Source organism: Cnephaeus nilssonii, assembly GCF_951640355.1.
Source record: "Cnephaeus nilssonii genome assembly, chromosome: 21".
NCBI classification, from domain to species: Eukaryota; Metazoa; Chordata; class Mammalia; order Chiroptera; family Vespertilionidae; genus Cnephaeus; species Cnephaeus nilssonii.
In genome coordinates, this window is record NC_137092.1 from 38015615 (window position 1) to 38159793 (window position 144179).

The 144179-nt window shown below is 46.0% G+C and overlaps 2 protein-coding genes across 3 annotated transcripts; both read right to left on the minus strand.

The window, feature by feature from the left end:
• Positions 1 to 25656: 25656 nt before the first annotated feature.
• On the minus strand, positions 25657 to 28288 carry ACKR1 (atypical chemokine receptor 1 (Duffy blood group)). Of its 2 annotated transcripts, none has more exons than XM_079760747.1 (2): positions 27122 to 28288; positions 25657 to 26670 (listed from the first exon to the last, which is right to left on the minus strand). In XM_079760747.1, the coding sequence occupies exons 1-2, from the start codon at positions 27233 to 27235 to the stop codon at positions 25693 to 25695; spliced, it is 1092 nt and encodes a 363-aa protein (XP_079616873.1). In that variant the 5' UTR covers positions 27236 to 28288; the 3' UTR covers positions 25657 to 25692. The 2 variants fall into 2 exon arrangements, with proteins under 2 accessions (XP_079616873.1, XP_079616874.1); XM_079760748.1 differs by having other exon boundaries at positions 25657 to 26624; positions 27122 to 27209.
• A 108-nt stretch (positions 28289 to 28396) lies between these two features.
• CADM3 (cell adhesion molecule 3) lies at positions 28397 to 59747 on the minus strand. Its single transcript, XM_079760749.1, has 9 exons — positions 59526 to 59747; positions 39783 to 39923; positions 39132 to 39284; positions 38289 to 38426; positions 37793 to 37963; positions 35449 to 35539; positions 34923 to 35092; positions 31962 to 32087; positions 28397 to 30952 (listed from the first exon to the last, which is right to left on the minus strand). The coding sequence occupies exons 1-9, from the start codon at positions 59605 to 59607 to the stop codon at positions 30834 to 30836; spliced, it is 1191 nt and encodes a 396-aa protein (XP_079616875.1). The 5' UTR covers positions 59608 to 59747; the 3' UTR covers positions 28397 to 30833.
• Positions 59748 to 144179: the final 84432 nt, after the last annotated feature.

Consider the following 144179-nt stretch of genomic DNA (forward strand, 5'->3'; position numbering starts at 1 on the left):
AGTTGAGGAGGGTGTAGGCTACTGTAGTCTGATAAGTATGAAGATGCAGTTTCTCAGGAAGATTAATTTGGTATTCATTTACATAATGGCGAAGAGGGGAAAGAAGCAGAGAGCAAAAAGACGAGCGATGTTCTCCCACAGGCCCTTACCACAATGTGCAACATTAATTTATTTGTTTACATGCACAATTAGGCTGTAAACTCCATGAAAGCAGAAACACTATCTGTCTTATTTGTTAATTTATTTTTTAATGCCCAGCACAAAGCATATGACCTTGTACCTGGTATTAAGTACATACATAGATTCTAATGCCACACAATTGGAGTTCAAATTCTGGCTTAAATATATACAGGCTCTCTGACCTTGGAAAGCCACCTAATTTCCATAACTCTTGATTTCCTTATTTTTTAATAAAAATGAGACTAATTCCTCTCTCATATGGTCACTGTGAAGATCAAATTAGATTATCTAAACAGAAAATGTTTAGCATAATGACTGGCACACATTAAGCACTCAGAAATGCCTATTGCTATCAGTTGTTATTAACAGAGGTCTTTAATAAGTATTTTTTAATTATATGGTTCCAGACCCTCACTATTCCTGTCCCTAACTCTACATACATACCAGTTTTATTGTTCCCCACAGTTAACCAAGATTTCAAATAAGATACAATCTATGAGATATTATAAAGACTGGCCACCTCCCTTTTGCATGGTTATTTTTGTCATCTAATCAGGACTTACTCATATTGTGTTTGCCAGACCCCTAAAGCTTTACCAAATGTGCCATTTAGCAACTTTTCCTAGGGAATCAGGGTAGAAAGGATGGGCTTACTAGGTTGGAATCTATAAATTAGGATGAAAGCTTTGGCTTCGCCCTGAGGTGTGGACCCGAGGGCAAGATGGAAAGGCCATTGTTTCTTCAGTGATCCTGGGAAGCAAAGAAAATAACTCTGGGATTGGAGCCTGGAGGGGGGAGGGATGTGAGGGGAGAACAAGGGATAAAATTAGAAAGCAGTATGGAGATGGCAATGAAGACTTTCTTTATGTTTCAGCAAATGCCAAGCTAAAGTAATAAAACTGTACTTCTAATTATTCTCTCAGATGTCGTTTGTGTCCTGAGAGCTTTGTATATTGCACCAAAGTGTATGTACTCTGGAACAGCCTTGGGGGAGGAGTAGGCAGGAGGAGCGAAGGGGAAAGGATGTGGGTTCTGAGGCCTGACCTTTGGAGAAGCAACTCCCTCTCGCCTTTTGTGGTGTCAGTCAGTGGAAATGTACTTGGCAGCAAAAGTGGCCACAAGAGCCTGCTGCTAGGGAGCCGCTCTGGGCACCTGCTTTATCACATGCTCAAGAGATCATGTACTTTCACCAGCCCAAATGGATGCTACCAGCCCAGATGGATGTTCTGTGCCAACGTCCTAAATTTGTTGGCATTGAGCAGTTGCCGAAGGGTTATGTCCTGACTAACGCATAGCTGTGGGTCTGAGCCCTGCCATTCAACTAAAAGCATTTTTCCATGCCCTTGACTCTGCTCTCTCTGTGTGGAGAGGGGCCACAGCTCAGACACTTGTGGGGGAAAACCAATACCTCCCTTTTCTGAGGTCTATCTGGGGCTGAACCAGTATAGCCTCCAATCCAGAAAATGGACTTAGTCTTCTTTTGAACAAATCTTCTTCAGGGTCTGGTATCTTGAAAATGCATAATAAGTATTTGTTGAAAGAGTTGACTCCTTGATTAGTTACCTAATTAAAAGATTGCTACTAAACCTAACTTTTGGCTTTTGAAAGACTTAGGTCTCTGTTAACGCTGGCCCACCCAAAGTCAAAGTTCCCTTTTCTCCCCAACTCATTTCGAGAAATTGAAAATAATATGTACAAATCCTGGAGCCTTAGGTGGCCCAGTCTTATCTCCAGGTTGCATATAAACATAATCTAACAACAGAAAATAATGAAAGTCAGAAAAAAATGGTCTGATCTTCAGTTCACTCTCTTTTTATTTCTTTAAGGAAATCCTCTTCAGAATCCATATTCCTGGCACAGATCAAGCATTTCATAAACAGCAGTTTTGCCTATGTTTTTCTTACTATTTTTCATTTATGATTGTTTTACTTACAACCCCTTCCCCAGATCCCCACTTCTGCGGGTCCTGTCCCGGGACACTCCCTTCCTTTGGGGAAAGCTCTGTGGAAGCACACGTTATCAAAATCACACAGAAGCCCTTCTCAAGAACACAGTTTAGATTAGTTTCTCAGATTGGCTCTAATCGCCTAACGAAGACCCAAGTATCGGAACAGAGGAACCCAGTAAATAGGAAATGTTTTCCTAGCTCCTAAAGTGAAGAGCATTCAAAGAGTTGCTTGCAAGAGGCTCAAATTCCCTAGTTTAAAAAAAAAGACAAATCCCCTGAATGACTGTAATAAGAAAACAACAATTTACCCATAGGATATGGAGTTTCTTCTTATAACTTGGAAGAAGTAGCACCTTTAAATGCTGTGAATGTAAAAGAAGATAAATTCGTAGACTATCCAAGTCATAAGGCAAGTGATATAATACAAATACAGGTTCTACTTTAGGTTATCTTCTACAAGAAGCATTACAAGTGAAGGGTATATGTCTTAAACATCGACTTAGAGAAATAGTTGGATTATTCAATTCTTTTTTTTAAATATATTTTATTGATTTTTTACAGAGAGGATGAGAGAGGGATAGAGAGTTAGAAACTTTGATGAGAGAGAAACATCGATCAGCCGCCTCCTGCACACCCCCCACTGGGGATGTGCCCGCAACCAAGGTACATGCCCCTGACCGGAATCGAACACGGGACCCCTGAGTCCGCAGGCTGACGCTCTATCCACTGAGCCAAACCGGTCTCAGCCGGATTATTCAATTCTTGAGAAATATTCCTTCACAAGAGGTCAGTTCACCAATCACCAAAAATGTTGTAGCATTAGTATGTAAGAACGTCCCGCTCTTTTCATTTTAAATTCTATAATCACCAAGTAGTTTGAAAATTCTCTATTTTGCCAACTGTGTGACCTTAGCCAAGTCACTTAAATTTCTGGGCATATCTTTTAAACATTCAGTGAAAAGGCTAGACTAGATAATCACTACAGGACTTTCAAGTGCTAAGCGTTTATGTAAATTAATATCATTTGTAATTTTACCTCCTAAGACAGCAACCCATCAAGAAGAGAGTATAAGAAGACTAGTTCCAAATATCAAGGTTTATGTAATGTGCCTGTGACACATTTAACCAAGTTACTGCCTCTGTTTATCTCTTTGTTCTGGGCTCACTAGCCTACATCACTAGCACAGTATTACCATTCACAATGAATGTCATATCATAGTTGACAGAGTGCTTTCTGCTGGGAGACAGGCACTAAGGCATAATGATCAGAGTGTGAACTCAGGAGTCATGTTGCCTGGGTTTGTACCTTCTCACTACTTCATAGTTGTATGTTCTCGGGACAGTTACTGGGGCCTCGGTGGTGTCACTGTATAAAAAGGAATGCAGGAATGCTCACTTAATGGGTTACTACTGGATTAAGTGGATGAATACTTTAAGATGCTTCAGACAGTTGGACAGCCATAGGAAGTACTCAGTGACCATTCGCTATAAATGCTAATTACTAGCATCATGTCCATTTATTTTCATAAGGGTAAACAGACATTTCCAGTGACCCCTCAAGGTGAAACAACTAGAGGAAATTGCCAAAGGTGACCCAATTCGGAAGTGTCTGGTGATGAGAGAAGACCCGGCATTCTAGTTTCCAGTCTAGTAATCTCTCTACATACTCTGCCTTCCAGGTGAAACCAAGGGCTAGAGTCTGACCTTTGGCTGCTCTTATGAGCTTCATTCCAACAGAATCTGCCTACTAGGCCTGAAGGCACAGCCAGCCCCCACCAGCCATCTCAAAGCTCTCACTTGAGGACCTGCAACCAGGACAAATAGCCATACAATTTTCCATGTACCAAGCTAGTGTAGTACCTCCCAGACAGCTGCTTTTACTCTGTTTTCAGTGGAAGAAATTAGTCTCTTCTTATAAATCGTCATATCAGTTTGCATGTACCTCCTCCATGAAGCATCATTCACTTCCCAGCACAGTTGTGGAATCCTGCACAAATATCTTATCTACTCTGCTACATGCTCGCTCCTTGAGTAAACTATTGCTGTCTTATTCTTTTTGCACCTGATTATGTACTCCATAAGTATTTGTTGATGAGCTAGGTGGATGAATGAATGAATGTAATATTTGAAGTAGCAAAGTATTTGAGATCAGAAGCAAGCCCCTTCAGAGAAACATGATTTAATTCTACTCAAGTAAAGTTTGCATGGTAAAAATGTACCTGGCGCTGAGCCATATATAATAGGTGATCTAAAACATATGTCATAGTCTCTTAAACACTTTTGGACAGGCAAGACATATATTCATGAAGAAATTATACCTCAGGGGGGGGAAAAAGAAAATGATATAAAAGAGTACTGGCAGTCCTTAAATTAGAAGGGATTTCCAAAAATTCATTTTAAGTTAGTTATTTGGAATTTGGAGTACACTCACGTATGAAAACATTATCACAAAACTAGAGGTCCAGCGCACGAAATTCGTGCACGGGAACGGTCCCTAGGCCTGGCCTGCCATCAGGGCCATCTTCCCCGGCTGCTCGCAGCTGGCCCCGCCCCCCGCCACCACCCACCCCCAGTTCCCCATTTGCCATCAGTTGATCAGAGCCTGCTGGCGGGGGGAGGAACTGAGAGGTCGGCCATTCCGTCTGCTCGCCATCTCCGCCCCCGTCGCATGTTGTCCTCTGTGTGGGGGGCAACTGGTGGGGTGGGAGCCTTGGCCTGGCACCACCCGCATCCCCTGCCACCCACCCATGGTTCCCCGCTCACCATTGGGCGATTGGAGCCTGCTGGCCAGGGAAAGGAACCGAGAGGTGGTCAGTGTGCCTCATAGTGAACTGGTCAAGCGGTAGTTCTGGTCATTCAGTCGGTAGGGTCGATTTGCATATTAACCTTTTATTATATAAGATAGAGGCCCGATGCACGGGTGGGGGCTGGCCAGCCTGCCCTGATGGGGGCCCCGGATCGGGGTGGAGTCCCCACTTGGGGGCAGGGCCAGCTGAGGTGAGGGGCCACGGGCAGTTTGCAGGCCAGCCATGACCCCGATTGGGGTGGGGGTACCCGCTGGGGAGCGGGGCCGGCTGGGGTAAGGGGCCGCAGTTGTTCTGGTCTCTGGTCATTCTGATCCTTCCGCTGTTTAGGTTGCTGGGCTTTTATTATATAGAATATGGTCTGTTTCCAATATTTGTCCACTTTATTTTACTAGAAAATTCATAGATGAAAAGGACTTCAGAATTTATCTGGTCAAACCCTTCCATTTTATAGGATACACAGTGTGACTTTCTCAACATTACACAGTGAGTGAACTGAGACTAGAATCTTAATCTCTTGATTTCCTATTAAGAATACGTTTTATAATAGTACTAATGATAGAAACAGCAATCATCATATCAGTGAACTGTATTCATGTAAATATTTACCAAACACCCATTGTGTGGCAGACACTGTGAAAATGACTTTTCACCCAAGCTACAGACCCAGGCATCCTCTGCTCAACCTCCTTCTGCTCCCTTTCCCATCACGTCCCACTGACATTACTGCCCAGATACTCCTCAAGCCCATCCCCTTCTTCTCATCCCTTCCATCACTTTCTGAGCTCAGGCTATCTCAGCTCTTATCTAGCTGATTAAAGCTGCTTCCTATCCCCTCCAAAGTGATTTGCCTGCAATATCTAAAAAACAAACCAGTTCATCACATTTCTCTGCTTAAACTGTACCCATAAGTCCACATTGTCTACCAGGTACAATGAAAGCTCTCTAACTTGTTCTACAAAGTTCTCCACGATCTAACTCCTCCTCATTTTTTTGGTCACTCCCTGCCTCCCACTTTGTGCTACAGCAATGCACACCTGCTCTCCATTTTCTGCTCAGGCCTTGATGTCCTTCCTCCTTGTGCAGGCTCACATTCTCCTCTCTGCCTGCAGCCCCCACCCCCCTTCTCTCACCTGGTGGGTCTCTCTATCTGTCCTTTGGTAACAGAGATTCATTTCACTCTGTCTCCAGGTTGTGTCAGTCCATCCCTCGAGTGCAGGTTCTTGAGCTCCTTACCCAATGGAAGGCCATAGAACAAACAACCCTACCACCACCTCATTAGATGAGCAGAGTTTCTAAAGGTTTGACGTCTCCAGTAGCATTGCTTACGTGAGTCACGTCAGGGAGTCCACAGCATTGCTGGATCCGTTGCAGTGATGGAGGAACTGTGGGTGACATCTCTGAGGCAGAGACCAGAGTGCACACAGTGACTCTGAATCCTCGGGGAACAAGAATAGTCAGGTTCCAGAGAGGTTGGGCCAGCTGCCCTTCTGGGAGGATTGCCCCCAGCAGGCACTACTTCTAGGACGCCTGCTCTCTTGTCCCCTAACCTTACCTTTTCTGGCCTCATATCTAGGTTCTAGAAACTATTCTATCAGGGAGTTGGAACCCCGAAACTTCTCTTGCTTGTGTCTCCCTCAGGTTCTCTCATCATCTCTTCTCCCAAGTCTTCTCCAACAAGGTCTGATTCCACCTTCCTTCCATAATAGGAATATTGGCCTGTCAGGGCCCAAACATTGCCCCCAAAGCCTATGGGCCATCTACAGATACCTGGCCATGTCTCTTGTCCAGCCTTCAAACGCAAAGGGGTTTATTTTATGCCACGGCTATATATCTCTCTGATTAAAAAGAAATCGATGACATTTACACCCGGGAGTTTTGCTAAGCTTTAAGACTTAGATCAGCATCACTGCTGATCAGAAGCCACTCTTACTAGTACAAGCAGCATCCCTCCCACTCCACTCAGGCTGGGCCGGGTCCGCTCCCCTGGGCCCTGTAATAGGCAGGGCAACAGCTCTGTCACTGCACTCACTGCGCTGTGTTGCAAAGATCTGTTTATGTTGCTATCTCCACCATGCTTATGTGTTTCTGAGAGCAGGGGCTATGTCTTATTAAGTTTTGTATTTTTCATCCCAACAACGGTGTCTGACACAGAGGAGATACTCAATAAAGGATTGTTGTTGTTTTACTGCATTTCACGGATCTCCTTTGATATCTGAAGTAAATGGGAGAGCTAACATCTGCCCTCAAGGAACTTATATCTAGTTCAACCTTGACTGTTACTACTATGAAGAGTGTGATCTTTTCCTGAGAGGAGGGGTAGATGAGGCACCAAGAATTACGATCCAGAAGGAAGACATATAGAAATACATGGAGCAAACCAACAACCAATAGCTCAGATCAACTGAACGGCCAGCTGCGATGATTCAGCATTGGTCAGAGACCTATGATAGAACATCCTCCAGGAGCTCAAGTGTTATACGTTTTTTTCAGGGTTCTACATGAGGTACACAGTTTGTGGAGGGGTGGCATGTACTGTGACCCACAGAGCACAGAGTGAGATACCAAAGGAGTGTTTAACAGGCACTTCTTTCAAAGTAGCTTCATGCTGAGGGAAAATCCTAAAATCTAGATAAGCGTTGATTTTTAAAAAATCTAACAGAGTCTTAGGAATGCATAAAGGGTGTTTTGAATAGAGGCTTCTGGGAACTGCCATTCTTACGGAGGAGATGAGGTGGGCACATGTGCAACTGGCATGTAGATATCTGTAACCTCTTTTCTCCAAATTGCAACATTTGGCAGAGAGGCAAGACCTAGAGGTGATGAGGGACTTCAACCAGCAGGACACTTGCTGGAAGTCTCACGCATCTGATGAATTCTTGCCTTGCCTTGCTGACAACTTAATCTCTCAGTAGGTAGAAAAAGCAATGAGGGAAACTGCTAATCAGGACTTAATTATGACCAGTGAGGAAGACCTGGATAATGGCGTGTGTGGCATAGGAAACAAGAAAGTGACCATGGCATTTCTGAAAATTATCTTTTTAAGTATATTTTTTATTGATTTCAGAGAGGAAGGGAGAGGGAGAGAAAGAGATAGAAACATCAATGAGAAGAGAGATTCATTGATTGGCTGCCTCCTGCACACCCCACACTGGAGATCGAGCCCACAACCTGAGCATGTGCCCTGACCGGGAATCAAATCATGACCTCCTGGTTTATAGGTTGACACTCAACCACTGAGCCACACTGGCTGGGCTAAAAACTATTAACAAATGATAGGGTGGCCTCTTATTATAATAAAACTAGTGGGCTGGTGCATGAAATTCGTGCACGGCGGGGGGGTGTTCCTCAGCCTGGCCTGGGACCCCTCGGAGGATGTCCGACTGGCAGCTAAACTGGCAGTCAGACATCCCTCTTGCAATCCAGGACCACTGGCTCCTAACCACTCACCTGCCTGCCTGCCTGATTGCACCTAACCACTCTGCCTGCCAGCCTGCTTGCCCCCAACTGCCCCCCCTGCTGGCCATATCGTCCCCAACTGCCCCCTTCCGCCAGCCTGCTCAACCCCAATCCCCCCCCACCACCAGCCTGCTTGGCCCCCCCCTGCGGGCCTGCTTGTTTCCAACTGCCACCCCCCACCGGCCTGATCGCCCCTAACTGCCTTAGCCTTGGCCCCCCACCACCATGGCTTTGTCCGGAAGGTCTCCTGGTCTAATTAGCATATTACCCTTTTATTAGTATAGATATGGCAACCATCTCAATTCTGTTTGGAAAACAGGTAATGTATGAATAAATAAATTAAAATATTTAAATCAGTGTACTTCATACACCAGATGAGCAGATTTCTAAAAGTTCAGAGCAAAGGATTATGATCTTGTGACCCATGATGCAAAATAGTGATGGAGCTCCACTCTTCAGTGGACTGGGCATTTCTTTTAAAAATGAAATTCAAATAAAGTAATTCAAAGTCATCCTGATTTTAAAAAGAGAGAGAGAGAAGGCAGCAAACAAAACCTATGGGACCTCATGAAGAGCTCTTTGATGATCTTAGATTGAATAAAGACATGCATAAGAGATACAACAAGAAAAACGTAACTCACAACAAATCCAAAAGTTCACATGGTTTCATAGGAACAGTCATAATATTAATGCCCCACATTTACTGAGGATTCACTGTGTGCCAGGTACTGTTCCCAGCACTTTACACACGTTAACTCATTGATTCCTCAGAAGGACAATATGAAGTAAGTATAAAATGGTTTATACAGGTGAAGAATCTAAGAAACAAACTGGTTCAGTACTGACCCAGGTTCCAAAACAAACAAAAAAAGAAAAGAAACAAAAAAAAAAAAAACCCAGCAAGTAGCAGAGTCAGTATTTGAATTTAAGCAAGCTGGCTCCGGAGTGGATGCTCTTAACCTCCATGCTCTACTTCTATCCGCAGGTTAACGAGCAGAATGCACAGGTCCGCATGTGGCTTTTAAAGTGAATATTCCATGAAACAAGAAGAAGGAGGTAATAATGGGCGTAATAGAGGTAATAAAATGGGAACAGATGTCAAAGGAAAGGCAGTCCTCTTAATATCTTATTTTGGTGCCATTTTCTCCAAGGAGAAGATTGTTTAGTTAAAAAGAATAAATTATAAACACTGCTGTATTACTGAAGCCAAAATGAAAGGAAAAGCTTCTAGCTGTTCCAAAATAATAGCTGCCCTAGGATTCTGGAAATGCTAAGCGGCCAGAGAGAAACAAGACACGATTGTGCTGTGAGGAGGGGTAAAGGAGTGAGAATCAGAGAACCCAAACCCCTAAAGGCCATCCAGCCCGGCTTTGTCTCATTTTTCCTCATAGAGTTGCCTGCATTGTCCTCAGTTCTGGATGATATTCCTTGATCCCCACAGTACTCGTCAGCAGGAGATGCTCCTGAGCCTGTTTATCCGAAGTTGAGAGGCGGAAACCAACATGCTCAGAACTGGAACCGAGTATAAAGCAAACGCTCTGCTCGCTGTTCCACGCTCCTGCGTGGCTGCTGCCTCCACCTTCTCAAGCGCAATCGTGTAGATCAGGGATTCGATTTGTTCTGTTCGCTCTATCTGGGTCTAAAGCAGGGGTGGAGGGGAGGGGCGGGGGTTTTCCAGCAGGACAGTACCCCGGCCCTGAAAATGTTCCAGTGGGACCGAGAGATTGGCATGTGAGGTTGCTCTGCTGATGGGAGGTTGGTCTGATAAAACAGCGGTCCTCAGACTTCAACCGCATGAACAGAACAGTAATAAGTGGAGGACTGGCATAGGATTAACACTCTTTTTTAATATATATATTTTATTGATTTTTTACAGAGAGGAAGGGAGAGGGAGAGAGAGTTAGAAACATCGATGAGAGAGAAACATCAATCAGCCGCCTCCTGCACACTCCCTACTGGGGATGTGCCCGCAACCAAGGTACATGCCCTTGACCGGAATCGAACCCGGGACCCTTCAGTCCACAGGCTGATGCTCTAGCCACTGACCAAACCGGTTCTGGCAGTATTAACACTCTTACCATCTGTCTTTTATCAGCCCATTGAAGAAGGGAAACTGCAAACCTAAGAAAAAAATAGGCGACTACTACACTATATTTTTCTTTCTACATTTTGCTACAAACTGATTAAAAAAAAAAAAATCCGCACAAACTGGCAGTAATCCAGAGAGCATTATTTGGGAAACATTGGAATAGAGGGTGTCTGAGGTTCTATCTCGTTCTAAAAGCTGTGCAACTCTAAATCATGTATTTCGGTACCTAATTATGCCTTTCGCGTATTTTAGCTAACATCTTGACGTCTTCCTCAGCAATGTGTTAAGTTCTTTACATGTGAGCCAATTTAATCTTCCAAATAACCCTGTGTAACAGGTACTTACTAACCCACTCTCCGTGGGAACTGAGACTCGGCGAAGTTCTATGACTTGTCCCTGGTCACACAGCTGGGAGTTCAACTTTGATCTTTGACTTCAATGCCTGTGCTCTCAACAACTGTACTACATTCCTTCGGTTATTAAATACTAATAAAATATCTCAAATCTCTTTACAGTCTCTGAGTCCCGAGGTACCAGTGTTACCAGACAGGGGACCTGGCCCTGAGCAGGTCTGCCCAGGGCCGGCCAGTCGTGTGTGGGCTCTTGGCTTCCTGCAGGAAACATTTCACAAGGTGAGCCCAGTGGTTGAGTGTCTATTAAACCTGCGGGCAGCCCTAACCTGTTTGGCTCAGTGGATAGAGCGTCGGCCTGCGGACTGAAGGGTCCCAGGTTTGATTCCGGTCAAGGGCATGTACCTTGGTTGCGGGCACAGCCCCAGTGGGGGGTGTGCAGGAGGCAGCTGATCGATGTTTCTCTCTCATCGATGTTTCTAACTCTCTATCCCTCTCCCTTCCTTTCTGTAAAAAATCAATAAAATATATTTTTAAAAAAAAAGCTGGGGTGAGTGAAACAAGGAAGGGCCCAGCCTAGAAGAAGCAACAGGAGCGACCTTGGGGGGAGCGGGGGGCGGGGGGCGGGGGGGGCGGTGCTGCTCTAGCTCACTGGGAAGCCAGCGCAAAGGGGCCTAGAGACAGGTTCAGGTTAGCCCAAGACGAGCTGCTGCTGCCCGTTGCTCCCCTGGTTGTGAGTCTGTGGGGACCCTTCGAGTTTAGGAGGTGCGCACCTGTGGGGGAAGAAGAGGGAGAAGGGAAAGGTGGGAGACAGAGCACTTTGTTTTGAGGGTTTTTTATCTCTTTCTTGCAGGCAGGGATCTTAGGGGAGGTCTCCGGGGAGGCCTTTAGCAGAATATTCGTCAGTTTTCCAGGTGTGCCCTTTCAGCCTTGTGGTCTCCAAGGATCCGTCAGTGCAAAGGGGGTCATTAGTCATTGCAGCCGGTCCGGGCGTCACCCACTTGGTTTTGCTGCCTTTCTGGGCCTGGAGCTGAAATACAACTGAGGCCTAGATGTTGCCTTTAGGGAGGTGACCTTCTGCATCTGCTGTAAATTGCTCAGCCAGTGTGTTCAGCCACCTGTCTCAGTTCCCACACTCTACTTGCCAAGGAATGTTCCTATCTTGTTACTAAAATACCTCAGAAGGGCCTGTATATGTTCAATTTCTGAATCCCATGATCACAATTAATATAGCACCTCTACTGCATCCACAAAATTAGCAAGTATTTATTGAATGCCTGCTATGGTCCAGCTAGTAGGCTCAGGGCTAACTGGGGCACACAGAAGATATTTGTTGGTTCGTTAGTTGATCGGCAAATTTGTATAGGAAAATAGGAATCAATAAAATTGCTAAAATAGTTCTCTCCTTTAACTTACTTGCTGAGTATTCAAACTACCAAGAATCACCAGCAAGGAGGGTCTTTTCTCCAACTTAACAACCCGAAGAAAAAAAACATTGATGTTCTATTACTTCAGACTCTCGTCTCCACGCCGGGGAGAACATCAGGGACCCCGTCCTTTATGTTCTCCACCTCCGGCCTGTGCCTGCAGACGGTCTTACAGCCTGAAAGACCGCATAGACCAGTGGTTGGCAAACCTCATTAGTCAACAGAGTCAAATATCAACAGTACAACGATTGAAATTTCTATTGAGAGCCAAATTTTTTAAACTTAAATTATATAGGTAGGTACATTGTTATTAACTTAATTAAGGTACTCCTAAGCTGGCCTTTGCTAAAAACTCAAGGGGCCAAAGAGCCGCATGGGGCTCGCGAGCCGCGGTTTGCCGACCACTGGCATAGACTCCCCTCTGGATCTTTCTGAGCCTCTGCCCCATGAAAAAGATGTTGGGAAGAACCTACTGTGAGCCAAATAGTAGGAAAAGTGGGTCTATGAGAACAGGTGAGAGGATTTGGGGTCATAGGGTCAAGAGGAAAAGACTGCAGAAGGACCGAGAGCCTGCTGCTTGACTTCACAGTTCATACTTCCATCACGCTCATCGTGTGCCCTCTGCATGCATGTATCGCCTGTCACCTTCACATGAAAAGGTCTGTTTTGCATGTTCTCGTCCAATCAGTGTAGTCGTTACCTTAGTCTGAGCACAGTGTTTGGAGGGCAGGGGCTAAGGCCAGGCTGCGGGAGCTGCCCTGCTGCCCCTGTCGCTGCCCTGCCAGCTCCCCGGTGCCCTTGCAGCTCCGCCCTCCCCACGGCACTGGCACCCACTCGCCAGTGTCTGGGCTCGGGGTCTGTGCGTGGGTGAGAAGGAAAGCGAGAGGAGCAAAATCTATCCATGACAACCTGAAGGTGACAATAGTCACATTTCGTTGAAAATTGCCTGGGAATGAGCTACATGTTCTTGTGAGGATATGCAAACACATGCAAATGTATTCAACCATGTGACCCTCTTAACTATGCTCTCCATCTGGATGTGGCCCCACGTGGTGAGGCCAGAAGAAAGTGGGCTCTCCGCGATGGTTCTGCCCAGTTCTCCCTTTGGGCTGAGGGGGTGGCTCTAGAGTCCGCCTTCATTCTTCAGGCCACCGTTTTCAGACAGCTGGGGTCTGCGGAAGGGGCTGGGGCACCTAGGGAGGCTCGTGGTCCATCAATACATATTGCTGTAATCCATCTTGATCTAATCTGGACAAGGCGGGCTTTCTGTCTCCTGTCCCCTTCCTCATCCTCAGCCCCTTCCACCTCCCTCCTGCCCAGACCACGATGTGACAAGAAGACAACATTGTCACATAGTTCTGGGTATCCCAGTAAACAGGAACCTTTCACACCCTGAGCCTCAGCCATCATCCTGGAAACAAGAAGGCTGAGCCCGACTCGCTTTAAGGCCCCTCCCAGAAGGCCACACCTGAATGTCGAATCTACAACGAAAAACATAGCAACAGGGCTGTGCTGTGTGACTCACTGCCAGCTGGTGCGAGAGAGAAAGCAGCAGGCTTAGAAGTCCTTCTGGAACACAGAACTGGGCTCAACTTTTCGATTCTTCTGGTTTCTAACTATTTTTACTTGGACAAGTTGCATCATTTCTGATTGGAGGACCTCATTTTCCCCTTTTGCTACTTAACCTCTGTCCTCCATATATGTATTATTATAAACAACAGGCATTCAAAATTCAAACATTGTGCCAGCACTGGGCTCAGCTCTAGAAATTGAAAGGTAAGAAAGCCATAGACTCTGTTCTTTTTTTTTTTTTTAATACATTTGTGGTTTTTTGTTTTGTTTTGTTTTTTAAAATATTTTTATTGATTTCAGAGAGGAAGGAAGAGGGAGAGAGAGACAGAAACATCCATGATGAGAGAGAAGCATGGTGGATCGGCTGCCTCCTGCAAGTCTCCCACTGGGGACCGAGCCCACAACCCGGGCATGTGCCCTTGACCGGAATAGAACATGAAACCCTTCAGTTCACAGGCCGACGACACTCTATCCACTGAGCCAAACCAGCTCGGGCTAGACTCTGTTCTTAAGACACTTAGGAGTGACACGCAAGGACAAAGGCTCAGTAGCACAGGTGATCATGTTATACCAGAGATGAGTTGGGAGCACGGAACAGGTGCACCCAACTCACCAGTGCGGCCTGCGGGGACATGGAGGATGGCTGTAGGTCAGGGGGCACCTGAGTCGGAAAAGTAAGTTTGGGCATTGGCTCGGTGAGGGGGAGGTAGGCCGTGCTTCCCCGGCCACGGAGCAGCCCCGTGCAGAGGCGCAGAGGCCCAAGAGAAGAAGCTTGCTTTGGGGGAGCAGCTGGCCATGCTCTGTATCTGGAACTTCGCATAATTGGCCAGGCTGGAGGAGCAGGTAGGTGCCAGGCTGAGGCCTGGCTTTCCTCTAGGACAGGGGGCCGGTGACACTTGGAGGAGTGATGTTGGCAGGTGGGGCATGTGGGCAGAACCTCTCTGCTGCAGGTGGACGTGTGTCGGGAGGACCAGGCTGGAGCCGGAGAGGCCCATCCGAAGGCTAGAAAAGCTAGCTCCCCCTCGTGCCCCAGGAAAGCTGATCTGAGCAATCCCAGCCCACATCCTGCCCTGTGAACCCCAGCTCCTCCTGGGCGCAGTTGCGATCAAGTTTATCGCTGGGCTCCCTCCCTCTCTGCTCCCCCTTCATTTGGCTCCTTGTTCCTCCTCAGCTGCCTGTATTTCCTCCTGTTGCCCTTGACCCTCCTTTGGGCAACATTTCCGATAAATTAACCTGTACTTAGTGTCCATTATTTAATTCCTTGCCACTCAGAGGGATTCTGTGTTAACAGAGAAACACAGGCCAGGGCAAGGTTTCCCCACGAGAGAGACATCTCCAACAGCTTCCATTGGAGGACTCGGCGGAGGAGTGTGGCTGAGTAGAGACTAAACCCGTAGTCGGCAAACTGTGGCTCGCGAGCCACACGCGGCTCTTTGGCCCCTTGAGTGTGGCTCTTCCACAAAATACCATGGCCTGGGCGAGTCTATTTTGAAGAAGTGGCGTTAGAAGAAGTTTAAAAATTTGGCTCTCCAAAGAAATTTCAATCGTTGTCCTGTTGATATTTGGCTCTGCTGACTAATGAGTTTGCCGACCACTGGACTAAACTATGAGGCCAGCCCTGCCCCATTCAGATCACGGGAGAGGTTGGTCTGAGAAAGTTCCTGGGGTTAAGTCTGTGGCACCAAATGCAGACAAGGCCGGGCCACTGGGAACGGGGCAGCCTGGCCTCTGCCCTAAAAAGCACGGAGCTTGGACACGGGGTCTAGACGAGGGCACCGTGTGTGGCTGCGCACACGTGCCTGCCCAGGGCCTGTGGGTGCACAGGGTGAGGCCGTGTGTGGTCTGTCCACTGCCTCGAGGGAGTGACACTTTGCCATCCTGTGACTTGTGGCCAGCTCCTCGGCGCCCACCGGACACTCGGTCGCTTCCGATCCTGCCCTCACCTCACACCTGACTTACCGACACCCCTGCAGTCACCTTCCTAGAGACCACCCAGAGCAAGAGAAGAAGGAAAGGTAGGCGGGCTGTGTTCCCATTGCCCACAGCCCGCAGGCCTCTGCCTTTTGGGGGAATATTTGAGCAAAGTCTACACTTTGGGGGCAGAGAGAGCCTGGCAGCAAAGAGAGAGATGTTTTCATTTTCTCTTTGTCTGAAGTATGGGGGCCAAGTGTGTGCAGGGCCTGCTCCTGGTGCTGGTAACCCCTGAATTCTGAAGTGCAGTCTGGAAGGCGGGGAGACTGGAGAAGGGGGAGTTCGGGGAGCCAGGGCCTCTCCTCTGCTGGGGGCCAGGGAAGGGGTGGGGCCCTGGGTAAAGACAGAGCTCCCCTGAATATGCAACGAAGTGTGCAGTGCAGACTCCGTGTGCAAACACGTCCCCTGCGGTCTTATTCAAGTGCAGGTCTTTCTGAGAGTCTGTATTGTATAAGCTCCCAGGTCATACCATTCTTGTGACCCATAGCCTACACTTTGAGTGGCAAGGCTGTAGAAAAGGTGGCATTAATCTACAGGGTGTCCCCGAAACATGTATGCACACAGTAACAGGTGACAGCTCTATTGATGTTTCTGTTAGGTTTGGTCGAGCAATTGAATCAATACCCCTCCCCCTGGGAACCGGCTTTTCAGGCCATTTCACTATGGACATTCCCTTTGCTGAGACCACATTTCACTTGCTGCGACCACATTCCATTATCTCCCCTCTGGGTCTGCACAAAGAAGTCTCAGCCCAGAAAAAGCCTGCCGAAAGTCCTTTAAAAGCCGCTGACTCCGTCACTGGGGGCTAGAGCCATCCAGGCTCAGCCACCTGGCATGGATGATCGAATAACGTGATCCCTCACCACTCTGGCCTCCTGCGTTCCTCCTTCGGCGACCTAGCAGTTTCTTTTCAGCCAGACTAAGCTTCGAACAAAGGAAACTCATCCTAAAATGATACTGGAAGTTTGAAAACACAGTTTAAGTACGAACACTGCCTTTATAATTATTAGAAAGTGTATACAAAAACAAAACAAAAAAACAAAGGGTGTATACATTTTTGTGGGGTTTTTTGAGACACAGGGTGTGCCCCAAAAATGTAATCACATTTTAACAGCTGATAATTCATTTAATTTTCACATCTTTTCAGGTTTAACTGATTTGAAATAATGGGTGAAGTCAGACTAAGCTTTGGACAAAGAAAATTTATCCACTAGACTTTTTTTATGGGGACACACAAAAGATGAAGTTTATGGTACAAACCCAGCAACAGTTGACAAATTGAGGGCACACAAATACCGAATGAAATGATTCTTGATGTTTGCCATCCCATTGCTTCATGTTATCAGCAGTTCCTGGACCAGAACGGTCATCAGTTTGAAAACAGGCATTGACAAAAGTAATTACTCATTTCTGTAGATTCTTGTACACTTTGAAAATGAACTGTATGTTAATAAACACTGACTATGATCATTCAAAGTGCGTATAGATTTTTGGGGGACACCCTATATTTCCAAAGAGTTGGGGGAAGCTCAGGGCCTGCTGAGCAGACCAGTTCTCCCCACTCTTCCACCTTCCCAGGAAGAGCATCCGGAAGAGGCTGTGTTCCCAGGGACAGAAATCACCGGAGAGGAAGTGTGAGGAGAGCTGAATGCGGTCTTTGCTGGGTCCCCGGAGCAAGGTAGGTATAATAAATGGCACTGCGTTTTGGCCGGCGAAGAACATTTTATGCTCTGCCCTAAATAATACTGGAGCAAAAAAAAAGTAATGCAGCAAAAGCCAGCCCAAATGCTCGCAAAATGCCTGCCAACAGCCCCCACCATCACCATTACCGTCACCCCCACTGATGGGCTGCTCTTTTAAAAGAATCTTTCTGGGAACTTCCTACCAAGCTCTCTGGGGCAGGCTCTGTCAGCCCTTTGGTCACTAAGCCAAGGGGAGACCCCAGGACAGAGGTGGGAGGGTAACTCTCAGCCCTCCAGAGCCTTCTGGTAAGTCACCGCCTTTGTGAGAACTCACATTTAGGTGGAATGGCCCGGGAGGCAATGGAGATTTTCCAACTGCCTGCAGGGCAAACTCTTCTTTAAGATTAATTGCAGTGTATTTCCTCCCAGCTGTAACTCATTTTACAGCTTCCACATCTGCTGGCTCATTTAGTCTTTATGTCAGGCCTGTGAGCGAGGCAGGACAGGTATCCTTACCTGCCTTTCCCAAATGGGAAAATGACAGCTCGAGTTGGTAGCTCAAAAGGCCATGCCCATGTCCCCAATGCCACCCAGTGTTCCCTTCAAACACTCAGGGAACAGAAATGACCCTCAGAATCCCTGACTGACGGCTGGGTTTCCTGGGAGCTGTCTACATTGGTTTGTAAAAAAGTTATTCAAATTAAGGTCACCCAAGACCTGGCAACAAGGGGCAGGGCGTAGTTGGTACGCAATCCCTTCGTTCTACAGCCGCTATTTATTAACATTAATTCTGGTTAAGAACTTTCTAAAATATGTATTTAGGCTTCTCTGCTTTCTTTTCAGAGGACACCTGCGTCCTCATAGAGCCAATATCATCAAATGATTCTAAGGCCAATCCCAGGTCTGGAGAGAAGTGGAGCGGAAGTGACAGCTTCTGACCACTAGAGGGACCCCAGGCACCAGCTACAATTTTTCTGCAGCAACTGGTGCTGGGAATGGTACCCATCTCTTGGAAAAATTTAGGTCAGATGTATATCTGGCAAAGAATCCCTTCATTGTTTAACAAACCAGGTCCATAAGAGACCAAAGTATCTCAGCTCTGAACCAAAGAACTTTAATTTTAGGATCCAAGCAAAGAGATTAAAGTCACCATTAGTAGGACCAGACACCAGAATCAAAGAATATGCATTTTATTTAGCTCTCTCCTTTAACATGTTATCATAGAGTTTTCAGAGTCTTCTAGTCCCAAATATTCTGATTCAGAATAGCTTTTTTGTTTTTAATCCTCACATGAGGATCAATTTTTTACCTGTTGATTTTAGGGAGAGAGAGAGAGAAACAGAGAGGGAGAGAGAGAAACATTGATCAGTTGCCTCCCATATGCACCCCAACTGGGGATCGAACCCACAACCTGGGTATGTGCCCTGACCTGGACTTGAACTGGCGACCTTTCGGTGTATGGGAGGAGACCAATCAACTGAGCCACACTAACTAGGACCTGATTCAGAATATTGTAAATTGAGTAAAAAAAAAAATTTTTTTGAAAATTTCTCCTCAGGCAATTCTGACACACTGCCAATTTGGGGGAAAGCTACTGGATTGGTTCTGGCTGTGTCCCATGCATGGGGTGGCCCTCTACTCTGTTTTGCTATCGGTTACTGCCCAGCCTCAGACTGAGACCTTCTGTAATTGTGAACTCAGAACTCAGCTTAGAGCTTTATCCTCGAATTCTCTTCTGTGGCACCAGGTCTTTTCTCTTATAACTGCATTTGTAACGTATGTGTTCGCTTAGTGTCTAATGCCTGCCTCTCCTACTTGTCTGTAAACTGCACAAGAGTAAGGCCCTCACCTCATGCACTCACCACTGGAGAACAAGAACACTGAGCAGAGTGGAGAACAGTGTGTGGGGAGTGTTTGGGTGTATGTGTTTACATTAACAAGAATGCCACACAGCCCCTTCCTGTAATCTGTAATCCAATTGTGAAAAGCCTTCCCTCACATGTGGTCAAAATCCATCTCTGTGATTTCTTCCCATCCAGTGTGTCTAGTTGTAAAGCTACAACTGCCTACATGTGTAATGCTCATTTCACAGGGCGACCACTCAGCTATATGAAGACAGCTATCTATTTTCTATAGTTTTCCAGCATCAGCGTCCCATCCCCTCTCATTCTGCTCCTCAGCCCCTCCTTAGAGAAGTACTGTGGCCTCTGGACTGTCTTCATGTTGGCCACGCTCCTTTTAAAAGTGGTAATTTGTTAATGTCACTTTCAACATGTGGTAACCAGAGCTGCGCTCTCGGTTCCAAAAATGGCCTGTCCAGGGTGGGAGTGAGTGATGTAGTCCCCCCTCCCCCCGCTCCCCCAACTTCCCTGTCCTGTGCTAGTACAACGTGTCTCTTAATGCACTTTGAGTCTGACTCGCTTTTTGGCCACCACACATGCTATTGAATCATCTTTAGCCCATGGCCAAAGAGAAACCTCTGTCTTCTTTTTTCGTAAGAACTTCTGTTGAGTCAGGCTTCTTCCATCCTGTTTTTGCCTTGCAATAAATTTTAATTTTTGTATTAAACCTATTAAATTTTATTTAATTTCTGCATTTTTTACAATCTCGGTGAACTTCCTGCCAGTCAGCTCCTTTCACATTGCCAGTGCTTTCCAACAATGTGGCATGAGCAACCCCGCTCTGGGTCCTGAAGGAGTGGATGGGAAGGAGGAGAAATATGCTCATATTCTTGGAAGCTTCCAGGCTGATAACAGAGCGTCCACGTCTCCCTCCCTGCTTTCTCGGGTCACAGACAGAAAAGGGCCAACTAATTTGTAAAGCGTTTTCTTTTCCAATGCAGCACACCCCTGACTTCTCCTCTGGGTAATCAGCCTCATTGTCCTGGCTTCCAGAACCCACCCACCCACCTGTAAAAACGTCTAAGAACATTCCAGAATGTGCCAGCACTGCAGGGCTACCACCTACAAGGGGCTCTGCACTGAGCTAAGGGTCTTTGCTGTGTGGTCGAGGCCTGGGCGGGGAAGTCTAGGCGACTGAAGGCTGGTGGGTTTTCAGTGGGTCCTGGGATCCAAGTATGTTCAGGGTTGCTAAGGAGAGGGCTGGGAAATCCTGAGAACCAAGTAGGTACCTCTCACTCACAGTGTCTTGAATTTAGTAGGCACTCAGTACATTCGTTCAATGAAATGAGCTCTAAACCCCAGGTGCCTGAAAGGGTTACCCAGAACTACATACAGAAAGGAAATTGCAGGAAGGCGGGAGGTGGAGAAGGGGACAAGGGTGCCAAGCTGGAACTGAAGAGGAGAAGGGAGACGTGATAAGGAAAAAGAAACATCAGCCCTGGAGACTACAATGACTCTCAGGCCCTCGGAGGGTGTGGGCTTTCTCTGGCTGCGTGTGATAAAATCTAGGAAGGTGGCCAGACACCACTGTTGATTCTGAGCCAATGGATGACTGTCTGCTGGAACTCTAGGGCAGTCTCTGGGCCTCGCTTTTCCTCAGGTTAGATGAAAACCACAGCCCTTCTCAGCTCTCCCTACTGTCCAAAGCCCACTGCGTCCCGAAGCCCCTCCAATGTGTGGCTCAAGAAATGCAGCTAAGTCCTCCCGCGCCAGCCGGCCAAATGTGGACACACAAAGCAGGTGCACACACCAGGAGTTGTGTACCAACAATCCTTCTTTCTCTTTGGTCCCCAAATGATTGGCTGGCCTGGGAGCGGCACCTGGAGGCCTGGGGAGAGAGCGCTGTTTAGAGGCAGTTATTCTGCACTGATTCTTTGCTTATTTGTTCCTCTTCTCCACGAGACTTGAAACCGTCCAGGGTGGAGCAACATGTTTGATTCCTACAGAATTAATTAATTCCTGACCTCTCACTATACTCCAGTCACTAAGCAAGTTCTTACATCCGGGACACTTGTTTTCCAGTGGTGGCAGGAGGTGGTAAATGAGCAACAAACTGGTAAGCAAGCAAATGAAGCGCCAACAGAATCTCAGGGTGCGATGAAGGCCACGCTGACAACGTCCCAGGTGTGTTGGTGAAGAATCATGGGGAGCCCTAACCAGTTTGGCTCAGTGGATAGAGAGTCGGCCTGTGGACTGAAGGGTCCCAGGTTTGATTCCGGTCAAGGGCATGTACCTTGGTTGTGGGCACATTCCCTAGTAGGGGGTGTGCAGGAGGCAGCTGATCGATGTTTCTCTCTCATCGATGTTTCTAACTCTCTATCCCTCTCCCTTCCTCTCTGTAAAAAATCAATAAAATATCTATTTAAAAAAAAAAAGAAAGAAAGAATCATGGGAAAGTCAGGGCTACACCCTATTGGATGTCAGGGAAGGTCACTTTTTTTTATTATTATTGATTTCAGAGAGGAAGGGAAAGGGAGAGATAGAAACATCAATGATGAGAGAGAACCATTGATCAGCTGCTTCCTTCCACTGGGGATCGAGCCCGCAACCCAGGCATGTGCCTTTGACCGGAATCGAACCCGGGACCCTTCAGTCCACCGGCTGCTGTTCTATCCACTGAGCCAAAACTCGTAGGGGAGGGAAGGTCACTTTTGAAGAAGGTGATTTGCACTGAGATCCCAAGAAGGGCAGCAATGTGAATGACACAGGAATGAGCATTCCACATAGACGAGATGTCTAGTGCAAACAACTGGACAATGCATTAGAGGTATCTGAAAATCACAAGGGCTCCTCCCTCTAGTTGATACAAATACGTCTAAGAGCTTTCCTAAATCGAAGTGTGACATCAGGATGCCTAAAACCCCCTAAAGCTCTGCCTCCAAATTCCCCGAATGTTTCCCAGTGCCGTTTCTCTCTCTTGGAGATTCCTCCATCCTCTCCCCGAGTAATTACAGGAAAGATAAAAGCTAACATGCCTTTCTGCGGAACTTATTTTTAAACGCCCTTCCTGCCCAAACCACAGAGACGATGTGCAGAGATGATTTAGAAGGACTTGAACTTGTTAATTAACCTAAACAGTCACATTCATCTGCAAGATGCATTGTTAATTAAAACTGCGATTCTCCTTGTGCCCAGACAGAGGGCTGCTGATGTCAGAATAATTAGATAGTCTGTAATGGTTTTCTTGCAAATCCCTGGCAATTAGAGTTGGCGATGAATTGGGTTTAAAATCCCAGTGAAGTTTTCAATTAGGATTCCTCTGAGGGCGGCTTCTGAAGGCAGGTGATGGTGAGGCTGGGAGGAGGGGGGAGGAAAGGAAAAGGGGGTGAGGACAAGCTCCTTGTTTCCTAAATCCTCTGGGAGGGGCCTGGGGTTGGAATAAAGGAACAGTGGGCGTCAATGTGATCTCCAACCTTCCCTTGAAAACAAGTCTCTCTCCTTAAAGGAGCAAACGCAGGTCGACCCTTCCCCGGGGGTTGTGTGCCCCCAGGAGCCTGCTGCCTGAGTTTCATCTCGAGGAGAGGATTTTTTTTTTTAGTCGGGAGGCCCAATAACTCTCACACTGCTGACATCCCTGCCAAGCCTGAGATTAAAGGCTTAAGGGCTCTAAGAAAACAGGAGCTGTATTCCTGAAGGGCTGCATAAAAGATTCAGGAGAAGGTTGAAGTGTTTGCTGGCACGCAGTGGGTTAAGTGGGCTGGGTAGCAGGACTCTGAGGGATGCCTTAGAGAAGTGCCTGAGGTCAGGTGTCCTTAGACTTTCCAGACTCCCCAAATGCAGCCGAGATGATGACACGGAGAAGCGGGCCCCTGAAGGGACCAGGCAAAGCGGGCAGGGGGCAGAATGGGGAGGAGGTAACTTTAGGGAGGGGGGTATCTGACCAGCCCTGACCTCTGATAGGCGGCAGGCTCTCACTTCTGCTTTTCCTTCCTGAGGGATGGGACGGCCGCTGAATCACCTGGGATTCTTGCTCATTGGACTGAGCAAGGAGGGGTTTTTACCTGGAGAACTGAACCGGGGTAAACAGCCTAATTATTAAGACAAGGCCAGTGGTCTTCAATGAAGTTTCTCTCGCCTGGGGTCGATACTGAGCGAGTCAGCAAGTCAAAGACACCCTCACCTTCCCCCTAACGAGGCCATCCGCCCCTGGGTGAGGGATTGGGCAATGTCTGTAGGACTGAGCGGGTGGCCACAGGTTGGAGGGGCGATCATGAGAGAAAGCTGAAAAGGAAATAAGGGAAAAAGAAAACTGGAGCACACTCAGGAACCGTGTTAACGTCATTTAGATTTGTAAGTTATTGTTCTTCTTCACTTTCTTTCCCGTCCTTTCTCTTTCAGAATGCCTCCCGCATCTCTATCAGTCCCTACATCCCACCCTTCCACTGAGCATGCACCAATCAGCAGCTAACCTAGTAGCTACTAAGAGACAGGAGGGGGGTGGGGGGCTTTGGAGGGTTTGTCACCGCACCCACCCAGGACACTTCCCGGGGCCTCTCGTGCTGTCCGCCTAGGATGCTCTAGGGCAGTAGTCGGCAAACTGTGGCTCTCGAGCAGAGGTTTGCCGCTCTGTTGACTGAGTTTGCCGACTACTGGGATAGGGGCTTAATCACAAGGAACAACAACAGCCTGTGATTATTGGAATCCAGAGTCTAGGTCAGTGGTCGGCAAACTCATTAGTCAACCGAGCGGCAAACCGCGGCTCGCGAGCCGCATGTGGCTCACGAGCCGCAGTTTGCCGACCACTGCTCTAGCGCATCTCTGCCTCTCCTGCACTCGGCTAGGTCTCTCCAAGCCCAGAGTCAGGCAGTTCGTGTGGGGCAGGAGCCAGGTATCCTCACCTTTGAAAAATGGAAAGTCCACATTTGGATTCCAATGTAAGGTACCCTCTCGTTTCCTCAGCTTTTAACTGAGTTAGAGAGGAACTCTGTGTGTGTGTGTGTGTGTGTGTGTGTGTGTGTGTGTGTGTGAGAGAGAGAGAGAGAGAGAGAGAGATCTTGGGTAGAGGGTGAATTTGTTGGTGGCAGTATAAGTCATTCCCCTTAAGTAGAGGGGCTGATTTATTGTTCTTCCAATCATCACCTAAACGTGGCTGCATAGGGATTGAGAAAAAGCCTCCAGGATCAAGCTTAGCAGCCAAAAAATCAGGGGACATTTAAGGAAGAGGTGCCCAGGGATAGTGTGAAAGGTGGAAGAAAAGATTTGTGTGGGGAGAAAAGGCTTATTCCAAGAGCTGAGGTTTGAAAGAGAAGTTTGAGGCATTCTAAGCAGAAATTAATCAGGTCAGGCCCCTTCCCCTTTAAGTTTCTCATGTTGCACAACTTCTTGATTTTTAGTTCCCTACACACAACCTCTACAGAAAAGATTAGGCACAGAAAGTGGGGTAAAGAAAACATATGTGTAGGAAGTGTGTCATAATTGCCAATTCTATGTCCTGAGAACAGGGATGGAGAGCAGGATGGGGGCGGGGGGGGGGGGGCGCTGAGGTAGGTGAGCGCGCGCGTGCGCACACACACACACACACACACACACACACACACATACACGGGTGTGTGCAATTCACACACTAATGGGAAGTAAGCAGACAGGTCAACATATTATTATATGTATGCATCTAACATGGATGTGAGTTTTAACAGATCGAGACAGACAGATGCACATGCTCACACCCATGAGGGTTAAGGTCATGCTGAGGAATCAACCTCAGAAGAATGACTTCTAGGTAGTGGCTTCTAGAATTATCTTGAGATGTTCCCCGGACTCTGTGAGCTCCCAGGATGCTTCTCTCCCCCTTTCCCACCGCCACTCTGATCTCTAAACAAAGCCAACAGGTGTCAGGGGGACAGAAGGCACCGAGGACGGCAGCGCGGGCCAGCCGGGAGGGGGAGTCGTGCTCTGGGCTCATCTCCGATCTCCTCTGCTTTGCTTTCTCCAGTTTCTCTTCTTCCTTTGCTCTCTGTAGCAGTTTCTCTCCTTTCCTTACCTGCTAAGCCATCTCTTCTGGGTGTTTAGGTTTAGCTGCTCCCCTCCTGTTCTGGTCCCTTCTCTTCCCCCGTGGAAGAGATGGCGGCACCCGCACACCTGGAGAAAACACCTGTGTGCCCTGAGGATGTTTGCACACCAGCCACTTACTCGCCACGCCAGCTGGAGAAGCAGAAGCCAGCAGGCCAACCTGGCGTGAACTCATTCTCTCCGTCGCGCTCTCTCTCCCCATTTTCCTTCCTCTCCTCTCCATCCCCAGACAAAGTGAGAAACCACCAGCTTCACAAAGGCAGCACAGACTTTAATTCAGGCCGGCAGGGAGGAAGGGAGCTAAGATTTGCCTCCCGGGGCGTCCGGAGGAGAGGACTGTCTTGCTGGGAGGGGCAAGGAGGGCACGGCCGCGCGCGTCGCCCGGAGGCAGAAGAAGGCCAGGAGCAGGGGCCCGGCCACGCAGTGCAGGATCGCCAGGACTTCCGCCAGGGGCAGCAGCAGGTCCAGCGCCTGCTGGGCCGGACAGGACGACAGCACCAAGAACCTGGACCTCACGAGGGAGTCCAGTCCCCAAAGCACTCCGCGGGGCCACCAGAAAATGAACCAGAGCCACAGGACATCAACCCAGGGACACGGCCCCCTGCCCAATGCCCTCTTCAGCCCCTTGGCTCCCAGTAAACCCAGCGGCAACAAGACAAAGATGGCAAAACCGTTGGCAGCGTGCAGAAGCTTCAAAACGCCCTGGCTGGATGCCAAGGAGCAGAGTCCATTGGAGGTGTCACTGGCCAGGGTGATGGGCAGCGCCAGGAGGATGGCCAGTCCCCAAAGTCCCCCGGTGAGCCCCAGGATGAGGCGTGGGACCTGGCCTGCACCCAGTTTGGGACCCAGGCAGGCATGGCAGCCTATCAGCAAAGCTTGGGCGAAGGCGGAGCCATTCCAGACTAAGTGGGCCAGGTGGCACAGGTAGGTGTTGTGGGCACCCCGGAGCCCTGGGGCCAGGATGGGCACCACGATGCTGAAGAGGGCGCTGCCCACGGCTAACTGTGTGAGGAGGAGCTGACGGCCAGGACAGAGCTGCCGGTGAAAGAGGGGTCTGAGCAGAGCGAAGAGGACAGCCGCGCTGGCCAGGATGCCCAGGACGCTGGCGAGGACGTAGAATGGCAGCGAGGACTCATCCAGCAGGTTACAGGAGTGGCAGGGGGCCGCTGCGTCCATTTCGGAGTAGTCGTAGTTCCCATAATTGGAATAATTCAAATCCACCAATGGCTCATCTTCAAAGGAAAGGTGACTGGAATTGTCCTCGGTGAAGGAATTCACCTGGAGGGTCCCCGGAGGGACAATCACACACCTAGTTACCCCGCTGGTCTCTGGGGAATGAGAGGCGACCGGAGGGGAGGGGAGGGGAGGGGCAGAGGGGACCCTGGGGTGAAGAACACGGGGATGCAGTGGGGCTGGTGGGAAAGGGCATCACAGTGGAGACTGAGGAGCCTGCAGAGGCAGAGGATGGAACAGCCAGGGGAGGGCAGGGGGGCAGGGGAGTCCCAGGGAGGGCAGGGGAGTCCCAGGGAGGGCAGCCAGGGGCCTGGATGGTACTGATTGAAAGACAAATGAGCAGGAAAAACATAGGGACCTGGGAGTCTGAGGTAAGAAGAGATGGGAGACGAGGGAAGGGATATGAGATGAGGAGGGAAGGAAAGAACGAAAAAGACAGCGGGTGAGGGGCAGAGGGGTAGGAGGGGCAGAGCTGTGTGTTCCGCCCCACACTCACCGGGTGCAGGCAGTTCCCCATGCCACTGCTGGGCTCACGCAGGCAGCGAGGGAGGCCGGGCAGCTCTGTCACCTGCTGTGGTTCCAAGATAAGCGCCGGACTAATGAAGGCCATCAGTTCTGGGCAGGGCCCTTGGGTGGCACGGGGTGGGGGCACGCAGGAAGCCTTTACCCCACGCCCACTGCCTGTCTAAGCTTGCGGCCCATCACAGGGCATTGGCCCTCGGCTTCCTGTTTTGAGGTTGGATCCCACTGGTGGGGTCCTGGACTTGGAAAAGGAAGAAGGTGGGGACCAGAAGGTGGGGACTTTCCCGAAGGTGGAAAGGGAGGCTGAGAAGCCAAGGGCTTTCCAGCAAGGAGGATTCCTTGGGTTCAAGGAAGGAAGAGGGGCCAGGGGTGAAGTGTGAGACAGAGATAAGAGGCATGCTGGGAAGTTGGAGGGAAAGGCAGCTGATGACGCTCACTGCTCCTCCACCCCTTGAACCAGAGCCAGTGAAAGAGGGTTCAAAAGCCACGTTTGCGAGAGGCGTGTTCGTGGTGCTGGGCTGGGTCCTGCCATGCTGAGGGCTGGGGGGGGGGGGGGGGGGGGCTCTGTGTAGGAGTCGGGGTGTGAGAAGGGCTCATTTACCTGTGGGGTGCCGTGTGCTGTGTACCTGTGCACACACCTGACCCGGGTGACGGGCTCTGGCTGTCTCACTGTGAGGAGGGGGGCTGCCTACTGAAGCCCCTGCAGGGGGACTGGGCGTGTGCCTCATTGCCTAGGGGTGCGGCGAAGGCACCTTCAGAACAAGCAGAACACGTGGGCTGGAAGGTAGAGCATCTTTTCAAGGGGCCCGTGGCCTCTGGCGGAACCTCTATTTGAGTCCGTGGGGGACACAGAGGCTGTGCAGCGGCTGCACTGGCGGGGACCTCAGCCCTGTGTCAGGCTCCTCGTGGCAAGGGGGAGCCCCTTTCTCTCCAGGTGGTGACAGTGTCTCCCGAGGCGGAACCCCTAAGCCGACACGCCGGCTCTTAGGTAACCCCTTTCCCCCAGATGCTTTCCCAGGGTCTCTGCTGATTCGTCCCCCCTTCACCCCCACGTTCTACTTCTTCAGTCAGGGAGACTTAGCCTGGACGTTGGAAGAGATGAGTAATGGCGTGTCCGAGTCCGACTGGGGAGGTAGAGGGGCCGCTTCGTTGGTCCAAGGAGGCACGTGGTGTTTTAACTCCCGTCCCCACGGGGCGCTGCCGGTGGAGCAGGGAGGCCCGGGGGCGAGAGGCCGGGTGCCTTACCAAGACCGTCCCCTCCTCTCCCCGGACACTAGCTCAGGATTTCCATGGGGGGGGGGGGAGGGGAGTGGCGCGGGGGGAGTGGAAACGAGTTGGGGGACCTGTTGAAACTCCTGGAATGATGTCGGTGGCATCTTCACCTTCACCTCCACCTCCTCCCCTCCTGTCTGGTGGAAGGCAGGGGGAGCCGTCGGATGCCCCGCCCCAGACACTCGGGAAAGCAAGGACCCAGCCAGAGGGAGTGAGCACACTTCTCTCCCTCGGAGAGCTGTATTGTTTCCATACAGAATGCCCTTGGGAGAGGGGCCCGGCGAGGCCCACGCCCCCCCTGGAAATACCAGGCGCAGGGGATGCCGGCGAGCAGCCCTTAGACACGCATCCCCACGGGAGCAAGAGCGGCAAGAAGGAGGCAGCCGAGCGAGCGACACGGTGATCCGATATATTGAGGGTGCCCCTCTGAGATTAGCATAGGAGAGTTAGAAAGGTTATAAAGATACACGGTCCCCTCCCTGCTCCCGGCCCCACCCCCACCCCAGACAGACACACAAACACAATGATCCCTCTTCCCCCACTCCCGGTACAAATATGGCTTCTGTGTAATATGGACAGAGTGATTCAGCTCAAAGAGGCAAAGTCAACTTCCCCGAAGCGGGTGCTAGGAGACAGGAGCCCGGCCGGCTGGGCGCTGGGCTGCCCGCTGCTGGGAGGGGAGAGCCTTGGCTTGGAGGGGCTGCTGGGCGCCCAGGGCCCTAACCAGCTGCTGGAAAAGCCGCACGGTGTTACCTGAACCGGGGGGTGGGCAGGCCTGCGGATGCAGCTGCCCCCACTGTGCACACCCCTGGGTGTCAGCAGGGAGGACATGCCGGGCGAGGGTGACAGCGGTGCCAAGGGGCATCCGGGATCTGAGGCCGGGCGGCTGGCTGGACAGGGAGCCTGAGCAACTCATCTCTATGGCAACCAGCTCCGGCCCCAGAGGAAGACAGACAATCGAAAGGAGGGGTGGAGGTGGGAAGAAGGGACGTTTCTCTCCAGCCCTCAGCTCACCGGGCACAGGAGTGCCAGTGGGGGTTCTGGGGTCGGGGCCGAGGAGAGGCCGAGGGCGCCCAGCAAGGCGTGGCCCTGACCCCACAGCTCCGAGAAGGGAGACCGGGGGCCGAGGGTCATGCTCCGTGTTTTAAGGTGAGACTCGATGGACAGCTGAGCACGAACACATCCCGGGACGGCTTTCTCCATGACAGATGGGCACTGGGGGTGGCATGGAGACGCCCGGATGAAACAGCCTCGCCGGGGCGGCACCCCGCTGGCTAGGAGTCCTCTCCTCCAAGGCCCTCCTTCGCGGGTTCCACGGCCGCCACCTGCCAGGACCCGCTTGCTGCCTCTCTCACACACAGATGTGCACACAACACACACATCCACACACTCACAAAGTTCACATTATCTTCTTTGTTTGGGAGGAAACAGCTCAGCGCAGCGAAGCTCCTTTTAGTGTTTTTGTGGTTATATCTGCCTGGCTGCTGGAGGGGGGACGGGCTGAGGGGCAGCGTAGGACTCGGAGGGGCAGGGGCACAGGGCGGGAGGAGGAGTTGGTAAACAATGCCATAAGAGGAGTGGTTGCCCAGCAACAGTCCGGGGCTGGGTGCGTGAGGGCCCCTGGGCAGGGGAGCGGACAGGGGCCTGTCCTTGGCTGCTGGAGCAACGAGGGGCCGCCTTGCCCCGCGACCCCCAAGGGGCAGCTCCTGTGTAAAGGGCCTGGCTTCCTACATCCCGGGGGACAAGGGCAGGTGGGCCATCTCGACATCCTGTCTCTCCCAATCCATCCCTCCTGGAGGGGACCACGTCCTCCCCATGGGGACGCCCTGGGTCTCTGCGTGGCTGCCTGCCATCTGCAGGTCACCCTCCTCAGGGACCCCACTCGTTCCTTTTCCAGGGAAGTGGAACAGGGGGAGCAGGGAGGCACTGTCTGTCCCCCTCCCGCTCTGCTCACAACCTCCCCGTTCCAGAGAAGTCCAGGCAGCTGCTCTGCGCAGAGGACGGAGGGCTGGTCCGAGCCCCCCGCCCCCCCATAAGCCAGCCTGCTCCTGTCCTGTCCTTACCTCTTCCCCCTCCTCCTCCTCCTACAGCTCCAGGGGCTTTGCTCCTCTCGCCCCAGGGCCCCTGCCCCTCCAGCCTGGAGACAGGTTTGATTTGGGATTGTTACAAAAATAATAATAACCCAAATGCAGAGAAGCCAAGGAAAGGGCTGAGGGCAGCCCTCCCTCCCCACCCCCTCCCTCCCCATTCCAAACCGAGTACAAAACCGCACCCAAAGCAGACATTCTGTACAGGGGTGGGGGCTGGGGAGCAAGCGGGAGGGTGGCCCGGGGTTGCTCTGTACAAGTCCGAGTTGGTTACGGCCCCAGAAGTCCCCGTGGGGCCCCTGCAGGGGCGCAGGGTGAGCGGGCACCCTAGATGAAATACTCCTTCTTGTCATCCCCGCCCGACTGCCCGCCTTCTGCGTTGATGATGGCTGTGTCCGCGTCGGGCGCGTCGTCAGAGCCTTTAGCTTCATGTGTCAGGTAGGTTCCTAGGGAGGCACAGAGGCTCCTCTTTCCAGGAGCAGCTTCCAAACCTCTGAAGCCCCCCTGCCCACGCCCCCCCCCCACCCACCCACACCCTGCTCCTGGCCCGCTACTCCTGGTCAGAGCTTTATTCCGCCCCATCAGACCTAACGTGCATTTGCTGCCAACATCCCTCCCCCGACCGCAGCCCTATGAATTAATGAGTGCTGCCTTTAAATAGAGAATCTCAATAATACTGGCAAAAAAATAAGTGTGTGCGTGTGTGTAGATGTGCATGTGTCTGTATGTATGTCTGTGTATGTCTATGTGTATATATGCATGTGTATACATGTGTACACACGCCTGTGTGTAGATATGCATGCATGTGCAAGTATCTGCATGTGTGCACCCATATTTACATGTGTGCATAATGTGTGTGCTTGTGTATGTCTCTGTGTGTAAGGTGGTGCTAGGGAAATTGGCATGTCGGCTCCATGTGCAATGCAGTAGAGAGCTGGCCAGCACTTGGTCAGTCGGGGTAGTCTGGCTGCAGCTAGAAGTTACAAGGGGAACATCTGAGAGGAAGGCACGTGAAGAGAGGGTAGCGAGATGGCATGTGTATAGGAGAGAGGAAACAAGAAAAGAGACATTGTGGAGACCAGGGGCAAGGAGGTCGAAGGTCAAGGAAAATGAGGCCAGACAGAAAGGCAGGAAAGTATCGAGACATGGCCCGAAGATGCAGAGTTGCGCTGTTCCCTGCTGAAGGCGGAGAGCCCTGGTGGCGGAGCAGCGTGGGAGCAGCAGCTGCCTGAGTGGGAAGGTTTGATTCTGTGGATGATGAAAAAGCAGTGCGGCTCCACTGAGGGGCCTGGGGGCTCCATCACTACAGAGGCGCCTGCCTTCTTCTTCCTCAGACCTCGAAGGGGCTGCCTGGTCCCCGAAGGCCCTCCCTGCAGCCAGCTCCCACCTGCCTCCCCGAGCAGACCCGCCTCCCTCCCCGCGCCCACCTCTCCTCATACTTCCCTCACATCTGACCTTTGTGCCGAATCAAGTAGTGGCCGACGAAGATGAACAGGATGAGCAGCAGAAAGACAATGAACGCCACGATCCCGCCAATGATGGCGTGGTAGGTGCTGGTAGACGAGGGCACCGGACTGGGGTCTGGAGAGTAGGGGCAATGCACACAGTCAGGCCTGAGAAACCCCATACCCCAGCATCTCCGACCTGGCCACACGTAGTCTCACACGGCAGAGAACACAGGCTAAGGCCGGGACAATGGAGTGGCGTCGCTCAGCAAGGGGATGGGCCTTATTACGTTTCTCAGTGTGTGGGACACAGCAATGTCTACAAGCATTAATGTGCTCATGAATAGATACATCTCCTCCAATTAACCCTTTAAGTTGAATTCATGGCCCTGAAGTTTGACCTTCACAAAGTCAAAGTTCATCACTTGAATGTTTCCATCATCTCTTGAACTTCCTCTCTCTCTCCCTGTCTGCCTCTGTTTCTCTAGTTCTTTCTTCTAATCTCTGGGCTTTCTGAGTATTCCTTCCCTATCCTCCCTCCCTCGTACTCTTCTGTCCGCGTGATATTCTGAGATGGATTCTCCACAGGGGCTTCTCAGCCTGTTAACCCTTTGCCCTGAGATCATTAGAGAAGGAGCAGAAAAAGACTGATGGACCCCAGAACAGGGCACCTTACAAAAGTGACAGACGGAGACCCCCGTCCTGAAGACCAGAGCTCCTCCCCGGCGGAGGAGTTTGAGTTCCAGCAAAACCCAACCCTCCAGCAAGTCTCATCAGGAGGGTCTGCGACTGCATTTTCCTTCCCACCATGCACAGGTCTGTGGGAAGTGGAAGATTTCCGTTATGGCAGTCCCGCCGTGATGCCTCCAAGGATGGCCGATGTCTCTGCCGTCGGATAGCGATCCTGTCCTTCATAGCAGCATCCATGAAGGATCGATGCCCACCGCGCAGCGGGGCCAGGCATGCCCAGGACAGGACCAGCCAGGGCAGAGTCCCAAATGCCCGGGAAGACAGGGCCCAGGCCCAGGACGCGGTGCTGATGAGTCGTCCAACATTACCGTCAGCATCGATGTGACTCCCACCCATGGGAGACCTGCTGTTTTTCCACAGACTCAGCTTGCGTCTGGATGCCTCATTGACTCCTTATTCCATATTTTGTCTCTGCCACCTTGTCTCCTCAGGCTTGATCAGGCCAGCTTTAAGCGCCGTGCCTGCTTATGCCTTATTTAAAAAGAAAACGTTTACGCTCTGGTTTTTCATGTTCCACTCGGGAGGGAAGGAGAGGATGATCCCAGGGCTCCATGATAGGATGGAGGCGTGTGATGGTGTAAGTGACAGGAAGCAGCATGGAAGGTACCCACTGCCCTTCTCCTGGGGAGTCCGTGAGACACAGTCCACAATAAAAACAAATCCTGGGTAATTTTCCTAGCGATTAGGGAAACGGAAATTCCCTAGACAAACAGGTTCCCATAGCAACATGACCTCCTGGGCCCTCCGCGGCAGGCCCCTGTCTCTAGGAGGAACGACATTTCATTTCATTCCAGGCAGGTGGAGTCAGCACTGCTGAGGCTGTTCCTGCAAGAAGGTGCAGTAACTCATTCCACCATCAGGGGTCAGCACTGGAAGCAGTTTAAACAAGACTCACTTTCCAGCACGGGGCACAGAGGACCAGCAAGAGGCCAACCACAGGGCACAAGAACTTGCTCTGGCTGCCAGTCATCATCCAGCTTGTCTGCGGAGATATGGGGGTGGATACCGAACCTCAGTGCCCGTCCTCGCTCCAGGCTTCTGGCTCTGTTTGTTGTGCTGAGACCGTCCCCGCATGCTGAGATCTGCCCCGGGGTCAGATCCGCCCCAGCCAGACACTCAGGTCCCTTGTCTCCGGGAGCCTGTCCGTGGGAGAACTGCTGTTTTTCCACCGACTCAGCTTGTCTTGATGCCTCATTGACTCCTTATTATATATTTTCTCTTTCCTACTTTGTCTCCTCAGGCTTGATTAGGCCGGCTTTAATGGATGTTTCACTCAAGGGAGCCTCGATGTTCCCCTGACAATGCATTTCCCTATTCTCAGGAAAGGCTTATAAGACTTTCTGGCATGACCCCACTCCACTGCTATTGGGTTCTGCAAAAGAAATCTCCTGCCTGGCCCGGCCAGCATGGCTCAGTGGTTGAGCATCAACCTATGAACCAGGAGGTCAGAGTTCGATTCCCAGTCAGGGCACAGGCCTGGGTTGCGGGCTTCATCCCCAGTAGGGGGCATATAGGAGGCAGCCAATCAATGGTTCTCTCTCATCATTGATGTTCCTGTCTCTCTCTCCCTCTCCCTTCCTCTCTGAAATCAATAAAAACATTTTTTTTTTTAAATCACCTGCCCACTCTCCATAAGGGAATTCTGCGTTAGCTTGTCTCTTCCCCTGACCTGGGTTTTATGGTTGCACCTTTGAAAGTCAGAGAAGAAGAATCGCCTAGTTCCTCTAGATTCTAGAAGATATGGTATCTGGGAAAAGATTCCGACTATTTCTCAACAGAGTACAAACTTATCTCCAGGTCCTGCCTTGACCCAGGTCTGCAGGAGTAGGCGTTCTGTCCCTGTCATGAAGCAAGTCTGAGAATAGCCTGTTGCAAAGGGACATGCACCGGCAGCCACACGTGAGAGGCTCTGGGGTAAACACAGGATGACTATTCCTGCTGCCAGGTGAGCGCAGGGGTTGGAGACGGTGCCACTGAGTCCTCATGGCGAAACGAAGGCCTAGGAGAGCCCTACCTCCTGCTGAACTTTCCTTATTGCACATTCCAGAGGGGATCTGCAGCTGAGTCTTCAGGCCCCCAATGGGGGGCTGTTGTCCCTCTAGTCCACTCCAAAGCACCATCTGGGGTGCTCTCAGGTGACAGAAAGATGAGCGTGTAGGGTGGACAGAGAAGGGGAGAGAGGGCTGCGGGGGGGCGGGGGGGGGGAATGGAGGCGGCTCACCGTTCACGTTGAGGGTGTAGTAGGCCTTGTAGCTGCCCAGGTTGCTGATGGCCGTGCAGCCGTACGTGCCGCTGTCGCTCTTGTTGAGGAAAGGGAAGATCAGGGCGCTGTCCTGGGTCATCTTCAGGGGCGGCTCGCTGCCCTCCTTCTCCCACAGGTACTGCTGGGGGCTGTGGAGAGTTCAGAAGAGAATAGGTCAGGGAGCTAAAGGGAAACAAAAATAACGGAGCAGGGAAGTCGGGGGCTGTTGGATGAAAGCTCGAGAGGTTCTAGGGGCCAGAGACGCTGAGCTGCTCAGAGGCAGGGGGAGGGTGACCTCTTGGGGTTCCTTATGGGAACCGCAGGGAACCTGGGGTGTGGGGGGGGCTCCCCACTTCTGCTGCTTTGCAGTAGAAACTGAGCATGGCTGTTAGTGTCAGGGAAAATGAGAGGCTCAGGCAGTACGGAGGCGATAGGCAGACGTTATGTGAAGATCTCGAGCTGAGAGGATGGAGCTGTATGGCGGCCAGGAAATGACTCCTCTTACACGGGATTGCCACGCCCCTCGCAGTGCAGCAACAGCTTCTGGCCCTCGCGGGGATGTGGAGGGTCCGGCCTGATCTTCGCCGTTGGTGTGTCTGTGGAGAAGGGAATGGCGTCAATGCGAGGCTCCCACAGTGTTCAGGAGATCGCCTCGATCTCCAGAGCCTCCTGTCACACACCACAGCTTCCGCCCCTGATGCCTCGGGAGGCCACGCGGCTGGGAACCAAGACTTGGCTCCCCCTGCGTCTTGTGAGCAAAGAGCGCTATTGCCATTGAACGTGGGAGGGACTGGTGCTGCCACCCGGTAGAGGTAGGGCTCTGGAGGGTCTGTCCTTGGTGAGGACCCAAGTCGTGTCTAAGAGAGAGCTGAGAAGGCGTGCCACCGGTTCATTTGGGCCTCGCACACTGCCCAGCGCATAAACGGGACTTCATGCATAGTTGTGACAGAACAAATGCACTTGAACTTGACTATTGAGCTCACAATCTCTCCATCCTCTCTGTTCTGTAGGGGAACTTAAACCAGTTGAAGACAATAAAACAGAAGTTTGAATGGTCAGTCCAAAAATGAAGTGAGAGCTTCGAAACAGCAAGAGATGGGGGGCATATTTTGGCTGCAAAAAGGCGCTGACACAATACAGACGGGCTCTGCACAGGAATAATGGCATCTTCCACTGACACCAAAGGGCTGCTGGGGAGGCTAGGTCCAGACGGCCGCGGAGCACAGTACAACCAGATGCTGGCTTAGAAGAATAGGTAAAGAGGCCGAGCTTCCCCTAAGACAGAACCAAGCTTAACCAGTTAATTAACGTGTTTCACTCAAATCAAACGGGATAAAGAGAAGCAGGCCCCGCAGAAACCTCCAGCATAGTGCCTGGAGTACAGCATTTGTCGACTGACCACTGATCACAGGTGGGCCAGAAAGCTCCCTGGAGAGGAATGGCCAGATGGCCGGTACCTAACAGAAGTCTTTGGGACTCCGACAGGGGAGAGCTTCCTTAGCCCTGGCCCGGGCCCAGACTCAGAGGAAGAAGCCCAACGCCAGGGGCCTCACCCTCAGCACTAACAATCAGAGAAGCAAATTATAGCAACATAGAACTCAAGTTTACCAAGCACTTCTTTCGATATTGTTTCATCTATCCTCAAGAAAGTTCAGAGAAGTAAGCAGAAGCCACGAAGAGATGACATGCTTTGGTGAAAATGACACAGAAGTAGAGGCCAGAATCCGGGTCGTCAGCTTCCAAATTGAGAGTCTGCTAAATGGGAAGTGACGCTACCCCAGACCTGCCTCATGTTCACGTTTCAGCAACAAGTTTAGCAATTGACTTAAATGGCCCTCAGGTCAGGCCTGTATCTCCCACAAGAAAGAGATTAAGGGTTTTAATTACTTTGGAAAAACACCCAGCCTTTAGAATCTAGATGAATTAGAAAAAAAAAAGATACATTATTTTACAACTCTTCATCTTCCAGCTTTGGACTTTATTTTCCTTCCCCCTTGGTTCCGCCACTCAGAAAAGCTCTGTTTGCAAATGTCCAAATTTCCTCAGGAGAGGAGGGAAGTTCACTGTCCATCCTCAAGGCAGATTCCATGGAGGGAGGAGGATCCTGGGAAAGGTTAAGAGTAGTGATGGTGATCCTGGACACGTTGGGTCAGAATCCCAGGAAAAATCAAAGAGCTGTGGTAGATAGAGGAGAACTTAGGAAAAGATCTGTGAATAATGATGCCGGAGAGATTGTGTTTCCTACGGCCTGCATTTTCTTGAAATAATCAAAAGCTAGATCAAGAAGAAGCCTTCGTAATCCCCATGTTCATCTTCTCATTTATCAAATAAAGAATCAAGCTCAGGGAGGTGAAGCAATTTTCTTAGCATCACATGGCTCATAAGTAGCGGAGGGCAGACTAGAACGCTCATCTTCTGACTCCCGATTTGCTGTAGTTGCCACTACAGCTTACAAGCTGGTTGCATCAGACTGGCCTATACCAGGGCTTGGCAAGCTTACCCATTGGGTCCAATCCTGCCAGCTACATGGTTTTGCAAATAAAATGTTGTTGGAACACAGCTATGTTTGTTTGTTTGTTTACATATTATCTTTGCTACTTTCCTGCAAAAACAGCCGAGGTAAGTAGTTGAGAGATCACATGACCCGCAAAGCCTAAAATGTTTGCTACTGGGGCCTTTACGGAACAAATTTGCTAACCCTTGGCCTATCCTCCCACCTCTTGTCTCATTTTGTTTTTACCTACCCAAGTATCTGTGCCTATTTCTTCACGTACAGCCATCACCACTTTCCTTTTCCCCACACCCCATCTCATACCGGACTCGTCTTCACCCATAAGCCCATGACATACATAAAACTTCAATGCGTTGAGAGGTGGATCTGTCAGCTCCGTCTAGAGATTCATGCTTCACAGAGCATATGATGTCAGCCCCATCATCCTCCCGAGAAACCTGGAACGTCACTGAGCTGCTCACGGTGAAGGTTTTACCATTGGAGTCCTCCTGTATTCGGGTTGGTTCTCCTAGAGTAGAGAAACACACACACACACACACACACACACACACACACACACACACACAGAAACAGAGTGAGCCCTAACACACAGATAGTGTGTGGGCCCCACTGTAGATATACAGATGGTGAGTTTCAACTTTGACAAACTTAGAAAGTTGTGAAATAGATATGTACACACATACACCCATGAGTGTACACAGAATATCTGTCATTCCCGCTTTTTCCTTTCCCATCATGCTTTGTGTGTACACAGACATGCAGGGTCTCCCTCTCTCATTCTCTCCGCCTCCCAGCATACCTCCTCCTGTAACCCCGAGGCAGGAGGGACTTACCTTGAAGCTCTTGCTCACCCTTCCGCCAGGTGAGCTGAGCTGCGGGTTTGCTCCCAGAAGACTGACAGTGTAGGGTGGTCGTATCCTTTTCCCGTAACGATGACTTGTAGCCAGTGATTATGGGCTTCTGTGGGATTCCTACCAAGCACAGGGGATGGGCAGGATGTGAAGGAGAGGCCATGAGGTTACACTTGGCTCTCCCTGCTCAGATGGCCTCTCTGGGGGAGAGGATACCTCGGTCCTACTGTGCTTTATGATGGGTAGAAAACTAGGTATCTTTCTCTTTGATCTCCTACCTAAGGACCAGGAAGAAAAATCTGGGTGAGGAGGTGGGGGGGAGGGGGAGAGGAGGCATGGTAGTGTGGAGATACATTATATGTGACCTGACAACCCAGAGGCCAATGGGGTGGCCACAGAATAAGTATGAAGCTCAAGGAAGCAAAGAAGAGAAGTGAAATATAGGGTAAAATATAGGATGAGAGCATGTAAGCAACTGTGGTATTCAACCTGGACATTATAATCACACGCTGCACGCACCTCCCCTGTTTCCCTCACATAATCTTGGGAGCTAGGTGGAACAGACATCATCATCCTTCTGTTACAGGTTAGGAAGTTCAGGCTCAGAGAGAGTAAGAGGTTTGTCCCAGAGCAAACGGTAAGGAGAGGAGAAATTATTAGAAGTCCGTGCTCTTTCCATTGTGTTCCATTGCAAAGGGAACGTGGGCTGAACTTTTCCAAAAGGCTCGGAGTCTTGCCTGGCTGTAGACTCCTTTGGGGGACCCACCCAGAGAGGTTTGTTTGCACAGAGCACGCGGCAGTGACCCTGGGGGTGGGGAGCCTCACCCAGCACAGTGATGAGGGCCTTGGCCGTTCTCACGGGCATAGTGAAGATGGAGCAGGTGTACTCGCCCTCGTCCGCCAGGACCACGTTGCTGATGCTGATGCTGAGCTCGTGGGGCGTGGACTTCACCAGCTGAATCCGATTATCTCGCAGGGCTAGCGGGGAATTGGGAGAGGGGGAAGCAAGGCTTTTACTGGCACCTTTCATGTTTATCTCCCACCCCAGGTCAGCTTCTTTGCGGGGGGAGGGGTATAGTGTGATTTGGGGCAGGCGGGGGGGAATCCTGCTCCCGAGTTTCAACAGTCTTTAGGCCGTTGTCCCGGGCCACTGGTCACAGCAGCCTCAGATCTCCTCAGAGAAGTATGTTGGACCTCGAGGGCTTCCTTGTGAGACTCACAGGTCAACCCTTAGATTAGGCTGTCTCTTCCGGCTCCTTCGGGGTAAAGTCCACCCAGGACCCCATAAGACCATGAGTGGCCCAAGTCAGAGCTGTAATAACGGAGTTTCTCCGAAACCAGCTGGGGAGCCCATGGCTTGTTCCCTCAAACAACCATCCCTTCACCTGTCTCAGCCTCTGGGTACAGGGACCGTTCCCCTCGGTGCTGCGACCCCCCTCCCCAGCCCACGGTTCCCACAGAGAGAGACAGCCCTACCTCTCTTCTCCCCAAAGTAAAGAGTCTGCTGAGCAGGGTTAGACCACTGCAGGGAGGAGTCCTCATGGTCTTTCACTTGACACTTGAGCACCACGGTGCCACCAGCCACCACCGTCTCATCAGATGTCCAGGGCTGACTGTCTGCAGGAGTAGAAGCGGGTTAGTTTCCGGAGCAAGCCCTAGTCTCTCCACCCATTTCTGGGCCAAAGTCTAATCCAGACCAGCCAAGGCCCAGGTCTCTGTGTCTCTTAAGGCATCACGGAGGAAGGAACAGGGGGAAGGAATAGAGGTGGTGGTGAGGGGACCTTATTTTCTTGTTGGGAATGCATAGGAAAACAGTTACTTTTTGGATATTTGCTTAATAAACTGACATGGCCACACACCCTTGGAGGAATAAAAGCCCTCCAAGTCTACACATGCCACTCCACATGTGTCTTTTCTGATAGAGGTCTACCATTCACCCTTGAAAAGCCTATACATTCGCATAGGTATCTGTGGTTCTATGTTTCGCCTTCCTGCCACCACCTGCCTATAGAAGCCAGAACAGGAGAAGCAGTTGTGACTAATAATCCCCAAACTGAAAGCGAACAAAAGGCCAGGCCAGCCCTTGGCTGGCAAGTTCCCTTACATAAGCGGTAGCGGATACAACTCCAAGCCAAACAAACAAAACGGCTTTAAAAAACGGAAACATTCGACACCGACTTTTCAGTTCCTCCAACAATAGCTGCCCTTCATTCATCAGCTCCCTTAACATATTTCTTCAGTGTTGGTGCTACCCGCTTCCCAACATACAAACCCCATCACCATCCTGGTGTCAGAGCATTAGTTTTCCCTAATGTGATGGAGCTCCTCTCTCCCTAGTCATGTTAAACACACACACAAACAAAAAAGGACTAATCAGATACGATATGGATGAGCCGTTTGAATCCCAAATGTGCCTTCCAGTCAGGCAACTGTGAGCCCCTTGGACTGCGTGACACTTGCTCCTCCTCCCAGTGTCCTTGCTCCATTTCCCCCGCAGCATTGCCTCTGATTCCCATGATTGATTCCCTCATCTTCAGGACTGACTCTGTGACCCAATAGCACTGACCTTCACAGAGCTAAAATAAACACCTCCCAGCTGATTCGGAAACATCTACAGCATTCCTTCTATGGTGCACAATTACTTAACCAGCGTTACTCTCCTCTGAATAGGAAGCCAAGAAACATAATTCCTAGGTTTCCTAATGCAGTAACTCAGACCATCCCTATGTTCCCTATGGCACTGACCGTACCCCTCCCCTGTCTGCTATCCCTTTCTTCCTTGGTCACCACAGCTCCAGCTCCAACTACAATGAGTGCTCCCCGTAGAGAAGGTGCATGTGCTGAAGTTGCTCTAGGGGCTTCAGGAGAGCTGTCTCCACACGGAAGCACAGAGCCTGGCCACTATTTTGGTGTTTAGGATCTGAATTAGAACTGAAAGGGATCTTAGGGATCATGGAATCCAATTCCCTCATTTTACATGTAGACAATGAGACAATGGAGTTGCAGTGAGGGCCTAAGCTCATTCTACTTGTCAGTGATTCCAGTTAGGACTAGAACTTCGTTCTTCTGACACTCAATGCAGTGCTTATGTCATTGGAATGCCCCTCAAGTAATCATCTAATTAGAATTAAAACTATGACTATGAGATTAATGGCCCATAGATGGAGCTGGCTGAGTAAATTTGGGAGTGGTATATTCCTTAAGTATCTCAATGAAAGATTTGGGAAGCCTTTCATTTACTGCTAGCTGTATATCAATTTTTGACTAGTAATTCCATTGTCCCTGGTTCCTTATGAAAATGTCTCCATTGACTGTGTCTTCCAGACCTCTTTATTCTGAGCAATACACTCCTCCTGAAATCATTCTATTTTTAGAAAAAAAGTGAGGGGACACAGAGGTCTAAAGGAAGAAGGAGTCGGTGCTAGAGATGTTGGTGTAGAACTAAGAACTACAATGTCAGATGGAAAGTAGAGGAGGAGAACACATGGTGAAGGCCACATGAGTGGGAGGTGACATGAGGATGGTTGCGGGCACTGAGAGACACTGAGATGAGGAGGCCTGGATTCTCACCTTGACTGACCAGCATGTCAGGAGTGCTCCAGAGTGTGGAGCTGATGGCCTCGTCGAGTGGAGCCAGAGTTCCCAGCTCCAAATCCTGCTCCTGCCAGTAGCCTGGGGAGAGAATCTCCATCAAGGATGAGCCCTACATATGCGCTGCTGTAGTGTGGGAATCTATACTTTCATTGGTGGAGGTGGGGGAGAGCTAGGCCCCTGTGAAAAGTAGGTCCACCAGATTGCCCAAGAAAAGGCGGGTTTCTCACAAAAAGGCGACATTAACTAAAGTACTGAAAAAGGAAGCAAACTCTTCCTCCCAAGGGTGAGTTAAAGGAGGGCGCTAAGTTTTACAGTCAATCGGATCATGTTAGCGCCAAAAGAGGAGGCCACTGGTCCAGTTCTCCCACTTCACAGCGTGTAAAGGTTAAATGTGACATGGGGGAGGTCACTACAGCGACAATTAAAGAAAACCAAAGACTTCTCATTCCTCATCCAGGATTCTCTCTGCTTCCCTCTATTATCTACTAAGATAACGAGAAGTTTAATAATTAGAAAATACTTTCGCATTACTCCTTTTAAAAGGCCTGTAAAAGCAGCACTCCAGCATTACTGCTACTTTGCAGAGTGGAAACAGAATGAAGTGACTTGCCCACGGTCATATAAATAGAAAACAAAGACCAGAAATTAAATGCCCGATCCAAATCCAAAGTTCTATTTGCTTCCGTTAAGACCCTACCCTTAAAGACAGACACCACGGTGAGGGCAGAAGTTGCCCACAACCTTCCCAGAGGCTCACCTTTCTATTGGGTGCTCAAATTCTCAAGTTTGCCTCCTTCATCCTCAGTCCAACTGCCCACTCATATCACTGACTCTGCTCACTGCTCAGGCACAACAAATCCCTCTCTTCCTAGCAAGCAGCCCATAAACCATTTTGTGACTCCATTGTGTCAAGGGCCTGTTTCCCCAATCCAACCTGAAGGGGCAGAGGGACAAAGAAACAAGGGGATCTTTTCAGTCTCCCGCCATAAGCCCAGAAGTAGCCAATCACGTGCGCACAACTCAGTGAGGTCATCGGCTGCTGAGCAGAGTTCTGAGCTGCTTGCTGCTTGTCCAGACCTGGAGTTCCGCACTACTTCAGTTGGGGCAGCCTGCTCCGCAGAGACCCTGGGGAGGGTGGGTGGGAGAGGAAAGGGCGAGAGAAGGGGGAGCTGGCACCTAGGGGATGCGTAGGGGAGGTGTGGGGAGGGGCAGAATGGCACTAAAAAGAGTAGTGGCACAGGGGCTTAGGTCCTTGGAGAAGAAAGGGGACAGAGGACTGATGTATCAGAGGGAAGGTGGGGGGAAGGGAAAGGAGACAGAGAAGGGGGAAAGAAGGGGGAGTAAAAGAGATTTTTTGCGTTTGGATGGGGGCTCTAAAAGATAGTTTCAGGGTTCGCAGGCCTTCATGAAGGCACCCCCTCTCCTGAGTTCCTCATAGACATGCTCTTGGAGATTTAGAAATTATTCTCAAACAGACGTGTTAATGCTCAAATGAGAGGGGGAGTAAAGCAGAGAAAACAAAGTCTGTTACAGGTAGAGAGAAGCAGGCAGAAAGGGGACAGGGCACGTGTTGATGGAAAAGGCAGCAACGATGAGGACCAGAGAAAGGCAGGGGGCCTGGAGCTCCCACCCAGCAGAGACCCTCCCTGGGTGCCCGGACCTCGCCCTGCTGCCTTCTGTGGACATCAAGGATGGAGGCAGCCTGAAGTTGGTGAGTGTTTCGTCTTATTTTTCAGTGGTTTGTGTGTTTGTGGGTGTGCTGCTTCACTACACAGTAGGAAGCCAAATGGTTGTGCTAAAATTTGGGGTGGTGGAGGGAAGGGAGGCACCAGGGAGGGTAGTGCTCAGCCCACAGTAAGAGAACCAAGTGCACAAAATAAGCACCGAGTAGGCCTTTGCTCAAATGAACAGAGGAAATAGCCATCTCAGACGCCGGCATAGGGCTTGCAGTTTGCAGAGTGGATTTTCAACCGTGAATTCACTGAATGTCAAAACAACCTTGAAAGATAAGCAACTAGACATAATCGCTTTTTCGAGACGAGGTTTAAAGAGGTTCAGGGACTCACCTAAAAGCGAACACATAACAACTCTCAAGGACCCTCCTTCTCTCTCTGCTGGTACTCTCAAAGCTTTTCAACAGCTCCTTTTCCTTATAGCATTTCGGCCATTGTATTGCAATTTACTTGTTTAATTCTCAGTCTTCTCATTTAAGCCTTGAGTTGCTTGAGAGCAGGGGGCTTACCTTATTCATGTCTGTATCTTTGAAATTTAGCTCATAGCGGGCCCTAGCATATTTAATTGCTCTGGTCAGTCATTCTGTCGCAGTTGGCATTGTGCTATGCCTGTTCCTAATCAGGCAGAGTAGGTATTCTGTCCCACAGCATGGATTTAGTCTTTACTCTCCTGCTCCTTTTTTTTCTGCATTCTCACTTCTGTTCAACTTGCTTCCATTCCTTCCCTCCTCCTGCATTTTGCTGGCTTTTTGTTTGTTTGTTTTTTTGCATAGGATGAATAAATGAAATGGTGATTGGGTCATTCAAATTTAACTAAATTGTTCAGGTGATGAGGCTGGTAACTAAACAAATGATCTCCAATAAATGGCATATTTGTGATATGCTTGATGTGTTGTCCCTGTAGGCTAACAGGGAACTCTGGTTTGTAGTGTTTTAAGAAACTGCTTAAGAGCTAGATGTTTTATTTCTGCACCTGGGGTGACAGTTCTTCCTCTAATTTTGCGAAATACTTAAGTTTTCTTTCTCTTTGTGTAAAATTGTACACCTGTAGTGATAAATTATGAATGGCCATTCCGTGGGAGCAGAGGAGTAATTATAATTCTATCAACAGGGTAAGTAGAAGAAATTATTTCCTGGGTTGTGAAAGGCTAGTGCCTTCTTTGAATTTAGATCGTGCCAATTATTTACGACATCAACACCATTCCATCCATAGAGTCAGACTGGAAAGGAAAACTTGAGAGGACTCTGAGAGGGCCACGTGGACTTGGAAGTGGAAACAGTGAGAATTCTTCTCAGGGAGGGGCTTTGGAAGGAATGAAGAGATTGAAACCACAGGACCGTTAGTGAGGGGAGGACCCTCTCATAGAAAAATAGGTGGTCATATTGATCATATAATTTCCCTGCACTAACTTCCCATTGTCTATAGATCATATCCAGATTTGTTAGCCTAGCCTAGATGATGGCAAACCTCTGACACGCGTGTCAGCACTAAATATTTAGTTTTTGGTTTATTAAATACAATTATATATAACAATTATACATTTATGTTATTTAAACTATAAATATCGCGAAATAATGTTTTTTCCTCAAAGTGACACACTACCCGAGTTATGCTCAGTTTTTTGGCGAAGTTTGACACACCAAGCTCAAAAGGTTGCCCATCACTGGCCTAGCCTTTAAGATCCTGTACAGGCTGATGCCAATGTGCCTCTCAGCTGTGTATTTCCTTTACTTCACTCACCCATATCCCAGACAGATGACTCTATTTGGAATCCTTTTTGTAACCGCTTTGCTTTCTTGCATACATCCCCATTCCTACAATAACTGTTTGATAATGCCCTTCACCCATCTTCACTCATCTAAGCACTATTCATCCTTGAGGCCTATTTTCTGTGGCATCACTTTCAAAACGTCTCCCCTGATTGTCCCCGGTGAAAATAATTTCTCATTTCTCTGAGTTACAACACTTCATCTGCCTTCCTTAAATTATGCATCACTCTGCTTTGTACTGCATGTTTGGGTTCCCTCCAAAATGATTCAGATCATGCAGGTAGGGTTGATATCTGATTCATTTTTGTATCCAGCACTGGACCTAATACAGCATGTTACACATAGAGGGTGCTTGAAAATATGTATTTAATAAATGAAACAGAGAGGCTGAGTGAGCATTTTCTACTGTGAGAACTAGGCTCAACATCTGCCAGTGAAGAGCTAGCAAACAAAAGAGAGTAAAAACAAATACGCCATCCAAGAGGGTTGCCAATCCAGAGGTGAAGTTCCAGAAGTGTACAAGGTGATGAGGATCAATATTCATCGGCCACCCTCTATGTCTCAAGATCCAAGTTAGTTGTTCTATATTCATTACTCCAGGATGACCCATTTAGTTGGTATTCTACACATTAAGGATGAGTTCACTAGGACTCAGAGACTGACTAAGGCTAAGAGAAGCTAAGTAACGCATCTAGATGATGGATTCAAAAGTGTTGGGATGGGACAGGCTTTAAACTTAGATCTCTCTGACCATGAAGCCCAGGCTTTCTGCACATCTTCATGACGCTGCCTTCTTTCACAGAGCATGCCTTTGTATCTGTGGTTGTGGGGCAAGGGTTACAGGGGGAAGACTGTTGGCCAAGGGTGGCTCGCCCAAACAGTATTCACCTGCAATGTGATTAAAAAGACAACAGGGTAGCAAGTTGGAAATGAATGCTTGTGGTGATGGTGGTACAATCTGTACCCACTGGGTGTATTTTTTATTGGATTTCTTGACATATCTTCACCTATACCTTTGGGGGCTATTTTGTGCACCCTTAAGAGCCTTACAATGTGGGACTCTTCAGTTATCAAAGCTACGGATGTGTCCAGTTAAAACTGTGGTCCCATGTTTTCATAGCACTCTAACACCTATGCTAAAAACTAACATTATCTTCCTGTTTGCCCTCAGTTGCCTTGGAGGTTCTGAATTCTTGGTTTATTTCCCCATGGGTTCAAGTATCTTTAGGATTCCCACCATTTTAAAGGACAACATAGCCCTGATTGATTGTTCATATTAAGAGTAGCAGAGGTAGAATTGGAAACTTACTATTGTGCCTCCTTAAAGCATACACTGGCACCTGTGGTTGAGGTTTTCACCTTGCACATAGTAAGTGCTCAGTAAATGTTTATTGAATAAGTAAATAAGTGACTCCAATGAATAAAAATGTGTTATCTCTCCAATTTAGATGATGCTAGTAGGGAAGGCTCTGTGCCAGTACAACCCCTGAATGCTTGGGTTTTATATCTTCCTCGCCCTGTCTTGGGAATCTAAGGTACATTGGCCAGAGGGTCAGTGTGCACAGGTGCACATTTAGGATGGTGGGCAAGGGGACAGGACTCCCCCACACAACTGTTGCTGTCCTTGACCGTGCTTGGGTCCAGACCCCCCACTTCACAGACCAGAGAAAATCAGCTCCCTGAGTAAGAGTTGATGGTGATGGTGATGGTGATGATGAGTCAGCATTTCTCTAACCGCAGAGTTAAAAATAATCTTCATCTCAGCCTACTTATTTCTCATGACTACTGTGACAGGTGGGTGGAGGAGTGCTATCTCCAAGGGGGAAATATGCTGAGAGCTGTGGCCCAGAATACTAAGGAACACACTTTTATTTTTTTCAATATATTTTTATTGATTTCAGAGAAGAAGGGAGAGGGAGGGGGAGAGAGAGAGAGAGAGAGAAACATCAATGATGAGAGAGAATCATTGATCGGCTGCCTCCTGTATGCTCCCTACTGGGGATTGAGCCCGCAACCCAGATATGTGCCCTTGACCTGAATCAAACTGATGCTCTCTCCATTGAGCCAAACCGGCTAGGGCAGGGGAGGCACTTGTAGAAAGGTTTACCCACTCCCATGCTGGGGCCCTGATTCTTCCCTGGCCTCAGACACACAGTAAAATCTTGTGCCACACGCTGAAGAGAATAGCCATGGCAAAATCAGAATTAGAGCTCAGCCTTGGAGCTTTTCTTTACGCCCAGAAGCCAATCCCGTCTGAGTCCTGATTTAGGCAAAAGCTCCAAGATTTGGGAAGTCACTTTGACTTGAGAGACTTCAGGGCACAATACCCTGATCAAAAAAAGGACTCCCTTAACTCTCCAGATGCCCTCGGACTGCAGAAATCACACTACTCCTGTGAAGTCATGGTGCAATTTCTTAGTATAAGTCTTTGAGGGACTGAACGTCGAAATATTTCTTATTTTCTGCCCTCCATTCCTTTCGAAACTCTGTCTGCCCTTCCTTAAGTTCCCAACTCCCTGATACTCCCAGCATTACAGTGCAATCAAACAAAAGCTGGGGCCACAGAGGTGCGGGTCACGCTGTCATCTGAGATTATCTGTGGCTTCAGGTATTGTCTGTGCATTTCCTTCTCTTTCTGCTGTTCCTCGGGGACAGGGCTGTGTGATCCCTAAGGATCTCCTTGCTTAGCTCGGTTATGCTCCAGGTCACATTTCCTTCAGAACTCCAGCGGAGCTAGGCCTGCTCTCCAGCTCGCTGCCCCCTCCACCCTCTTTCTGGCTGGACGACTGAGCTCTTGCTCCTCCTTGTTCCCTCCCTCCATTGTTCTTCCTGCTGCTGTCTGCTTTTTCGGCAGTCTTGTTTACCTACTTTGCTTCTGGCTCCCAGCAGCCTCTTGGGCCTGAAGTCGCCACGCTCAGCTTTACTTTATTCTCCCAGGAGGATTACGGGGTGTAAGTGGAAACAGGTGGGAAGAGAAGCTTCCCTCTAAGAAGACCCTCACCTGCTGCTTAGCCTGCCGCTTGGAAAAGCATGGGCAAGGAGGCCAGGGTTTACATAACATGCACTGTTAGCCGATCCAAGATTTAGGCTCGCCGGGGGCTGATAGGCGCTCAAACAGGTGTATTGTTGGGCACTGGCAGACACCTTTTGGTTCCATCCTAAGCAGGTTGCTGCAAATGAGAGGCTTTGTTTCCTAGGTCTGGAATGGCGTGTGGCTAAGCTTTTCCGGGCCGGATGGGAGAAGGGAACCTGGCAGGTTGCTGGCTAGCTTGCCTGTGGTGGGCCTGAGGGTGGGGTTAAAACCATCTAGGTGTTAACCCCCTTTTCACTGAAAAACAAACAAAACAAAAAAAACAACCAACAACAATAAACAATAACTCAGTTATTCCAACTTTAATATGTCATGAATATTCTGTATATTTCCTAAAACCCTGCCATCAATTTGTATGTCTGGTCATTTTCTACAACCCCTAATGGCCAGCTGTGGTTATTTTTAAGATCTTTTTTATTCTACCAGACAGGATGGAACTGATATCCTTTTAAACCCCTGTTACCAAAGTTCAGTAATTCCTCACCTCTTTCTGTTACACTTAATTCTTCCCAAAATATTTTCCCTTCTGTGATTCTTAGGAGCATAAACTTGTAGAGTTGACCAGAATCCTAAGTAGCATCTAGCGCAAACCTCTTATTTATTTATTTTTTAATTGGTTCTAGAGAGAAGAAGGGAAGGAAGTGGGTGGGTAGAGAGGCGCGCGCGCGCGCACACACACACACACACACACACACACACACACGGAGGGAGAGAGAGAGAGAGAGAGAGAGAGAGAGAGAGAGAGAGAGATGAGAGAAACTCCAAGTGTTGCCTCCCTCACGTGGGTATGTGTCCTGACTGAGAATCGAACCCATAACCCCTTGGTGTACAGGAAGATGCACCAACCAACTGAGCCACACCAGCCAGGGCAACCCTCTTATATTAAAGATGAAGAAATGAGGCTCAGAGGGGCTTACGAACTTGAGCTCAGTAACACAGGCAGCAGGTGGGAGCTTTATTATAGCCTGGCCTCCTGAACTCGTTGCCATTTGAAAGCAGGTCTTTGCACCAGCTAATTCAAAGGTTACATTTCCATTTAGTGTAATTTCACTTCCAGTGACATCTACCCTTTCTGATCCCCATCTCCCTATGTATTGTTGTGAGAAACCCCAGGATCCTTGACCTCAAGGAAATGAAACTAAATGCCGGGCAGGTTAGAGAAGTTGCAGTGAGCTACGGATGTAATCCCTGAAGATGCAAAGAATGGCACCTTCACAAATTCCAGGACCTGACAGGCAGATTTCAGCTCTCACAAAAGATGAGGCCAAGGGGGCAGAAGCCACTTCCCTGCCCTCAGGAGTTAAAAAGGACGGGCTGTGTGTGTGTGTGTGTGTGTGTGTGTGTGTGTCCTGGCATGGGCATAGTGGACAGCTGGAGGAATGCTAGCCTGACTGTAAAATGGGAGACAGAAACTAGAGGAGATTTTTCAGAGGCTAGAAGAGATTTTCAAAAAGAAAAAAGCAGAAAAGCATGTCTTATCCTTGAGCTAGAGAGAGGGAAAAAAGCTGGAGGCAGAGTGGGCTTGCAGGAGGCTGACGAGGCCCTGAGAAACTCAGTTAAGATTCCTAGGAGCAGAGACTGGGAAGTGGGTGGCACAGAAGGAGGCGGGGACAGCTGTTGCTTTGATTTGATATTGAGTCAGTGTTCTACATGCATTAGTGCTGGGAGGGAGCCCGGGGCTTGCCCCCAACGAAAACAAGCCCCTCTGCAGCCAATACTGCGCCGTAGCAAAGACTGCGGTTAGGAAACAAAAAGGGAGGGGATCTGTTCCCCAGGAGCCTCTTCCTAGCCTTAGCTCCTTGCTCCTGGGACTGAGCACCTCGCGTCTGTCCGAAGGCGAGCAGGGGAGACAAGACAGAGGAAAGGGGTGGCTCAGCACATGCTGCTTCCGGAAGGAGGGGTCCTGTGCAGGGTCTGATTCTAATCCCTTGTTTCTCAGGTGAGCTCCTAAGGCCGGCCTTGCAATCACTCAGTCCTGAGACGTTTTTTGGAGTGTCCATTGCCCCATTTCCTCATTTCCTTCCCACCAGGCTCACACACTCAGAAATCAGGACCAGAACGACCTGGGATTTCCATTCTAATACAATGGAGTCAGAGGCCAGAGTTGATCTGAACTTTGAGATGCCCCTTGAACCAAGTGCAGGCACTTAGATCCTTCCGCTAAATGCACCTTGCTGTTTTCACACGGATGTAGTAAAACTGGGGGGGAAATCCCCACCTCCCCCATCTTAGGAAATACTTGGAAAGGAGACATAACAGCGTCACTTGTTATACAGAATTCAGTTTCGCTCGTTGGAAAACATGTTTCCTAGTAGCTGTGGGAAATTCGGGGCTGCAAAAGGGCACGCGAGCCCAGAGGCAACGGGGAGAAAGAAAGGATGGACTGATCCCCTGAGGGTGAGAGATCTCAGTCCAGGCTCCAGAGCCTGCACCGACCCTCCCCAATGGTTGTTTGAGTGCATGGATGAATCCCCTCTTTCAACAGGCTCTGTCTTCTCAGCCTGATGACCTGGGGCGGTAGGTTACTATGCTGTGAAAAAGCTTAATTTGTTAGAAGTCAGGCAAGAAAGCATTTATCTCTGCTGGTTCTGATTTTACTGACTTGTTTTTATGGTTTCCCTTCCCTGGGCGATCTGTCAGGGTGTGGATGACCGGTTCAGGGCAGTGGTTAGGACATTACATGGAAAATAATGTGTTCCATGCTCCACGCCCACACTACTCAGGTTCCCCTCGGCTCCCAATCCTATCTGAAATTCGGTCTATTCCCCTCACTTTTTTTCACTTAAAAATGTGTATTTTTCAGAGGGGGGCACATTGTTCAATCAGCCTTACTTTGTGCCTTCCTGGGAATTTAACTCTTCTGTGAAACAGAAACATTCTTCTAAATCTACAGACTTCACAGTCCCTGCCCAGAGTGGCAAATAGCACTGTTCTGACCCAAAGACCTCCTCTTCCTCTCTCTTCTTAAACCTTCACTAGGTGTCTCTTTTTCAATGTGGGGATATACTCATTTTTGTGCCCAAGTGCATATATATTCCAACTTGGTTATGTTCTTTTTCCCCTTCCATGTGTTCCTCAACATACATGGCACACTACAAATTTCACTATTCATGTATCAGTTTTCATTTTTTTTCCAGACATAAACACACAGCTTTTCTTATGACCCAGATACAGAGCCATTTTCACAAGCCCATTAATAACCAGAACCTCTTACTTCCAGAAAACCATATGGCTTAAATGCAGATCTTCTTCCCAAAAGCAAAATCTAGGCTCCCTTTTCTGCTCACACTCCCCAGGAGAGGGCCAGATCCTCTCCTCCCCAGGGCTGAGGCTCAGTCCATCTGTTACTGACATTGGACTCCAGGGCTTGGAAACCAGAAGAGTGTTGGCATTAAGCAGCCATGGAGGATAAATGAGAATATGTGAGCCCAGGGGCTTTGTGATGGGGTTTTTTATATTTGTCTGATATTACAGGATAGAAATTGGGGAGAGGAAACATATGTGTTTGGGAAGATTTCATCTTTAAGAACTAGAGTAAGAACTGGTAGGAACGAGTAAGTACAGTTGTCCCACTGTCATTTTTGCATTTTCTGAGGAACAGATGATAGATGATTAGGAGCAGATGGTATAACTGGCCCCGCATTTTATAATAATAGAAGAGCTTGGCCCTCGGCTCTTCAAAGGCTGACCTAGGCTATACTAAGTCTCAAGTTACTTGTCATCAATGTATTTATTAGAGTCTTGCTGGGTTTGCAAGAAGTACCAGGTATTTCAGCCAGAGACTCAATAAACCAGTTTACCTCTGTAGCTTTTTATCCCGCCTGAGGCTTTGGCCCGAATTCTTAGAATCAGAATAGAAGCAGAGAGCCAGGGCACAGAAGAAAAAGAAATGTATGAGGCAAGGATCTGCTTATTCCCAGTGAAACCTGGTATTGGAAGCACTAGTTTTCATTCTGCCTTGCCAATAACTGGGACTAGATGAAAGACGTGGAGAGCTACGTCATGGTTAGCTTGGACATGGCCGGCTGAGACACCAGCCTTCATTTCTTTTTCTCTCCCCTAGGGCAAGGTGATGCCTCTGACTGTTCTGACCCTGAACTGGAAGTAAATGAGCCAACGGTGCTTATGATTATTAATCAATACACAATTAGTCTAGGTCTAGCTGGGGTAAGAAAAAAAAAAAAAACCAACAGCACACAAATCCTTAGAGAAGACCTCTAGGAGAAAGATGGAGAGAGATGAGAGGGTTAAATGATCCCAGAGGTAAGAGCTCACACAGAAGAATGACACACATGTTGAACAAAATGTTGGAACCTCTGCACTAGAATCCTTCCTGAAACACGTCTGCTATTCGTGAGAATAGGGGCACAGGGAGAGGAGTAGATGGGAGATACTCCAGCTGTTCCTGTAACCCTAACTCTGTCTTCCTAAAGGCTTGCTCATGGAGACAAATCACTTCTATTACCTGTCCTTGAAGAATGACGTTTCTCCTGGGTTCAAAGGAGGAAATGTAAGGGGGGGAGGTCCCCAAAATTCATTCTGGAAGCCTGATTCCCAAACCAAACTCTGCTGTAAGTCATTCATTGGTGTTAACTTTTCCATGAACTATTATGCAGACATTGACACAGGGAAGTCAGCACTTAGAAGGAGAGAAGCTCGTGCAGTTCTTCTGTGATGGGAGAAACTAGCTGCCTAGTCCCAGACTGGCAGGGGCTGAGCATTCTCGGCTCCTTGCCACCCTTGATGTCATCCACTTATTGGCAGATACCCCCAGAGAGAAGCAGAATCCAGTTTAAAGATGCATCTCCTGAGATTTGGCCAAGCACTTGGGCTCTGGATGGATGGGATGGTTAATGTATTTAAGGCCCTTTTAGTTCTGTACAAGATGGTTGTAATAAGAGGGGACATGACTCAGGGTTTTGATATTTGTTTTCTGTGCCTCTCATATGCTGAGTCCCTCCAGTATCTATTCTGATAACCCATCACTATGGGTTGTCTTTGCTTTTACTTCTAAGATTGAAGGAAAAGGAAAGAGAAGCTCCATGACAGGATAGCTAGCACTGGTCATCAAGCTCAAGTGGCTTTAAGCTCAAAATGTCTGTGCTTATAAACTGAGTAAGACTCATTTTTCATCCCCCATTTATAGGGTATGTGTGGTTATTGTACACGAGCAATCCCGTCTCCATCTACAACATGTCTATTTGTTGTTCTGTTTTTAATATATGAGTCCATAGATGACAAAACATCCAGTTCTTTTGAGGCCCTTTGAGGTCACTCTCTAGGCTCTAGTGCCCTGAACATTTCAAACAACAATTATTTTCAACCTCAGAATTGCTTGTTTTTTTCTGTCCCCTCCTACAGTTGGCTAGATGGTTGTGAAGACTCTCCACATATATAGCTCAAGGTTTTGTCCCCCTTTTCCTGGTGGATCAAGTCAGGGACCATCACCAAGATCCCGTGTGTGTGTTTGTAGTGGAGGAGGGAGGTTCCAACACTGTTCCGAGGTGTGTGTTGTGGAGAGCAGAGATTATGAAGCAGGAAGGGAGAGCAGGACCGTGGACAGCAACAAGGAGAGTCTGGCGTGTCGCCATCAGGAGCCAGCACCTTGGAGAGCTCAAAGCACAGGTAGTTTGTTCGCAAAGAACCAGGGAAGCAAGGGGGGCCAGGGATGAAGGCAGCCAGCTCTCTAACAATCAATCTAAAGGAACAGACACCGGGGCTTCTGTTAAGATCATGTGCCATACCCATCACTCGCTCTGATAGGCCTCCCGAAGTACTTTGTTTGAACCTGTCATACGTACAGCCAAGAGTATGTAAAAATGAGGACTACCACCAGACTTAATTTGTCAACATGAGCTACAGTAATTACGACAAATTACCTAAGTATTAGTGGTGGAAAGGGTTTTAATTTGCTACAACCAATTAGGAATGAAATTGCAGTTATCATCTAATGAGGTAAGCAGTGCCACAAAGCCTGTGTCCCCTCAGAGACACAGGGCATGAGGAAGTCAACATGTATTACAAAATGTATTGCAGTCAGATAGAGTCTGATCTGAATTAGAGTGCTCGAAGGCATGCAAAATTGATGTGATATTCCAGTCTTGATCATACATGAAAAGGAGAAATGGATCATGCCTCTTAAGAAAGGTCTTGTTTTCAGGACTTTGAGGCTGCTATGTTAATGGGGGCATTTGGTCACTTTTCTTAGGCTGAGGGAAATTTTGATAAAGAGAAACTGCTTGGTCTTTAATCCTTGTTGCTTCAGTGAAGAATATGTAGCTTTACTGAGCCTCTATTTTGTAAAAACCTCAACAGCTTCATGTGTTCAAGACAGTTGAGAACTTGGTTTCTCAGTGCTGGGAGGGGTAGATCTCCTCGTCATAAAAGAAGATTAAACTGGGTTTTTATTTGGGTTATAGGAGCCCTGAGCATTAACTGGTTCTGCCCTTGAAAGGAATCACCACTACTGCTGGTTATGGAGTTTATGGATGGACTTCTAGGACATGACCTCATCCAGGAAACAGAATGTCCCAATATAGGGACCTATAGCCAATGGTCAAACCAAAATTATTACATTTTAACATGAAGAAATCAAAGGAGGAAATATAATTACCAAAATGTTCTAACACCCAATATTTTTCATTCACTAGTAAGTAAGGAGCTGGTCCAGTCCACAATTTGTTCTCAGGGAGAATCTAGAGTCTAGAAACCATCCTTGGGTGAAACTCCATTACTGAGAAGTAGATAACAAAAGGGATAGCTGGGCCAGTATAGTTCTACTAGAATAGCAAACAACAAAGAATGCAACTAGTCACAGCCCCATAACTAAGAAGATATTTTTCCCTAGCATGTGACTTGAGGAAAAGCACCTTTTGATCAAATTCTACATATCATCTGGACTGCAATAAAGTAGTGACAGCAAGGAGTGCCAAAATAAAATCTAAAGTTTTACAAAGCAATAGCTCAACTACCCAATCTGCTATTTCAAAATGACCAGAACAGCCACCCCCTCCCCCCAAAAAAGAGCCATCTGTAGAATTTGATGGCTGCAGAACTATGAGTCACTCTCCAAGTGAATAGTGAATGTCTCCAACAAGGTACTCGTGAAATTAGATTTGTACCTTCTTTCTCCCTCAGTTGGAAGATGAAGGAGAGAGGGGGAGAGAAGACAGAGGGAGGGAGGGAGGGAGAGAAAGAAGGAGAGAGAGAGAGAGAGAGAGAGAGAGAGAGAGAGAGAGAGAGAGAAAGAGAGAGAGAGAGCCTAAGAGTAGTGAGTTGACTCATTTTACTGTCAGTCTCTGGCACAGGATTTCAGACCGTATGTAGCAGAACTCCAGGTTGTGCCTTAAGGATTATTTCAACAAGAATAATTTCCCCTTTATGTGTTTTATTTATTTGGGAAAGACGTTTACGTCTTAAAAAAAAAAGAGCCCAAAAAACACTGCCCTGGAGGAAACTACTAAAACCAAAGTGCGTAGTTCTAGAGAGAACTCTGGGAGAGAATCTGACGTAACAGCTGGATGGATGGTTGACCGTCCACAGCTGGGCCCCACCGCAGGCAGGCTGGTTCTGCATGGAATTAGCTAAACTGGAGACCAGTGTCTCTCTGGTGGTCTCAACTTCTCTGTACCAGGGAATGCCTCTGTCTGAGGGAGAGCAGACCCTTCCCAAGAGTTACAGCTGCCACTCGGAAGAGAACAGGAACAGTAAGAGACGACGGAGCAGTGACAACCGCAACTAGGAACAGAAAGTGGGTGGAGTAGGTCTGCCAAGCAGATATGGAAGCTGCTCTGGAGCGAACGCCTTCTGGACTCCTCTGGCACACTGGGCATGATCTCTACACTGGGCACCTGGCCAGGGGGCTGCAGAATGGATGGCAGTGAACAGAAGGTCATGGGGAAGGGAAAAGAAATTCATGTGTGGGGCAGTGCAGTGCAAGGTTAACCTGCTATGACCTGGTCTAAAGCAAAGTGAGGCTGCGCACTCATCTCTCCCTACACTGGATCACCTCCCGCAGTGCTAGGAGGCTCTTGAGAAGGAAGAACCCAAGGAAGGCTGGTCACAATGTTGAATGTCAAAATGTTCACCAGAGACAGAACCACAGGACCAATTAAGTTCATGGGGCTTGTACTCCCCCCACACCCGGAGCCGCTAACTTCTGCCACTCCTAGCGGGGAAATGTGAGAAGGAAGGGGCAGGTGGAAAACTCTGAATGTCTACACTGTTCCTGAGCTCCTAGCCACGGCACTAATGGCCAGGCTCAGATATCACTGCTGCCCTTCTCCAGCCTCTCATCCTTGTTCGGCCTTAGGAGACTGAGAAATGTATGCTGTACTCCAGGGAGCAACAAACCTCAGCAGCACATGAAATCTGTTTTTCTGACTCTACCAGTAAGTGGAACGAGCCGCTCTACCACATGCCCTGGACCACTCAAGCATCAGTGCATTAAGGTATCTTTTCCTTAAACCTTCATACCACATATCTCCATGTTTTGGTCGAACATTACCAGGTATGTTCTGAACTGCCTAGCTTCCTGCCCAGGGGCCCCAGACCAACTGCGGGGTACCAGATATCCCTAACCAGACCAACTGAGGGGTACCAGATATCCCTAACCAGACCAACTGAGGGGTACCAGATATCCCTTCTACGTGATCCTGGTCTGAATGGCTTCATCAATGAGCATCATACCTATGCGCCTACATCCCACTATCAGAACTGGCCGGGCAGATCCAAAAATTAAGAGATAGACTTAATTTAGATAAAAGATCCTAAGTGGTTGTTGCTCTCATACACCTGAGCATCCTGAGACACTACACACCAGACATGAGCCCCCTGTCTGGACAGATAATGCTCTACCAAGAAAAGGATGCTTGATTTGCCTCTTCCTAGTTAACAGACCTCTTCCCCATCTTCCCCATCCAGGCTATACTTTAAATATGAGGAGAGAGCGTTTCCCTTCCTCTTTACGCCCGTGTGGCAGCTGGGTCCCCAAGTTGAGGACCAGAAAAGAAGAGTGCAGTTGGTGGAGATGGAGCTAGCATAGAGATGTCCTCTGTCCTCCAGTGTTTACATTCTAGGACTGAAGAGCTCACAGCTTTCGGGGATGACTTCTTTCTGGTCAGGGTCCAGCCTGGCACCATCAGTTCCCATTGCGGAACAGTTGCCCTGTGGGCCACCCCTGTCCCACACTTCCCAGATGCAGCTGGCAGGATGGGAAGGCCAGGGGCTGAGTTGAAAGTCAAAGCCCCGCAGAGGGTTGTTACTGTGGGACAAACACCCAGTGCCTCTCCTGGCCTTGCCCTTAACTTGCCCTCCATCCTGCCTCCCCACACCTTCTCCGTGAGTTGGGTCAGCAGTACAGGCCTCTGGGGACGGGGATCCACACAGCAGAGGGGAGGCTGCTGTCTCTGGGGTGACTCAGGCAGGAGCTCCCTTTGGGGTGTGTTGCTGGATACTGGGTGGAAGGAGTCAGGCAGCCCGCTGCAGGGAGGGGGATCCCAGTGTCCCCCAGCGGGGGAAGCCCCTTTATCATGCTGGAGGGGGGGGGGGGGTGTCAGCATGGAGTGATTCTCTCTCCAGCACTCTGGCTCCTGGCCTGTTTTCTTCACATGAAATTCTCTACATCATCCTCCCCAGCTTCAGTCCCTTCCCTTTCCACCGGACCCCGCCCTGTGCCCATCCCTCCTGGCCACTGAGACCATCACCTAGGAGCCTCCTCCCTTTTCCCCTCCCCTGCGGTTCTTTCTGTTTTTCTCGCTGGCATCTGGCTGGGCACAGCTACCATCCTCCCCCTCACTCACCCCGGATCCCTTTCCTCTCAAAGGTCCCGGCCCCCCTTCCCCCACCCCCACCCTTTGCCCAGCTCCGACTGGGCTGGTGAGTGGAGGATGCATTCCTTCAGTCCCTCCGTAGCCTGCCCTCCCTCCGCTGGGACCCGCGGCCCTGAGCTCTGGCTGCCTCCCTGTCTCCTTATAAACTGTCCCTGCTCCCCAATTAGCCATCGGCGGCCTTTGAGAACGCCGAGGTGCCCACACAGCGCTGACCTACATAGCGGGTCCAGGCTCGGGAGGGGCTTCCCCGGGTCCCCTCGCCCCTGGCCCCGCCTCCTCCCTCCCCGCGCTCTCCCTTCCTCGCCTGTCATTACAAACCGAAGGAGGCGTGAGTTGCGGACAGGGGTTAGGGGGTTAGGCGGGCTACCCCACCCCAAATTTGGGGAAATCAGTGTTTAGCTCTGGGAAGCTTCGGGTTTTCCATGCATCCTGCTTCCCGCATATCCTGATCCTTTCCTTTTGCCCAATCAACCTCCACCTCCTCCGCTCCCTCCTGGGTTTGTTCTCCCAGCTTCGGCCACCGCCGGCGACGCTGCCTTCCCGGGGCCCCATCCGCCCGGTGTTGTTGTTTTGCTCCAAGGAGAACCCCCCCCTCTTGCCCACGCCCCCCTCCACAGCCTCACTCAGGCCCCTTCCCCGGCCACTCCGGCCCCCCGCGGGTGGGGGAGCAGGAATGTGTTTGCACATAGCAGCTTGGGGGGTGGCACTGGCCACCCAACCCTCCAGACACACAGACACAAACAACCAACACACGCCCTGACTGTCTCACTCCGCCCCCAACACACACTGACACAGACACACACACACAGAGACACACACACACACACACACACACACACACACACACACACACACACAGATACTGACACAGGAACGCAGCACAGACACCAACAGAGACGCGCACACCCAGACGCCCGGGTACCCACACCCAGACCCAGACCCCGGGCCGCCGGGGCAGACCCCCGCCCGGGGCACGCGCGCACACACGTCGACGGTGTGCAAGGAGGGTGCACGCCCGGCACACCCACGACCCACAGAGACACAGATGCTCAGACAGACACGGGGGCACTACCAATGGCTGGCGACTTGAACCCCAGGTTCCAGACAAAGCCAACAACCCCCTCGGCCCCGGGTGCCGCGGGCACCCCCCCCCCCCGCCGGCGGCCGCCCCCTCCCCCGGCGCCGCCCCGCCCGCACTCACCGTCCTGGGAGAGGTTGGCCCAGCCCGGCGCCCCGCAGCAAGCGCAGAGCAGGAGCAGGGCCAGGGCCGAGGGGGCCCCCATCGCGCTGGCGGCGGGCTCCCTGCTGGGCGCGGGCGGCCGGGTCCCCGGGGGCTGGCGCGGGGAGGGTGGACAGCGACGCCGACCAGAGGGCGCCCAGGAGCCGCGGCAACCCCGGGGCCGAGGCTGGACCGAGAGGGAGCTGGCGCTGCTGCAGTCGCGGGGATTAAATAGGACGCTCGGAGCAAACCATTCGGGTGGAGGGGGGTGGCGGGGGGCTGGGCTGGGCGCGGGGGGGTTACAGACTGCAGCCTTCCCCGCTCCCACCGCCCCCCACACCCCCTCCGCGCCGGCGTGGTGCCTCCTGCCCTCTCCCCGGGGAGCTCCGCCAGCCGGGCTCGGGTGTGGAGCCGAGGGAGGGAGCTGGCTCAGCCACGGACCCGCGCGCACCCCTCTTAGGTTTGGGGTGGAGGGAAGGAGTTGGCATGGCCCTGGGCCAGCTGGCGGGAGCGGCCACTGCAGGCCTGGACCAGGGTGTGCCCACTCGCCCGAGGCCCTCCAGCCCCGCCCTCTTCTCTTTGGCAACTGAGATCCCAAAGAGCCCTGGGGGTCCCCCATCCACAGTGCGCCCAGGGGCAGCATCCCATTGGTAACCAGTTACCTTGACCTTCTCCTAAACAGGAACATCCCTAGTTCCTCTCACCCAAAGGCACCCAGTTAGCACCGGGCAACAATCTGTGGCCCCAGGCGATTTCCCTTGATAGGCATCTTTCAACAAACCCACAAGTCATGAGACTTAGCATTTCCCTGCATCCCTTGTCATGGAAATTACCCCTCCCCCAAAGCAGTGACTTCCCTTCAGACTCCTACCCAACCAAGTGGCCTATAAAGCAGCTCAGTAGTTTCCCCTTCATCTTTCCTATGTCCCCCCTTTACTCCCAGTCCTTCCCTCCAATATTTTTCCATTTTCTCTTAATCTTTCAGAGGATCCTGTTTTTTTTCAAGTTTTAGTGAGTGAGATTCCTGAATGAATGGTTTGATCTACAAACCCTCAGGAAGCTGCCCCTTTAAGGACCAATGTATATGTGACTAAGGCAGCTCTTGACTTTGAGGCCAGACATTGTGTGGAGGAGAGGCAGGGTGTCCGTCCTCCCCTTGGCTCAGGAGTGCCAAGTCCCTGGGGTTGTTGTTCCTGAGTGTGAGTATCTCTGGAAGGGCCTTGGTGTATCTCAGAAAGGGATCCTTCTGAGTCAATTTGCTCAAACTGAGCTTCTAAATTTTATAATCTCTGAATCCAATAATTTTGCATTTGTAAGCATTCTTTTAAAATATTTGATCCAGCCTCTTATTCAGGTACAACTTAGGTCTAAAGCAGGCGTCCTCAAACTACGGCCCGCGGGCCACATGCGGGTGTTTTTGCTGGTTTTTTGTTTGTTTGTTTGTTTTTAAAGGCAGTTAAAAAACCATTATGTACTTATTGATTTGGAAGCGGAAGAGAAACATGAATTATGAGAATCATGGATCAGTTGCCTCCTGCACGCTCCCTACTGGATGGGGATTGAGCCTGCAACCCGGGCACGTGCCCTGACCAGGAAAGGAAGTGGGACCTCTTGGTTCATAGGCCGACGCTCTAACCACTGAACCACACCGGCCAGGGCTGCAACATTTTTTTTTGATCTGCCCTCCCCTCTCCTCCCCCATGCTTGTCTCCAAGACCTGAAATTGACAGCCACCCTCAGTCAGTCAGTGTGGTGGCCGTGGGGCTGCTGTCGCACTGGAATGGAACCCGTCAGCCATAGCAGGGCCACAGGTCACGATGTTTTGTTTTGTTTTACTTCAAAATAAGATATGTGCAGTGTGCATAGGAATTTGTTCATAGTTTTTTTTAAAACTATAGTCCGGCCCTCCAACGGTCTGAGGGACAGTGAACTGGCCCCCTGTTTAAAAAGTTTGAGGACCCCTGGTCTAAAGGGTATTAACTGATCTACCCAAGGGCATACTGACAGTTAATAGTAGAAAACACAAGCATTTATTAGGACATGGAACATAGAAAACAGAAGTATTTACTAGGACATGGAACAACACGATCTTCATAGTGCGTTCTCTCTCTATGAGGCAATATTTTGTCCCTAGAGGAGGGATTTGGGTCCATGTTTTTCAACTCCTGGACCAGTCCCCTCTTGTGCTGATGACTGGGCCTCAGCCTGCTAATCCTTCATGTCTGGGTTCTTTTTCCCTCTCAGACAGGCTTTCTCGGGCCTCTGTGATGGATGCAAGGACAAGGATGTGGGAAGTACTTTGTAAACAGTAAAGCTCTATATAAATGTTAGCCACTGATGGAGAGGCCAAGAGAGAATATTCTCCAAGGGCATCCTTCAGGATGGCCAGATGCTGCCCCACGGTTTTCCCCTCGCTGCCTCTAGAGCTGAGCTGTGGTTTCTGGGAGAAGAGCTCTCTGCCTGCCTCTTGGACAGCCCCTGAGTGGCTGCGTAGTTGGTAAGAATCACTGGCAGTACCGTGTCTGACCACCTTGGGCCGCCTGCCTTGCCTGCCTTCTGCCAGTGACTCCGAACCATTCCTCCTCCCTGCGTTCTCTGGCCCCTTGAAATCTCTGAGAGGCAGAGATGGAGGGAGTAGTGTGGTTGAGGGATGTAAAGACCTGGGTGTAAGAGAGAGGAGAGGATGGTCCATGGGGTGGAGGAGGGGGAAATCATAGGAAAACGGGACTATCTTAAAGAGGTGAGACCAAGTTGGCAGAGAAAAGCAAGGAGCAGGTATGTTTTCAAAAAGAGAATGGGACTTCAGAGGGGAAGGATCAGGCCATCCTAGTTAAAGGATCTTGATGGATAAAGAGTATTGCCTTTGGAGCTAGAAGAAACCTTAGAGATCATGTGAGTGGGCTTAATAGAGAACAGGTTAGTGTGGGGATGGGGTGAGGGGGTGAGGCTGGGGATGAGTGGGATGGGGATGGCAGGATGTGGGATTAGGTTCCAAGCACCTCTGACTAATGGTCTCCTGCATCTGCTGCTCTGCCGTGGTCTCCTTCTGCCTGTTCCCTCTTCATTCTTCCACGGCTCTGCGGGTCCAGCCCTGCCCTGGACTGGAACCGCCTGGGAGGAGAACCAAGTGTGGGTGGAGAGGAGGAGCGTTGTTTGGGAGAGAGAGTATTAAGCACAAGCAAATGAGACTCTGGAATGCTCTTTTCCTCCTGGCTCCCTTTCCCTTTTCTGCATCATCAGCATCAGTCTGGCAGCACTTTAGGCCCTGGGAATTGTAAGCAGTGGTTGGCTTTTAGAATCACAGAATAAAAGAGTATTCGAGTTGTAAGAGACCTTTAAGATTACCTAATTAATACCCCTTGTTGAACAGATGATGAAAAGGAAACTCGGAGACGCCAGGTCACTTTCTGTGCTCACGGAGCTGTACAGTAAAGGGTTACCAGCACCGGGTAGGGGAGACACACCCCACCCTTGGAGGCAGGAGGAATAAGTAGAAACAATCCCAATTTGTAGAGTTTGTACAAGAGGAGGAATTCTTCACTCCCGCCTAGCTCAGAGCGAGAGGGTAGCTTCTCCTGCAGATGTGGATGTCCACAGCGGCATAACTCCTTACCTGTAACCATTCTTGTGCAGCCAGCATCTTCCAGGTGCCCTATTCAGGCACCCCAGGAATGGGGTTTTACAAAGAAGACTGACCTACAAGTAAAAGTAGGTAAGGTAGAAGTATCCATGTTGGATTGTGATCTCTACAGTTACCACTTGAAAATGCTGTGGCTACAATATGTGTTTCCCAGAGATTTGCACAAACTCTGGAGTAGGTACTCAGTGGGATTAAAGAACTGGGAGCCACAGTGAAAACTGGGGGTTGGGGGTAGAGAAGGGGAGTGGAGGGAATGCAGGTTTTGGCTCCTGGATGCCCTGTCCACTCAGCAATAGCCTGGGTCACTGGGGGCGTGGAATGTGAAGCTGGCACCAGTGCTGGGCTGGACACAGCTGTGTGGGCCCTGGGCATTCCGCTCCCCACGCTGCCTCTGTGGAGGGAGAGGAGGGACCCAGCCTGAGTGGGGTGAATACTACATATTCTTCTGGGAGGGGGGTGGCAGCACCTGGAGGGGGGGAAACAACTCAGCAACCTGGCTCAGTTCTGCTTCGCACTCTAACCCTTCTCTGTGTGACTTGTTCCTTATCAGTAAATTCTACATAGATTTTCCACGTTGTTTTCCTCTTTAATTTTCCACCCAACTAAACCAGTGCTCTCTATTCTGCTTATTCCTTCCACTATCCAGTTTTAATGAACCCCATCCTTAATGGTAAGCTCTGTATGGGTTTTAATTCTAACCTTAATTGAATTCTAATTTCAGTCTTAGCCTTAATCTATCATGGACTCCCACCACTAATCCTGATACCAAACCCAAATCCATGGTCAATTTTAACCAGTATCTGAATTCTAACCTGTTATAAGCCAGCAACTAGGACAGAGACTTGCACATAATTAAAATGATCACCGGTAGTATTTATTGAGAACCCACTGTATGCCGACTTGCACTGGGTACTTTACATGTGCACAATCTCATTCAGGTACCTGAAAGCATCCTAATGCAGTTGGCATTATTAGCTGCCTTACAATTATGAGGAAACAAAGGTTTAACTAGATTATGCAATTTGTAAATACTAAATTCAAAGCCACTATTTAATTTCTGCTTGACTAGAAAGCTGGTACTCATTCCTTTTTCCACCAACAAATATTTTTTTTCAAAATCCTAATTCTAACTGGAGTGATTTCTAACATACTGAGTTTCTCCCAAGTATATTATTAGATTTTATCAACTAAATAGTAATACAGAGTAGAAACCAACCAACCAACCAATCAACCAACCAGACACAAAGCCCAAATTTCTCTGCCCGGAAACCCCATTGACACTTAAAAACATTAAAATAATCTATAATAATAAAAGCATAATATGGTAATTAGACCGGACAGCCAAACAACCTTCCAGACCTCCTTCCAGACGTCCTTCCGGATGAAGCCAGGGCTGCAAGGGCCGAGGCAAGCCGCCACATCTGCAAGGGCCTAGCCACTTGCATGGATTTCGTGCACCAGGCCTCTAGGGTATTTATAAAGTTAAAACAATCAAACTAGAAAGAAACAAGCTGAAAGTAAAAGCCTCCTTCTCCTTCCCAGCCTGGCCACCCTGCATACCCAGGGGCGTCATTGGAGTTGGTTGTGCAGCACAGTAGCCCCGCCTCCCATGGCATCAGCAGGCAGGGAAAGTCAAGGTAAACGCCAGTGGAACCACCTATGTATGTACAGGACTTAGACGTGAAGATCACTGGACAATTTGAATTTACGATTAGCAATGACTGTTAAAGGCCAAGGTTCTATATACTAAGCTCTTCAATGTATTATACCTTTTAATATTCACCCGCTCTCTGTGCCGTATACATTACTTTACACATGAGGACAGCAAGGCCTGGAGAAGCCAAGTTATTGGCACAGGAACACAAAGACGGTGAATGAGAGACCCGGGTTTCAAATACAGATTTGTCTTACTCCAAAGCCTACATTTTTCACCAGTAGACTTAGCCAAGAAGGCTTGTAAAAGGACAGATTATTTGATCTTGCTTCTGAAGGAAAAATAGAAAGAAGAATTACCTATGAGACTGGACTCATATCGACGTGGGAGGAAACATTACAAGGGGAAAGGAGCGGTAGAACTAGAGCACAGGGAGAAACGTGTAAGAGGCGAGAGAGCGGTCGGGGAATAGAACAGATACGAGTGGAAACCAGGGACATTTCTGTGATAAATTCAGAAAAGAAAATAAAAACCATGTTGTAAATATGAGTGTTACTATTGCTTCAATTTCGGGCTGATTGATGTATTTTGGAAAGACAGTAGACACTCATAATTATCTACAAACAAAAATACACATTTTCGGTTATGTGTATCTCTATCTCTAGCCTCTGCATTTCCCCACTTGCATTCGTGTTCCAGCAATATCAAATGACTTGTAATTGCCAAAGCACACTATGTGGTTTCATGCCTCAGTGTCTTTGCACATACTGTCCCCTACACCTGGATTGTCCATCTTGTTAAGCCTGGTGAAATCCGTGCTTGTGTTTATCCATTCAGACATAGATGAGGTGCCACCATCTCTGGGAAGCCTTCTACCCAGAGAGAATCACTCCTTGCTGGGCGCCACCATCACACTGACCATATACTTCCACGGTTACACTTCTTTTGCTGTGTTGCAATGATTAGTCTATGTGGTTTTCTTCTCTAACTGTGAGATCTTTGAGGGCAGGAGTGATATATTCGTGAATCTTGTTAATCCTGCTTAGTGTAGAAATGGAAAAAGAATAGATTCTTAGTTAATTCTAGTAGATTAAGCTGAAACATTCCTGTATAATAAAAGGCTAATATGCAAATCGACCAAACAGCGGAATGACCAGTTGCTATGATGCACACTGACCACCATGGGGCAGATGCTCATACAGGAACTGCCCCCTGGTGGTCAGTGCATTCCCACAGGGGGAGCACCACTCAGCCAGGCTCATGGCTGGCGAGCGCAGCAGCAGTGGCGGGAGCCTCTCCCATCTCCGCTGCAGGCAGGCGGTAAGGAGCGAGGGATCTGGGACTGCGAGAGCCCCGGACTGTAAGAAGGATGTCTCACTGCCAGCTTAGGCCCAATCCCCCGGGGGATCGGGCCTAAGCCAGCAGGCAGACATCCCCTGAGGGGTCCCGGACTATGAGACAGGGCGCAAACCAAGCTGTGGGATCACCCCTCTCCCCGCAGTGTACAAATTTCATTTCAGAAGCACATATCTATAATAATAAAAGCATAATATGCTAATTAGACTGGACACTGAACAACCTTCTGGACGAAGCCACAGTGGCGAAGGCAGAGGCAGAGGTGATTAGGGGCAATCAGGCAGGCAGGCGAGCAATTAGGGGCAATCATACAGGCAGGAAGAGTGGTTAGGGTTGATCAGGCAGGCAGGCAGGCGAGTAGTTAGGAGCCAGCAGTCCCAGATTGCAAGAGGGATGTCTGACTGCCAGTTTAGGGATTGGGCCTAAACTGGCAGTTGGACATCCCCCAAGAGGTTCCAGATTGTGAGAGGGTGCAGGCCGGGCTGATGGACTTCTCCCCCCCTGCCCACCCTCACCCCCCATGCAGGTTTTCATGCACCAGGCCTCTAGTATTTATATAACACATTTCATTGTGTACCCCTATAGGTATGTATATGTTCTTATGGATATAATGTATCCAAAATAAGGTGAATCATTGTAATATACATGTATACATATTTTCATCTACTTATTCAAGGAACATTTTATAATTCTTGGAATTGACTTTAGAGCCTTCCCCATCCTTTTGCACATCATCAGTTGATCAGTTGTGGGAAGTTCTCATCCTTTTAGACTCGCTTTTAATTTTGAAAATAGCCAAATGTCTTTAGGATCCAAGTCTTAAGAATAAATGTAGTATTACTCAACATCAGGTTCATGTTGGGTAACACAAAAACAAGATTTGGTTGTAAAGTAATAAGAAATGGCTTATGGGTGGACTAATATGTTGTTTCTTTCTTTTTAAAAAATATAGTTTATTGATTAATTACAGAGAGGAAGAGAGAGGGATAGAGTTAGAAACATTGATGAGAGAGAAACATCGATCAGCTGCCTCCTGCACACCTCCTACTGGGGATGTGCCCGCAACCAAGGTACATGCCCTTGACCGGAATCGAACCTGGGACCTCTCAGTCTTCAGGCCAACCCTCTATCCACTGAGCCAAACCGGTTAGGACTAATATGTTGTTTCTTAAGGCAGTTCCCCAAGAGTAGTTCTAGGAATTTCTGAACAGTGTCATTCTGGTCTATTTGTTAATACAAACAAAATCAAACAAGAGTTTTATCATTTTATAGTCACACCTGGTAAATGTATAAGAACACAAAAAAATCATGTGTCCAGAATAGAACTCCTGATCATTCATTTACGGCTTATTGAATTTTTATATGAAATGCAGAATGCTAGTTGAAATTGGGTGTTTTGTTCCAGCTGTTTTGTTGCAGTGTATAAAAAAATTATAAACTCTCAGTTTTTATTCTTCCACTAGAGGCCCGGTGCACAAAATTCATGCATGGGGGTGTGTGTCCCTCAGCCCAGCCTGCACCCTCTCCAATCTGGGGCCCCTCAAGGGATGTCCAACTGCCCGTTTAACAGGCAGTCGGACATCCCTCTCACAATCCAGGAATGCTGGCTCCCAACTGCTCACCTGCCTGCCTTCCTGATTGCCCGTAACCGCTTCTGCCTGCCAGCCTGATCACCCCCTAACCACTCCCCTGACAGCCTGATTGATGCCTAACTGCTCCCCTGCCAGCCTGTTTGCCCCTAACTGCCCTCCCCTGCCAGCCTGGTCACCCCTTACTGCCCTTCCCTGCTGGCCTGATCACCTACAACTGCCCTCCCTTGCAGACCTGGTCCCTCCCAACTGCCCTCTCCTGCTGGCCATCTTGTGGCAGCCATCTTGTGTCCACATGGGGGCAGGATCTTTGACCACATGGGGGCAGCCATCTTGTGTGTTGGAGTGACAGTGAATTTGCATATTATTCTTTTACTAGAGGCCCAGTCCATGAAAATTTATGCACTGGAGGGGGGGTCCCTCAGCTCAGCCTGCCCCCTCTCACAGTCTGGGAGCCCTCAAGGGTGGGAGGCAACCTGGCGATAAGGGGAAGGCAACGCCCCATCACACCTCTGCTGCTGCCATTGCTGGAAGTGCAAGCCTTGGCCGGCCCTGGTTACCTGATCCTCGGGCAGCCCTGGGCGGCTGGGCAGCTGCCATCCAATGCTTGCCTGCACCTCGGGCATTGGCTGGGCAGCCGCCATCCCAGGCTTGCCTGTGCCTTGGGCTGGCCCTGGGCAGCTGGGGGGCTGAGGAGACTGTGGGACTCCGGAGGCAGGCGCGCAGAGCTGCCAGACCTGCCTGGGGACGGGCCTGGCCTTGCTGCACACCTGTTGCCCCGGTGGGGCTGAGGGGATTGGGCGCCAACATCTTGTGGCTGTTGGCACCGCCATCTTTGAGGGCGTGGCAGTCAATTAGCATATTCTCTCCTTATTGGCTGTGGGTGCCACCATCTTTGCAATGGTGTGAGGGTCAATTAGCATATTTCCTCTTTATTAGATAGGATTAGATAGGATAGAGGCCTGGTGCACAGGTGGGGGCCAGCTGGTTTGCCCTGAAGGGTGTCCTGGATAAGGGTGGGGGTTCCCTTGGGGCATGGGGCAGCCTGGGTGAGGGGCCTGTGGTGGTTTGCAGGCTGGCCACACCTCCTGGCGACCTAAGCGGAGGCCCTGGTATCTGGGATTTATTTATCTTCTATAATTGAAACTTTGTAGCCTTGAGCAGAGCCAAGCCTCCTGCTCACTGTGTGGCAGCAGCCATTTTTGTTGGGATTTATTTATCTTCTATAATTGAAACTTTGTAGCCTTGAGCGGAGGCCAAGGCAGGCCAGGGCTGCAGAAACTTGGCTTCCTCTATCATCGGGGGTAACTCAAGCCTCCTGCTCTCTCCAGCTCCTTGGTTGCCACCATTTTTGTTGGGATTTATTTATCTTCTATAATTGAAACTTTGTAGCCTTGAGTGGAGGCCTGGGCCTGCCAGGGTGTGCGGAAAGCTTGGCTTCCTCCATTGCCGGGGAAACCCAAGCCTCCTGCTCTCTGTGGCCACAGCCATCTTGGTTGGGTTAATTTGCACACTCGCTCCTGATTGGCTGGTGGGCGTTACTTTGTGGGTGTAATGAAGGTACAGTCAATTTGCATATTACTCTTTTATTATATAGGATTACAAAATAAAAAGACTATTCCACTTCAACTCCCACCCATTTTGAGCCTCATTTTATCTGTGAGGAATAATGCAAGGGTCAAGGATAGGATAATATTCAGGGATGCAAAATACTTGATTACTAAAACCAATCTGATAGTAATGGCTTTGCTTTTCAGCAGCATAAAATAGGTGTGAATGTTAAAAAAAACACTGGGATCTTGAGAATACAAAGATGAGTCAATAAGTCACGAAACTTACCTTCAAGGAACTTCTAGTCCAGTAGGGACCCAAAGCAAACACATAATTACTACAGCATGTGATAACTGCTGCAGCACAATTATATATGTCACTGCAGAATGAAAGAAGAGGCAGAGATTACATTTGTCAGGGACTTTCAAATTTGTCAGAAGACCTTAAGGAATGACTAAGAGCGGACCAGGCATTACAAAAGAGGGAACAGCATATGCAAAAGCAGGAAAGGGGAAAACAGTATAGTCAGTGTGGCGAGATTGTGAAGGGAATTTAGGCTAGAGATTGCTCTTTATTCAGCAGACAAGGAGTCATTGAAGGGTTTTAAGCTGGGAAATGTCAGTGCCAGATTTGCATTTTAGAGCGATAATTCTGGCAGCGCTGGATGGATGGACTGGAGGATACATCTCATTTGCTTAAGAAGCCTGACCCTTCCGGGGACCACTAATCCAGTATCATGGCATTGCATAGGACCCACTGAGTGTGGTCTTGTCTGAACCTACGGGTAAGGTGGATATGACACTTAGAACATGGTTGTAGAACCAGACATCAGTACACAGCGTGGCCCATGGGGTGGAGCCCACAGATGCAGACAGCGGTGAGCAGCAGCCTGGAGTTGTGTGGGGTTGGGGTTGGGGTTAGGATCGATGGCCAGCTTTCCTGGCTTGCCAGGGACTGGGGCACTTTCCAGGACTTCCAGTGCTGACACTGGGGAAGTCCCTGACAAACTGGGATGGATGGTCACCTGAGGCAGGGCCTGGCAGGAACAGCCTGCACTCAGTGGCCACCGTTCCTCAGACCTTCTCCCTGGCAACCAGCTGGGGGTCATCTCCAGGGCAGACTGGAGGGGGCGGGGAGGAAAACGGAGTGAGTTAATTTATGTCTTAGAGGAAGGTGGAAGTGGGAAGGGGTAGGGACTGGTGATGACAAAAGCTAGGCCATTTGAAAGGGAGGAAAGGAGGAAGGCTAAGTAGGAGCCAGAGGATGGAGGTTGGTGTCTGGTCCAGGATCCTGGGCTCTCTGCCGGTGTGAAGGAACATGACAGATTCAAAACAGCAAACATCCCAAAGGGTAACTATACATATTTAGCTTTTTAGTCATGCATAGGTATCATATATTCATTCGACATTAATGGAGGCCCTACTGTGTGTCCAGCACTTCACATATGCTCTATCATTTAGTCTTCAAACACAGTCCTATGACTTGTAAACAGGATTATTCCCATTTTACAGCCGATGAAAAGGAGGCTCCAGAAATGGTGGAGCTGAGATCTTAATTTAGGTGTGTCTTCCAAGTCCCTGGTTGTTCCTGCAAACCAGTGTGTCCATCTTTGCCTGATCATAATCATTTCATGGGGCACCTGCTAAAAATAATACAGGTACCAAGGAGATTCTGACTCCAAAGGTTAAGGACGAAGATCCCCAGACTGTCTGTTAACAAGTGCTCCCAGGTGAGCCCTAGGCCCGGGCTCACTCCTGAAGAGCAGTAAGTCCACCACAGCCTGCATCTCCTCCCAAAGAGCCCCTGCCTGCGGGAAGAACCACGCGTGTCGATAGTCCATTAGAACACGGTTATATTATGTTTTAAAACCAAAATGTGTCGCTGAGTCTTTCAGCAAATAATTTCCTTGGCTCTTCCTAGCCAGCGATCGCTAAGCTTGTTTATAAAACGCTCTGCAGTCTGGCCCCCGCCTGTCTCTCTGACCTGTGTGACCTTGGGGCCATACTCGTCCTCCCTTAGCATCTCTAACACACGAGCTCAGGCCCACACTAACCCTCCGCACAGGCCCGGTCCCCCTGAACCGAACCTTCCCTCCCTACTCTGTGCAGCTTCTTTTGCTAGCACATCCGATTTAAATGTCACCTCCTCAGAGAGGCCTCCGCCTTCCCTCGCAATCCTTTCTTGTGCTTTGCTACTTTCTTTATACTAATCATTCCTCTTTTGTTTGTTTATTTGTCGTCTGCACCCCTTTCCCGGCAAACACAGGCTCAATGAGAAAAGTAACCTCAATTTTGTTCAGAATTGTATCACCAGAAACCAAAAGGATATTGCGCACAAGGCCTGGCACATAACAGGTGCTTATTAAATGTTTGCATGAATGCATGACAGAGAACACGCTCACTTAGCACGTTTGGAAAAGAGTGTCCACATTCTTTGATTTTGCAATCAAGAACGTTTTTCTTAGGCCCCAAATAAACCTCCCACTGCCGTTTAAGGCTTTCCCCTCCGGTTCATGGAAAAAGATACCTTTTTCTCTTCACTAGCCTCTAAATAATGTCCCCCTGGAGGCGTTAAGACTGTTATTAAATTGCCCCTCAACTTCCTGTATAAGAGACGAAGTGCCTTAACCTCCTGCCAATTCTTTTATCATTTCAGAATCTCTTCTCTGATCCTTTTTTCTCAGGTAGTTGGGTTCAGAACAGGTCCTGGTAGGTGAGTAAGGTTGATGGTTATGAGTTGAACATGAGATGCTATTTCAGGCCCTCTTGTACGTTTTTCTGTTATTCTTGATTTTTTAAAAATCTGTTTTCTTTGGCTCACTGGTGGTGGCCGGTGGTCCATTTTGGTCCTAAGGTCTTTCTAAGCCCAGAGGTTGCTACTACTAGAGTAGTGTTGCCTAGCCAGGCGACATCGGATGCGATTTGCCACCAGAGCTTCCAATCCCAGGGCTTGTTTGTGGACTAGCATCCCCACATGCACAAACCTGTCCGGCTGACCATTGCTGCCGCTGCTCCTGGGGCCGAGCCAGAAGTGGAGGCAGGTGCATGGAGGGGTTCTCGCTGCATTCCTGTGAGGTACTGCTGGTGAGGACTGTGACGTTGCAGGGGTGACTGTGAGTCCTGCTCTGGGAAGAGTAAACAGGTCCGGGTCCAGCTGCGGGGAGCCACTCCTGACTCAGCGCCTCGAAGAGAGAGCCCAGGAGTGAGACAGAGCGTGGGTTTGAAGTTTGACTCACCGGGCTTGAATACCAACTGGGCTACTTCCTTTACTTGAGGTCAGTTTTTTTTCTTCATTTGCTAAAAATTGGACATTATTATTGTCTGTTTTGTAGGCACCCTGTGAAGATTAAATGAGGATATTTACGCAAAACTCCTAGTTGGGAAATCAGTGCAGGTTAGTTAGTGCCCCTTCGTTTTGGAGCACATGTGTGAGATGTTCCCTGCTCTGCTGGGGTGTGCCACGGAATCTTGCTCTGTGCCCACTGTCTGAATATACATGAAGTACTGCTTGGATCTAGGCTTGAAGTTCCAATAAATCGTTCATTCTGACCCAGGGCGCCTCTGTTAGCCTGCTCTCTGCTGCCCTCCTGTGGCCACTCTGATCCCTCGCCATTCCTGATCCTATGCTCCCTCAGTGTGGTCGCTTTGCTGTAATGCAGCTCTTCCCAGCTTCTTGGCCAATCTAGCTCTCAACTCCTCTGAGTTAAGAACATGAGCTGGGGGGAGGAGGGGAAGGCCTCAATGATTAAGCATTGACCTATGAACCAGGAAGTCTTCAATTCCAGGTCAAGGCACATGCCCGGGTTGTGGGCTCGTCCCCAGTGGAGTGTGCAGGAGGCAACTGATCAATGATTCTCTCTCATTGATGTTTCTAACTCTGTCCCTTCATCTATGAAATCAATAAAAACATATATATTTTTTAAAAGAACATGTACATAAAACATTAAGTTTAATTATTTTTAAATATATGACTCTGTTTTTAATATTTAAATTAAATGTATTGGGGTAACATTGGTTAATAGCATTATATAACTTCCAGGTGTGCAACTTTATTATAACCTGTATATTCCGTTGTGTGCTCACCACCCAAAATTTAATTTCCTTCAGACATCATATATTTGACGTCCTTTACCCAATTAACATTCCTTCACCCCATCTTCTCTGAAAACCACCTTTCTGTTGTCTGTATCTATGAGTTTGTTTGTTCATTTGTTGCTTTTTGTTTTATATCCCACAAATGAGTGAAATCATGTTTTTTGTCCTTTTTCATCTGATTTATTTCACTTATCATGATATTCTCAGGATTTATCTATGTTGTCACAGATGGCAGTATTTTGTCTTTTCTTATGGCTCACAAGTATTCCATTGTATGTATGTATGTACCACATCATCTTTACCTAATCATCCATCCAAGGACACTTAGCTACCATGTTTTGGCTACCATGAATAATGCTGCAAAATGAATATAGGAGTACATATACTTTATGAATAATTACTTTCAAATTTTTTTCAGGTAGATACCTAGAAGGGGGGTTGCTGACTCATATGGTAGCTCTGGTCTTAATTTTTTGAGGTACCTCCATACTGTTTTCCATAGTGGCTGCACTAATTTACATCCAACCAATGGTGTATGAGGGTCCCTCCTCTACATCCTCTCCAACACTTGTTATTACTTGGCTTATTGATAATAGCCGTTCTCACAGGTATGAGGTGGTATCTCTTTGGAATGTCAGCCGCCTCCTCTCAGGTAGTATTATCTCAGTTCTAACCTTTTCTCATTTCTTTCTAATGTTTATCTCATCTGTCAGAGATTCTGTAGGAAACATTATGCATTTTTAGAGTTTGGATGCCAGTATGTCTCTAAATTTCAAATCCCATTATCTGTTGCCCTATTCAACATCGTGCTCTCCTATGAATGCTGAAAAGGCAGTATGTTGCCATTGATTATTTAATCATAGAAATGCCCTATTTCTGCTCTCAAAGTCAGATCTCTTTAAGTTAATAAGGAGAAACACAGCTATTTTTGTCTTGCTAAAGGGTAGTGGTGGATCATGGATGGCCCAACATGCCAGTGCTTAAGAATGAAGATGTATAGACAAAGGACACATCTGCTCTGTCCCTCTCCTAATTGCATAGCGTATTTGGCAAGGGGAATGAAGGATTTTTTTTTTTTTAGGATACAGTAAGTACACCAGTTTGAAAAAATTTGTGGATGAGAATAAAGGGTAATAAAGTTGGTGAGGTGGCTTTAAACCAAATTTGAGAGGGAAAGACTTGAAAACCAGACACTGAAGAATTTTATTTTTTAATGTAATGTTATGTGATTGAATTGGTATTTAAAGATTAATCTTCATGTTATGGCAGAAATCAGGTCGGCGGGAAGCGACAAACCATACGCAATCAGAGGTTCCGAAATGGACTGTTTATTCCAATACTGCCGGCAGCATGGGCCAGCAGCCGGTCGTCCACAAAAATCTGTCCTGCCGCCCCCCAGAAGCCAGCTGCTTACACAGGGCAGGACAAAGATTCCACAGGGAGATTGGATCACAGGCACGGGGAAGTAGGAGGCTGGAGTGGGACTCCATTGTTTGGGCAACAAGGGTGTTAATCTTTCCTTGAGAATGGACTGCATTCCAAGGTTGACTCCCAGGTCCAAGGTTGACTCCCAGGTCCCGAGGGCATACAACTCCCTGCCAGGTCAGAATGTCCTTGCTTTAACCAACACAAGGCAATCATGGTTACCAGAGCATGATCAATATTTCCCACAACCATAGCCAGTCCCCACTATCCCTAACATTCCGATTCAGGATGGTAAAGATGTTAATTTTTTCCTTCCTCTTCCTCTGTAAATTCAAGGTAATCCTATGCTAAACCCCAATCGTTTATTTTATGAAACTTGACCAGTCAATTCCAACATCCCGTGGGAAATAAAGTCAAAAGAATAGCCACGATTGTGAACACTTGGGGTTTGGGGTGGAAGAGGGTTTTCCAGCTAGCCTAAGTTACTTTAAATTATAGCAAGGAAAACATTTAAGTATTACACAGGAATACACGAATAGCTGCATGGGACAGGGGAGAGAGCATAGTGACAAATCGACGTGAGAACTTGGTGTACGAAGAAGAGTGCTACCTTCATCACATACGACCAGGGCTTGGCCTGGTTAATGAATGCCATTCGAACAACCTGGTTATCTTTTTGCCAGTCGAGGTGGGGGAGGTTGAGCCCTCCCTCCAACCATATACAAAAATACATTTCAGATGTACTGAAGTGTTCAATTTTATAAACAAAGCACAACTAAAAGACATTTTAAAAAACTGCAGAAAAATGTTTAATCTTGGAGTGGGAAAAGCCTTCCTAAGTAAGACACAAAACCCAGAATCCATAAAGGAAACAGCTGACAAGTTTTTAAAATTGATATATTGTAGACACCGCAGACAAAGTTTAAAAGTAGATTACAGAGTGGGAAATTTTTATCTACAGCATATAGAGCAATGCACTAAATCGATAATATGCAGAATAGCCACTAAATACACGGTGGATGAAAAGGGGCCACCTGCTAACCTGACAAGCTCAGGGAGGGCCTGTGTGATGACCTTGAAAACTCAGAGACCTAAAGTAACTACAAGAGATGGTCTGAAATGAAAACTTTTTAACTAAAAGCAGTTTGTGATGGGTAAGTTCTGTCCTGGGCCGGAATCTTCCCTGACAAAAGTCAATCTTTATATTGTCAGGGTAACGCCCCCTTTTCCAGACCCCTCGGGGCACAACCAATGCACCAGGGTGGAGACCATACATCTCATTGTTATTGTTATCCTGTTCATTGTTAACTGTTAAGTATCCTGCACCCACCTATGTAAAAGGAGTATGTGTCTTCCATTTTACTTTTCATCCAATCCCAGAGGTTTCCCTGCGCTGCTTTCTCCTACCTCCCTAATCTATCACCAATGATCATAAGTCTTCTCTTTTAATTGTAATATATAAAATAAGGTGCAAAACTGCCATTCTTTGGAGCATGATCTCAATCCGTTGAGATTTTGTTTCCCAGCAATTGTTGACAGTTTCGTTCAAATAAATTCAATTTGACAGTTTGGTTAAAAAAAATTCACAATTTTTTTTTACAGGTTTGAATGTTTCTTATGTTGACAACACATAAAAAGAAAAACAATTGAAGAGGAAATTGGACACAAGATATAAGTTGACATTCTTAGAAAAAATAAAATTGCCCAATAAACATCTGAAAAAATGATTAACTGCATTTGAATTTTGAGAAATGCAAGTTAAAGCGACTAAGAGACCCTAGATTGTTAAAAATTAAAAATGATGAATAATATCCAGTGTTGGCAAGTATTTGGGGAAATGAGCATCTTCATTTATTGTTGGTGAAAATGTAAATCTGTGAAGCATCTTTGGAGACATTTTGACAGTATGTATAAAAATTAAATATGGAGTCCTGGCTGGTTTGGCTCAGTGGGTAGTGTTGGCCTGAGGACTGAATGTTCCCAGGTTCGATTCCAGTCAGGGGCACATGCCTGGGTTGCGGGCTCGATCCCCTGTGTGGGGTGTGCAGGAGGCAGCTGATCAGTGATTCTCTCTCATCATTGATGTTTCTCTCTCTCTCTCCCTCTCCCTTCCTCTCTGGGGTCAATAAAGATATATATTTTTAAAATTAAATATGGAAATACCAGCAGTGCTATTGAGAGTGGGGAAGGACATGTAATGAGACTAGAGCTACAGTTGTCTAATAATTACTCACCTCACTAACTATACTAGTAGGTAAGAAGTTTTCTTACAGACCCGGGGCACTGGAGAATGAAGCAAGGCTGTAGAAAGATAAGATGCCTCGATGGGTCCATGGCTCAGAAAGGAAACACATTTTGAGAACAGACCAAGGACAGGCCACGCTTTGATTTGGTTGCTGTGTGGGCCCTGACCCCCTCCGGGAGTTTTCTCAGGAACGCTGACCATTCTCAGTCCCAGGAATGGGCTGCGCCTTTTGTAACATCACAGAAGATTAGCCACCTTGTTATGGGACAGGACAGTGAGCTCCCGAAGGCCGACTGCAGACTCTCCCCTCCCCTTTCCCTGGTACACTTGCAGCTCGCAGCTACACGTAGCTGTCTTCTCCCTCCTGTGTGTGTATAACCAGCCCACTGGCGAGGGGGGTCAGAGCAGATTTTTGTGGGCGACCAACTGCTCTCCATGCTGCTGGCAGTATTGGAATGAACACTCATATAGGATTCAACCCTGTCTCGGCTCAATTGGCTCAATTAAGCAGCCCAGCCCCTTTGGTGTCCACTTACACTATTTCCACAAATCTGTTCTATAGATCTATTCACACAGAATGCCGTGATTTACATAGAAAGAGGTAATTCACCTCATTGTTTTTAGTAGTGAGCAATGGAAAACAACCTAAATATCCTTCAATAGTGAATTGGTTAAGTAAATTATACCACACTCAGACTTTATAATAACAATAACCATTAAAAATAATGAGGTAAATTTCTATGTGCCAACATAGAAAGATAGCCAAGATAAATATATTGGTAAGTAAAAATACAAAGAAAATACACATACTATTGTTCTCTTTGCCTAAAATAGCGGGGGGGGGGGGGGGGGGGGGGGAGGGAAAGGCTGTTTCTAACAGACATTTGCATATGTTACCTTTCATATATATGTAAATGTGTGTTTCAGCGAATGAATAGCTACTTACTGGCTGTATGGCCTTGGGCTAGATGCTTAACCTCTCAAGATTTTATTCTCCTTGTATGGAAAGTGAAGATTAATAATACACTAGGGTTGTATGATGAGGCTTAAATAAATTAATCTATTTAAAGTGCTTTGAAATGGGGAGGAAGGGGGGAGAGAAGGAGGCATATGTAATACTTTCTACAATAAAGAATTTAAATTTTTTAAGAAGTGCTTTGAATAGTGCCTGGCACATAGTAGTCACTTGATAATATCCGAGAGATACCATTGTCATTAACTAGTTATCAATAACAGGAAAGGAGCAGAGAGAAGGCCAAATATCATAAGCAGGTCATTTGGGCAGCTTTGCCAAGAAGCTACAACTTTGCACTCCCCAGGGGTCCAACTGAGGGGAGATAGATGCATGCCCAGTCAAGGTGGGGTGACATAGGGAAGGTGCTTGCTGTCAGTCACACCTGGGAACAGGCCATTGACCAGAAGAGGCATGGCCACTGCCAAGGGCGTGAGATTTAGGATATTTAATCCCCTAAACAAAAGAGTTAGCTCTCTTGTGTCTTGACTCTCTTGGGCCTCTTGTTGTAGGGAACATGCTCTCGGCTCCCCTGTATTTGCCCACATGCCCACGGCCATGTGGACCCCACACACAATGGACTAATGGACGGTAACTAGCCTCATGCTCAACTGGACCCGGCTGCAAAGTGGAACGGAAACTCTAGAAGCTTTGCTTCTAGTGGTACTGAAACCCCAGCTACGCTTCTCTCAGGACTGGGTTAAGGTAAATGGGACTCTGGGAACCCAGGGACATAATTCCACAAAAATAAAAATCACTCATCCTCCCATGTGATTCTCAGGAAATTCTTTTTCTTGAGATATCATAAGGTCTCCAACCCCAGCACTCAGTGTGGAAAGAGATACCCCAGTTTTCCTGATAACACTGTTATTCAGATACATGTTAAACTTGGGCAGAGAAATTATTATTCCTGTGGTGGGAATAAGATTTAAAGCATAAGAGAGGGCAACAATTGTTTATATTGTATGCTTAATTTTTTAAAGCGACCATATGCTTATGTGTCAAGTGACTAAAATATATTTTTTAAAAGCTTATCTGAGGAGGTCTGTTAAAGAGTGATTATAGAAATCCAGGAACAAAGTCAAACATTCTTGTGCTAGGGCAGGAGCGTTGGGAAAGAAAGGCGATACAACATTTGATGTTGGTTATGGGAAGCCAGAGAGAAGGAGAAGGCAGAGTGGCTCTCAGCTTGGGGGTTTGAGTGATTGGGAAATGCTGAACCATGGAAAGAAATAGTGGAGTCAGGAGAACCAATTTGAGGGGTGTAGTATTTTAGGATGGAGGAAGATTAGTATTGTTGGAACTATGTTGAGTTTAAGCTTATGGGAACCCATCTAACGTGACATATTCAGTAGACTGGAGAAAGTTGAATGTTTCAGCTACCACGCTAAGGTAGGACAGCAGAAGTCTCAAATTCTCAGGTCTCATTTTAACAGTTTCCATCTAATATTCCCGTTATAAAAATAAGTAATTGGGGCACTATGGGACCATGTCTGTGCTTGGGAGACAGAGATCTGTTCTAGTCACTCAGACTGACAAGGGTAGAAGGAACTCAAGTCGCTCACCAACTGGGAGGAGATAGACATGCACAGAATCGATTGCAATACAGTGTTATCAGCGCGCCAGTAGCCGCATGCCCAGGGTGTGTAACCGTGTGAAGATGGGTGTGATCCAATCTGCTTAGGGTGACGGTGGATGTCAGGGGAGATTGAGAAAATGAGGTGACTGAGCTGAGTCTTCCCAGAGGAGTAGCAGTCTTCCAGTCAGGTATGAGGGTGGGGAGAAGAGTAGGGCTTTCCTGAAAGAGGAAATGTCTCCTACCAAGGCAGGTTACTATGGAACCAGACAGTTTTTTGTTTGTTTGTTTGTTTAAGTACTTCGGCATTACATAACATTAGACCTGGGGTGGGAGTGGTAGATAATAATAAATGGAGCTGAAAAGGAGGACATGAATCATGAATCAGTGGTAGATAATAATCAATGGAGCTGAAAAGGAGGACATGAAGATGGCCTTTAGGCTCTTCTCTGGGCCATGGATGGACAAACACCGAGTGGGGATGCCTTTAAGAAAAATCACAATTGTTCTGTTTGTGGTATGGCCGATCAGTAGGAAGACAGCGGGAATGCTTGCAGGTAGACAAGTGAGGGGGTATTGAAATATTCAAAGTGCTCTGATTACAAAGGGTGAACTATCAGAACTATGCCCAAAGCCAGGGAAATGGAAAGTGGTAAGCAGAATTGATAGAACTCTGTAGTTGATTAATTTTGGAAGATAAAGGTAAGGGAAGAAGCTTTGACAAGCTTCAAGTTTCCAATTTAAGTGCCTGGGTGACCAATTCTTTCTAATGCTGTTTTTATCAAATCAATCATCCCCTTTCAATTTACTGTTGTGTAGCCAGTTCTATTACTGCAGTCCAGATCTCCATTATAACTTACCTTGACCATGGCAAAAGCCGCCTCACAGAGCCGTCTTGAAATTATTCCCCACACAGCAACCGGAGCAATCTGTCTAAAACGCAAATAAAGTCACAGGTCTCCCTTACTTGAATCTTTCCCTGCCTCTGCAGCTCCTGCAGGATTAAAATCCAAGGCCTTTACAGGACAGATGAAGGTCTTGTGGTCTGGTCTTTCTAGACACATTGTTTGTTACTCCCTGCCTGGGACATTGGCCTTCAGCAACTCCTCATTTCTTATAGTTTCTTATACAAACAAGATGGTTTGGGCTACATCTTTGCTTTTTTAAAAAATATATATATATATTTTTTATTGATTTCAGAGAGAAAAGGAGAGGGAAAGAGAGAGAGAAATATCAATGATGAGAGTGAATCATTGATTGGCTGCCTTCTGCACGCCCCACGGGAATCAAACATCGACCTTGTGGTTCACAGGTTGACAATCACTGAGCCACACCGCAGGCCATCTTTACTCTTGATGTTCTCTCTTCGTAGAGTGCCTTTCTTCCTCAGTTTCCCCAACACACATATGCAACACACACACACACACACACACCCTCCCACCCCAATCTCTCTTCCCCCCTCAGGTTAACAACTGTTCTCACTTTAAACCTTGTAGCTCTAGAAAACTTTCTTAGACCCCTCAGACCAGGTTAGTTTGCCCATTTTATTTGTTACTGTAGTATTCTGGATGTGTCTCTTCAGTTGGGCAACTTTGTTTTATGATTCTATTTATTTTCTGTTTCTGAATGATTTTATCAAGGGCAGATATGATGTCTTTATTATCTTTGTGTCTCAAATGCCTAGCACATTTCTTGGTATGTACCACATGTCTACGGGTTTGTGGAATAAACAAGTTAATAAATGAGTCGGTGGGTGGTGCTACCATTAACTAAATTAGCGTATTACAAGAAGTAGAATATGGGAATAAAAAGGAAAATTTATGATTCTGTCATAAATAAATTTTATGGAAGTTCAGATTTGTTCATTTTGTGATTGAGATGCCTGTGAATCATATAGGGATGGCTATGTCGAAGCAGCTAAATAAAGCAATCTGGCTTTTAGGTGAAGTGTCTGGTTTTAAGGTACAGATATGAGAGTTTTCAGCTCATAGTTGGTAGTGTGTGCTGTGCTACTACTTAAGGTCAAATTCAGGAAGAAAACAGAAGATAACCAACGCACCCTTTAGGGCAATGTTTTGACCCACCGAAGCAATCAATCAAGAGCACACATATCCACACAAATACAGGTGTGTAACTGAAACAAACATTTTATGAAACTGTGTGTGCTATTATTAAAGGGTGACGTCTTCTGTTATTTTCTCTCTTTTTAAAAATTCTGTCCCGTCCTACTCTATCCTAACCTATTCTATCCTGTCCTACCCTGTCCTGTCCTATTGTTTCTTTTCTATTTAATAATATAAAATGCTGTTATCATTCTGACTGGCAGTCTGATAAATACAGCTCTTTGCAACACTTACATTTAAGGAGAAAGAGCAATGCTGGTGGAGACTGATGCGGAGGGGCCGAGAAATAGGAGACCAGTTAGAAGAGGGTAGTGTTTGTCAGAAATCAGAGGAGCGAGCGCTTTGGGGAAGGAAGGTGTGGTTGTCCGTGTGAAATGCTGCAGGAAGGTGAAGTGTGACTACTGAATATGATGATTAGGAAGCTATTAGTGACTTCAGTGCCATTTTAGCATTTTCAAGGTTGAAGGCAGTTGAGGAAAGGGTGAGGGGTAAAGGGAAAGAGCCTGAGCAAGACCCACTCTCTCTAAAAATAGAGACTGCCAGGCACTAATCTACTATGGATTTTTTTCATCTTTTAACTCATTTATTGCTTATAAAAACCTTACAAGGTAGGCATTATTACTGTTGTGATTTTTTTTTTAAATCCTCACCCAAGGATATTTTTCCATAGATTTATTTTTTATTTTTATTTTTTAAAAAAACCCAACTTTTATTCCTGAGATTTTGTTGGCATTTGATGATGATGATTGATTTCAGAGAGGAAAGGAGAGGGAGAGAGAGGGAGAAACATCCATGATGAGAGAGAATCATGCATCGGCTGCCTCCTGCACGCCCCCTACTGGGGATGGAGCGCACAACCCCGGGCATGTGCCCTTGACCGGAATCGAACCCGGGACCCTTCAGTCCACAGGCTGATGCTCTATCCACTGAGCCACACCAGCCAGGGCTTTTTTTTTTTAGAGAGAGAGAGAGAGAGGAAAAGACAGAAATATCAATGTGAGAGAAACACATCGACCTGTTGCCTCCTACATGAGCCCCAAGCAGGACCCAGGCAGGAGAGGAGCCTGCAACTGAGGTAAGTGGCCCTTGACCAGAATCGAACCCAGGATCCTTCGGTCTGCAGGACATTGCTCTATCCACTGGGCCAAATGGGCTAGGGCTGAGCCTCTGGCTCAGAGTTTGTTTAGGAACCCTTTAGTACATTATCACACAGGAAGTTGTAGAGCTGGGATTCAAACCGTGGTCAGTCTTGACTGTAAAGTCTGTAGTTTGCCAACTGGACCGTAACAGTCAGTCTATTTTTATAATACTGATAAGTAATTTAATTTCTAGGGGTATGAGTTTACTAATCTATGTAATTACAGATGAAGAGGCTTGACAAAAATTATAGACTGCAGAAATATAGAAAGTAAAGTGCAAACATTCACCACTTAGCATTATCAATTTAATTTTCAAACTGGTGCTTTTTTCATTTATACAAGTAATTAGAGTATATGGTAAAAATTCAACTGATGCATTAGGTTAAAAATGAGACTTAATTATTTTAAGATCTTCTTTTCCATTTTGAGCATTCAGTGACTCCAGGAAGAGGTTATTTGATCTTTTTTTATTTTTCTCTTTATTGGCTAAGACTGAATACTAAGCATTTTGCTCTCTGGCTCCCTCCCCTTCCCTGCCCTGTGCCTAGAGACTACATTGGGTATTCAAGAGTGATTTGGTGATACTATGGTGGAATAAGTGAGCACTGGGCTAAGAGTCAGAAAACCTGGAATTGAGTACCAGCTTTGTGAATAACTAGCTGACTGATCTTGAACACGTCATTTTATTTATCTGGACATCAGTTTTCTCTGTTTTGCAAAGGCAGGGAAGAGAAGTAAGAAAAAGTCTCAAAATCTCACTTCTTGGGACAAATTGTAATGAGGTAGCCTATACCTCTTTAAGGAAAGAGAGATAGAAACATCAATGATGAGAGAGAATAATTGAGACTGCCTCCTGCATGCCCCCTACTGGGGATCAAGCCCGCAACCTGGGCATGTGCCCTAGACCAGAATTGAACTGAGGACCTTTCAGTCCACAGGCAGATGCTCTATCCACTGAGCCAAACTGGCCAGGGCACCCATACCTCTTAGTGAACACTTTCTGTGTGACACCTGCTTGCATTGGTGACAGTGGTCAGAACCCTGTGCCTGGGGCTCTCCTCGGCCCTTCCACTTCAGTGTCTTTGATCAAGCTTTTTCCTTTTGTAAAAGGAGAATAATGATAATCACTCTTTGTACAAGCTGGGACAGTTCTGATGATAAAACGAGAGAAGAATTTGAAAATATAAGTGAAAGAAGCCAGTCTAAAAAGTATACATTCTGGAAAAGGCGAAAACTATGGAGACAGTAAAAAAAAATAAGTGGTTGCCAGCGGTGAGTGGGAAGAGAAGAAGAAATAGGTGGGGTACAGAGGGATTTTTAGGGAAAACTACTCTATGTAATACTGAAATGGTGGGCTCATGTCATTATACATTTGTCCAAATCCATAGAATGTTCAACACCAAGTGTGAACCCTAATGTAAATTATGAACTCTGGGTGATGATGTATCAATAAAAGTTCATCAATTGTAAACAAATGTTCCTTCTGGTGGGAGGTGTTGGTAAGCGGGGGAAGGGGCTAACCATGTGTGGAGGCAGGAGGTACATGGGGAATCTCTAAATCTTCCATTCAATTTGCTGTGAACTGGAAACTGCTCTAAAAATAATCTACTTAAAAATTAAAATAAAACATATATTTTTGTCATCATTATGACTACTGTTATTACTGTTTCTCAGAACTGTAGACAGCATGAGGAAGTACCTTGACATTCATCTACCACTTTTTACATGAGGAGAAACTGAGCCTAAAGGAGATCGACTGGTTTTCTCAAGGTAAAATGCCTCCTCTTCATTATGACCGTGCTTTCAGCGTGGGACTGAAAGTTCTTTAGGACAGAATTTGGAAGGCCCAGTCCTGTGTAGACAACGACTGACTTGTGTGGGATAAATTGTGTGTTGACCTTGCTATGACTTGTCAGTCAGAGGTTCCTATGTAAGGACAGGTATAGTCCCTGGGATTGAGCACTTCATAGTCATACCTTTTGTTTAAACTGATTCATTTTACAAGGTGAAGACCTTTCTTCTATTGCCATTACAGAGTCTACTTTACTATGTTCTCCTCAAGTGTCCTTCCAGGTAGAATGGAAAATAGAGCTGAGGTGGGCAAGAGAGAAAGAAGGACCCATTTCCTCCCAATATTGGGTAAAACCAATGCTCTTAATCCCTTAGTCTATGATTATAGAATCATTGACCCCTTAAGGATTCATCCTCTAATTCTTTGGCTTAGGGCCTAGAGTAATTGGTTTAATATCCTATCACTCCAATTGACCATCACTCCAACACACAAGATGGCCGCCCCCATGTGGACACAAGATGGCCACCACAAGATGGCCGGCAGGGGAGGGCAGTTGGGGGGGGGGGGTCCAGGCCTGCAGGGGAGGGCAGTTTGGGGGGACCAGGCCTGCAGGGGAGGGCAGTTTGGGGGGACCAGGCCTGTAGGAAGGGCAGTTGGGGGGGACCAGGCCTGCAGGAGAGGGCAGTTGGTGGGGACCAGGCCTGCAGGGGAGGGCAGTTGGGGGGGGACAAGGCCTGCAGGGGAGGGCAGTTGGGGGGGACCAGGCCTGCAGGGGAGGGCAGTTGGGGGGGACCAGGCCTGCAGGGGAGGGCAGTAAGGGGCAACCAGGCTGGCAAGGGAGGGAAGTTAGGGGTGACCAGGCTGGCAAGGGAGGGCAGTTAGGGGCAATTGGGCTGGCAGGGGAGTGGTTAGGGGTGATCAGGCTGGCAGGCAGAAGTGGTTAGGGGCAATCATGCAGGCAGGCAGATAGGAGAGCGGTTGGGAGCCAGCAGTCCTGGATTGTGAGAGAGATGTCTGATTGCCTTTATGTCCATAAAGGCAGTCAGACATCCTTCGAGGGGTCCCAGATTGGAGAGGGTACAGGCTGGGCTGAGGGACACCCCCTCGCCCCACTGCATGAATTTTGTGCACCGGGCCTCTAGTAGTCAATAAGATTACAATATCTATGTATGGTATCAGGTGGGTACTAGACTTATTGGGTGATCACTTTGTAAGTTATATAAATGTCTGATTATTATGTTTTATGCCTAAAACTAATATAATATGTCAACTGTAATTGAAAGATAAAAAAAATTTTAATAAAACCTTCACAAAATGGGAACTAGTTGTTACCTTTAGGGAAGCTGTGAGTAGGACCATAACTGGATGTGGGATGTAATTGTTTTTGTTTCTGGGCCAACAAGAGAAATTTTTGGCATTTATTATATGTATCCCAGCAATGCTTTATGAATGAAATAATGAATCAGCATCACAGTGTGTCTGTGGGGTCAAAGACCTGTATTCAATTAGAAACATGAGTAATGTTTGAGTCACAGATCTTTGGAGAATTAAATCAGTACAAAAAAATTTTGGAGGGGAAATGTACTCATCTTTTTAAGGGCTTACATTAACACAAAGGGCATACCTGGTTTAAAAGAAGGAAAAGATGTACTGTCTTCCATCATTTTGAATGGCTTGCTTCAACTTTCCTGTCCCTTTAAAACTTTCACTTTCTTTGTTTCCCTTCTTATTTTTCATTGAAAACCTAGTTTAGAGATATTATTCGCACTTATCAAGTAATACTTTCAACAATAAAGATAAAAAGAAGCTTTATCTGATTTATGGATGGTAGAGTGAAACAAGAGAGACATCTCTTATTTGAAAACAAAAAAAAAAAAGCCTTGGAGCCTAGCTAGCGTGGCTCAGGGGTTGAATGTCAACCTATGAACCAGGAGGTCATCGTTCAATTCCCAGTCAGGGGCATGCAGGATCAGCCAATCAACGATTCTCTCTCATCATTGATGTTTCTCTCTATCCCTCTCCCTTCCTCTAAATAAATAAATAAATAAATAAATAAATAAATAAATAAATACAAACATTTTTTTTTTTTTAAAAGAAAAAGAAAAACAGCCTCGGACAAAGCCCAGAGTGTTTGTGTGGATACAGATTGTTAACATAGGGGTCCTGGAAAAACTTGTTGATGAGGAGTATTTTTGCTACAATGGAGAGATTGCTGTTGTGGGAAGGCATGGTGGTGCTAGCGGGATTGTGAGGGAAGATAAAGGAAGGCTATTCAAGAAGAAGGGGGCAACCCAGGCAGTAGGACCAAGAATTGTAACTCATGGAACAGAGGAAGGAAGGGACAACACCAAGTACCAGGAAGTCTCAGCGCATCTTTATGAATAGCATTTATTATCGCTCCCGGTTTATAATTTGGAAAGGGAAGGTTGAGCAGTTAAGTCATTTTCTCAGGGTTTTCAAGCAAGCAAGCTGCACTGCTTGCTATTGAAGCTGGGTCTTCCTACTTCCAGAGTTAGGGTCTTGGTTGCTAACCTGAAAAATGGACACCTTATTTGGTTGGCAGTGAGGTTAATGCTGTCATTTCTCCCATATGTCTTTCAGGGCAGTTGCTACATTGGTATTTACATACAGGATCCTTTGAGGGTGGGACCATGTCACTTTTTATCTGTTACTATTGTAGCCCTGATGCCAAGTGAGAACACTGCAAACGTGGAATGGAGCTGCTGAAGAGTGTTGAAGAGCTGGTTTCTTCATTCAGCTTGTGGAGAACACATGATCTCTCTTTTTTAAAATTATTATTTTTTAAAATCTTCATTGTTAAAAGTATTACATAGGTCCTCCTTTTCTTCATATTAATCTCTTCCAGACTGTCCCGTCCCCTCCACCCCAGGTCCTTACCACCCCATTGTCTGTGTACATGGGTTATGCTTATGCATGTATGCATACAAGAGAACAAACATATGATCTCTTAAGAGACTATGAAGCTTTGGGCAAAATTTGGTCTAAGGTCTAATAGATTTTGTATACATAGGACAATATATTTATGAAAGGCAGAGGGTGTGTGTCTGCATCTGAGAGCCCACTGACCACACCTGGTGGGAAGTGAACGGAGAACTTGTATTGCATTTGAGTGATTCATGGTGGCCTCTAGAGTAGAGCTTCCTCTTTACAGACACATGGGCCTCCTAACAAGTTCTTTACCCCACACCTTGTTACCAGCCACTCAAAGCAATACAGTGTCTGGCTAGCACTGTGTTCTGTGTGTCAGGTTCTTGGAGTTGTCTAGGGCCCATGTGCTAAGAAAGGCCTATTCTCTGTGTCCTTGTTGTAGGTTTATTATATACACCATCCGTTTCGCTTTTCTGAGCTCCTCTCTAGGTCCTCGGTGAAAGGCAAGTTTGGTTGGAATCTGCTTTTCCCCAGATGTTAGAGTCTTCTCCTTGCATCCCAACCTGACCGCACCACGCTGGTCCCGTTCTCTCTCAGATCTCGTTCTTGGGACCATATGAATGGGTAGGGAAGTGTGAGATATTGTGATGATCGTCTTAGAGTTAGAAGGGCCCTTAAAGATCTGTCAAATGAGGCTTTTCATATTGCCTCTTGCTCTGCACTTGGCCATCACCTGATCTCAGGTTAGAGGGAGCTATTTTGTGTTATGATGGAAGTCAATTGGTGTGTCCAGAGCTGTGGGCCATAGAAGCACACACTGAGAAGAAAGAGGAAGGAGTCTGAGCCCGCTTTCTGCTTTTATTGTAACCTTTAGAGTGGGAGTGCTGTGGTGAATACTGAATCAAGGGCTTTAAATTAATGCATTATCATTGGAACAGAGAGGCCAATTGCCCCTTGATGTATCTGGGAATCAAATAGAAAAAATACACGAGCTGAAGGTGAAGTAAGAAGGACTTAGATTAGGCATTCAGAAGGACTGGCATAGTGGAACCTTTAACTAACAGTGATTATGGATTTGTCTTCTCTGGGAAGCTTTTAAAAATAGGAACTTTTTTTTTTTTTTTGGATCTGGCCTGCTGCTATGAAGGCCTTCATACAGGGGTGGGCAAAACTAAGTTTACAGATGTGAGTATGTGAAACACTGGGTTTATTCTTGTATTATTCTTGTTTATTCATTATTGTGTTATTTATTTGTGTTGTAATTGTAACCCTACTTTTGCCCGCCCCTGTACACATGGTTATGAAAGGATGGTCACTTGGAATTTCCTAGGAAGCCTCTAGCAAGCCCTGACAGCTGAGAAATCCTCATTCTCTACATTAGGCCGCCTTGGGGAGAAAAATGACAGCGGCTCGGAGCCCGGGAAGGTGGGGGAGGGGAACAGGTATTCACAGAGGCTGTGTGAGGGCCATCTGTATTTCATTAGGGAGCTGCTACTCTCGCCCTCCTCCCTGCAGGCAAGCGCTCGCTCGCGCTCTCTCATCACACACACACACACACACACACACACACACACACACACACACTCTCACTCACCACTGTTCCGTCTCCTCCTCCATCCTTAATTCAAGTGAAGATACTGAAGGGACGTCCCACCACACTCCCAGTACCTCTTCCTTGGGCTTGACCACAACAGCTCTCAACGCGGAGAACTGGGCTGCTCTCCTGGAACCCAGCTTCCCTGCTGGCCTCTGCCGCGGTTCACACTGTTTCTTTACAGGAGCAACTCCTTTGTCTCAGGGATCCAGGGTTTTCCTGAATCCCCCCGCTTTGCCCAGCCTCTGGGTCTGAGAATAGCTGCACTGGGACGAAACGACAGTGATAGGGAGGGGTGGAGGTAGAGATAGCTGCTAGGCAGGGCGTGCTCTGCGTAGTTAGCATGAGAATAGATAAAAGCTTTTTCCCTGTCCTCCCTTAGGGATGGAGAGAAAAGGACGGCTCTGGCTCTGGCTCTGTCCTCCTCAGCCTGAGATTCTGGTGCTGGGAAAGTGGCCATCCTCACATTCTTCCAGTCCTCCCAGGACCCGAGGACCCTGCAGTGTTGAGAAAAGCTTTGAGGGAGCCGGCTGGGAGATCTCCACTCCAGATTTTCCAGCTGTCCTTGTCCCCACACTGCTGAGAGAGCAGGATGCTGAGATGGCTCTGTGATGCAGAAGGTATGTGCTTTTTCAGTTCTGGTGCTGATGCTGTGTATGTGGTGAGGTCTCTGTGGCGCAATGGACGAGCGCGCTGGACTTCTAATCCAGAGGTTCCGGGTTCGAGTCCCGGCAGAGATGGTCACCTGGCAAGCTCTCTTTTATTTTTTAGGTTGTCATGCTAGGTTCATAATTATATTTACCCCTCCCTGGAGGCTCTGGGACCGAGAAAGGAAATCCCTTTGCTTGGGAATCCGGGACCTCCTCCCCCTTTCCCTTTCCTCCCTCTTCATTCTTTCTCTGCCCCTCCCTGCCTGGCTGTCATTGTTAGTGAAGGCTCAGCAGCCTGCCGCCCCTCTCTACTCCGCCTGCACGGCACAGCTTTCGCATCTTTTGCTTCGTAGGAGAATCACTGGGACACGGTGACTGAGATGCCAGGCCGCTGGTTCTGGGACCACGATGGTTCCCTCCTTTTACCTCTGAAAACACAAAAAGGCAGAGTGTCCCATATGCCAATGAGGACATGCCCAGTTGTCCTCTCAGGTAACACCCGGCTTGAACCAGACAGGTCAGGAGATGGATGGGGTCGCGCAGAGGGTAATCTCCTGTGCTATCTTTGTCACCTCCACGTTTGCATTGCTAGGGCTTTTTGTGCGAAATGTCCCCATCACTCACTTCCACTTCCACAGGGTGAGATGTAATCATTGCTCTTTGTCTCCATGGAATAAACTCCACGGCGGCACACGCATTGCCAGTGGCCCATGAACTTGTCTCCCGAAACTCAAAGATGTCCTACTCACATGCTCGTTCCTGTGAAAAGTTTCCAGCTTGTCCTGTTTGCCGGGCAAGCTCTGAGGCTTGTATCTAAATGTTATTTTGACAACTCCTGGTTTCCAACAAGCCACCTTCTCCCCACCTCTCTCACCCCGCGTTCACTTCTGCCCCCCTTTTCTGTCTCACCTTCAGCCAGATGGGGAGGGAGCCTGGGTTTCTATTTTGGGCTGGGCTGGCTCTCTCTCCCTTGCCTTTGCAATCACCAGCCGGTTAGCTAGAGGGTGCCACCCATGCCAGGAGCTGACCTCCACCTCCCACGAACCAGGCAGTCTGAGAAGTCAGATCTCTCCTCCCACTGCTGGGCTCTGGATAGGTGGCCAGAGGACACAGCCAGCCTTGACCTCGGCTCTCCTAAGGAAGCTGGGGTGGGGTCAAGGGGGAGAATCCACACACAATTTAACCGCACCGAGGCCATCCCAAGAGGTAGGAGTTGATGGAGCAGACAGGTGGACTCTGGAGGGAGACTGGTATTTTTGCCTCTTGGGCATGTGCATGTTTGTAGGGAATTGAAACTCCTGAAGTTCTTTTGAAGTGCGGTACTTGAAAGGACTTGTGATTCTTGCAGTAAGAGCCCACATAGCTTTCCCTCTGGGAGCTATGTTGGTGGAATGCAAGCTTGGAGATTAACTCCCCCGGTCAGTCCTATGGGCATGCCCTTTGGAGGACGCTTCTGTGGGCCCAAAATGCCCTTGTGAGCTCCGCCTGTCCTAGGAATTTCTGCTTTAAGCTTTGGCCTGAAGGGAAAAATTGGTGTGTGGAACCGGGAAGGGGGATGGGTGTGTGGATAAGGGTGAGGTAGGGAGTTTAGAGAAGGGGCTATTACATTTTTCAACCGCACCCAGAATCCTCCATCGTTCAAGTTCCTGGCCACAGGACTGCTCAACAGTAAAGAGAAGTAAGGAGGCCGTCCCTCTGTCACGCTTAAAGGTCGGGGCAAAGGTCTAGGGTCATTATGGCCCACATTAAGCTTTGCTCAATTCTAGACGCTTTCTGGGAATAAAGACTTCATGACACTGTGGAGGCTAGGAGTGGGGGTTAGGAACTGAGAGGGGTTGTGTAGCCAAGTAGACATCAAACCGATATATGTATTTTAATCTTTATTGTTGAAAGTGTTACATATATTCCTTTTCTCCCCCTTGGCCCCTTCTAGCCAGCACCCTCTTCTCTACCTACCCCAGACCTTCACCATACTATTGTCTGTGTCCATGGGTTATGCATATATACATACAAGGTCTTTGGTTAGATGAACCAAACTGATATTTGTTCAAATGTTTGACCAGGGTGCAATGTAGCCAGCTCCTGAGGTGACATTCTATACCAGTGAGAATGAAAACCCACAGACAACCCCTCAAACCTGACTTTAGTCAATCATTTTCATTTTCTAACTAGGAATCAGAAGATCTTGGTTCAAGTTGCTAAACCTCTCCAAACTTTAGTTTGCTTTTCTATATGATCTACCCTCCAAATGTGAAATGAATGAGAAAGTCCATTGTGCAGCTCTGTACAGATATACCAGCCATGTTAACGTTCTAGTGGCTTTCGTCTCTCTCCTCAGCCTGTAAGAAAGGTACAAGGCCGATAGGTGGGAAATAAAAGGGTCTGAATGACAGCCCCTGCCTGGAGCACCCAGGGGGACTGCATACCTTCAGCTGGGGCTGATGTGGGCTTGTGCTACCCTAAGAAAGAGGATGGATTGGACTCTTCTAGCTGGTGGGGTTGGTCAGAGGGCAGATGGCCCCTCTGTGTCTTGCTTAGCCGGAGACTTCATCTCAGCAGATAGCTGGAGGTCCCTGCCCGCTATACTACTTAAGGGAACTAGAAGCTTGCACCTCCTCAAACATCCCCCAGCCTTCAGCCCCCTTACTCTCTGAGGGGTGCTGTTTTGGGGACTTGAAAAAGAATATCAGGACTGGGGTGCAAGAGTTTCCATATTGGTCGAAATTCCTCTTAATTCTTAATACTGAGAGACAAGTCCTAACTTGTGAATATTGTAAGTGCTGTATTTTAAAGACAGAATATAAAGTCAAATGAGTGGGCTTTTATGAAGTTACTTCACTATAGAACTCCAGTGCCACACAGGTTTGGAGCTGATCATTAATTGCAAAGTAAGCCGGCGGGATGGCTCTTAGTTATTATTGTAATCTCAGTGCCCGGAATGTGGTGGGCATCTGATTGATGTATTTGAAAGAACTGATGCTGACTTGGATTGGCTATAAGTTACGTATGTAGGAAAGAGAAAGAGACATCGCTCATGGGGGTCACACACACAGGCAGTATCTCTGTGAGTTAATTCACTCGCTTCACAAATATTCGTCAAGCGCTCTTTTGTGCCACTTTCCATGACTCAGGCACTGAGATCCAAAACAGCAGCAGTCTACCTGGCATGGATGCATATTCTTTTTTTTTTTTTTAATCTTTCTGTTGAAAGTATTACATATGCCCCCCTCCCCCACCTCTTCTAGCCCACCCCAGCCCCCACCTTCCACCCCAGGCCTTCACCACCCTTTTGTCTGTGTCCATGGTTATGCATATATGCATACAAGATCTTTGGTTGATCACTTCTCAAGCATCCAACCTCCTCCTCCCCCCCCCCCGCCCCTCGCCCTTTTCCCTCTGAAATTCTGCATTCTGTTCCATGGTTCCATGTCTTTGGATCTATTCTGTTCACCAGTTTATTTTGTTCATTCGATTCCACATATGAGTGAGATCATGTGATACTTGTCTTTCTCCTACTGGCTTATTTCGCTTAGCATAATGCTCTCCAGGTCCTTCCATGCTATTTCAAAGGGTAAGAGATCCTTCTTCCTCTTCTTTTTTAATATATTTTATTGATTTTAGAGAGGAAGGGAGAGGGGGAGAGAGATAGAAACATCAATGATGAGAGAGAATCATTGATTGGCTGCCTCCTGCACGCCCCCTACTGGGGATTGAGCTTGCAACCCAGGCAGGTGCCCTTGGTAGTTTCGCTGTTCGGCTTTCAGTCGATTTGCATATTACGCTTTTATTAAAAAATAAAAGCGTAATATGCTAATTAGACCAGAAGGCCAAACAGCACAACGGCCATCCAGATGACCTTCCGGGACCACGCTATGACACCCACTGGCACCAGGCCAGCCAAGGCAGGTGCGATGCGATTGGTTGGGGGCCCAGACGTCGCCCCATGATCACCCCGCAGAGGGAGTCCCAGGCCACCAGCCAGCAGGGCGATCAATCCGGGGTTCCATGATCGCCCCAAAGAGGGAAGCTCAGGCCACTGACTGGTGGGCTGTGGTGGGTGGGCGGGGCCTCCCTCTGTGGGGGAAGCCGGGGTTCTAGGTGCCAGAGGGAAGCCAGTGCCGGCAGCTGGGGGAAGGAAGGCCTACTCTTGCACGAATTTCGTGCATCGAGCCTCTAGTAAATTATAATGGAACAGAATGGCTTAACTTCTCTGTGTCCTCCTTGGAACTTGGATCTTTTGCTTTTGTAACAAGTAATGTTCTGTGATGGTTCTGTTGAGAGAACAAATGGTGAGACAAGAGAAGCTGAAAACATGAGCTTAGTGGAAAAAGCAACTTGATGGGAATGACACGGACCTGGGTCTGCATCGGAGGCCTTGCTATTTACTTGTTGTACAACTGGGCACACGCTAGGACTCTTGAGCCTTGATTTCCTCATGTAGAAAATGAGCCAATATAATAATACCTAGAATTGAATAAAGAAAAATGTGAAAGTGTCTGCATAGTTACACACATGGCGGGTGCAAACGCAATGCCAGCTTGCTTTGTTTATGAACAGCTCTTGCAAACAAGCTTCTTCAGATTGCATGCATCAAGCTAGCTTCTTGTAGATCACGTGTTTGGGGGCTTAGCCATGGACCTCATTTTTCTGTCCCCTGAAAATGCTTGGACAAAGTGCAGTGCTAAGGGAAGTAAGAAATGCATAGTATGTCTTTGACTGTAATCACCCTCCAAGAGGACTTTCTCTCCCCTGGGGTACTGGTGGGAACCCTGAATTTCTTTCGGGGGCTATGAGCATAGGAACTTCACAGCAATCCTTAGTCTAGCGTGGGCACAACATTTCACAGATGATGAGGGCTGTGGATAGGGTCCCAGGAAGCTTCTTTGCAGGGAGCAATGCAGGGCTTTAAAACCAAGGATGAGGGCAAGTGAATCTAGCTAGAGAAGGTGGGCAGGTGTCTCTGGAGGTGGAATTAGACTAAAGACAAATTGCTGAGGAGCGGGGAGGAGAGAGGAGGCCTGATCTTAGCCGCTGTGTTTCTGGTAGGGTCCTTTCTGGGTGTCCTCCCTGCCGTGGACTCAGCTCAGTCCTGAGCCTCAGAGCGGCATCTGCTGGGAATCACCAACAACCCTTTAAAAAAATATATATATATGTATATGTATGTGTATATATATATATATATATATATATATATATATATATATATATTGGTTTCAAAGAGGAAGAGAGAGGGAGAGAGAGATAGTAATATCAATGATGAGAGAGGATCATTGATTGGCTGCCTCTTGCATGCCCCTACTCGGGACTGAGCCCACAACCCAGGCATGTGCCCTTGACCAGAATCGAAACCGGGACCCTTCAGTCCCCAGGCCAACTCTCCATCCACTGAGCCAAACCAGCTAGGGCACCAACAACCCTTAATAATCTTTTCTTCCTTTTGCTACTTCTACAGGCCACTTTTGAGGCAGGAAATGGTGCCATGCAAAATAGCAGACAATTTAGAACCAATTATGTTTATGTTTATTTTGAATATGAAACGGTTTCTTTTCTAATTATGTACAAGCTTCTAACAGAGCTTTTTAAGTGCTTGCACTGCTCAAAGGAGGAGAGTGATTGCCTACCCCGAGGTGTCAAGAAGCAGAGCCTAAATTGGCCCTTGCCAAGGAAACATTTATTTGAAGTCTTACACTTTCTGTCCCATTCTAGTAAACATTTAGGGTTCTATTTCATTGTTCCTGCACTTTTTTAAAGTATAAAGTTATCATCTGTCCACAAATCTTATAGTAAAAGTAAACCCTGGCATGCCCCACATAGGGGTGCCTGGCATACCCTAGTTATAAAAGCACAGAAATAGATTAGTATTAAAAATGAGTTTGTGATCCCTGAGTATCCACCCAGAGGTGAAGATAAGATAGTTCAGAGACAGGTTAAGTTGATAGAAACCTGAGAGGGAATAAACATTGATTTATTTATTCAACAAGTATTTATTTAGTACCTACTATGTGCAAAACATTGCATGAGGTCCTGGAATACAATGAGGAGCAAAGAGAGACAGAAATGATCACACAAACAGATGTGAAATTGCAACCTCGAATGAAGGAGAGATCCGTGGAGCAAGGGACATTTATGAGGGGAGCCGACCTCTTCAGAGAGGCTGAAAAAGCTTCTTCCAGGAAGTGACTGGCCTGGCTTCTACTTGAAAGATCCGTAGAAAATAATGAGGCAAAGAATGAAAGAAGGCGCTTTCCAGACAGAAACAGGGAGCACAAAGGGCTTGTGTTGGAGGAAGAAGGAAGGACTGAAGAGCAAGTATGGTTTGGCTACAGAGAATGAGGCAGAAGGTGGGGAGAAATGAAGTCTGAGAGAGAGAGAGAGACAGGAGGCTGGCCCCACAGGGCCTTGTAGTGACTGTAAGGGGGGTTTGCCCTTGACAAACACAGGAGATCCACTGGAGAATTTAAAGCCAGAAATAACATGATTAAATTTTCATTTTAGAAAGTTGGCTCCATCCAGCTGCTGCTCAGAGAACAGAGAGGAAGGGTGCCAGAATAGAGCTGGGACTGAATGAGCAGTTACTGCTGGTGGTTGTGAGAAGGGAAGCTATCTCTGGTGAGGAGGAGGATGGTGGTGGTGGGGGTAACGGTGGAGAGCGAAGATGGGTTTTAGAGAGATTTGTGAGCTAAAATGTGCAGGATTTGGTGATGGTTTAGAAACTGTAGCAAGAGGACGTTGTTAAGGGTGACACCAAGATTTCTGGCTTGTATAACATTGACCAAGATAGAAAACTGGAAGAAGACCAGGTTTGGGGGAGAAATGGTGAATTTACTTTTGAGTTTCAAATATGAGGTGCTTTTGAGATATCCAAGAGAATATGTCTGTATGACATGAAGAGCTGGGTCAGGGTCTGAATAGACAATTTGACTTTGGGAGGCATCTGCATGTTGGTGGAATTTGAAGCCATGAGTATGAATGAGATCACCTAGGAGAAAGTGTTAAGTGAGAAGAAAGGCTTAAAAATGGACTAAGAGGAGCTTAGTTGGTCTCTGTGTCATCTATAATTTCTACATATTTACTAATCTATTTCTTATTCATGCCATGTCACATAATTCTGATATTTTATTCCTCTTTTTTCACGTATGGATCATGGATGAGTTTATAGACAACCAATGCATTGAAATGAGATAGATGCGATCTTAGACCAACATCAACTACATTTGATAGAGTAGAGAGGGGGTTAGGAAAGCAGGGGCCGAGAGGGAGGAGGGAAGTCAGAATGTTCGCACTTCCAAAGCCACAGGAAGGGAATGTTCAGGAAGGAACTTGGTTGGGCACCGTGTGCTACTGAGAAGTCAAGAACGATCATAACTAAAAAATATACATTAGGTTGAATATACATGGATATTAGTGGTGGCGGTTGTTTCAGGGCAAGAAACCAGACCGGAGTGGACTGCAGAGGGTGTGGGAAGTTAGGACATCGAAGAAATGCAATGCCAATAGGCAACCATTAAAGCTTAGCTGAGAAGGCGAGAGGAAAAGGTGGTGATCTGGAAGGCATGAGGAGGCAAACAAAAATTTTATTTTCTTATTTAAGAACTGTTATTTATGGACAATTCTAAACATAAATAAAACCAGAATAGTGTTATGAACCCACATCACTCGGTTTCAACAGTGATTAACTCATGATCAAACTTGTGACCTCTAACCTTTTTTTTTTTTTTTTTTTGCTTTTTAGTGGGAAAGACCTGAGGTAATTTGAAAGCTATGGGGAAGGAAATCATTGAGGAATAGAGTATGAATTAGTTATTGTGGAGAGAGAATGATATAGGAGAAAATGTGGAATATTTACTAGACAGTATTACAGACCCATTTGGAGGATATGGATTGGCTCTGAGAAAGAGATTCAATTCACATAAATATTTGTACATCTGGATTATTAATGTTCACCTTCATAATAATAGTAGCATAAAACAACATAATAGTGTTGTTACTCTATTTCATTTCCTAATGGAGGAATGTGTCCATGCACATGTTTATGTGTGTTTTGCTGCGGGCATGGATTTTACAATCTCCTGAATGTGATCAGAATATATATATTTCAAAAGGGAGGTGATTAAAAGAATACTTTTATTGATTTCAGAGAGGAAAAGAGAGATAGAAACATCAATGATGAGAGACAGTCATGGAGTGGCTGCCCCATGTCTCCTGACTGGGAATTGAACTGTGATCTTTTGGATCATAGGTCAATGCTCAACCATTGAACCATGCCAGCCAGGCTGGAGAGGGAGGTGATTTTAATGCTTAGCAGGTGTGTCTAAAAGATCATTCCATCTTGTGATTCACATTAATTGGTTCAGGGCTCCACCTGCTGGACAGTATGCTCAGCATCGCCAACCAGATTTTTTCAACTAAAACCTTTATTCTCTGAAAAGTCAGCATTTCCCCCATGATTTGTGAGTTTCCGTTTTTAGATACTTTTTAAAAATTTTCATTTGTGTATTAAACAGGGTCATTAAAATATGAGGATTTTTTTTCTAACTTGATTTTGGTCTAAGATCGTATCTATCTCATTTCAATGGATTGGTTGTCTATAAACTCATCCATGACCCATACGTGAAAGAAGAAGAATAAAATATCAGAATTACTTGAAATGGCACAAATAAGAAACAGATTATTAAATATGTAGAAATTATAGGTGATACAGAGACCAACTTTTTCCAGATTAAGAAATCCCTTAAATTTGGATTTTATTGTTCACCTGCTTTCTGTCTCAAAAATCTTCTCCTTTGGGTTCTTTAACTAAAATATGTGTTTCTTTATAATGTCTTACCTGACCTTTCAGGAAACTAGTCTTCTATAAGTGATCTTTCTTATAGTCTATCTTAACTTGAACATAGCGTCCGTTAAAACTTTTTCTTCAAGGTTTCTAGGTCACACCACTAACGTGCTCCTAGTTTCTAGGCTTTCATTAAATAATTAATTTTCTTCAAATTAACTTATATTATAGAAGAGTTCTGGGGTAATAAAATGACTCTAATGGTTTCCTCTTCTTTAATTCAGGCAATAACTCTCATTAATTATGGTCACTTCACATACACAGCTTCGGTCATGGTTCATAAGGAATGTGGAGAAGTGCCAGTAGAGTGTACGAAGTCATTCTCAAGAAAAGCAGCATTGGTTCATTCACTCAGTCAGTCTTCATAAGTGCATCCCGCGTGCCAGGAGCTTTGAGAGCATGGAGTTACACAGGGAACAAGACAGGCATGATCTGACAGAGTTTGCTGTAGAGTGTGGAAAACGGACATGGATTAAGTCATCCTGGAGGCAGAGGGCTGGGAGGAGGTGACATTTTGAAGTGTGGCACATGTGTCTAGTTTGGGGCTAAGGAAAGGAGCATGTACAGCAGCAAGGAGAGTCCTTGGTTCAAAGCCTTCCAGCTGGAGGAGTTAATTGGAGAAGGTGAGGCGAGTCAGTGTCTTCTCAGATCTGTACACTTTACCTTTACTCCATGTGGCATGCCCTCCCTCAATTTCTTCACCTGATGGCTTAAAACAGTGGTTCTCAACCTTTCTAACGCCGTGACCCTTTAATACAGTTCCTCATGTTGTGGTGACCCCCAACCATAAAATTATTTTCATTGATACTTCATAACTGTAATGTTGCTACTGTTATGAATCGTAATGTAAATATCTGTGTTTTCCGATGGTCTTAGGCTCTACAGCAGCGGTTCTCAACCTGTGGGTCGCAGACCCTGCTAGTGGTTCTCAACCTGTGGGCTGCTGTAGAGCCTAAGACCATCAGAAAACACAGATATTTACATTATGATTCATAACAGTAGCAACATTACAGTTATGAAGTAGCAACGAAAATAATTTTATGGTTGGGGGTCACCACAACATGAGGAACTGTATTAAAGGGTCGTGGCGTTAGAAAGGTTGAGAACCACTGGCTTAAAACAACCCCCGAAATACCAGACTCCTCTGTGTAGTCTTTCTTGACTTGCCACTTGCCCCAATCTTGATCAGGGGCCTACCTTTGTCTGCCTGTCACATCCTGTGTATGCCTCTGTCATGGGTTCACCATGTTATATAGACTTGTCTTTTATTTCTGTGTTCCCGGCACAATGGCTGACATAAGAGATGATGAACTAATTTATACTGAAGTCATGTTATAGTGGACTTATGATGAATTTGTTATCTTGCTTCTGTCCTCATATCTAGCAACAGTTTTATGCCAGTCACTGTGCTAGCAACTGGGAGAATAATGATGAACGAGGTCCTGACTCTCATGAAACACATATTCATTCCAAATGTATTCATTCAGAAACTGACTAAAGGGAAGGCAGCATTTAAAAAAACATAAATGAAGTGGCTACCATTTGTCACTAGTTTGTTATAAAGGGAATAAATAAGAGACTGAGATGGAGACTGACAGGCTTACCTACTTGGGGAAAGAGGAATAAGTCTTTCTCAGTTGGTGATGACATGAATACTGCAGGCAGAGAAAACGGCAGCATTGAGGCTCTGAGGGAAATGTGGGTGGAGTAGAATGAGCTGGGCAGCCTGGAGAGTCACAGGAGTGAGTGGGGTTATACCGAGATGCTGCCCCATAGTTAGGAGTTTAGACGCGAGAACTTGGGAGACCGGTAAGGAGACACTGAGTAAGATCTTGAGTGGTGGAGATATTACTGTCTTAGCATATTGTATTGGCAGTGAAGACAGAATAATGCAGGTTTGAGATTATGTTTTAAAGATAAAAATTTGATCAGATTTGATGATGATTTGGATGTGGCTGATGAAGAAAATAAGAAACCAAGAATGTCTTTGACTACAGCAATGGATTGACGTGTACTGATTTGGAGAGATTTAGAAGAAGGAGAAAGAAACAGGCTCAAGAGAAAGTTCAGTGTTTCATTTACACTTGAGAAGTGTCTAAGTTGTCCGAGTGTAGGTTCCAGGTGGGGACTGAATATCAGTTTTAAGCTCTGAGGAGCTCAGTGGTGCCACATGTAAATGAAAGGCTTCCACATAAAGATCATATATAGATCTGTAGGAATAGATGAGATCGTTTAGGGAAACAATGTAGAGGGAAGAGCAAAGAGGGCTCAGACAAGATCTTTGAATCTCCAAGCTTTGAAATTTAGGTAAAGAAGGAGGACCCATTAAAGAAAACTGAGGATAAACAGCCAGTAAGAGGGTGATTTTTGGAAGAGAAAAAAAAAAGAGGAGGGCTTCAAAGAAGAAGGAGTATTGTTGATAAATTTAGTAAGATGAGGATGGCCAAGTGTCCACTGGACCTTGGTAACATGAAGGGTTGCAAGAATGGTTTCTGTTAGTGGTGAGGTCGTAAGCTAGATTACAGCAGGATAAGAGTGAATGAGAGTTCAGGAAGTGGACAAAGCATGTGTATCGAGCTCTTTCAAGAAGTTTGGTTATAGAAGGGAACAGAGAAGTGGACCAGTAGTTACGGAGAGGTGCTGGTCAATGAGGAATTACTGTTGTTTTAGTCTTTTATAATATTAGAGGCTCAATGCATGAAATTCATGCACAGGTAGGGTCCCTAGCACTGTTGGCTGCCAGCCGGGGCCTCCCTTCCTCCCCTGCTGCCTGCTGCCACAGCTGGCCGGGGTCTCCTTTCTCACCCACCTTGGCCTGGCGCCACCCACTCACCTGCTCTACCATCCTGCCATGGTCCTGTTCTGGTGGGGTCCCATCGGGGCCAGCAGTGCCTCCACTGCAGCCCACTGCCAGCATTGCGTCGCCATGTTCCGCACCACCCCCTGGTGGTCACTGCATGTCTACTCCCAGTCGGTCAAACTCCCACCCGTGGGGACAATTAGCATATTAGCCTTTTATTACATAAGATATATATATATATAATTCGTGCATGGGTAGGGTCCCTAGTGGTTACTGGCTGCTGGCCAGGGCCAGGGCCTCCCTTCCTCAGCTGCCGGCTGGGTCCTTCCTTCATTCCACACCGCCCCCTGGTGGTCAGCCCATGTCATAGTGAGCGATCGGTCTCCCGGTCAAACTCCCATGGGGACAATTTGCATATTAGACTTTTATATATATATATAATACATTGGTAATACATTTTCTTCTTTGTTCCATTTATTCTGTTCCTAGCCCCTGTCCTCAGACAGATATATCTCTTATGTGAATGTGTTTAGGAAGCTTCCAAGAGGCTGAGGATGTCAGAAAACAGGAGATCAAGGTCAGAAGCAGAAAAGAAAGGGGACATTCACTGGCACACAGTTTTGAGGGTCAGGATGTCCACCAAGCAATAGAAGGGAGGAGTTTGACTTGCAAATGCTTTTCTCAGAGTTCCTGGCCTCAGAGCTAAAATGTTTTTTGGCAGCTAGGAATTCCCATAGCCACATTGTGAGAACTGCAAGTGCTCTAATCCTTTTCCCCCGGAGGACATGGAAATGCAGTTATAACTCTGCCCAAGATTCTGGGGTCCTGTTCCCTATGCTTTCTGAAGTAACAGTACCTGGTACCTACACACCATCTTCTTTCCCCCTAGAAGGTCAACTGTGAGCCAGTCACTTTAGAAAAAGAACCATGAATCCTCACAGGATCCCTGGAAATTAGATATTGTTCCAACTTGAGAGAAGAGAAGACTGAGGCTTGGAGAGGTGAATAACTTAACTCTGATTAAATGGCTTCTAGGTGGCAGCTTTGAGAGTCAAGGTCACATCCATTTAATTTCATCTGTGCTCTTTCGGTGGCTCTCCCTCTTCTACTATTCTTTGTCTTGTCCTTTATAATCCTGTGGTCCTGAACAAGTGTCTTATTATCCTGTCTGAGCTTTAGGAAAAAAAAATGGTTCACATAAGTTGAATAAATATTAAAAATGAAAATCACTATTATGGGCTTCTTAAATTCTAGTAAGAGCAATGTTCTTGGTTGGCAAAGGGTCTTTCTCCCTTAATATTATTATTGTTGTTGTTGTTGCTATTACTGTTTTCATATTTTTCTCCTAAATCTGCTCTCTCAGCCTCTGACTAAGCATGTAAGTATAACTCATTTTATTTTATTTATTTTACTAGTAGCCCATTTGCAGGAAGAATCCTGCAAGCGGCCGCTGCGGCCGCGTGCGCTACCGCTGCTGCCGCAGTTGTGGCCGCTGCCGCCCGCCCTGCTCCGCCTCGCTCCGCCCGGGCTTTCCCTCTGGCAGCCACCTTGCTTTCTGCTTTTCCTCCCTCTTCCTTCTAAGTTGTCTTCAGTCTTCACTCCTCCCTCCCTCAGCGTATGCAAATTAATCGCCATCTTTGTTGGGTAATTTGCATACGTGCCCTGATTGGCTGGTGGGCATGGCTTTGGCTGGTGGGCGTGGTTTGGGCGTGGCGAAGGTGCAGTCAATTTGCATATTACTATTTTATTAGGTAGGATACTAGAGGATTCGTGCACCAGTGGGGTCCCTTGGCCCAGCCTGTGCCCTCTCGCAATCCAGGACCCCTCAGGGGATGTCGGATAGCCAGTTTTGGCCCAATCCCTGCAGGCCAGATCCAGACAGGAGGGAGCCCGAATCTGTGCGTTGAGTGTCTGTCCCCCGGTGGTCAGTGTGCATCATAGCAACCTGTTGACCCATTGTTTGGTCACTTAAGCTTTTATATATATAGATATTTTTATTGATTTCAGAGAGGAGAGGAGACGGAGAGAGAAATAGAAACATCAATAATGAGAGAGAACCATTGATCGGCCGCCTCCTGCACGCCCCACACTGGAGATCGAGCCTGCAATACCTTTGACTGGAATCAAACCTGGGACCTTTCAATTCGAAGACCGTCACGCTATCCACTGAGCCAAACTGGCTAGGACTAAGGTTAACTCATTTTAGAGCTAATAACCTGCCTACAATTAAGTAGGTCTTGGCTATGAAGCTTGCTCTGGTGTATTGCTGGTTGTCTGTTAGTCTGCTTTCATTCTGTTTTGCTGGCGGAGAGCATCTTTTCCCTCACAATAATCACAGGTGTTAGTGGAGGCTTTCCCACGATACGCGTTACAGACTTATACACACCCTGGCCCTGAGATTTGTCTCAGAGACATAGCCAGGCTTGACAGTGCACTCGGCTTGCCCAAATCCTGATTCCTGGGCAGCCTGCTACCATGGCCTTCCAGGCTCCTTACCTCTCCTGTCACATCTCAGCCAGCTAATGGGGGAACTTGAAGCAGAGCACGGAGGGACCATTCAAATGTGGGAAAATATTAAAGTCCGCCTCCATCTTGGTGTGGCCTGGGGAGATCCAGTTGTCACCGCAAAGGATACACTGGGAGGTCAAGTTTATTCAGGCCTTTCTCCCGTACAACCTTCTCACGGGTTGGTGCCTCCTTACCTGTTTTCCTCTTACTTTCCTGGGGTGGAGAGAGGGGTGCTGATTCTTCAGGGGACCCCCTGAGACATTGGGAATGTAAAGACCAGGCCTGAGGGGTTGTTCTCTCTGACCAAAAACTCCAGCACCAAAGCAACAAATTGAAATTAAAAAAAAAAAAAATTCTAAACTTTTCTAATAATGGTCATGCCACATAAAGGAAACTGTGAGAGGTCTTAGGTTAGAGTTTTTTCTTTGTTGGTTGGTTAGTTGGTAGGTTTTTAAGCTGTTGCCCTGTATAGTCCACTTTAAAACTGGGAAGAGACTTTCCAGGAATAAGAAAGAATACTGAAGGTGGCAGTAGATAAGAGCCCACAAGTTTTCCACAGTCTAGAACAGAGACCAGCAAACTTTTTCTGTGGTGGACCAGATAATAAATATGTTAGGCTTTGTGTTTCTGTGAAATATCAATCTTTGATAGGATTTACAATCTTTTAGAAATGTAAAAACCATTCTTATCTCGGGATCATTAAAAAATGGACCACAGGCACAGTTTGGCCTGTAGTTGGCCAATTCCTGTTCTATACGTTCATTCTCAATTTTACAGTAACAAAATATCATGGAAAAATTTATAGAGACACGGTAAATTTTGAGAGGAAGCATTGAGGGAATATCAGGATCAAGCACAAATAATTAGGAAAGAATTTCTGGAAAAACAATTGAGCAAAAGAAAGGAAAGAGGATTTGGCTGGGTAACTCATTGGTTAGAGTGTCGTTCTGATGTGCCAGGATTGTGGATTTGATCCCCGGACAGGGCACATACAAAAGTCAACCAATGAATGCATAAATCAGTAGAACAACAAATTGATCTCTCTCTCTCTCTCTCTCTCTCTCTCTCTCTCTCTCTCTCTCTTTCTCTCTCTCTCTCTCTCTGTACAATCAATTTTTTAAAAGGAAACGAAGAACAGACATTGTGAGAAAATGATTTAAAATTACTTGGGATGTGGGAAAGAGGCAGGGATATGGGATAAGGACTGATCAGAGTATCTTGAACAAGTAGAGAATCTGGAAAAATGGAGTAAATGAGGTAGATTTTCTAATAAGTATGGTTAGTGGCAAATACACAGGGGCCTTGCTGTGTAACAAAAGGGATTTGCATGAAAATTTGAGAAGGAATTTGCTTACAGCCAAGTCCTCTTTTAAACCATATATGTCAGGTCATAGGCCCTTGCTTGCTTCCCAATCCAATGCTGTGATTTAGTGCTTGTTCAATTAGCTTTCATGATTTGGAAAAACGGCGGGGGTGGGGGGTGGGGGGCGGCAGTCAGTGAGTCACTGCTCTGGGATGCAGGTTGGGAAGGGTGAGTGGGAGGAACAGCAATGATTGTGGAACGCTTTCTGTGAATTGAAAAGTAAATGAAGTAATATCAGCTGTGTAACTTTAATCAAAATATAACATTTCTCCTCCCAGATAATTGACCGTCAGAAAATACTCAAGATGGAAAGTAAAATCAGAACGCGAACTGTGAGATAATACATGTCAAAGAGAGAGTGAGGAAATTCATCCCAAATATGAGTCCAGGTTGGAAAACATAAACAGGCTACTTTTTGCTGGAAGATAATTTGAAAGACAGAAACTTCTAAATATCTTAGATATATCAGACAGCATAGGGAAGTGCCCATTTCCCCAGAATTATGAAGGAGCACTGAATTAGGAGTCTTGGCTTTAGTCTTTAGTCTGCTCCTTACTCGCCCTGTGACTTCTGGAAATTCTTAGCTTCTCTGAGTCTCAGTTTCCTCATCAGTAAAATGGAGAGATTGTTTTCTCTATTTCATACTACTGTTTTGTACATGGCTATAAAGGGGCTCTGTAAAGTATTAAAACTATGACAATGACAGATTGTATGGGTAATAGTATTTTATTACTGTTTATTAGTATGTTATTAGTGCGTTGACTTCACTCATGCATAGCAGGCTGTGTACTATGACTGAGAGATTTCCAAGAGACTAGCTGCCTGTTTAATCCCCTCTCAGTTGGACTGTGGTTACGTGATTAAGTCATTTTCATGGGCTCCAAAGTTCCTATAGTCATCAGATTATGAAAATAAGGAACATTAAAATGTAAATGTATCAAAGACAGGACTTGATTCAACTGAAGACATCTGAGCTCTTGATTAGCTGGTCACCTAGCAATGTCTGGGGAGAATGAGGCACAATTGCCATTAAACAGAAGAGCTTGGGGTCACCATGAGTGCATGAAATCCCATCCGAGCTCGAGAGAGGAGCAAGGCATTAAGGGAGAGAGGAAAGGTCTCTGTAAATGACTCCACAGCGAAGACGTAGTCTAGTGCTGCTTAGCTTTAGGGTTTGTGGGAAATGGCAGCTTGTGCCCTTTTTCCTGGTGCCCCGTTTTTTCCTAAATAATTGTTGTCAGAACAGGATCCTGACTAGACCTCCTGGAGCTATTATGGGAAAGACAGCTGACTTTCAATAAAAAATTCATGCTCATCTTCCAGGGGCCGCCTTTTCAGCCTGCCTTGAGTCTAGATGGGCCTGGGTGCCAGTGGCACGTGTGTGGATGTGATGTGTGCCCTTCAGGCTGAGGCCGTTAAAGAGCCAATGGATCTCTCTCTCTCTCTCTCTCTCTCTCTCTCTCTCTCTCTCTCTCTCTCTCTCTCCTGCTTCCTGGATATTGATAACAATGGCAGTGCTGGAAAGCAAACCTTGAAGATGGAACAAAAATGAAAGGAAACTGGGCATCTGAGTCACTGCTTGGAGAAGAGCTCCCCAAACAGGTACACGTAATTGAATTAGAATATGAGCAAAACATCCACTGGGATTTTGGGGTTTTCTTGTACGGCTGCTCGTCTCACCTGGATTGTGAGCTATTGATTTTTACCAAGCCTCTTCAGACTATTCTGTTTTCCACAAATTGTAATTGGCTAGCCTTTCCCTGTTCCCTTTCTCTCCAGATGCTTCCCACCCTCCTTGCAATCATGTCCTCAGATAAATAATGGCAGCAACACAGAGCAAAGAGAACAGAAGAATAATGCTTATTTCATGCATAAATGCATGCATGCATTCATTTTTTTCCTGCTTGACTTCACTTCACAGTAGTAGCCCAGGGGCTGGATGGGAGCCAAGGACAGATGTCTAAACTCTTGGGCTCGATTTTTTAAAAAGTATAAACAGTGAAGGCCATATGTTTCAATTACATGATTTTAAATTGAGAACCAAGAGGAGGAGTGCTTTCTCACCACTTTACACCCATGGAATTTGTTTCTTTTTCATGTTTACTTTCCATTTGTCAGGGTGCCCTTGAACTGTAAGATTTGTCAGGGGAGCACCCTGAGGTCATTACCTGGTTAATAAAATTGGCATAGGGGCCCGGCTGGCATGGCTCAGTTGCTCGAGCATCATCTCATGCACCAAGAGGTCATGGGTTCATCCCCCGTCAGGGCACATGCACAGGTTGCAGTCTTGATCCCCATTTGGGGGCATGCCGGAGGCTGCTGATCAGATCAATGGTTTTCTCTCATCGATGTTTCTATCCTTCTCTCCCTCTCCCTTCCTCTCTCTCTAAAATAAAAAACAACAACATATTTTTAAAAATTGGCATAGGAAGATCAGAGAGTTGTTCCTACTGAAAACCAAGCTCTGTGCCTGGAGCACAGATTAAATCCTTGGATAGGAGAGAAACCGAGAGCCCACATATGGAAGGTGGTCAAGTCACACCTACACAACAAGTAAACAAAACCTAGAAACCAAAAACAACTAAAAAGAAGAGCGTACAGTAGCACAGCAAACTGGTCTCTGAGGTCTCACACTTTCCCACTCACACAGATTGTGCCACAGGTTCACCCACAAAATGATCAAGGAGTTTTGAGACAGCTGCCAGCCTGCCATTTGCATAGTAGAGGTGGGTAAGATATGGTTTCTAAACAAGAAAGTTACTACATAGTCACGCTGGGAGGAAGTGACGTAACTGCAATTGAAAACATGATTTGAGGGCTTCCACAGAATAGCTTCTATCTCCAGCTTCATAGGCCGTGGAGGATCGCACTTGTTTTGAATAATCCCTTAACAAACATCCCACAGCTGAATGCATGGCTCTTGGGGGAAGAGTTTATGATGTGCTGGATTCTGGACGAGACTCTCCAGGTGGACTCTGTCATTTACGAGCTCCATGACTTTGGGTAAATTACAAAAAACGCTTTTTGCCTCAATTTCCAAATCAATACAATGCAGACAATCATAGGACCTACCTCACAGAGTTACCGGAGGGATTGAATGAACTAATAGAAGTAAATCATTGCAAAAGCAACCGCTAACACCAGTCATTGCTATTTTTGTTTGTTTTGGGTTACATGCATTTCCTCTTGTTGGCGCTTATTTTGTACTAGAACACAGTGGATCATGCTCAGACATGTTGAGGTCATGACTCGGGTGCCTTCCCCCGTCTCCAGAGCATGCTCACTGCCCTAGATGCCCAGAACTAGCCTTTCCCTCCGGCGGCCACAGACCCACAGCCTTTTCTCTTGAGCTGCAGGTAACTCTTTATCTTCATCTTCTCTCCATTGATTCTTCCCATCTTCCCTATAATCATATCCGCATCCCATTGGCCATGTCACACATGCTAATTTAACCTTCTAGGTCTGGTTCCAGCGTTACAACGATGAAGGATTTCCTTTTAAATTGGAGTGGACAGTTTAGTTTAGGAGCAGAAGGCAGAACAACAGCTGTGAGAGCGGCACAGTCTCTCAGAAAGAGGGGCACAGGTGACAGACTGGGGCCCTTGTGCAGGACAAATGGAACATATTTTGTCTTCCCAACTAACAACTGTAGCAGATGAACGTCATTGCATACCTAATAGATGATGGCATATGGCTGCACAGTAAAAAGAATTATTTCAAGTGTCGTTTGCACGCAGGCCTCTGATGGTATGCCTTTTGGTGGCATGTTTTCTAAAGACAAAAAGAACTCAAGGGAATCTTAAATTTCACCTAGGGGTCTCATTGTTGATGTGATTTTGAAATTATTGCATGTCTGGTGTAAAATAAAGCAAAACAAAAAATTTTATTTTATTTAATTTGTTTAATATTTAAGAATACTTGGTATACAATATTATATTAGTTTCAGGTGTACAATATAGTGATTTGACATGTATATGCCTTACGATGTAATCACCACACTAAGTGTAGTATCCATCTGTCACCATGCAAAGTTATTCACAATATTATTTACTATTTCCATTCACCTTTTTTTTTTTATCTCTCCCCGTCTTTCTCTCCTTGGCAACCATCAGTTTGATCTCTGTTTCTATGAGTCTCTTTTTGTTTCATTTATTCATTTGTTTTGTGTTTTCAGATTCCACATATAAGTGAAACCATATGGTATTTACCTTCCTCTGTCTGACTTATCTCACTTAGCATAATGTCCTCTAGGTCCATTCATGCTGTCATAAATGGCAAGATTCCATTCATTTTTATGGCTGAGTAAAAGTCCATTGTGTATACCACATCTTCTTTACCCACTCTTCTATTGATGGACACCTACGTTGCTGTTGTAAGTAATGCTGCAATGAACATAGAGGTACATATATCTTTTCAAATTAGTGTTTTTGTTTTACCCAAAAGGGAAATTGCTGGGTTGTATGACAGCTCTACTTTTAGTTTTTTGAGGCATCTTCATATTGTTTTCCATAGTGGCTGTGCCAATTTTCATTCCCATCAATAGTGCACGAGGGTTCCCTTTCTCCGTATCCACGTCAACATGTTATTTGTTGACTTTTGGTAATAGTCATTGGTGTGAGGTGGTATCTCAGTGTGGTTTTATTTGCATTTCTGTTGATAATTTTAGGGCCCAAGGTTTTCAATGTATGAAAAAAGAGAAAATAAATAGAAACAAGGAAGTTAATGTGGTGGGAGGATCCCTATCATATCAAATCTGAATTGCAAATAGCAATATGAGCACAGGCTTATATGATATAATCTACACACAATCTATGTAATATATAGCATGTATTACATACAATATAATTTATGTAATCTATATGTATTTATCTGCATATAATCTGTGTGTCTATATTATCCTATATAATAAAAGCTTAATATGCAAATTGACTGAACAGTGGAACGATTGGCAGAAAGACTGGTCGCTATGATGCACACTGACCACCAGGGGGCAGACACTCAACACAGGAGCTGCCTCCAGCTCGCAGACCCCAGGCCAGCCAAGGCAGGTGCCAGCGGGGGACCCCCCATTCACTCTGCCAATTGCCCCACAGATCGGCCCTGATCGCTGGCCAGGCCTAGGGACCCTATCCATGCACAAATTTCATGCACCGGGCCTCTAGTATATGTATAAATATATAAATACATATACATATATATGTGTATGTAGAGAGGACACAGGACAAATGCAAGAATATGTTCTGTCCAGTGAAAGAGCTTAGGAACCATTTTGCTTAGTAACAATGAATACACTTGACATTCAGATACTGTTTTCTAATACCATTCTCACAAACAGGAACCAAGGATCCTTAAAGAAATAGCCAGTTCTAGGATTGAGGCAGGGAGAATTTAAGGCGAGCTTAAGATCTATTATTATATCAGAATGCTAAAAAATACTAAAGACTAATTGGGGTCTTGTTAAAAGGATCCAAGTAAATGGAAGATATGAGCTTCAAATCATTGACATGATTGATCATATCAATAAAAATGTCTGAGTCCATCTAGTTAAAAAAAAAAAGGAAAAGAACAGTAAAAACAAAAAAGAGGAAGAGGAAATAAAAGCTTATTTGCTATAATGAAGATTCTTAGTACACAACTCCTTATTCTGAAGATTAGTAAATTAAAAAGGAAATAATTAAGCTTTACTTTGCGTGAGTCCGGATAGGGACATTTTTCTGCAGTACCAAACATCAAAATCTCAGTGGCTTCAAACAAAAACGTTTTTGTTTCACGTTTACAAAACGTTTCTGTCTTGGGAGAGCAGGTATTCTGATTCACATCATCCTCACGCAGGGATGCAAAGTGGCAGAGACTTAATAATTTAGAATGCTGCTGGTCTCTGCCAGTGGGAAGGAAGGTGCTGGAAAATACACCACATGTCTGCTCAGATATCATTGGCTTGAGCAAATTGTATGGCCATGTGGCCATGTCCGAGTTAGGAGGGTGGAAAAGTTCAATCCCACAATGGAAGGCTGTATACTTTTTTAGGAAATATTTTTCTTCTTTCCTCGGATGCAGGAACCGAGTAAAATTCCTCCCTGTACTGACTCTGTGACTTGCTTTGGCTGATGCAGTGTGGGTGGAAGTGACAGCATGTTGGCCCGAAGCAGGAACTCTAAGAGGCATCTCATGATTTTATTCTCTTTTGTACTCATGCGTCCAACAAAAAGAAGAGCAGGCCCCTGGCAGCTATTACTTCTTTTTCTCTTCCAATTTTACTTTTCTATCTATCTCTATCTATCTATCTATCTATCTATCTATCTATCTATCTATCTATCTATCTATTTTTACTTTAAATATATTTTTATTTTTCAATCACAGTTGACATAGAATATTAAACTAATTTTAGGTGTCCAACCCAGTTATTAGACATTATAGAACTTCCTAAGAGATCACCTTGATACATCTAGTGCCCATCTGCACATGCACAGTTATTACAACATTATTGACTATATTCCCTGTGCTGTACTTCACACTCCTGTGACTACTTTGTAAGGACCAATTTTTACTTCTTAATACCTTCAGGCTTCTGGTTTGAGAGACACAAAATACTGATCTAGACCCTAAAACGAAGCCCAGAGGAGGTACAGCTGAGACACAGGCAAATCACAGAACTGTGAACAAAAAAATGTTAGTTGATATAAGCCACTAAGCTTTGGGTTGTCTGTTACTGAAGAAAAAGCTGTATAGTACACCCACTGTGTACTTAGAAGGAAGGAAAAACTTACTGTTGGTGAATAGCCTAAATGACTACCACATTGCCTCTTAAAGGGAAAAGTGTTGTGAATATTACAGAAGATTGCCAGCTAATACATGCAGAAGGAATGGAACCACTAGAATCACCTTTTGCCATTGGGACATCAATGATTCAGGTAATTATTATCAATGAATTTTAGAGCCATAGGTAAAAGATTGTTAGGAAATGGAATAGTTGGATGAGGCCTAAGTATCACCCTGCGGTTACTTGCTTTTTCTTTTTTGTTGTTTGTTAATCCTCACCTGAGGATATTTTTCCATTGATTTTTAGAGACAGTAGAAGGGAGGAGGAGAAACATCTATGTGAGAGAGACACATCAATTGGTTGCCTCCCACATGTGCTCCAATTGAACCAGGGACCCTTCTGTCCAAGGGCCAACTCTATCCACTGAGCCAAACCAGCCAGGGCTACTTGCTCTATTCAAAAGGTTAAATGCACCTTTAAAATAGAGAGAGCCATTATCATTATACTCTACCTCACTGACAGTGGACAAGTTGACATTGCGTAATGCAGTGTGAAACTACAGCTGCCTTTGAAATTCTCTTGCCTAAAATGTTTCATCTGTATTTAACCAAGACTTTATGCAGAGTTCCAATATATAAGAAATACAGGAAACAAACATGTTACATAATGCTACAAGAAAAAAATACATCAGGAATATGGTATATTTATAAGGTGATCATGTTACTGTAGACAGTTAGTTGGAGTACCGGAAGTCTCCCCCATTGGCAAAGATGGCAGGGGAAGGGGGTTCTTACACTAAGTGCATCAAAAGCTAGAAAGATGAATGGACAGGCCAGTCATATGGAATTTGTCTCTCTTTGACTGGCTTACTTAATTTAGTATAATAATCTCCAGGTCCATCCATGCTGTTTCAAAGGGTAAGCGTTTCTTCTTTTATACAGCTGTGTAGTATTCCATTGTATAGATGTACCACAGCTTTTTTATCCACTCACCTACTGATGGGCTGTTTCCAGATCTTGGTTATTGTAAATAATACTGCTATGAACATAAGGGTGCATATATCCTTTCTGATTAGTGTTTCAGGATTCATAGGATATATTCCCAGAAGTGGGATCATTGGATCAAAAGACAGTTCCATTAAAAAAAAATTTTTTTTAGTGAAACTTCATATTGTTTTTCCCAGTGGCTGCACCAGTCTGCATTCCCACCAACACTGCACAAGGGTTCCCTCGTCTCCACAACCTCCCCAGCACTGGTTTCTTGATTTCTTGATAGTAGCCATTCTGGCAGGTTTGAAGTAATATCTCATTGTACTTTTAATCTGCATCTCGATTAGTGATGTTGAGCATTTTTTCATATGTCTCTTGGTCATCTGTACATCCTTTTTGGAGAAGTGTGTATGCAGGTCCTTTGTCCATTTTTAAATTGGATTGTTTGTCTTCCTTTTGTTAAGTTGTATGAGTTCTTTATTTTGGAAATTAACCCCATATCAGATGTACCGTGGGCAAGTATGTTCTCCCACAGTGTGTTCCCTTTTCATTTTGTGATGGTTTCTTTTGCTGTGCAGAAGCTTTTTTCTTTGGTGCTTATATGAAAACTGCTGTTTGAAATTTTAACCCTGCTGATTGGCTTCTGTAAATTCTTGCTTGCTAAGACTACTCCCACTTCAGCAAGGCCATTAAACCTTCCCCAGACAAGGTTATCAGTGCTGGCGCCAGGCTAAGGCCTCTGGTTGAGGTCTCAAGGCCCCAGCACATAGGGGCTCTTTAAGAACTTGCAAAAGGGGCCGGAAACACCCCATATTTGGGAGACAAAGAAGGTAGAATCATATAAATAGAAAGGATTCCTGCATGTTGGGGCCCAGAATTTGAGATACATTTTTCCTCTGGACCCGCGTGTTAATAAATGTAACTCCATCTCTCTAAGTCAGGGGTCCTCAAACTTTTTAAACAGGGGGCCAGTTCACTGTCCCTCAGACCGTTGGAGGGCCGGACTATAGTTTAAAAAAAAACCTATGAACAAATTCCTATGCACACTGCACATATCTTATTTTGAAGTAAAAAAAACAAAATGGCAAAAACACCTGCATGTGGCCCGCGGGCCGTAGTGTGAGGACGCTGGCTCTAAGTATTGCTTTGTTCTTCTTCGGTTTTCTGTAACAGTGCGATCCCATTGTTTTGTTTTGTTTTGTTTTTTCCTTTGCCCTAGGAGATATATTGGCAAAATTATTTCTAAGAGAGATGTCTGAGATTTTACTGCCTATGTTTTCTTTTAGGATTTTTATGGTTTCGTGACTCACATTTAAGTCTTTTACCCATTTTGAGATTATTCTTGTGTATGGTGTAAATTGGTAGTCTAGTTTCAATTTTTCCAACACCATTTATTGAATGTCTTTTCTCCATTTCTGCTCTTGCCTCATCTGTCAAATATTAATTGGCCATAAAGGTGTGGGCTCCTTTGGGGCTCTCTGTTCTGTTCCATTGATCTATATGCCCGTTCTTGTGCCAGTACCAGGCTGTTTTGATTATAATGGCCTTATAGTATAGTTCAATATCTGGTGTTGGGATAATTCCAACTTTGTTCTTCTTTCTCAAGACTGCTGAGGCTATTCGGGGTCCTTTTTGGTTCCATATAAATTTTTGGAATATTTATTCTAGGTCTGTGAAATATGCTATTGGTATTTTAATTGGAATTCTGTTGAATCCATAGATTGCTTTGGGTGGCATAGACATTTTAATGATGTTGATTCTTCCATTCCAGAAACATAGTATATACTTCCACTTGGTTCTATCTTCCTCAGTTTCTTTCATCAATGTCCTATAGTTTCCCAAGTACAGGCCTTTTACATCCTCAGTTAAATTTATTCCTAGGTACCTTATTTTTGTTGTTGTTGTTATAGTAAGTGGGATTGTTTTCTTAGTTTATCTTTCTGATAGCTCATTATTAGTGTATAAAAATGCCAGCAATTTCTGGATATTGCTATTGTATCCTGCTACTTTGCTGAACTCATTTATTAGATCTAGTAGTTTTTTGGGGGGAATCTAGGATTTTCTGTATACATTATCATATCATCTGAGAATAATTACAGATTTGCTTCCTCCTTTCCCATTTGGATACTTTTTATTTTTTTCTTCTTTTCTAATCACTGTGGCTAGAACTTCACCACAAGAGTGGTGAAAGCCAACATCCCTATCTTATTTCTGATCTTAAGAGAAATGCTTTTACTTTCTGCCCATTGAGTATGATGTTGGCTATAAGTTTTTCATATATGGCCTTTTTTTGTTGAGGTCTGATCCCTATATTCCCACTTTACTGAGAGTTTTTATCATAAATGGATGCTGAATTCTATTAAGTGAATGTATTGATATGATCATGTGATTTTATCTTTCATTTTATTTATGTGATGTCTCATATTTATTGATCGGTGAATATTGCATCTCTGAAATAAACCCCACTTGATCATGGTGTATGATCTTTTTAATGTATTTGCTGGATCCTTTTTGCTCATATTTTGTTGAGGATTTTTGTATCTATGTTCATCAGAGATACTGGTCTATAATTTTTTTCTTTATAGTGTCTTTATCTGTTTTTCAAATGAGGATGTGGGCCTTATTAAAAAAAAGAAAAAGCTTGGAAGTCTTTCCTCTTCTTGCATTTTTTTGGAATAGTTTAAGGATAGGTGCTAGTTCTTTGACTGTGTGGTAAAATTTGCCTGTGAAGCCATCTGGTCCAAGACTTTTGTTTACTGGGAGTTTTTAAAAATTATTATTACTGCTTCAATGTCATTAGTTGTTATTGGTCTATTCCAATTTTCTGATTTTTCCATGATTCGGTTTCAGAAGATCGTACGTTTCTAGGAGTTTGTTCATTTCATCCAGTTTGTCCAATTTGTCGGCATGTAGTTCTTCTTAATATTTTCTTACAATCCTTTGTATTTGTGTGATGTCAGTTGTTACTTTACCTCTTTTATTTCTGATTTTATCTATTTGGGTCCTCTCTCTTTGTTTGTTGATAAGCCTGGAGAAAGGTTCATTAATCTTGTTTATCTTTTCAAAGAACCAGCTCTTGGTTTTATTGATCTTTTGTATTGATTTTTTAGTCTCTGTCATTTATTTTCACTCTGATCTTTATTATTCCCTTCCTCATACTTACTCTGGGCTTTTCTTGTTTTACTTTTCTAGTTATTTTAGGTATAGGTTTAGGTTATTTACTTGAGATTTTTCTTACTACTTGAGGTAGGCCTGTAATGCTATCAACTTCCCTCTCAGGACTGATTTTGCTGTGTCCCATAGATTTTGGGTTGTTGAGTGTTCACTTTCATTTGTATCCAGGTATTCTTTTTTTATTTCTTCCTTGATCTCATTAGTAATCTATTTGTTGTTTAATAGCACTCTAGTGTTTGATTAGTTTTGAATGTTTTTTTTATTGTAGTTGATTTTTAGTTTCATACCATTGTGATTCGAGAAGATGCTTGATATGATTTAATTTTTCTTGAATTTGTTAAGACTTATTTTATGTCCTAACGTGTGGTCTGTCTTTGAGAATGTTTTGTATGCACTAGAGAAGAATGTATATTCTGCTGCTTTTGAAGAAAATGTTCTGTAAATATCAATGAAATCCATCTGATCTAATATGTCATTTCAGGTCCCTCTTTCCTTGTAGATTTTTTTTTCCCTAGAAAATCTATCCAGTAATGACAGTAGAGTGTTAAAGTCTCTTACTATGACTGGATTATTGTCAACCTCTCCCTTAAAGTCCACCAAGATATATATATATTTCTACTTTGGTTGCATATGTTTACTGCATATCAGAATGAGAATCACCCTGGAGAGCTTGCTAAAACACAGCTTACTGGTGCCACCTCAGAATTTTGGATTTATTAGGTCTGGGTTGGGGACCAATACTTTTTATTTCTATGTGATGCTGATTCTGCTGATGCAGGGCCACACTTTGAGAACCACTACTTGCCTGAAAAAGGAAGCAGAAAGCTAAGAACTTTGATGGGAGGAGCCTTAAAATTCTGTAATAATTATTTCCTTTCGTTCCCAGAGCTTTGCACTCAGTTGACTAGTAAGGGCTAACTAGTCCAATTTCCAGGTGCAGCTAGCAGGTAGCACGCTTTCCTTGTTATTTTTTTTTTTCTTATCATATCCATCATTATTAAGTGAACTTTACCACTATATCTTACTACCCTAAGAAGACAAATAGTGTTCTCTCAAGCATTGACTCAAGGACTAGTTTGCTCTGTAATGAGAATCCATAGGGAAAGGCTGTGGGAAGTTTTCTAGAAAAAGCGCTGGGGAACCAGTTGCTAATCAGAAAATTGGGAGAAAACAATAGTTTTGGGTTTCTGTGATGGGAAAAAGGGCTAATATTGACTATATTCCTGAAAAGGAAAAGCTGTGGATAGTCTGATTCTAAACCTCAGCTGAGTAAAGGAATAGAAATCACATCATTGCCAGCACTTGTTGTCTGTTGATTTATTGATAGTCGCCATTCTGACCTGTGTGAATGATTCCTCATTTGTATCTCTCTGGTGAGTAGTGACCTTGAGCATTTTTTCCTTTGTCTATTGGCCACCTTTGCCCATTTCTTGTAGGATTCTTTGTCTTCCTGGTATTGAGTTGTGTAAGTTCTTTAGATATTTTGAAGATTAACCCCTTATCTGATGGATCATTGGCGAATATGTTATCCCATACAGTGGGTTCCTTTTTCGTTTTGCTGTGGAGAAGTCTTTTAGTTTGATATAAGTCCATTTGTTTATTTTTTCCTGTGTTTCCCTTTCTCTTGGAGACATATTGACAAAAATATTGCTCTGAGAGATGTCTGTGATTTTACTGCCTATGTTTTAGTCTAGTATTTTTATGGTTTCACGACTTACATTTAGGTCTTTTATCCATTTGGAGTTTATTCTTGAGTATGGTGATCCACATGTTCCCGCTTTTCTTTACCCAGCTTCCCCTAGAAATTATGGTCTTAAATTCTGATCTCTTTCTCATCACATTCAATTTGAAGTAATAAAAGCACACACAAGCTAACATTCAGTACTATATAATTATCCCCATTTCCGTTATATTATTTCCCACTTTTGTTTCCTTTTTCTTTATTTTATTTTTTCCATCACCATTTATCCCCTCTATGCCCTCTCCTACCTCCACCAACCCTGCTCCCGCCCCCCCCCCCCCGCCCGCCCCTGCTGCAATCACCACACTGTGGTCCATGAGCTCCTTTTTTTCTTTTATTGCTCAATACCTACCCCCACCGATATTCCCTCCTACCGGAGCTGTGTATAATCTTTTTAATTTATTGCTGGATCTGATTTGTTAATATTTTGTTGAAGATTTTAGCAGCTAGTTCATCAGGGATATTGGTTGTGAGGAGATGCTTTCTTCATGGTTTTCTATCTGTATTATTTATCCTACTTTATCCTTTATTAAATACTAGCGTTCCCGTTGCAGGAAAAATCCTGCAATAGGGTTTCCTGCTGCACTCTACCCCGCCCTGCCTGTTCTCCTCCCTTGTCCCCCGCCCCGCCTTCTCCGCCAGCCCGCCCGCTCTCCTTCCTTCGCCCCCCGCCCTGCCTCCACTCCTCCCTTCTCCTCCCCCCGGCTTGCTCGCTTCTCCGCAGCTTTGCTCCCTTCTGCAGCTCTTGGCTTCTTTCTACGCTGTCTTGATATGCAAATTAGCCGCCATCTTTGTTGGGGTAATTTGCATACTCATCCTGATTGGTTGGTGGGCGTGGCTTGGCCGGAGCGAAGGTGTGGTCAATTTGCATATTTGTCTATTATTAGGTAGGATTTTTTCACCATCATTCTATGTTCAAGCTTTCCATAGGACCACACAAGACAAGTTCTATAAGGTTAATATTGGCATGAAGTTTTTTATTTAAAAATAATTCATCTTTCCTGCTTGCAGGCTGAGTCTTTATTCTCATATTTCCATTTGAAGAAGAAATTAAAAGGGAAGGAAAGTCAGTAGGAAATTACTCAAGAAGAGGGATTGCAATAGTTATTTGAATTTGAGTATTTGAGACTGAGATACTTCTTGCTAATTTAGTTAAGTAGAGTGAGTTTATGCTAGCAAAAAAATTTTGCATCAACTTAAAAGAGAGTTTTACCCCAAAGAGGGGTCAAAAATTTGTTTCAATGGTTTTCTAGAACTGAACCATGCAGTACACACAACTAATGTTGACACTGAAGAAAAGACTCATGCTCTGATCACCATATGAGAACACTAAATAAACAGCTCCAAGTAAAAACAAAAAATAAATAATTTTTTTGTAGGCCTTGTAGGAAGGATCTTAGGAGTTCACTCTTAGGGTTTAAGATCCATTTTTGGACTCGGTCTGAAGGGGTCCCAGAAAACATTTAATTAAACTCTTTTATTTGGAGATTTAAAAAACTGAAGGGCAGGGGACTTAAGTGATGTGATGGTAATTACAAATATGAAATGTGAAGCAATTACACACATATGATTAGGACTGATCCAGAGACTTCAATTCATGTATTATTTTTACCTTTTGGTGTGTTTCTGAACTTTATCCATATGAGTTTCTGGTATATATTTTCACACTGCACTCCTGCACTTTATTTAAAGTGCCAGTATTTGTGAAAATGACTGAAGTTAAGACTGAGTATTGTCTTACATTGGTTCTTTAAGACAATATATACCAGCCTCTGAGATTTGCCTGCAGGAGACTTATTGGAGGGTGTTCCTGAGGACACTTGAAAGGTGAGAGGAAATCAGGTTGGGCAGAGGGAGTTGAACTTCCACGCAAAGTGTAATGGGGTGACAGCCAATTGCCTTGTTATCTAGGGTTGGAATAACCTCCATTGTTCCTGAGTGAAGTAATAGGGCTGGACTGTGAATCTCCCTGTAGACTGGCTGCAGGCTGCCTCTAGGAGGATGCCACCTGGGGCAAGGCAGCTTCCTTCAGAATTGAGCAATTGTAGGAGACAAACCCAACTGTCAGCAGCCCACTCTCCCAGCAGCTGGGGAATGAGTGCTTATTGTGGGTTCAGGGGCGCTGAGGGGTGCTCTACAGTCTCCAGTCTAGTGATCTTGTGATTCTGGTGCTCAGAGGAAGGTCCTTGAGTGACCATTTTTGTCTGAGCTGGTACATAACTTAAAGAATTAAGCAGAGCCCTCGCTGGTTTGGCTGAGTGGATAAAGCATCGGCCTGCGGACTGAAGGGTTTCGGGTTCGATTCCGGTCAAGGGCACGTGCCTAGTTTGTGGGCTTGATCCCCAGCAGGAGACAGCCAATCAATGATTCTCTCTCATCATTGATGTTTCTATCTTTCTCTTCTCTCTGAAATCAATAAAAATAGATTAAAAAAAGAACTAAGCTGAGTGGCCCTGTATTTTGTTTTGCATTCAGCTCTCCTGAGAATAAAAAAATTAAAAAAAAAGGAGGAAAAGAAGTTCTTAAGGAAGAGCCACTTAGTGAGATTGCTCTGAGTAAGAAAACCTAAATATAGTGGAATTGGACAAACAACTCAAAATCACAGCCTCTTTAAGCGAAACATACGTTCTGTATCTACCTCCCTTGCTTCTGTGTGCTGACTGACCCACCTTGGTTTTTATCCTGTTGGTTAGAGTTGTACTTCTTCACGTTGCCAGAAGGGGTCAGTAGTGTGTAATCTCTAAGGGCCTGTGATATGACTTTATCTGGCTAAAGCTCAAATTTCTACCACTTACTAGTTGTGTGATCTTGGGCTACTCACACAACACTTCTAGGCCTCTATTTCCTCATCTATAAAATGGGGACAATAATAGTTCTTACTTTGCATGGTTGTTAGAAATATTAATTAAATTAATACTGCTAAGCATCTAGGTTAGTGGCTCAGAGATAGCTGATCACGGGGCCAGAAGCTGCTATGTAAACCTTATCCATCTCATATGTATGACAAGCCTTAGTCAGGTGTTTGTTTGTTTGTTTTTGTTTTTAAGAAGGATGTTGTGTTACCTTTGAATAAAGGCACAAGGAGGGGAGGTAGATGTAGTGGGTTGATGACGGACTAAAATCAAGTTTGAGAAGGAGATAAGCATGAAAACAGCTACTTGAACCTATCAGTACATTGAAAAAAGGCCGAAGCTGATATTTGGACACCACAGTTTCACTGACGTTGAGGCTTGGTGGAGGAACATCATTTGCCTACAGGGAGGCATCTGTTTGGGGATTTAATTGGGCAAAACAGGCTGGAGCTGTAGATCATGCCCTTGACATTGTAAGCCAACAAACAGAAGGCCCAAGTGACGCATGAAGTTTCTGGTATCTAGGGTACCTTCATCCCATGATCTAAGGCATGTTCCCTTATTGAAAGCATATCCTGGCCACATGGTAGGAAGATGTAGGTTCCAGGTAGTCAGCAACACAGCTTTTATGTGTCTCACACATGCACTACTCCAGTGGTCGGCAAACTGCGGCTCGCGAGCCACATGCGGCTCTTTGGCCCCTTGAGTATGGATCTTCCACAAAATACCACGTGCGGGCGCGCACGTACGGTGTGATTGAAACTTTGTGGCCCATGCACAGAAGTCGGTTTTCAGCTCTCAAAAGAAATTTCAATCATTGTACTGTTGATATTTGGCTCTGTTGACTAATGAATTTGCCGAACACTGCACTACTCCATTACCAGAGCCAATTCAATCACCCCTGAACCTCTGCTAAATCTGATAATGTCAAAATAACCCTATGCCTGTTCTATCCATCCTGCCTATCACCATGCCCACCTGATGTCCCAATTAGGATTACTCACCCAGGGTATCCCTGGTTGCATTAACTCTTTCCATCATTTCATAACTTTCCCCTCATCTACTTTGGTAAATAAGACATAGGAAAGGAGCAAGAGTAAACTGGAGCCCTGGCTGGTATGGCTCAGTTGGTTGAGTGTCATCCCATGCACCAAAAGGTCATGGGTTCAATTCCTGGTCAGGGCATATGCCCAGGTTGCAGGTTTTATCCCCGGTCGGGGTGTGTACATGAGGCAGCCAATTGACATTTCTCTTTCACATCAATCTCTCTCTCTCTCTCTCTCTCTCTCTCTCTCTCTCTCTCTCTCTCCCTTACCCTTTGTCTCTCTCTAAAATCAATAAAAACATATTTTAAAAGAAGAGTAAGTTGCGAAGTTTCTTATTACGCAGAAAACCTTAGGGATCAAAGGACCATTTGGCATAACCAACTGTGCTACTTGTCACGATTAAATGTAAAATTAGACTCTCCAGAATAAATGAAAAGCCTGGGGTTAGTTTTAATAACACACAAATGGTTTGATAGATTATTATCATTACAAATTCATTAATAAGTGATTAATATAAATTTGGGGATATAAGTAGCAAAATCACCATTCGGATACCCCTGTCCTTGGTTGAAAGACCAGTTAGCACAAGGACACCTCCTTCAGCCAGGCTTCTCAATGATAAAGGTCAACTTAATGTCAGGGCCAGTGATCAGTTTTGTTTTTTTTATCCTAACCCCACCTGCTGGCCATCATCCCTACCACCACCCCTGACTCAGCCTTGTCACTAGTATTGTCAAATGAACAACATTGGCTAGATGTAGGGACCAAGGAATAAGAAAGGATTTGAGATGACTAAGGTTTGGGGCCTAGTTTATTGGGAGAACAGTGATTCCTTCAATAGTAAAAGAGGAGTCACGATGAGAAGGTGCTTAGAGGCCTAAGATAATTACTGAATAGGGATATGTTGAATTTGAATTTTTCATTATACACCTAGGTAGAAATGGTTAGCATGAAATTTTGAGTGCACACCTTGCAATCTATGGGGGGCAGGGTGGTGGGGAGTCTTGGGCCTTTGGGTTTGGAATTATTTTTTACATGTAGTGCATGTGAATTGCATATTTAATAAACCTGCATTGAAGGTTTACTCTATTCCAGCCCCTGTGGTGACTTTTTTTAAAAACAAGATATATTTAGTTTCTGTCCCTGCTGAGTTTATATTTCAGTGAATTAGTCAGATAAGACATGAGGCCTCATAAACAATCTGATGAGAATGATAATACTGATGATATGAATAATAATGAACAATGTTTACTGAGAACTTTCTTTCAGTTACTTTGCTTAGCGATTTAAATGCATAATCTTTTAATATTTACACCACCTGCATGGATTAGGTACCAACAGCCTTCCCGAGGTTAAGAGACTTGCCCAAGGTCACACGGGTTTGCAGAGTGGGGATTTTAACGCTCTGTAGTAGAGTGCCAGAGCCCCGTGCGCGTCTCCGCACAATAGTGCTGCAGGGGAAGTCCTGGGCACAACGGGAATGAGCGGTAGAAGCGCTGAGCCCAGACTTAGGCTGGGAGAATTTGAAAATAGTTTTAAACACAGAGAAATATAAAAAGAGACATGGAGGTGAATAGGAGTTAACCAAATGTAGGAGGAGGATGGAATGGAGGGCGAGGCATGTCCAGGGTAGCCTGGGGCAGAGGGATGTGGGGGAAGACCTGACCGGGGTGCACTTATTGTAGAGCATGTTTGCAATCTTTTTATAGATCCTAAGGATGACCAAGTGGGAAGGTACGTTAGTTCTCATCTAGTAAAGTCCCTTATGCTTTAATTTTTATTATTATCAAACTAGAGGCCCGATGCACGAAATTCATGCAAGGGGCTCAGCCCTCACAGCCCCAGCTGCCCTGGCCGGCCCTCGCAGCCCCTCGCAGCCTCAGCTTCATCCGGAAGGTTGTCTGGACGGTCGTTCTGCTGTTCGGTCTAATTAGCATATTAGCTCTTTATTATATAGGATGAATACATTACTATGGATTAATTTAAGTAGTATTACAAAGATGGTAAGGAGAAAGCACCCTCCCTGACTGAATTCCCACTCCCACTTACCAGATGCAACCACTTTCAGCCTCTTTCCCTAAGATGCTTTCTGTCCAGTTTTCGGTTTTAGCCACTCGCTCCATTGTCTATTGATTTTCTGCACTAGAAGATGAAAATTAAGTTTTCTTACACTTCTTTTTTGGTGCATTGTGAGAGCCCTGCATCTCCCAAATATACATGATTCCCTCCTCCCATTTTTCCAGGATAGTCCATTTCATAATATTTGAATAAATCACTGTGTGGTGTTTTATATTACCATAACTGTTTAAATAAAACTCACAGTTAAGCCAAGTAGTCTATTCTATTTACATTTTATTCTTTATATATTTTTAATTTTTTGTTATAAGCTCTATGACACGTCTCAATGTTATGTCCTTATCACAAATTCTTTCCCAACTGCCAAAATTGTAAAATTCCCCTCAAAATAAATTCAGATAATTTAATAAGTAACCACTCCTCCTTTCTTCCTTGAGTTTTCTGTCCCCCCTAATCAATGTGGACAAACTGCTTCCTGGCCCTGCACATGTCAAGGTTCAGGGACTTCCCTTCACTGGGATTCCCTGAGTAATTTTGCTTATTCCTTACATTTAGGTGCAATTAATTATCACCTGAGTATAGGATACCAGGCTGAAAATTGTTTTCCTTCAAATGTTAAAGAAATTGCTCTACTGTCTTCCAGCTCCTGGTGCTGCTGTCAAGATGCCAATGTCACCTAGCCTGTGACCTATGAACCAGGAGGTCACAGTTCGATTCCCGGTCAGGGCACACACCCCAGTTGTGGGCTTGATTCCCAGTGTGGGGCATGCTCTCATCATTGTTGTTTCTCTCTTTCTCTCTCTCCCTTCCTCTCTGAAATATATAATAAAACATATATAGTTTTTAAAATGCTAAAAAAGATGGCCAATGTCATTCTTATTCCTAGTCCTTGGGATGCGATCTAATTTTTCTCTGGAAGCACTTAAGGTCTCATCTCCCCTTGGTATTTTGGCATTTTAAAATAATGTGTTTTTGTGTTTGTTTTCCTCTCATTCATCAAACTAGATATTATTTCTTTGATAACTTCCTTTCCTCAATTTTCTTAGTTCACTCTTGCTTGAGCACCTATTAGCTGGTAATTATTCATTCTGTCACAAATCTCTAAATTTCTTATTTTTCCATCTCCTTGTCTTCTAGGTATTCTCTTAAAGAAAACTCTTCAACTTTATCCCCTACCACTCTATTAACTTTAAATTTTCTCCTATCACATTTAGAAAATATATCTCTAGAAATTCTTCAGATATTATTTTTCACATTTATTAGTAACATTTTGTCTCATTGATACAATGCCGTCTCATCTCTCTGATGACTCTCTTCATATATATATATATATATATATATATATATATATATATATATACACACACACACACAGGGATGGGCAAAAGTAGGTTTATAGTTTTAACCCTTTGCACTCGCTTGCTTTTTTCTCGATTCCTTTATTCTAATGCTAACCATGTCGAGTCACACTCGACATCCGAGTGCAAAAGGTTAATACAAATAAATAATACAATAATAACTAATAATACAAAAATAAACTGTGTTTTGTGTACTCATAACTGTAAACCTACTTTTGCCCATCCCTGTGTGTGTGTGTGTGTGTGTGTGTGTGTGTGTGTGTATACTAGTGGCCCGTTGCACGAAATTTGTGCACAGAGGGGGAGTGGTGTCCCTCAGCCCGGGCTGCACCCTCTCCAATCTGGGACCCCTTGGGGGATGTCCGACTGCCGGCAGTCGGACATCCCTCTCACAATCTGGGACCGCTGGCTTCTAACCACTCACCTGCCTGCCAGCCTGATCTCCCCTAACTGCTCCCCTCCTGGCTTGATCGTCCCTAACCACACCCAGGACCCAGGATTCCCTCCTCCAGCCTGCTGCAGGCACCCGGGACCCGGGCTTCCCTCCCTCTGGCCAGCCACAGGCACCAGGACCCGGGCCGACTTCGCCTGGGCCAGCTGCAGCCACAGGGGATGGTAGGCAGGTGGCTTTTCCCGGGCTGCAGGCCCCGGTGCCCGGGACTGTGGGGCGGGCGGCTTCTCCATCTCCCGGGCCTCAGCCAGCCATAGGCGCTGGTGCCTGGGACTGCTGGCAGGCAGCTTTGCCTGGGCCCAGTTTTGTCAGGAAGGATGTGTGAATGGTCGTCTAGAAGACGTCTGGTCTAATTAGCATATTACCCTTTTATTAGTTATAGATAAATATATTCTCTCTTAGCAAATATCCTCTGCTTTGTCTCTATTTCTTTGAAGTTTCTTTTTCATTGTTTTTTTTCTGTCTTTTATAAAGTTAAGTTTTTCTGAATGTGATTTGTGTCTGTTTATACATATTTAAGAGTAAAAAGAACACACACACACACACACACACACACACACAAAGTGATTAGAATTCTTTGTTTTTGAACCAAGTGTTTAGTTAGAGGTTGGTTTCCTTATAGCATTAACAGGAAAGGGCCTAGAGCAATGCAAAGGTATTGGGGGACCCAAAATGTCAATAACTATCGTGATTTTTCTCCTCTTGGGCCAGTTAGTATTGTGGGGTGATCCAGTCTCCTGCTTCTTGCACAAATCTGGCTATCAGTACGCTAAGAATCAAGGAGGAAAGTGCTTGGAAATCCCACTTTGTGTAGAATTTTACTTAAAACTCTTTTTCAGTATGTTGCCTTCACAACACCCTCTGTGCCCGGTGTTCTGCCGTCTGGAATGTCTCTCTCAGGATAAGCTGGCGGATGAGCACTCATCTGGCTGCCCCAAGGAGCGGAGTGTGCCTCTCCACACAGAGACTTCAATACGTGCTCTTGTTCCTGGCTTCATCCCTCAACGCCCCCCCCCCCCCCCACATTCACAGAACCTGAAGGCGTGACCCACTGGACCTCCCTGGGGTTGTGTGGGGTGAACATAATTGCTTCTTATTGGGGTCTCCCATTTACTAAGTTATTTATCCCACATCCATCCACTTTCCACTTCCATACATTTTTTTTCCAGTTCTTTCTTATTTTTTTTAATTAAATTTCTTAGGGTGACATTGTTTAAAAATCATATGGGTTTCAAATGTATAATTCTGTAACACATCATCTGTGTTTTGCATTTGTGTTCACCACCCAAAGTCAGATCTTCTTCCATCACCATCTATTTGGCCCCCTTTATACTTTACTTATCCCCCAAGCCCCTTCCCTCTGGTATGTCTATGAGTTTTTGTTTGTTTGTTTTGCTTGATTGTTCATTTGTGCAAAAAATATGGTGGTAATTCATGTATGTTGTTGTCTTATCTTTGCTACTCTTTAGTTTTTGTGGGTTTCATTCATCCAATTAATCAACAAATATTTTTTTAGTACCTCTCACATGCCTGGCACTGTTTCACATGCAGTGGATACAGTAAGCAGGTAGACAGAAATCCCTGCCCTTACACGGCTTGCACTTTATGAGTGGAGGTCAGAAAATAAACCACACAAGTGAAATATCCTATATAATAAAAGCCTAAAATACAAATCAACCGGTCGCTATGATGTGCACTGACCACCAGGGGGCAGACACTCAATGCAAGAGCTGCCCCCTGGTGGTCAGTGTGCTCCCACAGGGGGAGCGCCGCTCAGCCAGAAGCCAGGCTCATGGCTGGTGAGGGCAGTGGCAATGGCAGGAACCTGTCCCGCCTCGGCGGCAGCAGCAGCACTAAGGAGCACCGAGCCAAGTGGTAAGGAGCAGCGAGCAGGCGGGCGATAAGGAGTGAGGGGTCCCAGACTGTGAGAGGATGCAGGCCGGGTGGAGGGAGTGCCTCACCGCCCCCCCCCCCCCCCCCCCCCGCCCAGTGTATAAATTTTCTGCACTGTGCCTGTAGTCTATAATAATAAAAGCGTAATATGCTAATTAGACCAGATGTCTTTCTGGACATCCTTCCGGATGACCTTCTGGATGAAGCTGAGGCTACAAGGGAAGCCTGAGTCCTGGGTGCCAGAGGGAAGCCAGTGCCAGCAGCCGGGGGAAGGAAGGCCTACCTACTCTTGCATGAATTTCATGCATCGGGCCTCTAGTATAGTATGGCAGATGACGGTCGGTGCTCTGTGTTTGGAAAACTAACATAAGTGGTTTGTGTGTGAGTGTGTGTTTTGTTTGTTTGTTTAATCCCTTCACCTTTTTCACCCACCCCTAACCCTTTTTCCTCTGAAAGCTATCAGCTGTTTTCTGTCTCTATGAGTCTGTTTCTATTTTGTCTGTTAGTTTAGTTCGTTCATTAGATTCCACCTATAAGTGAAATCATGATACTTGTCTTTCTCTATCTGCCTTTCTTCACTAAGGAGACTTGACTTAGGGTGATGAACACACAATACAATATACAGATGATGTATTATAGAATTGAACACTTGAAACCTATATAATTTTATTAATCAATGTCACTCCAGTGAATTCAATAAAAAAAATCTAGTAACTTCCCCCCCCAAAAAAAATAATATAAGGAAGTGATAGGGGCAGAAATAGAATATTGGGAACCAATTATAATTGTAAGAAATATTAGTAATGCTCTGTTAACCAGGATTGTTTTGTTCTGATTAAAGAAAGCACGTTCTAACCTGGCTGGGAGCTGCATGTGGGACCTGGGAGCTCATCTGGAAATGTGGCGCATCCTCCCCATCAGGAAGCTGCCTATTATCATGGAAAGATGAACAACCTTGTTGCAGAAACCAGAGCCACCAGCTCTTTGCATATAGCCAGCCCTTTGAAGACCCCCCAGACTTTGCATAGCCACAGGCTTTTGCAAATCCACAGCCCACATTACCTGTAAACTGCCCATTTGGCATACCCTTTGCCTACTTCCCCGTGTAATCTTTGTCCTTCTACCCAATATAAGCAGCTGGCTTATGGTGGGGTGCAGCAGATTTTTGTGGATGACCTGCTGCTCTCCCATGCGGCCGGCAGTATTGGAATAAACTCTCATGTGATTCAACCCTGTCTCTGCTGAATTGGCTCAAGTAGTGACAGGCCGCCCGGACCCATTGATTGCGGGTTACAGAAGGGGTAGAGAACATGCTGATAAGAGGGTCTCGCTAATAAAGTGCTGGCTGAGCCAACATCTGGAGTGAGTGGAGGGGAAGAGGTTCGCAGCGCTTGGATAATTACCTGAGATGGGTAAGTGCTCTTCCTCCTGTCCTAATAGATGCTCTCTAGCACTGTGAGCATGCTGAAGTTGTAACACTCATCATCATGCAGTGTTGTAATTATTAAATTCCATGTTTATTTTCATGACTTGGCAGAGCCACTCAATATCTAGGATCTTATCATTAATTTTTGTATTCCTTCGAGTCTAATATATCATATTAGGTATTCAGTAAATGTTTTCTTTCCTAGCTGTATTGAGGTATAATTGACAAGTAAAATTGTAATATATTTAAAGCGTACGATGTGATGATTTGATGTACGTATATGTTATAAAATGATTAACACAATCAAGTTAGCTAACACACCTGTCACTTTATAAAGATGCCTTTTTATGGTGAAAATGATGGGGAACTCAAGAAGTTAAACATTTTTAGCTTTAGTTGTGTAGTTAATAGGTTGGGAACTAATGCATGTAGAAAGCTATGGTTCCAGGAACTGAAATGTATGGCCGAACCTACCCTGACTGAGGGGACCCGCAAGCAATTCGATCTTTGTGCCCCAGGAGGACTGAAGTGATCAAGATGGTATCTGAGCCATCGTGCTCCAGGGAGAGAAGGTTGGACACAGAAAAAGAATCACCCGGCAGCAGGAGAAGGGATGCTAGGAAAATCGCCGACTGCAGCTTTCATCTGATTAACTTTTCCTGAATTTCCTACTTTTCCTGAATTCCAAATCCTTTACCTACATTTCCTTCTTATAAAACAAAAGGTGGGCTTGAGATGAGATATAAGGCAGTCTGTAGGGTAAATAACCTGCCCTCTTCTCAGATCACCGGCCATCTCAATAAAGTGCCCATAAAGATTCAATCCTTGTCTCTATGTAGTGGTTCTGGGAGTGACAGGCAGCAAGAATGCTGACTATTCCGGTTTCATATTCTGGTGACTCTGGTGGGACAGCTTCGGGACTCTCTGGTAAGTCTAGGTATTTGGGTGGGAGTCCCATTGGCTGCCTGGACTACCCCTCCCCCCTGACAGCCTCTTGCCCCCTGAATTGGAGACTCCCTATCAGCTGTCAAGTGATTCCACTTGAACTCTCTTTCTCGCCACTCCCCATCGCCTTTGCCCTTCACTTTTGATTGAATGACTGCACTTTCTGGTTCAGGATTACAGTTCCTGGTTACGATCAGTGGTCAGGAATTAAGGTGCCTTGTGGTTTGGTTTGTGTGATATTACAGAGCTCTGTCTGGTACGATGGGAAGGAGAACTTCCATTTTGGGAAACAGCCCTTTGGGGTGAGTTTTGTCTGACTGGTCGACCTATGACTAAAGAGAAAATTATTGCAATACTGCTTGGTTTATGTATAATCTGGAGAGTGCTGGCCACCAAACAGGTCTTTAAATTACTGTAGTTTACCGCAATTAGAGTGGTTTCACCAAAGATTGGGGAAATGGGACAAAATACCTATGTACAAGCTTTCATGACTTTACATAATAAAGATGCAGGGTTAAAAGGAAACAGGTTAATGATCCAGAGAAAAGGGAATTGCCTGTGGCAGATAGCAGAAGCTCAGATGAGAGGGACCAGGAAGATCTGGATGTTTTGGCAACTGCGAACATGGTCAGGGTTCGAGGGCCCTCCAGCCCTGGGGGAATCGTTCTCCCAATGCAGCTGAGGGAGCTGGAGGAGGTGAGCCCAAACTGGTCTCTCCATCCCGGACCCACCAGGGAACCACATTCGGTGGAGGACAAGTCCCTACCAGGGCAGGGCAATGCCTTTTGTGAAGACTTCCAGTGGGTGTAGGGCCAGAGGGCCAGCCCGCGGGATATTATTGGGCACATACTCTGTTTTCTACATCAGATCTGTGACACGGGAAAAACTTAAGTCCTTATAGGAATGATCTTACTAACATGGCTAATTTAGTTACGTCAATTTTTTGCCACCCACCATCCCAATTGAGCAGAGACATATTTTGCTGGGGGGTGGGGAGGGAGGGGAGGTTGGTATTGGAGAAGGCAAATGAAGAGGCTTGGAGACTGTGCCAAGAAAATCCAGAAGGGGCTCCCAACCCTATGAAGGCAATACCGTTAACCAAGCCCACCTGGGACCCTAAGGAGAATGGGCTTCCTCTCTCAGAGCATCATCAGAGGTGCATCCTTGAGGGACTGAAGAAAGGAGTCCCTAAGAGAAAAGTCTGAACATGGTACAGGTGATACAACAAAAGCCCGCAGAGGACCCCTCTGGTGTCTTGGAAGAATCTGCCAGGCCTACAGAAAATATCCTGATTTGGACCCACACGCCCCTGCAAACATTAGAATGAGAACATGACCTTTATCTCTCAAAGTGCACCTGACAGTAGACAGGAACGTCAGAAGTTAGAAGGGGGAATAGGCCTGAATCCTTCCCAATCAGTAGACATCGCCTTCAAACTTTATAATAACAGAACAGAAAAAGGCCCAAGGGGCCACTATTTTCTTGGATGAGGCCTCAGGGCAATTCCATTAGCAGACACTGGGTGCCTGACCCCCATATAAAATGCTTGCCACTGACCAGTGCCCATACAGGGGCACTGGGACAATGAGTGCTCCGAGCCAGGGAAAGGGAGGGAGAATGCTGCGTTATGCTGGGAAAAGGAAATAGCTCTGACAATGCGTGACAGGGCCCAGAGGTTCCTTATTACAACAACCTATTAAAGTCACCCCCTCCCAGGAACCTCAGGTAAAACTCTCAGTAGGGGGACAAATGGTAGACTTTTTTATTGATATCAGAGTAACATATTCTGTGGTTGATAGACCTCAAACTGAGTCCTTGCAGCAGGCTGTACCTGTAACTGGAATTTCTGGAAGCCCTGAAAGCCAATTTTTCTTGAAGCCATTAGAATGTGCTGTAGGAGAGACGGTTTTAACTCATAAATTTTTATATTTTCCCGAGTGTCCAATTCCTCTTCTGGGAAGGGACCTCTTGTCAAGACTCCGAGCGCAGATCACTTTCTCTCCAGAAGAACAACAGCTCCACCTACAGGTCCCTCCAGACCATGCGTGGCAGTGCCTTATGAAACCATGGGAGGAAGAAAAAATTAAGAATCAGGTAAACCCCATTGTGTAGGCTGCTGGAAAGCTAGGGCGGGCTAAGGGAGCCTCCTCTGTTAAAGTTGACCTCAAACCAGGGGCAGAGACTCCCAGTAAGAGGCAGTATCCCTTGCAGAAAGATACCCTAGAAGGAATATGCCCAATAATTCAGAAGGTTAGGAATATGGACTTTTTTGGCCCTGCCACTCCCCATACAATACACCCATATTGCCCTTTAAGAAACCCCACTCAATTGAATATTGGTTTGGTCAAGATTTCAGGGCCATAAATGATATTGTACAGGACATTTACCTTATACTTTGGTGAACAGTATACTCGGGGACAGACTAGTATTCAGTTTAGGACTTAAAAGATGCCTTCTTGCCCTAACAGGTTTGGCTCAGTGGATAGAGCGTTGGCCTGCAGACTGAGTGGTTCCAGGTTCGATTTCGGTCAAGGGCATGTACCTTGATTGCAGGCACATCCCCAGTAGGAGGTGTGCAGGAGGCAGCTGATCGATGTTTCTAACTCTCTATCCCCCTCCCTTCCTCTCTGTAAAAAATCAATAAAAAATATTTTTTTTTTCAAAAAAGATGCCTTCTTTTGCATTCTGGTTGATCAAGACTCTCCACCATTGTTTGCTTTTGAACGGCAGGACCTGGGATCTCGGGTCAGGGTTCAGTACTGCTGGACAGTCTTACCACGAGGGTTCAAGAACTCCCCTACGATTTTTTGAGAGACCCTGAGCCTGGACTTAAAGGAACTAAAACTAAAAGGAAGAACTCTGCTACAACATGAAGATGACCTCTTAATTAGCAGGACATAATGTCAGCAATATTTAACTAATCCTATAGCTACCTTGAACCATCTGGCACCTTGTGGCCATAAAGTCTCAACCCACACAGCCCAGATTTGCCAATAAGTAGTAAGGTTTCTTGAGTACCTGGCAAAAGGAGTCTTGTTGGAAACAGAAAAGAAGCCAGAATTCAAGTGGAAGTTCCCCATACCAGGAAACAGTCAAGAGGATTCCGGGAAATGGCGGCCTATTGCTGCATTTGGATTCCAAACGTTGGGCTCACTGCTAAACCGCTGTGTGAAGCTCTGGAAGGACCAGAATGTAGCCCTTTACAAAGGACAAACTCAGGCCTATGAGTCCCTGAAGGCGCCTCTGGCTTCTGCACCAGGCTTGGGGCTTCCAAACCTGCTGGAGCCCTTTCAATTACATGTTCACGAAAGGCAGGGCATGGCCTAGCAGTCCTCACCCAACAACCTGAAGGGGAACATAGGGGGCAATCTCGGGGGAAGGGGGGCTAGTAATCTGAACCTGTGCCAGTAACCAGTATCCTAATGCACATTCTTGTTAGCCTATCATTAATTCACTGCCCCTTCCTTAGGCAATAATCTGTTTTCCTAAATACTCCCAGTTTACAAGGGCCATAAACCAAGAATGTAACAGCTTAGCCAGAGGGGAGGTCACTGGCACCACCCAGGCCAGGCCTTTAGCTATGATCTTACTTCCCCATTCTAACTGACTTAGGTAGGGCTGCGAAAGCCCACCAAGCCTGGAAGTTAGGAAACAAAGAATATTAGGAATATATACAAGGAGTAATCTCCATGTATAAGGTGTTCAGGCTTTGGATCTTCGAATCCCCTGAGCCAGCAGTGCTGCTTTGAACAAAGGTTTCTTCCCCCCCCCCCCTCCCCGAATCTTCCGAGTATCCATTGTGTGTTTTCCAGTCACCTGGTCAATTCTGCAACAAGCCCACTGCATACTTGTCAATGAAACTAGACCACAATGCCCCGGGGTGGCCAGCCACCTTGAGAGCCGTGGCAGCCACCTGCGAGCTTTTACAGGAAGCTGAAAAGTTCTCCTTGGGACAGCCTGTCACCTGTTATGCACCCCACCACGTGTTGCGGCTGCTGGAGCAAAAAGGAAATGTGTGGCTCACTGCTGGAAGAATGGCAGATACAAAGTAATTCTTAGCAATCACAACATCTCCCTCAAAACTGTAAGTTACGTCCTGCCTGTCTTATCCCAGAGTCGAAGGCATAATTGTGCTGAAATAATATAATTGATGAAGTTTATTCTAGGACTTGATCTACAGGACCATCTTCTAGAAGAGGCAGACTGCACTCTCCATGCAGATGGAAGCAGTTATATGGACAACATGAACCTGGACAATCAATGGGTCCAGGCTGCCTGTCACTACCTGGGCCAATCCAGCAGAGGCAGGGTGGAATCATATATGAGCGTTTATTCCCATACTGTCGGCAGCATGGGAGAGCAGCAGGTCATCCACAAACATCTGCTCTGCCCCCCACCATAAGCCAGCTGCTTATATTGGGTAGAAGGATGGAGGTTTCATGGGGAAGTAGGCAAAAAGAATAAGAATGGGTATGAAAATGGGCAGTTTATAGGTAATGGGCAGGAGGTTTGCAAAGGCCTGGGGATATGCAAAGGGCCAGGGGTTTTCAAAGGGTTGGCACCTCTGGTTTCTGCAACAAGGTTGTTAGTCTTTCCATGATAATAGGCAGCTCCAGGATATGGGATATGGAGGATGGGCCACATTTCCAGGTGAGCTCCCAGGTCCCACATGCAACTCCCAGCCAGGTGAGAATGTGTGTTTTTTTAATCAGAACAAGACAATCATGGTTAACAGAGCACAATTCATACTTCTTATAATTATAGCTGACCCCCAATATTCTATTTCTGCCCCTAACAAAAGGACACAGAAAGCCTGGATATGCAGTTGTGACACTTGAAGGAATAGTAGAGGCCACGGCCTTACTGTCGGGAACCTGTGCTCAGAAAGCTGAACTGATTGCACTGACCCGGGCATTAGAATTGTCACACGAAAAGAGAGTGAATATGTGCACTGACTCCAGGTATTCTTTCCTAATTTTGCATACACATGGTTCATTCTGAAAAGAAAAGGGATTGTTCGCCTCCGGTAAAAAGAACATTAATCATGCAGCAGAAACTTTAAAATTATTAGAACCTGTCCAGGTACCTTTATAGGTGGCAGCTATGCACGGCCCGGGCACTGAAATGGCTAAAGAAAACAGGCTGTTAAAGGAACATTTATAATGCCATTGGTACCTGTTCTGGACTTGTCACAATTTGACCCTGAATATTCCACTGCAGACTTAGAGAAAGCTAAGAGCTGGGGTTTTGGTGAAGAAAATCCTGATGGTGGATGCAGAAAGAATAAGAAAGGAGTTACACTGCTTTCTGGACATTGAGTAGAGCTAGACATGAAGCATTCGCATGAGGCCACTCGCTATGGAAGGGATTCATTAACCACCTATATTGAACCATGGCTCACAGGTCCTGGGATCTCTAAAGCCACATGAAAAGTCATAGCTGGATGAAGAACAACTCTAAGACAGATCCCCATCAGAAGAGAGAAAGGGGACAATACCAATGACAGTGCCTGGTTGAGGACCGGCAAATCGACTTGATTCAGATGCCGAGAGTCCAAGGCAGGAAATATTCGTTAGTCTTGTTGACATCTTTTCAGGAAGGGTAGAAGCCTATCCCGTTAGAACTGAGACATCCTCGGAGGCAGTGAGTGTTAGGTCTGTGCTGAAAGGAGCCAGGCCAAGAGACGTGAGAGTTTAAGACATTTTATTACATTCTCTCACGGTGGCTGAGACCAGTGTGTCCATGTCAGCCCCAAGGGATGGTTAGGTTCTCTTATCCAGGGTGGAAGTATGCAATGTAGGGTCAGGGTGTGGGTGCATGAGTTAGTCAAGCTGAGGGGAGGGCGCAAGTGGGTCCAGGGAGTTAAGGGAGGAGACTGCGGAGGGCGGTCAAGCGAAGGGGACTTCATCTTATCTTGCTTCTGCAGGCGCCAGCGATCTGCTCCAAGCTATGGGAAAAGGTTTATAACATATACACTGAGTGGCCAGATTATTATGATCTTTGAATGCATAATAACCTGGCCACTCAGTATATATATATTAGAGGCCAGGTGCATGAATTCGTGCATGGGTGGGGTCCGGCCAGCCTGGCCAGGGGGAGGGGATATGGGCGGTTGGCCGGTCTGCCTGCTGGTAGAACTCCTGGTCAAGGGGACAATTTGCATATTAGCCTTTTATTATATAGGACAGTAATGGGCAACCTTTTGAGTTTGGTGTGTCAAACTTCGCCAAAAACTGAGCATAACTTGGGTAGTGTGTCATTTTGAGGAAAAAACATTATTTCGCAAATGTTTCATCCTCAGGAGCAGCAAATGTTTCATCCTTGGCATGCGGCCGCCTCAGTGGCCGCGTGTCATCAGAAATGGCTACACGTGTCAGTGCTGACACGCGTGTCATAGGTTCGCCATCACTGATATAGGATATACACTGAGTGGCCAGATTATTATGCGTTCAGAGATCATAGTAATCTGGCCACTCAGTGTATATCTCTGACTATATGTGTAATGCCAGTCATGGTAGCCTCTTTGGATATAAAAGTAATTAGATTAGCTTGCAGGATGGTAAAAGCGTTGAATGCCACCTCTCAAGCCATTAGTGCCATCAGTCAAGAAAGAGGACAAGTTAGAGAAGTGGTATTGGAAAATCACAGCTATCAATGACCTCCTTTTAAGACATAATCACGGATGTGAGGAATTTAAAGGGCTTTGCTGTTTAACCTGACTGATAACTCACAGCTCACAGAGCATAAAGTAAAGCAGGTAAAAGAAATAGTGTCTAAGATAACACGAAGAGAGGTATTCTTTGGTATTGATTTGTCTAAACTAACCTCCTGGCTGACTAGCATTACTGGTCTTAGAGAGGCATTTGTCATTCTCATCCTTTTCATCTCTTTCAGTGTCATAGCTTGTTGTTGCGTACAGCGTGCCCCCGATGTGGATCTGTAACTAAGTGTATTCCTAAACCCCCTATGAGACTTTCAAATGGTAAGGTACATGCTCAACAGCAAAACGGTCACTTCCGTATGACACTAATCTCATAGAAATAAGATATTTAAGTACTAACAGTAGGGAGGGATGGAAAACTCAAGAAGTTAAAAAATTTTAGCTTTAGTTATATAGTTAATAGATTGGTAACTAATGCATGTAGAAAGCGATTGTTCCAGAAACTGAAATGTATGACTGAACTTACCCTGACAGAGGGGACCCGCAAGCAATTCGATCTTTGTGCCCGAGGAGGACTGAAGTGATCAAGATGGAATCTGAGCCATCGTGCTCCAAGGGGAATGACTGCTGCCCAGGATGCAGATAAAGAATCACCGCTCAGCAGATGGGAAATCACCGCTCAGGGATGCTGGGAAAATCGCCGGACTGCAGCTTTCATCTGATTAACTTTTTCCTGAATTCCAAACCCTTTATCTACACTTTTCTTGTCCCTGTTAAAAAGGTTGGCTTGAGATAAGATGTAAGACAGTCTTTAGGGTAAGTAATCCGCCATCTTCTCAGATTCCTGGCCATCTGAATAAAGCACCCACAAAGATTCAGTCCTTGCCCAGCTGCGGTGGCTCTGTGGTTGAGTATCTACCTATGAATCAGGAAGTCACAGTTTGAATCCCGGTCAGGGCACATGGCTCCATCCCCAGCAGGGCGTGTGTAGGAGGCAGCCAATCAATGATTCTCTCTCATCATTGTTGTTTCTAGCTCTCTCTTCCTCTCCCTTCCTCTCTGAAATCAATAAAAATGTATTACTATTTTCTTTCTTCTACTCACTTTGTTGTTGTTTTGCAAGTTCCTTTAGTGTAAAATTAGATTATTATTTGAGATTTTTCTTGCTTCTTGAAAAATCAGGCCTGTAATGATATGAATTTCCCTCTTAGGACTGCTTTTGCTGTGTCTCATAGACTTGGGGTTGTTGTATTCTCATTTTCATTTGCCTCAAGGCAACTTCTGATTTCTTCTTTGATCTCATTGTTCACCCTTTCATTTTTTAGTAACATGTTATTTAGCCTCCTCTGTTTGTGGTTTTTTTTTTTAGTTTCATTTTTGTAAATGATTTCTAGTTTCATACTGTTTTGGCCAGAGAAGTAGCTTGATAATAATTTCAGTCTTCTTAAATTTACTGAGACGTGTTTTGTATGTTAACATTTGGCCTATCCTACAAAAGTTTCCATGTGCACTTAGAAAATGTATATTTGGCTGCTTTGGGCTGAAGTGCTCTGAAGATATCAATTAAATCCATCTGATCTAGTGTGTCATTTAAGGCCACCATTTCTTGGTTGTTTTTCTGTCTAGAATATCTATCCATTGATGCCAATGGAGAGTTAAAATCCCCTACTATGACTGTATTACTGTCGAACTCTCCCTTTATGTTCATAGAGCTTTGCTTTATATATTTAGGTGCTCCTACGTTGGGTGCATAAATGTTTACATAAAAGTTTATCATCTTGTTAGATTGATCCTTTTATCATTATGCAGTGTTCTTTAGCTCTTGTTGCAGTCTTTGTTTTAAAGAATACCAGTATTTTGTCTGATATAAGTATTGCTATCTCAGCTTTGTTTTTCCTTTTCCATTTGCATAATATATCTTTTCCATCCCTTTACTTTTAGTCTGTATGTATTTTTGTTCTGAGGTGGGTCTCTTGTAGGCAGCATGTATATGGGTCTTGTTTTGTTATCGATTTAGGTACCCTATGTATTTGATTAGAGCATTTTATTCATTTACATTTAACATGATTATTGATAAATATGTATTTATTGCTCTTTTATTCTTTATAACTATGTTCCTCTACCTTTTTTCACTTCCTCTTTTTAAGGAGGACCTTTAACATTTTCTGTAATACTAGTTTTGTAGTAATTAAGCTCTTTATTTCACCTTCAAGTTTGAATCTAGCCTTGCTGGGTAGAGTACTCTTGGTTGTAGGTCCTTGCTTTTTATCACTTTGATTATTTCATGCCAATCCCTTCTGGCCTGAAATGATTCTGTTGAGAAATCGCTGACAGAAAGAAAAAAAGAGAAGAAAGAAAAAAATAATCTTTGGTTCTACTATTTGTGGAGCTCGCTGGATTTTGCTCTGATGTTGTTGAGTCTGACCCTTTGGTGTGTCCGTTCAGGCCTCTACAGAGGTTCTCTAATGCGAGCCAATGTGAGTCATTGTCCCTGCCTCGCCCTGGGCAACCTGACTGAAGCACAACAGGGATGGGTGGGGTCTCTGTAGCCCAGAGGCTGGGTTTGCCTCAGGTATTGCACCTTGAATATCCCTGCTCTCCACTCCTCTCCCTTCCCCTATGGACCTGGGCTCTGCAGGGGTATCCAGGTTCTGGTCAGAATGGTTTAAACAGACTTGCTTTGGGGGTGGTGCCCTTAGCTTATAGGAGTGGGGGCGGTCACTTCCTCTCCTTCCAATGCCTCAGCTCTGTCTGGCTCATGGGCACTCCTTCCCCGCCACTCCAGCAGGAGGGGATAAAAAAAACTCAGCCCCATTTGGGACTCTCATCTTTCGTTGCAACCCGCCTCCACTGGACAGAGCTTCCAACCAGGCCAAATGTCAGAGTTCCCATGCTGCCAGACAGCTGCACAGCACAGCAGATTTCCAGCCCTGAGCGTTCTCCCTGGCCTCACATGGGTAGGCGAAGGGGCACCTCCCCTGTGCTTGAGGTGGGCAGTACTGATCCTCTTCCCAGGGCACCCTGTCCAGCCTCTGTCCTATTCTCAACCAAAAGTTATTCCAGGGAAAAAAGGTCCCTCAGAGTCACAGCTGGTTGTACTGGCCAGACCCCTCTGCTGCCTCAGGTTCTATGCATGGCCCCAACTGCCAACAGAGATTGGGACAAACTTCCCAGGTGGGTTGATTGGGGGCAGGGCCAGTTGGGGTGAGGGGCTGAGGGCAATTGGCTGGCTGGCCTCACCTCAGATTGGGATGGGGGGGCTTATCAGGGGCGGGGTCAGCTGGGGGGAGGGGCCGCAAGCAGTTGGCTGGCTGGCCCCGCCCCCTGGTCAAACACCCAGTCAAAGGGACAATTTGCATATTAGCCTTTTATTATATAGGATATTTTTATTTATTTCAGAAAATAAGGGAGAAGGGGAGAGAAAGATAGAAACATCAATCATTGATTGGCTGCCTCCTGCCTGCCCCCCACTGGGGATTGAGCCTACAACCCGGGCATGTGCCCTGACCTGGAATGGAACCAGTGACCTTTTAGTTCATAGGTCAATGCTCAACCACTGAGACAAGTCGGCCAGGAAAATCCTCTTTTTTTAATTCAGGGAGTCTAACTTCTACCTTCTACCACTGATGACACTATAAATTTCCCACATCTAAGACTTTAAAAAAAATTGTTGCATTATTGAACAGAATTTGGTTTACATTCCCGCACAATTGATATATCCTGGCTTTATATCTAAATGACTAATAAGACCCAACAAAGGAGCATCTCTTCCACATGAGAGTCTCCAAATACAACAATTTTAGGCACCTTTTACTTTTTGATTTCTGTGTGTGTGGGTACAGCATGGATAACATGATCTCTCACACGTGATTTTTATGATACATAAATTATAACATGTAATGATGATATAGTGCTACACAGGTATGAAGTATTATGTAGTATTTAAAGCACTTTATAGAAAAGCCTACTTACATTATGCATTTTATTTTCGGTTACTGTTTGACGTCAGGTGTAGCTCTTAGAGATGGCCGCATGGTGGCAGTAATACACAGCTTCTTCAAGTAATTAAGAGCCCTGTGTTTTTCTGATCTTGGACAAGAGACATGAAATCTAAAAATGTTGACAAATACAGGCTAAAGATGTTCAGGTAGGAAACCATTTTTTGTTTTGTTTTCTCTAGGTTTCATCTGTTACTCTTTGTTGAATGTTCCTTCTGCACAGCCATTATATATCTACACACAAAGTGCTATGCACTGTTCTATTTTCCAGGATGTTTGGAAAAATGTTGAATGAAAAACAGAGTCAATAATAAGCAAATGGTATAGGTTTTTATAGGAATATAGAGAAAAATATGAGTGTACTTAACACCTAGAAAAAGGAAGCTGAAAGATAATATGATTAATATCAATAAAAGTACTGTAAGGTTTAAATAGAAGGTTGAAAATGATGAATGAAATAATAAATAAAAATGTACACCTTATCTTTAAGGAGAATGGGAGATACGCGGTAGGCAGATATACTCATCCATAAATATTTCCATAAAACCACAATGTGTGACATGAAAAATGGTGATGTGATGTGGCAGAGTAATATAGTAATTCCATATCTTGAGTCTGTTTTTTTCTATTATATTGGCAACATAGAAGGGAGGTTTTGTCTGCATTCCTCCCTGAAACACTTGCTTCATGGAACTACCTTACCACTGGAAGGTACGTTTTATTTTTCCTGGAGCAGAGGGCCCTCTATAACATCCCTGACAGAGCCAACCATTTTCTGCTCGTTGAAAGGTACCTCATAAGATAGCTCATTCCACTCAAAACAGCTTTAATCACTCAATTATTCTTATTTCTAGTAAATTCAAAGTGATTGCATTGCCTTTTCGCCTCAGCTCAGAACTGCTTATATTCTATCAGAAACAATACCCAATAATTTTTTTACCCCCTTATCTTCCTGAGAGGACTTTAAATAATTGAGCATGGCCACCTTGCTACATGGTCTTTTAAAAGCCAAGACTGTACATTGACTTTTCATGATAAAATATGACTTGACCATTGACATGGGTAACCAAAGCCAGATTACACGGTTGCATTATGGTGGTAATGGTGAGGCACCAGTATGTTATTCACTCTTTTATTTATTTATCTTTTCAGTAATTATCCATTGAAAATTTCTAATAGGCAACAAGAACTATTTTAAGTTCTGGTGATAAAACAGAGAGTTAAAAACAAATTTCCCAGACAGTGTGGCTCAGTGATTGAGTGTCGACCCATGAACCAGGAGGTCACAGTTCGATTCCAGGTCAGGACACATGCCGGGGTTGTGAGCTCGATCCCCAACAGGAGGCAGCTGATCAATGATTCTTTCTCATCACTGATGCTTCTACCCCCCTCACCCTCTCCCTTTCCCTCTGAAATCAGTAAAAATATATTAAAAAAAAGAAAAGTGTTGTGCGTTTTTTAAAATCAGTATTTTCCCTTCCTTTTTCCAGCTCGACTTTAAATCTCATAGAGTTGTCAAAAACTAATAAATAGATGTAACTAAAATGAAGGATTTTTAATAAAGCTTTTAAATAAAGCTTTAGCTCCGCATCTGTTGACTGACCAAGGGTTGACCAACACCATAGTTTCTCCCCTTCCCTTTTTCCCATGGAGCTTCCTCTCTCTCTCTTTGTCCTCAGTTTCCTCTTCTACAAAAATGGTACCAGCCAGGCCCAGGGCAAGTCACAGCCCCGGAGGGGAGCTCTGGGAGGGCAGGGGCGAGTGTAGATGGATTCAGGCATCTTGCCTAGCACATGGGAGGCACCCAATAAATGCTCCTCTGAGATAGGGCTAGCTCTTAATAAATGACAGCCGTTTTCTATGCTCTTGATGCTGGCCAGGCAAGAGGTGTATGGGAGCTTTGTAATTTCTGCTCAGTTTTGCTGTGAAACTAAAACTGTTCTTAAAAAAAAAAAGTATTTTTTTAAAAGAATGTATTAAGGTATTTAAAGGCAACTGAAGATCTCTTTGCAATAGAATACACAGAAGTATCAGAGCTTGGATGCAACTCTATAAGATAAAAAGTGATTGGGGAAATTGAGCAAGTACTTGAAAAAATGTGAAACTAGATCATCAACTTACACCATACACAAGAATAAACTCAAAATGGATAAAAGACTTAAATGTAAATCACAAAACCATAAAAATCCTAGAAGAAAACATAGGCAGTAAAGTCTCAGACATCTCTCATAGCAATATTTTTGCTGATATATCTCCTTGTACAAGGGAACTAAAGAGAAAGTAAAGAAATGGGACTACATCAAACTAAAAGATTTTGCACAACAAATGGAAAAGGGAGCCCAATGAATGGAAGGACATACTTGCCAATGAAATATCTGATAGGGATTAATTTCCAAAATATATAAAGAACTTGTACAACTCAACACCAGGAAGACAACCCAATTAATAAATGGGCAAAGCATCTGAATAAACACGTCTCCAAAGAGGATATACAGGTGGTCAATAAATATATGAAAAAATTCTCCATGTCACTAATCATCAGAGAGACACAAATTAAAACCACAATGAGTTATCTCCTCACACCTACCAGAATGGCTATCATCAATAAATAAAAAAATAACAAGTGCTGGCAAGGATGTGGAAAAAAGGGAACCCTAGTACACTGTTAGTGGGAATGCAGACTGGTACAGCCATGGTAGAAAACACTATGGATTTTCCTCAAAAAAATTAAAAATGGAACTGCCTGAGCCCAGCCAGTGTGGCTCAGTGGTTGAGCTTCAAGCCAAGAACCAAGAGGCCACAGGTTCGATTCTTGGTCTGGGCACATTTCCGGGTTGTGGGCTCGATCCCCTGTTGGGGGTGTGCAGGAAGCAGCTGACTGATGGTGTTTCTCTCTCATCAATGTTTCTATCGCTCTATCCCTCTCTCTTCCTCTATCTCTAAAAAAATCAATAAAACTTATATTTAAAAAAATAATAAAAATGGAACTGCCTGTTACCCAGCTATCCCACTTCTAGGAATATATCCGAGGAGTCCCCAAACACCAATCAGAAAGAATATATGCACTCCTACTTTCATAGCAGCACTATTTACAATAGCTAAACTCTGAAACAGCCCAAGTGCCCATCAGTAGGTGAGTGGGTAAAAAAGCTGTGGTACATTTACACAATGGAATATTATGCATAAAAAAAGAAGGAAAACTTACCTTTTGCAACAGCATGGATAGACCTGGAGATTATTATACTAAGTGAAATAAGCCAGTCAAAGAAAGACAAATACCATATCATCTCACTTATATGTGGAATCTATTGAACAAAATAAACCAACTAACAAAATAGAAACAGAGGCATGGATACATGGATACAGCTGTCAGAGGGGTGGGGGTTTGGGTGACTGGATGAAAGAAGGTGAAGGGATTAACCAAAAAAACATA

Coding starts and splice junctions, on each gene's coding strand:
- ACKR1 (XM_079760747.1), bottom strand. CDS start 27,235: ATGGCCTTCATTAGTCCGGCGCTTATCTTGGAACCACAGCAGGTGACA. Junction 26,671..27,121: donor TGGGGAACTGCCTGCACCCG/GTGAGTGTGGGG, acceptor GGGACCCTCCAG/GTGAATTCCTTCACCGAGGA.
- CADM3 (XM_079760749.1), bottom strand. CDS start 59,607: ATGGGGGCCCCCTCGGCCCTGGCCCTGCTCCTGCTCTGCGCTTGCTGC. Junction 39,924..59,525: donor GGCCAACCTCTCCCAGGACG/GTGAGTGCGGGC, acceptor CTACTCCTGCAG/ACAGTCAGCCCTGGACATCT. Junction 35,093..35,448: donor GAGGGGCGTGGCAATCCCGT/GTAAGAGGAGTC, acceptor AACTCTCCACAG/CCCCCAGCAGTACCTGTGGG.